The sequence below is a fragment of the Esox lucius genome, chromosome 8 (genome assembly GCF_011004845.1).
Source record: "Esox lucius isolate fEsoLuc1 chromosome 8, fEsoLuc1.pri, whole genome shotgun sequence".
NCBI lineage: Eukaryota > Metazoa > Chordata > Actinopteri > Esociformes > Esocidae > Esox > Esox lucius.
In genome coordinates, this window is record NC_047576.1 from 34,351,601 (window position 1) to 34,495,779 (window position 144,179).

The window sequence follows — 144,179 nt, forward strand, 5'->3', positions numbered from 1 at the left end:
CAATGATTTTGGACATACAGTTCCAGAAAAAATTAAGAGACCACTGCACCTTTTTTCTTTCCTTTCCAAAAAAGTTGAAAAGTAAAGTTTTGAGTGAGGAACAGAAGTGTTCAATTTGCAATGTTCTCTTAATTTTAACCCTTCTGTTCCTCACTCAAAACCTTCCTTTTCAATTTTTTTGGAAAGGAAAAAAAAAGGCGCAGTGGTCTCTTAATTTTGTCCGGAGCTGTAGAGGCTTCCCTACTATACTGTAAACATTTTCAACTCTTAATTATAATGAAAATTGAATAATATAGAACATATTTGTGGTTAATTTGAAATCCAATTTATTGTTGACTAGTACACACAAATCTTTTAAAATGCTTATTCCAACACACCTAGTAATGGGTATTTAATGAGAAAATAGTGTCCCACTTGTCACGATTCGGTGGTTGAGTGAAGGGAACCAAGCGCAGGCAGAGTATGTTCGCACATGTAGGTTTATTAACAAACCAAACAAAAGAACAGCAGACAAGAAAACTGAAGAAAAAAACTCCAATCAACGGCGGAACCTGCAGACGCAAACTAACACAAAAGAATAACACTCACCAACACGTAACTCGAGAAGCAACAATAACTGTCAAGTGAGGGGAGCAAAGGAGAAACATTTAAACACAGTGATGGGAAGATTGGAACCTGGTGTGCATGATTATGGGAGACAAGACACTGAATGAGTCCGGGGTGAGTTCCTGGAGTGACGGGAACCGAGAGTGCACGGCACGATGGCGCCGGACATCATTGTACCGTGACACCACTTTACTAACCAATGTGCCCCACTCAACCTGAAATGTCCTAGAAAAAAGAGGGGGTCAGATGGTGTTTGAATGGATGTAGCATTTATTCAAAAATAAATAATTGCTTTATTTCACCATAAATATTTAACTAAGACCTTATTTAAATTAAATAAAACTAATTTGAGTAGTGATCAACTTATTTTGATTGTCTATGTTGGCATTTAAATGTCACACTTACCACAAACTACCCTAAATGAGAGCGGTTTAAAAATGTTCAAAGACTTAAGGATGACAGCTCGGCCTATGATGTGTCATACATGTTAAAACTGAAGAGGAGGTGGAGGTCTTCACGGATACATAAGAAATCTGATTTTGCAAGATCCAATCCGATATCCGACTTGGTCGGATACAACATTATGTAGCTGACTGTCGGATCCAGAGTCTGAACAAGCTCGGTTGCCATGGTTCTCAGATCTGTGTGTTAGAATACCGACTATATCCGAAATTATATCATAAGAAGAAAATATTCTGAAAATAATAAACATCAACGGTTATGCTTTGCAGTTGATTAAAGACCAGGGTCAACCAGGGTCACTCATGTGAAAGGCTGTGTCATTCACCATTACACCACAGAACTGTACATTTGCTGGGTGTTGGTATAGCCTCTTGTGTCCATCCTGAACAAATTTTCTGTTGCCACCTGGTCGTATTAACAGTTAGTTGGTAAATGACATTGATACAGTTAAACTGACTAACGTTTCTTACTAAGTTTACCTCAACCCCAAATAGCGTCTATGCACTGTATGGCGTTTGCCACTGGCCGTTTTAACAGCGTTTTAGCCAGTAATAGGCTTTACCAATTAACTTAAAGGAATAGTCACAAGAATTGAGAAATTGTTATCGAGTCTGCCAAAGCTATTCTATATCTTCCACGTGAGAGGTACTGTCTTTAATCACAATGCCACAGCACTACACGTTATAGCAGTCGCTAGACACCATTGAGCATTGTGTTACTGTATGGCTTTTGTCACTGGCTGTTTTAACAGCTTATTATCCAGTAATAGGCTTACTAGTATCTACTAACTTCCTAGGAATGATCATAAGAATTGAGCAATTGCTAGCGAGACTGAAGATGAACTTTTCCAAGAAACAGTCGCTAAATAACTGTAAAGTGTTTTATTTCAGGCTTGCTATAATGTAGATACTAAAGGTTTTAGCCAGCGAAGTATTGGTCTATACAGAATAATTCATAATGTGTACTTCGCTTCGCCTGCGAGGAGATACAAACTTGGGCCCTATAGTTTACAGGTTCGCTTCTTTAACCACTACGCTATTTAACAAGGGTTGGTCTGTCGGTCACTCACTCACTCACTCACTCAGTAAGAGACATTCACAAAAATGATTTTCTTTTTCAAAATAAGGTAATAAGGTAATATACACTCGCCTAAAGCATTTTTAGGAACACCATACTAATACTGTGTTTGACCCCCTTTCGCCTTCGGAACTGCCTTAATTCTACGTGGCATTGATTCAACAAGGTGCTGAAAGCATTCTTTAGAAATGTTGGCCCATATTGATAGGATAGCATCTTGCAGTTGATGGAGATTTGTGGGATGCACATCCAGGGCACGAAGCTCCCATTCCACCACATCCCAAAGATGCTCTATTGGGTTGAGATCTGGTGACTGTGGGGGCCATTTCAGTACAGTGAACTCATTGTCATGTTCAAGAAACCAATTTGAAATGATTCGAGCTTTGTGACATGGTGCATTATCCTGCTGGAAGTAGCCATCAGAGGATGGGTACATGGTGGTCATAAAGGGATGGACATGGTCAGAAACAATGCTCAGGTAGGCCGTGGCATTTAAACGATGCCCAATTGGCACTAAGGGGCCTAAAGTGTGCCAAGAAAACATCCCACACACCATTACACCACCACCACCAGTCTGCACAGTGGTAACAAGGCATGATGGATCCATGTTCTTATTCTGTTTACGCCAAATTCTGACTCTACCATCTGAATGTCTCAACAGAAATCGAGACTCATCAGACCAGGCAACATTCTTCCATTCTTCAACTGTCCAATTTTGGTGAGCTCGTGCAAATTGTAGCCTCTTTTTCCTATTTGTAGTGGAGATGAGTGGTACCCGGTGGGGTCTTCTGCTGTTGTAGCCCATCCGCCTCCAGGTTGTGCGTGTTGTGGCTTCACAAATGCTTTGCTGCATACCTCGGTTGTAACGAGTGATTATTTCAGTCAAAGTTGCTCTTCTTATCAGCTTGAATCAGTCGGCCCATTCTCCTCTGACCTCTAGCATCAACAAGGCATTTTCGCCCCCAGGACTGCGGCATACTGGATGTTTTTCCCTTTTCACACCATTCTTTGTAAACCCTAGAAATGGTTGTGCGTGAAAATCCCAGTAACTGAGCAGATTGTGAAATACGGCCCGTCTGGCACCAACAACCATTCCATGCTAAAAATTGCTTAAATCACCTTTCTTTCCCATTCTGACATTCAGTTTGGACTTCAGGAGATTTTTTTGACCAGGACCACACCCCTAAATGCATTGAAGCAACTGCCATGTGATTGGCTGATTAGATAATTGCATTAATGAGAAATTGAACAGGTGTTCCTAATAATCCTTTAGGTGTGTGTATTTAACAATCTAGTCTGTACATTTTATGTTTAATGTCTGTTCCAATGTTATTCTTGTCTGTTCTTTTTGACAGACCAGATTGTTAACTATATTGCCTAATACGTTTCAATTATGGCTTTTATTGTGATAAAGAGAATTTGAATGCTGCCAGCATAATATCCTGCTGCTGAAATGACGCCAATGAAGACTTGAATGGCCATCTCTATCTGTGAGTGGTGGAAATTAACCTGTTAGCTTAGTCCATAGTGAAATAGGCTACTTCTGCAACCCTAACATGAGTTACTTAATATCTTCAAAGAGTGTTTACATTTCGTTCCTCTTTTTGCCAACATTTAATCAATGCAGGGAAACCTTTAGCAAACTATTGATACTAAATCAGTTGTTACTGCCACTGCCTGGTGCCAGGCCCAAAAGATGCAGCTTCAGCCTCATCAGCCCTCTTTGCCCATCCCCGTACCCCTGAATCAGCCCTACTCCCAACTGAAAGAGATGAGTAGTATTGTGCTGAATGTCATGTCAGTTGGCATTATTGCAAGGGGTCCATGGGATTTTGTTTTATTATTATGAATGTTTTTTAAATAATTCAATCATTTTCAATAAGAATTCAAACCTTCTATATCAAGAGGTTAAGGTATATTTCAGTTATATTTATTTTAAGCTATTCATTAATGTTGAGATTTTTCCAGTTAAGTACCATTAAAAACATTTAGACTGTTAAAGATGGCTTTTAGCATATTTCTTACAGAGGGTATCAGTCTTCCATCAAATAGTGAAATCCACTTATAAGAGATCATGGTGCCTTCAGCTTTGGTTGTAGCATGTTGGCAAAAGCTCCTTGACACGTCTGCATGCAAATATAAAGAAAAGACTTCCACAGGACTCCACGTATTTAGGTATAATAAAATGTATTGTGTTTATTTCATTTGCTTCACAGTTAATGGAGTACGTTAAAGAAATTTTAGATAAAGTACTGTAATTTCAATTTCAATTACAATTTCTACAGTGCATATAAAAAGTCTACACACCCCTGTTAAAATGTCAGGTGTTTGTGATGTAAAAGAATGAGAAAAAAAAAAATTACTTTTAATGTGACCTATAATGTGAACAATTCAATTGAATACAAACTGAAATCTTTGAGGGGGAAAAATGAAATATTACAATAACCTGGTTGCAAAAGTGTGCACACTAGGGGTGTAACGATCCATCTACTACATCGATGTATCGATTTATATTCCTATGATCCAACTACATCGATCTGTGCTCAGCAAGTTGGCCTTCCGGACAACATATATCGATCTAACATTGTTTTAAAATGTAATCAATCGATTGTATCGATACTAGGAAATAACCCATTGGATTTAAGCACGTCAGACTTTATAGGAATGTTTTTTCTTAGCACTTTTAATGATAAAGGCGATAAACGTTACTCGATTCAATCTGCCTATCCGTGACGTCATCGCCCCGGGCCAGTAGCAGCGCAAAGACAACAAAACATAGCATGGCAGATGGCAGAGGAGAAGCCGTCGAGCGAGAAATTATCAAGCCACCATTGCGGTCCAGTGTGTTGGTTGCACTTCATTTTTGATATTAGTACTGTATTTGTATTATTTTTATGTTGAAAAACAACAGCAAAAGTAGCAGGTAAACCTACTGTTAATTCAACCTGAAGAGATGTTGGTTGCACTTTATTTTTGATAGTAATATAGTAGTATTTTTATGTTGAAAAACAAAAGCACAAGTAGCAGGTAAACCTACTGTTGAAATGTTGGTTGCACTTACTTTTATTGAAAATGTATTGAATATTGAAAATGAGAGCAGAACATTTTAACTTCCTGTTATTTCAACCTAAAGTGTTGGTTGCACTTTATTCAAATAAAATGTGAATGCATTTGCCATTAATTGTTGTTTACTTGTTTGTTTATATCCATAATTAATTGATACCTGATTCCCTTACAAGAAACAACAGGAATCTAGGAAACTTCACCTACACTGTCCAGTATCCAGGTATTTATTTCAGTCAAACGGGTTGAATTTTTGGCTGAAAAGATACTTAATCGATTTCAAGTCACTGAATCGTTTCGGATCGTATCGTTCTAAATGAACCATTATCAGCCTTCAACGAATCGTGATACGAATCGAATCGTGGTTAAAATGAATCGTTACACCCCTAGTGCACACCCTTTTATAACTGGGGATGTGGCTGTGTCCAGAATTAACCAATCACATTCAAACTCATGGTAAATAGAAGTCATTACACACCTGCCATCATTTAAAGTGACTCTGATTAATCACAAATAAAGTTCAGCTGTATTAATCACAAATAAAGTTTAGTTGTTTGAATATCTTTCTCATTTGGTTACCGTCACTTAAGTTGGTGATCAGACTTAACAGCTGTGTGATCTGCTGAAACGAAGTGGGTGTCGGTTTTGGACTGCGGAACAAAATAGTTTTCTATCCTTAGTTGCATAAGATACTAAACAGTACGTACTTTACCATCATCCACGAAGTATGCACTTATAGTATGTAGTATGTAATTTTTCAGCATTAGTCTGGATCATGACTACTGTGCAGTTCCCGAACAATATTCACTGGACATGTCATTTTAGGCTACTCTTGTAAACACCTTGAATTAAAGAGCACCAATATTTGCACTTCCTGTCTTAAACCCGCACACTGTGAAAATTGTGTCAAAAACACAGACAAAAAAAAATAAATTGAGAGCAAAACCAAGGGTAACGTAACCAAAGAGAAAAAAACTGCAGCCAAAGACATAATGGTTTTTAGCGCAATCCCTTTATTCCCTCTATAATAATTATTTCCATTCATTTTCTATCACTTTTCGCATTTAAAAAAAAGTTGTTTTTTGGGGGGGGATCTCAGAACCTTTTAGTTTAAGTTTTGCTTTCAATATTATTATTTTTTTGTTCGCAATACTAATACTTCTGTTTGTTCTTATTGAAACAAAAGTAACTCCATGCGAACCCGCAAACTGCGCTCGGTGTGACGTACCCCGTAAGGCTCCGCCATCCTATTGGTCACAACTGGGGAGGAGATATTGTGTTGCGAAGCAATAGTAGTTCTGCCAAACGTGCAGTCCTTGTATGTTCAGGTAAGTGACGGTTTATTTTCAGTTGTATGTTCTTATTACATTGAACATTGTCTGTAATCCCTAGTACAAATTGTGGTTATTTTTTATGAATTAGAAACAATTTGACGGTTGACTATGTGGCATACTTTCCCTGTAAAGACCCGGTCATTTCTGTTTTGTCAAAGTGCTACACTCACTCGTCACTTTACACCTGACTTAGTGTAGGGTAATACCCATCTGTTTTGATGTCCGTCGGGGTCATATGTCCTTCTGCACACTACTTTTAGGGTTATTTGAGTATTTGTGGCTTTTTGTCAACTTGAACGAGACTGACCTCTTTCCGTAACCATGGTGTTGTTCCTCACAGAACTGATGCTCAATTGATGTTTTTGTTTTTTGCAACATTCTCCATAAATTCGAGAGACTACCTACTACGTTGAAATCCATGGAGGTTAAGGTGTTTCATTTTGGTAATGATCGCTACATGTTCACACATTAGCAACATCTAACAAAATAAGATCTTCAGGTGCAACATCTTGTGAGCAACATTAAAGAAACACTTCCGGGTCACGAAAATCTGGAATTTTCAAAATAAAAGAGACCAACGAATTACTTAAAAACTGAGATAAATTGAGTTTATTAATTGTTGGAGAACATGTACCTCTCAAAACATTGACAACAATTCAAATATGATCATATTTAAGAGTAATTTCGATAAAAAGTGGGTGTTAGTGGGTGTTAAAACACGTTCCAAGGGTAAAATTCAGACAATGCCAATGACAGAATATGGAATACATATTGCCTCATAACTAATAAACTATTGAATATTCCACAGACAAAGCAGTGTAGGAAATGTCCAGGAGAATGTGTAGAGTAAGACAAACCTGTCAAATCTTAGGGAACAGTGTGCTACATCTAGCAACACAATATTTCCACACCCTCTTTTTCCACAATGTAACTTAATGGATATCAAATACATATTGACTCATAAAAAAAAAACTATTCTACACGCCGCGGTGAATGTATTGTAGGAAATGTTCAGGAGACTCTATAGAATGATTATATGCAAAGAAATCAAGGGGCACTCTGTATTTGCAATTGTTGCTGGTGTTTTACTCCGCCCACCCCATTGGCCACAATGCAACTCAATGGATATGAAATACATATTGGCCTATAAAAAAAAAACTATTCTACACGCCGCGGTGAATGTATTGTAGGACATGTTCAGGAGACTCTATAGAATGATTATATGCAAAGAAATCAAGGGGCACTCTGTATTTGCAATTGTTGCTGGTGTTTTACTCCACCCACCCCATTGGCCACAATGCAACTCAATGGATATGTAATACATATTGGCCTATAAAAAAAAAACTATTCTACACGCCGCGGTGAATGTATTGTAGGAAATGTCAAGGAAGGTGGATAGAGTAATTATATGCAAAGAAATCAAGGGGCACATTGTATTTGCAATTTTTGCTGGTGTTTTACTCCACCCATTCCATTGGCCACATTCCAAATTGCTGAATAGCCTTTAGATCCATTATTCCTTTTGTTAATGGAGGTGATTATCACCACTTGGTGATTACTTAACAATTCAGCCAATGATCTAATGTAGTTGTCAATTACTTATATTAACTGGCCATTAGCCTGCTGTATTACCTTTAGAGATGTAGATGTAGGATTTTATCTGTAATAATATAAAATGTATGTTTAATGTGTGAATGTGATACTGAAAAGAAAGGTTATGTTTGCATACTTTCTCTGTAAGAAGTTTTTGTTCCAGCTTTTAGCTCCATCAGAACAGTACAAAATGTTTTTACTACTGAAAACACCAACATGTAATTACAGTGGGGGAAAAAAGTATTTAGTCAGCCACCAATTGTGCAAGTCTTCCCACTTAAAAAGATGAGAGAGGCCTGTAATTTTCATCATAGGTATACTTCAACTATGAGAGACAGAATGAGATTTTTTTTTCCAGAAAATCACATTGTAGGATTTTTTATGAAATTATTGGTTAATTCCTTTACCAAAAAGATGTTTTTGGTCTCCTACAAACAAGTAATATTTCTGTCTCTCCCAGACCTGTAACTTCTTCTTTAAGAGGCTTCTCTGTCCTCCACTCGTTACCTGTATTAATGGCACTTGTTTGAACTTGTTATCAGTATAAAAGACACCTGTCCACAACCTCAAACAGTCACCCTCCAAACTCCACTATGGCCAAGACAAAAGAGCGTCCAAAGGGCACCAGAAACAAAATTGTAGACCTGCACCAGGCTGGGAAGACTGAATCTGCTATAGGTAAGCTGCTTGGTGTGAGGAAATCAACTGTGGGAGCAATCATAAGAAAATGGAAGACATACAAGACGACTGATAATCTCCCTCAATCCGGGGCTCCACGCAAGATCTCACCCCGTGGGGTCAAAATGATCACAAGAACGGTGAGCAAAAATCCCAGAACCACACGGGTGGACCTAGTGAATGACCTGCAGAGAGCTGGGACCAAAGTAACAAAGGCTACCATCAGTAACACACTACGCCGCCAGGGACTCAAATCCTGCAGTGCCAGATGTGTCCCCCTGCTTAAGCCAGTACATGTCCAGGCTGTCTGAGGTTTGCTAGAGAGCATGTGGATGTTCCAGAAGAGGATTGGGCAAATATCATATGGTCAGATGAAACCAAATTATAACTTTTTGGTAAAAACTCAACTCGTGTTTGGAGGAGAAAGAATGCTGAGTTGCATCCAAAGAACACCATACCTACTGTGAAGCATGGGGGTGGAAACATCATGCTTTGGAGCTGTTTTTCTGCAAAGGGACCAGGACGACTGATCCGTATAAAGGAAAGAATGATTTTCTTGTTGTCATGTATCGTGAGATTTTGAGTGAAAACCTCCTTCCATCAGCAAGGGCATTGAAGATGAAACATGGCTGGGTCTTTCAGCATGACAATGATCCCAAACACACCGCCCGGGCAAAGAAGGAGTGGTTTCGTAAGAAGCATTTCAAGGTCCTGGAGTGGCCTAGCCAGTCACCAGATCTCAACCCCATAGAAAATCTTTTGAGGGAGTTGAAAGTCTGTGTTGTCCAGCGACTATAAAATGAACTTGTGCTATAGTTATCCCAATCGTCTTTTCAGTTGCCAGCTAGCATCTCGTTCACAAATCAACCCCATTTGCAGACAGTCCTTGTTTGGACTCTGCATGGATCAGCTTACATTTGTTCTGAATCACTGTTAAAATTTTTTAAGAGGCTTTGTTTCTTCATCAGGTTGGCAATTTCTTCTCAGTTTGTTGGTTTTGCTGTTTGATTCATGTTGGTATGCATATGTTGTTAATTTCATTTGCCTGAGCAAAATTCTGATTGATTGAAGGATATGTTAACAAATTTATACCATATGTCTGCCCTGAATGTTGGTCGCGTAGGGCCAAAACCCAGGTCTTCATTCTCACATTACTGACTTATTTTGACCGGGGATACCATCTGAGTACAGTTGAGTTGGTCTGAGTGCTAACTTCCTCTAAGAAACAAAACAGAAAAGTGTTTTGCCCTTCCAGGACCAACATTTTGCAGTCCTGTAATATATTTGTCTCCAAGCAAATGTTCTCGTTCTAGACAGCCGGAAATAATATAGACTTTTCAGTCATGACAGGAATGTCATGACTGCAAAGAATTGGCCACATTCGTAATACAATGCCCATCCTAAGCATCATAAACTCTAAGACAGCCAAGACGGAAGGAGATAAACTTGGGTAGAATGTTGAGTAACTGGTTTGATTAACTCTATGTACTGTGTACCCTATCCTGTTATCATTTAGTACATCATCTTTTATATTGCATGTTGTTTGATGTAAGTTTGGAGTTGTAATGCCCCATATTAGTTGTATTTAGATCAGCCCACATTCAGAATTTACTATGAAGGTTTTAGGATGTGCACATATTTTCAAATAAATATATATATATTTAAAAAAATAATAATTATTGGGATAAATCTCTAACTTTCTTTCCTTATAATTTGTCCTGGTCATTGGTAATTCTCATCTCCGTGCCTTAGTGGATAACATTGTCCCCATGCCAAATCAGAGAGTGCCCCTTGATTTCAGAGTGCCCCTTGATTTCTTTGCATATAATCATTCTGTAGAGTCTCCTGAACATTTCCTACAATACATTCACCGCGGCGTGTAGAATAGTTTTTTTTTATAGGCCAATATGTATTTCATATCCATTGAGTTGCATTGTGGCCAATGGGGTGGGCGGAGTAAAACACCAGCAACAATTGCAAATACAGAGTGCCCCTTGATTTCTTTGCATATAATCATTCTATAGAGTCTCCTGAACATTTCCTACACTACATTCACCGCGGCTTGTAGAATAGTTTTTTTTTTATAGGCCAATATGTATTTCATATCCATTGAGTTGCATTGTGGCCAATGGGGTGGGCGGAGTAAAACACCAGCAACAATTGCAAATACAGAGTGCCCCTTGATTTCTTTGCATATAATCATTCTATAGAGTCTCCTGAACATGTCCTACAATACATTCACCGTGGCGTATAGAACAGTTTTTTTTCTATAGGGCAATATATATTTCATATCCATTGAGTTACATTGTGGCCAATAGGATCTAGGATGGGTGAAGTAAAATGCCAGCAACAATTGCAAATACATAGTGCCCCTTGATTTCTTTGCATATAATTATTCTATAGAGTCTCCTGAACATTTCCTAGAATACATTTTTACAATATACACTAAGCAAAGTGTCAAAATAGATACATTTAATATTATTAAAATCGCGTTTTACCGCAGACTTCTATTTTGAAGGCAAAATCCAAAAACCGGAAGTCTTATTGTTGCTACGGAATCTCTAATGTTGCCAGCATGACGCTAATCTTCAGGTGATCAGCATCTTGTGAGCAACATTAAAGAAACCCTTTCCGGGTCACGAATATTAGGAAATGTTCAAAATAAGAGACCAACGTATTACTTCAAAACGGACATTAATTGAGTTTATTAATTGTTTAAGAAAATGAACCTCTTAAAACATTGACAGCAATTCATATTTGATCATATTTAAGAGTAATTTCAATAAAAAGTGGGTATTAAACCACGTTCCAAGTGCAAAATTCAGACTGTTCATTAGCCTGCTGTACCACCTTTAGAGATGTAGGTTATTTTATCTGTAAAAAATATACAATTAATGTTTAATGTGTGAATGTGATACTGGAAAGAAAGGAATTGTTTGCATACTTTCTTTGTAAGAAATGTTGTTGTTGTTCCAGATTTTAGCTACATCAGAACTGTACCAAAATTACTTAACTACTGAAAACATCAACATGTAACTATATTCCAACTATCAAAGTACCAAGCTATTCTGCAAAATGTAGTGAAAATTACCAGTTGAACTAAATTATCCAAATCTAGCTCACTGCTCAACATTTCTCTAAATTGTAATTTCTTGGAAAACATCAAATGTTATTACTCCAGTTTCATGACTGGGTTTCTTTGATCATCTATAGAACTGTTTGCAGTTCTATTCATACAAAACATTTCAGATTACTTTTGTACTTTTGATCAGTTTTATACTTTATGTGCTATAGTCATCCCAATTGTCTTTTCAATTGCCAGGTAGCTTCTCGTTCACAAATCTCTCATTTGATAGGCCTGTAAAATAGGAGGGTTTGTCCCATCTACCAGGTTAATAGGACCAACCACGTTTGCAGACAATCCTTGTTTGGACTCTGCTTGGATCAGCTTAGATTTGTACTGAATCTATAGACTCCAGAACATTTTCCTACAATACATTCACTGCGGCGTATAGAAAGTTTTTTACGTATAGGGCAATATGTATTTCCTATCCATTGAGTTACATTTTGGCCAATGGGATGGGTGGAGTAAAATGCCAGCAACAATCGCAAATACACAGTGCCCTTTGATTTTTTTGCATATATTTACTTTATCCACTCAACTGAACATTTCCTACAATACATTTTTACAATATACACTAAGCAAAGTGGCAAAATAGATTCATTTAAAACGATTAAAATTGCTGTTTACATCAGACATTTATTTTGAAGGCAAAATCCGAGAACCGGAAGTCTTATTGTTGCTACGGAATCTCTAATGTTGCCAGCATGACGCTACTCTTCGGGTTTGCAGAGTGGGGAAAGGCGGAAGCGATTCAACTTGGATACCGGTGTTGTGCGGAAAACCGTCCCCCTGCCAGAATCTGCCCCCCATTCTCGTGAACGCGCGTACACCATTTTTCGTTGCTGCGTCTTGCTTGCTTGTGGAGATGTTTGTCTTTCACTCCGTTGTCAATTTAGTCTATGTTTCGCAGATCTTAGTAGAAGAAAACATTCTTCATTTGTGTCATTAAATACAACCGTACAAAGGATTTTAACCCATTTTAGTACCGAAAATAATCCCTGGGAGACACTTTTAATGTGCCGTTTTCTGTTACGCTATTTGTTTCATGTGTATTAGTCCATACATTCGTTTACACCAAGTATACGCCATCATCTTTCTCGTCTCTTATTTGACTTGTATACATTTGGGTAGTAACAGATTACAAAAAATCTGTAATTGTAATCAGTTACGTAACCAACTAAAATATTATTATCGAATTACAGATACTTTAGAAAAAATGTATGATTACTTCATTTAAAAAGATTAGTTGCATGACATAATTACGACATGTTGCAAGATTGATTTTGTTTTTAAATCTTTTGAATGTTTGACTGAAAATAACAATTGCACACCTCTGTTGTGTGTGATCATCGTGCCAGCAAGGGTGGGCGAGCATAACCAGATTAGTGACCCGCTAGTGTAATTTCGATTGTTTGGGTTGCTTGTAGTACATCTGTGGTAATATTAGCCGACCCTTATAAATGTGATTTAGTTATCTACTATCCACGCATATTTCTGAGAACAATGATAGGCGACAAGTTTTTTCATGTTTCAATGTTTATTTGTCAAATGCACCGATTAACACATTCAGGAAGAGTTGCACTGAACAACTCAGACAACAATTGTTTAGAAGATTAGGCAAATATTTGTTAGATAGCTGTTACATGGAGCTGCCTTCAACATATAACATTATATGGAATTTATCACGATATTTGAGGAGACAAAGGTGTGTTGGGAAGCACTCTGACAAAGGATGATTGCTTGTGATGTAGCTAACTCAACTCCGTCCATACAGGTAGGCCATGTGATTCTGTTTGCTTTGCATCTTGGCACGCTTTGAAAATCCATGGCTGGAAGCCCTAATAATCGCAGGTTACGTGCAGGCTAGTAAAACGTATTTCTGTGCAGGTGTTGAGGTTTGCAGACGCAATTTCTAATGCCTCTTAATATGAAAGTAATCAGATTACGTTAATGAGTTTGAATAATCAGAAAGTTATGTTACTGATTACAAATGTATACAGGTAACTTGTAGCTGTAATTGATTACATTTGATAAGTAACCTTCCAAACCCTGTTAGTATATTTGAATGTGTGTTAGGTTTATCATCTAGCCATAGCTTTTTTGACAAAAAGAAAACATGCCAATCATAGCCTACCCACCTCAGACCCATAAAAAAATTAAATAATCAATTAACATTTATAGATGGTGCATAACAAACATATTACAAAAACAATGTATTTGTTATTGTATGTTGACTGTTGTAGACGTCGTAGTTCATGAAAATGAAAAGTGCAATTTATTAGACAAAAATCGTTCCCGAAGAACAGACAGAAAATACAGTGCCACAAAATACATATGTCACAGAAAATAGTGTTCTTCCCTGTCGAAATCACCCCTCTTCCCCCATTCATGGTCTGCCACAAAAAAGTTATTTGGGTAGCTCATGTAGTAGTGTGTTTCACAAAAAGTATTTCACTCTAGTGACAAAATGAAGCAAATAGTAAGGGGCGGGGATTAATTTCGGCAAGCCCCTTCTTTTACTTCCGAAAATTAACCCCCACTCCCCATATTAAGACTAAAAGGTCTAGCACATTTCAATATCATTTTGGTAGCTCTCTTTTTAAACTAAGATATTCATCACATATCAACTTTAAATTATCAAAATAACAAGTATGGATTTTCTGATAGTATAAGTTTCCTTTTGAAAAAGCTTTTTCAAATGTTGAGATATTTATCCATAGTGGCTGAATGTTTTGGTTCTGACCCTTGGGACAACCAAAAGACCAGGTGCAAGGCCATGTAGTACTGTAGGACAATTTTGTAATCAATTGTATAATTCTCAGGAAACCAATGTAGAGTCTTTAAAATGGGTGTTATTTGTTCTCTCTTTTTGGTATTCGTAAGAACATGTGCAGTTTCATTTTGATTTAATTGCAGTTTGCCAGTACTTTTTTGGGTAAAGCAGACAATAGAGAGTTACAATCATTGAGTCTGCAGGTGATAAATCAGTCTATGTGTTTGCCTGGCAGAGAAACGGGCTGACCTTTGCTATGTTCCTCAAATGATAAAACTTTTCGTCACGCCAATACCTTTTGCTTAATAGGTGGAGAGTAGATCGAGAGAAAAGAGCAGTCAATTCCTCTCTTTGGACCTTGGCACCAATAATCAAAAGTTTTGTCCTTCAAATGTTGTGCCAAAAATGAACCAGATAGTCCAACCCAATTTTTAAGCCTGTTTAGAATAATTCTTTGATCTATGTTGTCAAAGGTCCAGTGGTACAAGCATAGCTAGCTTTTTGTCTGTGTTTATCCTGAGGGTGTTCACAAACTTTGGGAACAGTGTTTCTGTACTGTTTTGAGCAGAAACCAGAGTAGAATGTTGTCAAAAGTAGAACAGGCACTCAGATGATCTGTATTAAAGCAAGCTTCTCCAGAACTTTCTTAAAAGATAGGTTAGAGATTGGTATGTAGTTGTTTACTTCAGGGTTTAGTGTGATGTTTATTTTTTTCTATGTGTGGTTTTACTAAGTCAGTTTTATGAACAGTAGGGAAAGTGCCAGTAAAAAGAGAATGGTTGACAATTGTTTTTATGTCCTCATCTATGCAGTTAAACTAGAAAAAGGAACCAGGCAAGCCTAGTTCCGCCAGCCCACAATTAAATGTGATAAATACCGCTGCCCTCACTGGACTCAAACCCAGGTCTCCCCCGTTAGAGGTAGTGTCCTTAACCACTACACCACAGTGCTGCACATTTGTCATGCATTAACAATCACGCCAACTTTTAATATTTCGCTAGACACCATTAATCATTGTGTTAAACTGACTAACCTTTCTTATTGAGTTTACCTTCACCACAAATAGCATCTATGAAATGTGTAGCTTTGGCCACTGGCCGTTTTAACAGCTTATTAGCCAGTAATAGGCTTACTAGTATCTACTAACTTACTATTTGGAATAGTTTTACTGCCCAAGGGGTTTTGATCTAGCCTATATTACCACAGAAAGCATGCACGGATTTGTACTTTGAAAATCCACATTGTAGGATTTTTTATGAATTTATTGGTAAATTATGGTGGAAAATAAGTATTTGGTCAATAACAAAAGTTAATCTCAATACTTTGTTATATACCCTTTGTTGGCAATGACAGAGGTCAAACTTTTTCTGTAAGTCTTCACAAGGTTTTCACACACTGTTGCTGGTATTTTGGCCCATTCCTCTAGAGCAGTGATGTTTTGGGGCTGTCGCTGGGCAACACAGACTTTCAACTCCCTCCAAAGATTTTCTATGGGATTGAGATCTTGAAATGCTTCTTACAAAGCCACTCCTTCGTTGCCCGGGCGGTGTGTTTGGGATCATGCTGAAAGACCCAGCCACGTTTCATCTTCAATGCCCTTGCTGATGGAAGGAGGTTTTCCCTCAAAATCTCACGATACATGGCCCCATTCATTCTTTCCTTTACACGGATCAGTCGTCCTGGTCCCTTTGCAGAAAAACAGCTCCAAAGCATGATGTTTCCACCCCCATGCTTCACAGTAGGTATGGTGTTCTTTGCATGCAACTCAGCATTCTTTCTCCTCCAAACACGACGATTTGAGTTTTAATTAGTTTTTTGTCATCTGACCATATGACATTCTCCCAATCCTCTTCTGGACCATCCAAATGCTCTCTAGCAAACCTCAGATGATGGTAGCCTTTGTTACTTTGCAGGTCATTGACTAGGTCCCCTTGTGTGGTTCTGGGATTTTTGCTCACTTGTGATCATTTTGACCCCACTGGGTGAGATCTTGCGTGGAGCCCTGGATCAAGGGAGATTATCAGTGGTCTTGTATGTCTTCCATTTTCTTATAATTGTTCCCACAGTTGATTTCTTCACACCAAGCTGCTTACCTATTGCAGATTCAGTCTTCCCAGCCTGGTGCAGGTCTACAATTTTGTTTCTGGTGTCCTTTGACAGCTCTTTGGTCTTGGCCATAGTGGAGTTTGGAGTGTGACTGTTTGAGGTTGTGGACAGGTGTCTTTTATACTGATAACAATTTTAGACAGGTGCCATTAATACTGATAACGAGTGGATGACAGAGGAGCCTCTTAAAGAAGTTACAGGTCTGTGAGAGCCAGAAATCTTGCTTGTTTGTAGGTGATCAAATACTTATTTTACAGAGGAATTTACCAATAAATTCATAAAAAATCCTACAATGTGATTTTCAGAATTTTTTCTCCCAATTTTGTCTCTCATAGTTGAAGTGTACCTATGATGAAAATTACAGGCCTCTCTCATCTTTTTAAGTGGGAGAACCTGCACAATTGGTGGCTGACTAAATACTTTTTTGCCCCACTGTAATTGCTCCTGTTATCTTTTGTGCATCGTATTGTGCAGATCATGCAGATAGGCACTTATTTTGGCCCGCACAATTGTTATTCTATTTGTCTGCTCTTGTCACTATCAGTAGGAAAGCTTTAACAATTTGCCTACAACATAAACAAAATTAAAATTAGAAAATAAAAATAAATAAAAATTATATTTTAATTTCCGGTATAATAATAATAATAAAATCAGCAGATATAATTGGTATCAGTATATAGTTCCACTCAAAAATTTGAATTGGTCTCGGGTACAAAAATCCTGTGTCGGTCGGGCTCTAATATCAGGGTACATCTTTGCAAACCAGTTGGCAACCCCTGAACATCTCGTTACCACATGTGAAGGCTTCTATTCCCAGGCACTGGGCGGATGAGTATTTGGTAAGGTATTTGAAATAGAAATCCTGAGCCGAGTACTGCTTACCGTCAGACTCTATATACATTTCCAGACCTTCTTTCATCAGCTTTTGGAATTTGGCTGTAATGGTCCGAAACAGGGAGCAGATACTATCTGCAATAGTGAGGCACTCAAGGTGCTATGATGCAGAAGGGATCATCTTAAAGAATGTCAGGACAATTTGTTTCAGGATTTTTTCAGCACCGAGGCCTATGATGGGTGGCATCCGTTGTGCCGAACTAAACCCAGAAAATAACTTGCACGGTGCAATGGCAAAGTCTTGAGGTGGCAGGGCAGGTGCCAGGGCAAAGCCTGGAGCTGACAGTGATCATCAGTCTAAAAAAAACAACCAATTACAAAACTGTAGTTTTTTCTGAAATCTTTCTTGGTCTACTTTTCTTGGTCAGTACTGACTAGCATTTGCAAGGCTTTGGATATCTTTTGATATCCTTTTCCGTCTTTATCCAGTTCTATTACCTTGTTACGCAGGTCTTTTGACAGTTCATTTCTGCTCCCCATGGATCTAGCCTGCTCAGTGCGTCCATGTGAGATTTTCTTTGCATGAACAGTCTTATTTTAAAAATCAGTGCCAAAATGTCACAATTTCTGCCAGAGTATGTAAACTTATGAGCACAACTGTAAATTCTCCATACCTAACTGATACAATGAATCGGTTTATGGTTTTGGTCAAGTGAAGAAACCCATTGTTTTCTTTTGTCTGTTGAAAGGTAATGCAATGATATTACACTGAATTTCTTAACACACATTGTTCTAAAAAAGAATAGAAGTAGTCAATCTCTTGATGAGATTCAAGGAAATGTGTATAAAAAATGTGAATGAATAAAAAAGAGGTGAGATGATCCTTAAGGGGCTCTGTACTTCATAGATTATGTTATCAAACAATGTCTCCTCCTGTCTACAGGCAGAAATTGGAGACCGTGGATGAAACCTTTTTATTTCAAAGTGGCCTCAGAGAGTCCATCGGTCTAAAACACTGCTCCAGATGTATTAGATGTAAACATTTGTGATGATGTAACAAAAAATAAAATGTTATCAGCGATTGTATCATCTCTAACCAATCAAAGTATCAATGCATTTTAGACTTCTCCCAATCTAGGACCAATCAAATGTTTCAGTCCCAGACTACTCTTGCAGAGAGGAAACTTATGTCTGTGGGAGTAGCGTTTTGGGATCATGTTTCATATAGCAGTCAGTTTTCTGTCATTAAATGCTTAGGCCTTAATGTGAACCATACTGAATTGTTTTGCAGGTATGAACCTTACGCATCGATCCATCAGATCTGTGTGTCATTTCATTAACATCAACTGCCTTAGAAACTTTTCCTCCTCAAAGGTGAGTTTACTTCAGAAATCTTTGATGTTGTTATTGCCTAATTATATCTTTTGTTGGAGCTATTTGTTTTCTTACTTGTTTTCTTTTCAAAGTTGATATTCCAACTATTAATAGTCAGGTAGACTCAGTGAACAAGTATTATATACAAACCCTGTTTCCAAAAAAGTTGGGATGCTGTGTAAAATGCTAATAAAAACTGAATGCAATGATGCACAAATCATTTATCCCTGTATTTAATTGAAAATAGTACAAAGATAACATAGGGAATGTTGAAACTGAGAAAGGTTATTGTTTTTGGAAAAATACATGTCCATTTGAATTTGACAGCAACATGTTCGGGACAGGAGCAATTCGGGACAAGGGCATGTTTACCACTGTGTCGCATCACCTCTTTTTTTATCAACACTCTGTTAGCGTTTGGGAACCGAGGAGACCAATTAATGTAGTTTTGAAAGTGTAATGTTGTGTAATGTTGTACGATTGCAGCTGCTCAACAGTTCGGGGTCTCCTTATGATTTCATAATGCACCAAATGTTTTTTAATGGGTGACACCTCTGGACTACAGGCAGGTAAGTTTAGCACCCGGACTCTTACTACAGAGCCATGCAGTTGTGATACGTGTATAATGTGGTTTGGCATTGTCCTGCTGAAATAAGCCATGCCTTCAATTAAAAATGTGTCGTCTGGATGGCAGCATACGTATGTTGCTCCAAAACCTGTATACACCAATCAGCCATAACATTATCACCACTGACAGGTGAAGTGAATAAGACTGATTATCTTGTTATCATGGCACCTGTCAGTGGGTGGAATATATTAAGCAGCAAGTGAACATTCTGTCCTCAAATTTGATGTGTTAGAAGCTGAAAAAATGGGGAAGCGTAAAAGATGTGAGCATATTTGACAAGGGCCAAATTGTGATGGCTAGACAACTGGGTCACATCATCTCCAAAACTGCAGCCCTTGTGGAGTGTTCCCGGTCTGCAGTGGTCAGTACCTATCAAAAGTGGTCCAAGGAAGGAAAAGCAGTGAACCGGCGACAGGGTCATGGGTGGCCCAGGCTTATTGATGCATGTGGGGAGTGAAGGCTGGCCTGTGTGGTCTGATCCAACAGACAAGCTACTGTAGCTCAAACTGTTGAAAAAGTTAATGCTGGTACTGATAGAAAGGTGTCAGAACACACAGTGCTGTGGTTGGGGCTGCATCGCAGTTTGTTCAGGTTGGGGTACATGGGCACCAGTCAGGGCCCAAGCTGACCCCTGTCCACTGCCAAAAGCGCCTACAATGGACATATGAATATGTTTTCTATTACATCACATGGATTGCTGGCTACGTGTGTGCCGCTTATCTGGAGAACACATGACACCAGGATGCACTATGGGAAGAAGGTATGTTACTTTGACATGTACCACCTACCTGAGCATTGTTGCAGACCATGTGCATCCTTTCATGGCAACGGTATTCCCTGATGGCATTGCCCTCTTTCAGCAGGATAATGCACCCTGCCACAAAGGAAAAATGGTTCAGGAATGGTTTGAGGAACACAACAATATATTCAAGGTGTTGACTTGGCCGCCAAATTCCCCAGATCTCAATCCAATCGAGCATCTGTAAGATGTGCTGGACAAACAGGCCCGATCCATGGAGGCCCCACCTTGCAGCTTACAGGACTTAAAGGATCTGCTGTTAGTCTTGGTACCATAGCACACCTTCAGAGGTCTAGTGGAGTCCATGCCTCAACGGGTCAGGGCTGTTTTGGTGGCAAAAGGGGGACCCACACAATATTAGGTAGGTGGTCATAATGTTATGGCTGATCAGTGTATATTGTTCAGCATTTATTCTGCCTTCTCAGAAGTGCAAGTCACCCATGCCATATTCACAAATGCACTCCCATACCATCACTGATTCTGGCTTTTGCACTGTGCAATGATCACCGGATGGTCCCTGTCCTCTTTAGCCGGGGGGACACAGTGTCCATGATTCCCGAAAATAATCACACATTTTGAATCGTCAGACCACAGGACACTTTTCCACTTTGCCTCAGACCATCTAAAATGAGTATCTGACCAGAGAAGGCACTGGCGTTTCTGGATGTTATTCATCTATGGTTTCTTTTTTGCACGGTAGAGTTTTAACTTGCATTTTTGGATACTGTGATGTACTGTGTTCACAGACAATGGTTTTCAGAAGTGTTCCTGAGCAAATGCAGTGATGTCCATTACAGAATTGTGTCTGTTTTAAATGCATTGCCACCTGAGGGCCTGAAGATCACGGCCATCTAATATTGGGTTTCTCCCTTTTCCCTTGTTTACAGATATTACTCCAGATTCTCAGATTGTTTTGATGTTTTTGTGTGTCATAGATGATGAGATCCTCAAACTCTTTGCAATTTTTCCTTGTGATACATTATTGATGAATTGTAGCATTATTTGCCAGCACAGTCTTTCACAGAGTGGTGAACCCCTCCCTATCCTCACTTCTGACAAGCCAATCCTCTCTGGAAAGATCTTTTAATACCCAATCATGTTACTGACCTGTTGCCAATTAACCTTATTAGTTGTGTGATATTCCACCAGGTTTAGTTTTTTTAGCATTACACAACGTTTCCAGTATTTTGGTGCTTTTTTTTTCTTGTGTTGCTTGCATCAAATTCAAAGTGAGCATGAATTTTCCTAGAAACAATACAATTTCTCAGTTTCTACGTTTGATATGTTGTCTTGGTACTATTTTCTATTGAATATAGGGTTTAAATAATTTGCACATCACTGCATTCTGTTTTTCTTTACATTTTACACAGCGTGGGTTGTATATATAATAAGTGGCAGTCAAAAGTTTGGACGCACCTACTCATGCGATGGCATTTCTTTATTTTTACTATTTACAAGACATCAAAACTATATTGTTATACATGGAATCATGTAGCAACTTAAAAATTGTTGAATCAAAATACATTTATTTTTTTGATGTTTCAAAGTAGCCATACTTTGCCTTGATTACAGCTTTGTAATCAAATCTTTAAAACAGCTTCATGAAGTAGTCACCTGGATTGATTTTCCAACAGTCTTGTTGGAGTTCCCACGTATGCAAAGCACTTGTTAGCAGTGTTTCCCTCACTCTGTGGGCCAACTCATCCAAAACCTTTTCAGTTGGGTTGAGGTTGGGAAATGATCACCAGCAAAGCACCATGCACATGTGGTGATAATCCATTCAGCCATAATATGGACTGATACAGTACAGACAATGGTGTTCTGTATACCCACTCAGTACACCAGTTTTTTAAAAACACAACTGTGGATGCATTTTAAACAAATGTATAAATGGCAATTGGCTAATAGCCATCAAGCTGTGTCAACCATGAACTAAAAGAACAGTTATCATGTCAATGGGTTGGGGGCAACCGGGCATAAAACCAGAAACATGCGGGACAGGTGGAAATGCAGTTATGCTCAAAAGTTTTCACACACTTTGAGAATTGGTAATATATGTACCATTTTTAAAGAAAACATGAGTGAGCAGGCAAAACACGTCTTTTATTTCTTATGGGATTCACATTCAACTGTAGGTCATAACATAATGGCACAATCATAAAAGAAAACATGGCTACAAAGAAAGAAATCTACTGACCCCTGTTCAAAAGTCTGCATACCCTTATTTCTTAAAGTATTGCCCCCTTTAGCAATAATGACAGCATACAGTCTTGTCTAATAGTTGTCTATGAGGCCCCGAAGTCTTGCAGGTGTTACAGCTGCCCATTCGGCTTGGCAAAATGCCTCTAGGTCATGCATAGTCTTTGGTCGTCTAGCATGAACCACAAGTTTGAGATCTCCCCAGAGTGGCTCGATGAGTGGCTCACAGGAGACTGTGAGGGCCACTCCAGAACCTTCAGCATTTTCTGCTGTAACCCCTGGAGGGTCAACTTGGCCTTGTGGTCATTGTCGTGCTGGAAAGTCCAAGAGCATCCCATGCGCAGCTTTTGTGCAGAATAATTGTAAAAAGGGCTTTATAAATAAATCTGATTGAAGAATGCATATTGTCTGCCAGTATTTTCTGATAATAGCTGCATTCATCTTGCAATCAATTTTCCCAAGTTTCCAGTGCCCTTAGAACTCACCCCCCCCCCCCCCAAAAAAAAAAAACATCAGTGAGCCACCACCATGCTAGTATTCTGTTAACTATAGACCTTGTTGACCCCTCTCCTAAAATAGCGCTTATGGTTGTGACCATAGAGCTCTCTTTTGGTCTTGTCACTCTTAATTACAGTGTGCCAGAGGCTGTGAGGCATATCAAGGTGTTGTCGGTTATATTGTAACCAGGCTTTTTTGGGGCTTTGGCGCAGTAGAGGCTTCTTTTTGGCAACTCGACCACACAGCTAATTTTTGTTCAAGTATCATCGTATTGTGTTCCTTGAAACAACCACAAAGTTTTTTTCCAGAGTAGCCTTTATTTCTCCTGAGGTTACCTGTGGGTTTTTCTTTGTATCCTGAAAAAAAATTCTGGCAGTTTTGCCTGAAATCTTTCTTCGTTTACCTGACCTTGGCTTGGTTTCAAGAGATCCCTGAATGTTCCACTTCTTAGTAAGTGATTGAACAGTACTGATTGGCATTTGCAAGGCTTTGGATATCTTTTTATATCCTTTTTCATATTTTTAAGTTCCATTGCCTTGTTACTCAGGTCTTTTGACAGTTCTTTTCCGCTCCCCATGGCTCAGTATCTAGCCTGCTCAGTGCATCCACGTGAGAGCTAACAAACTAATTGACTCTTTATACACAGACACTAACTGCATTTTTAAAAAGCCACAGGTGTGGGAAATTCAGCTTTAAATACCATTTTCACCTGTGTGTGTCAGCTTGGGTGTCTGTAACAAGGCCAAACATTCAAGGGTATGTAAACTTATGATCAAGGCCATTTGGGTGATTTCTGTTATCATTATGATTTAAAAAGGAGCCAAACAACTATATGATAACAAGAAACCAGGCAAGCCTAGTTCAGCTGGCCTGCAATAGAAAGTGTTGCCATCTTGAGATTCGAACCTGTGTCGCCCATGTGAAAGGCTGTGTCATTAACCATTACAAATGGAGCTGTACATTTTCCGGGGTGTCAGTATAACCTCTTGTCTCTATCCTGAACAAATCCTCTTTTGCCACTGGCCATTTTTAATAGTTAATTGGCCATTCATGAATGACATTGATACAGTTAAACTGACAAACTTTTCTTACTAAGTTTACCTCCACAACAAGTAGCGTCTATGTATGGTGTTTGTCACTGGCCGTTTTAATAGTTTATTAGCCAGTAATAGGCTTACCAGTATCTACTAACTACCTAGGAATAACCATAAAAATTTAGCAATTGCTAGCGAGACTGAAGATTAACTTTTCCATGCCAGAAACAGTCGCAATATAACCGTATACAGTTCAGTGAAGGCTAACTATAACGTAACTACTGTATGTTGTAACCAGCAAATGTGTTTGTTTATCCTGACCTAAAATGCATGCACGGATGCGTACTTCAAAAATCCACCAGAAACAGTTGCTATATAACCGTAAACTGTTTTATTTCAGGCTTAATATACGTACATACCAACGGTTTTAGCCATCTAAGTTTTCATCTAAGAATGTTGTAACATTAAAACAGTGACATTTTCACTAGAGAGTTACTATACTTCTATCTTTTCAATTTATTTTGTGTCAGGGAATTATGACATCATCAAGGCATACAAATTCCAAAAGGATTGAAGGACTGGACAAAAATGTATGGTAGGTAGACCGGTATAGTAGACTGGTATAGTAACCTAGTTGTATAGAAACATTGATTCATGTCATGAATAAGGCAGAACTAAAGTGTCTGTCTTGTTGTTTTGATGTTAGGGTGGCCTTCACCTCGGTGGCAGCTGACCCCACCATAGTGAACCTGGGCCAGGGATTTCCTGACATACCACCTCCAGCCTATGTTAAGGAGGGCCTAGCGAATGCTGCCGCAGTGGACAAGCTCAACCAGTACACAAGAGGCTTTGTAGGACGATTTCCCCAACATCTTGCATTGAGTTACATTTTAAGCAGTCAGTGTTATAATAGAAAAAATTACATATTTACAGTCTAGTATTTTAAATGTCAGGTGTTTAATTATAAAAGTCTGTAAGTATTGGGAAGTTTTAGATTGAACAAAGCTATAATGTGTTAAACTTTCATGTAATCTATACAATGAGCCAGGTCGCTGCTGTCGTTTCGCAATACAATACTAGCTAGTGTTTTTATGCATTTATTGTTACATTTTGTGGAACAAATAATGCATTTCTTCTGCCTTTATTATGTTGTCACGTAACTGTCCCTGATTAATTTAGATATGGCTCTGAATGTTATCAGATCTTCAACCAAAACCTAATATTAGGTAAAAGGGAATCTGAGTGAACAAACAACACAATGTTGACAGTTATTTAATTTATTTATTAAAGAGACAACTAATCATCCCCTTATATTCATACTAAGTGATTACGCCATCTTTAGCAGCAATGTCTGCATCCATAGGCTTCTCTCAAATTGCTGTGGAGGAATTTTGGCCTAGTCCTCTATGTAAAACAGCTCTGACAGTGAAACTGCACATTTTAAACATAAACTGCTTGGAACTGCTAATTTCTTTGTTCCCAAGTTTTTACGCACAGCAGATGAGCTGGAAGTTTTAATGCATGCTGTCCCAAAGCAATGTTACAATGTAGGGTAATGTGTTTTGTGAGATGATTGGTTTGTTATACTCAGCTGATTAAATCAGTGATTATTTCCCCGGGAAATGTTTCACTGTTTTGTTTTTTATTGGCTAATGTTCGTGTTTCACCAGACCTCCAAATTTGGGCGGAAATGTGCTGCCACAATATTTCATCAAAAATCTCACCTGAAGATTGCTAATGCCCTTTCCATTCCAACTTAGTCTGATAGGGTTTCTCACTGCCCAAATTCTTGACAAAGTGCTATAAACAAAAACCTTGTGGGCAGATCTTTCACGAATGTCAGTTAATGTGAAGAAGTTTTAAAACCTCAATTTGTGGACTTTCTCCAACATCTCAGAGATATGCTCTCACTTCAATGCTGTTTTATGTCTGTCCTCTGCGACACATTATGCTACTTAGGTAGTACTTAGCATGACTCCTTGTAGCTAGCAGGCAATTAGATTTTATGTCAATGATTGCCCTACTAATCCCATAATGCATAGATAATTCAACCCACAATACACAGCATTTTTGGATCACTTCCTATATGTGGGTGGAATTGAAGTGTGCCTAGATTAATCGGAAAGTGGCCCGAGACCTTGTTCAAGTTGACCATGGTTGCAGGGTTCGATTAAACCGACTAAACAAGCTAGGTTTTTGAAAGCAACTTCAGACTCCCTACATATATCACTACAACCCACAAAGAGATCTGACTGAATTCAAATTGAAAAATGTGCAACAATGCACATAAATCAAATGGGGGCAAAATATTTGTTCATAGCAGTGTACATTTCATGTCTTTATCCAACAGGGGCACCCGGCTCTGGTTAAGGCTCTATCTCAGGTGTATGGGAAAGTGTATGGACAGCAGATCGATCCTTTCAAGGAGATCCTAGTCACAGTGGGGGGCTACGGGTCCTTGTTTAGCGCCATGCAGGGTCTGGTGGAGGTGGGAGATGAGGTGAGTGGTTAATCTTTATTCTGGCCTATTCATGTTAAGCCTGGTCCCAGATCTGTCTCTGTGGTCATACCAATGTCTGTTTATCTATACATCGATTTATCTACAAGATTTGGGAATGGTCTTTGGAATGGTATGTAATGGTCTTTGGGGTACCTTTCATAATATTTCCTTTTATTTAGATTTTTAGTTACATCGCATTAATTTTTAAGCACATCATTATGACAATCTCTTTCCTCAGGTGATAATAATTGAACCATTCTTCGACTGCTATGTACCCATGGTTCGAATGGCAGGGGCCAAGCCAATCTTGATACCATTGCGTGTCGTAAGTCTATAAGGGTTGAGAGGCCAATTTTGTGGTTGGGAAGTAGTGACTATGTTCTTGGATTTATTTATTACTTGTGTTTTTCATGGACATTTCAGAAGTGTAATAAGAAGACAAATATTGTATCCAGTGCTGACTGGGTTCTGGACCCAGCAGAGCTTGCCAGTAAATTCACCTCTAAGACTAAGGCCATCATTATCAACACTCCCAACAATCCTATAGGGAAGGTAGGTCCTCTTCAGGCGGTTCTTATTAAGATTAGATTAAACTTTGTCATTGAATAACAATACACATGTACACGTACACATGTACAGTACAACAAAATTAAGTTAGCATCTAACCTGAAGTGTAAATAAAAGTATTTACAAGTATTACAGTGAGAACAGGGAGAACAAGTATTTGATACACTGCTGATTTTGCAGGTTTTCCCACTTACAAAGCATGTAGAAGTCTGTAATTTCTATCATAGGTGCACTTTAAACAAAAATCCAGAAAATCACATTGTATGATTTTTAAGTAATTTGCATTTTATTGCATGACATAAGTATTTGATACATCAGAAAAGCAGAACTTAATATTTGGTACAGTAACCTTTGTTTGCAATTACAGGGATCATACGTTTCCTGTAGTTCTTGACCAGGTTTGCGCACACTACAGCAGGGATTTTGGGGCTGTCACTGGGCAATATGGACTTTCAGCTCCCTCTAAAGATTTTCTATTGGGTTCAGGTCTGGAGACTGGCTAGGCCACTCCAGGACCTTGAGATGCTTCTTACGGAGCCACTCCTTAGTTGCCCTGGCTGTGTGTTTCGGGTCGTTGTCATGCTAGACCCAGCCACGACCAATCTTCAATGCTCTTACTGAGGGAAGGAGGTTGTTCGATCAAGATCTCGTGATACATGGCCCCATCCATCCTCCCCTCAATACGGTGCAGTCGTCCTGTCCCCTTTGCAGAAAAGCATCCCCAAAGAATGATATTTCCACCTCCATGCTTCACGGTTGGGATGGTGTTCTTGGGGTTGTACTCATCCTTCTTCTTCCTCAAACATGACAAGTGGAGTTTAGACCAAAAAGCTCTATTATGGTCTCATCAGACCACATGACCTTCTCCCATTCCGCCTCTGGATCATCCAGATGGTCATTGGCAAACTTCAGACGGGCCTGGACATGCGCTGACTTGAGCAGGGGGACCTTGTGTGCGCCGCAGGATTTTAATCCATGACGGTGTAGTGTGTTACTAATGGTTTTCCTTGACACTGTGGTCCCAGCTCTCTTCAGGTCATTGACCAGGTCCTGCCGTGTAGTTCTGGGCTGATCCCTCACCTTCCTCATGATCATTGATGCCCCACGAGGTGAGATCTTGCATGGAGCCCCAGACTGAGGGGGATTGACCATCATCTTGAACTTCTTCCATTTTCTAATAATTGCACCAACTGTTGTTGCCTTCTCACCAAGCTTGCCCATTGTGGAGAGGTTGGAGTCTGTTTGATTGAGTGTGTGGACAGGTGTCTTTTATACAGGTAACAAGTTCAAACAGGTTTAGTTAATACAGGTAATGAGTGGAGAACAGGAGGGCTTCTTAAAGAAAAACTAACAGGTCTTTCAGAGCCGAAATTCTTACTGGTTGGTAGGTGATCAAATACTTATGTCATGCAATAAAATGCAAATTCATTATTTAAAAATCATACAATGTGATTTTTCTGGATTCTTGTTTTAGATTCAGTCTCTCACAGTTGAAGTGTACCTATAAAAAAAAAAAAAAAACTACATGCTTTGTAAGTAGGAAAACCTGCAAAATCGGTAGTGTATCAAAGACTTGTTCTCCCCACTGTAAGTACAATGTGTTACAAGTGGGATGTATAGATGTGCAGTGAAGGCGAATGCAAGTGCAAATGGCAATTCTAAATGTGCATTGAAGGCAAATTGAAGGTAGCATGTGCAACTGAAATACAGGGATTGCAGCATTGAGGTCCCAAGTCCTAGTACAAGTTAGTGGTCACTTTCTAGTGGAGGTGGACTGACAGTGTACTTAAAAATCTGTACTTAGAACTATTTTTACCATAAGATGGCAGCATTGCATTGGGCATACCGTATGTCAGTTCCCCCAGAATTTTGTTTATCAATTTCTGCGTTATTTATACTTTATTGGTTCAGGATGGTATTGCAACCCTTTTTTTTTATCCCAGAATGCCAAGCCTGGCCTGGTTTTCTGGTAACAATAACAGGTGTAGGCAATTTGCCTTTGCCCTTACCAGCTAGGCTGGGGTTACCCGAGGGGTCCTAAAGTAAACAGGCAACCTGGACGTTCACACAAGACAATTTTGCCTTTTTTTTGTAATGACTGAACTGGCAAAGTAGGATTGAAACCACATAATCTGTCATTGTAGTAGTTATGCCAGTTGAGAAGCATTATTAACTACATGAATTTTGATAGATTTGATAAACAAAAAAATTACAGTTCAGTCAGTAGACTTTTGTTTTGTTTTTCAAATGTAACTCTTTACTTATAGCACGTTACAAGCCACCTCTGGTGTTTAGGTGTTATATCAGAGAAAATATTTTTCAGTGGATTCCACGGTCTGGAATTTCTGAAGCCTGCCCACTTGATCAGACAATACTCTGTAAAATAAGTAATCTTATTTCATCTTACTACTGAGTGATCTATAAATACATGATTATTATGTCACAGTACTTGTAGTTTCTAATTGTAATCCTTTTCTTCTTGCCCATATTCCAGATATTTACCAGAGATGAGCTGCAGATGATTGCTGACCTATGCATCAAACACGACACTCTGTGCATCAGTGATGAGGTGTACGAATGGCTCATTTACAAGGGGCACCAACACATTAAAATAGGTATGTTTGCAGTTTTGAGGTTGAGGGTTTAGCGACACCTGTGTTAAGTACATTTTGGTTAAATTAAGCACAGTTCAGTACAAGACTGTCTAATAATTGCTTAGGTTTATCTGAGTACTCCCGCTTATTTTCTTTGCTAGCCACTCTCCCTGGCATGTGGGACAGAACGATCACAATCAGCAGTGCAGGGAAGACCTTTAGTGTTACTGGATGGAAGGTAAGGGTCATAGGAAACACTTCGAATCCCACCTTTGCTTTTCAAGTTATTGTCTTCATCTGATATTTAGGCTTAAATGTGGTTGGACAACCTTTGCGTCCATGCAAATAGCACACAGGTGGATTCAAACACAGTGTCTCAGGACCAACTGCAGAAGCAGAAAAGAGGGGCGGTACCTCTGTCCTCGTTTGCTGGGTTTTGGATGGACACGAAGATAAAGGGAGAAAGATTCCCAAAGTCCAACTGGGAACATCCTGTGTTCTATCAGATGTGTAGGCAGGGTTTATTGACTAGTAGTGAGTAAACACATTTTAAGTTTCATGTTTATTTGTCAAATGCACCGAATAACACAGCGTCATCCTGCACAATGATATTCTTGTGACATGGCACCTGACATCTACATAGTGAGAATTAAGAAATATTTATAAAGCAAAAATGTTGCAAAAAATAAAGCAGTAATATACACTCACCTAAAGGATTATTAGGAACACCATACTAATACTGTGTTTGACCCCCTTTCGCCTTCAGAACTGCCTTAATTCTACGTGGCATTGATTCAACAAGGTGCTGAAAGCATTCTTAAGAAATGTTGGCCCATATTGATAGGATAGCATCTTGCAGTTGATGGAGATTTGTGGGATGCACATCCAGGGCACGAAGCTCCCGTTCCACCACATCCCAAAGATGCTCTATTGGGTTGAGATCTGGTGACTGTGGGGGCCATTTCAGTACAGTGAACTCATTGTCATGTTCAAGAAACCAATTTGAAATGATTCGAGCTTTGTGACATGGTGCATTATCCTGCTGGAAGTAGCCATCAGAGGATGGGTACATGGTGGTCATAAAGGGATGGACATGGTCAGAAACAATGCTCAGGTAGACCAGGCACTCCTTTAGGTGAGTGTAGATTCATATGAGTGTAATATGCTTATGAATGGTGCATGCAAAGGAATATTCTAATGTACATTGAATGTACAGTACAGGCCAAAAGTTTGGACACACCTTGTCATTCAATGCGTTTCCTTTATTTTCATGACTATTTACATTGTAGATTCTCACTGAAGGCATCAAAACTATGAATGAACACGTGGAATTAAGTACTTAACAAAAAAGTGAAATAACTGAAAACATGTCTTATTTTCTAGTTTCTTCAAAGTAGCCACCCTTTGCTCTGATTACTGCTTTGCACACTCTTGGCATTATCTTGATGAGCTTCAAGAGGTAGTCACCTGAAATGGTATTCCAACAGTCTTGAAGGAGTTCCCAGAGATGCTTAGCACTTGTTTGCCCTTTTGCCTTCACTCTACGGTCCAGCTCACCCCAAACCATCTCAATTGGGTTCAGGTCCGGTGACTGTGGAGACCAGGTCACCTGGCGCAGCACTCCATCACTCTCCTTCTTGGTCAAATAGCCCTTACACAGCCTGGAGGTGTGGGGTCATTGTCCTGTTGAAAAATAAATGATGGTCCAACTAAACGCAAACAGGATGGGATGGCATGTCGCTGCAGGATGCTGTGGTAGCCATGCTGGTTCAGTATGCCTTCAATTTTGAATAAATCCCCAACAGTGTCACCAGCAAAGCACCATCACACCTCCTCCTCCATGCTTCACAGTGGGAATCAGGCATGTAGAATCCATCCATTCACCTTTTCTGCATCGCACAAAGACACAGCGGTTGGAACCAAAGATCTAAAGTTTGGACTCATTAGACCAAAGCAAAGATTTTCACTGGTCTAATGTCCATTCCTTGTGTTTCTTGGCCCAAACAAATCTCTTCTGCTTGTTGCCTCTCCTTAGCAGTGGTTTCCTAGGAGCTACTCGCTGTCTCCTCTTAACAGTTGTTCTAGAGATGTGTCTTCTGCTAGAACTCAGCTGGTCTCTAATCTGAGCTGCTGTTAACCTTCGATTTCTGAGGCTGGTGACTCGGATGAACCTATCCTCAGCAGCAGAGGTGACTCTTGGTCTTCCTTTCCTGGGGCAGTCCTCATGTGAGCCAGTTTCGTTGTAGTGCTTGATGGTTTTTACGACTGCACTTGGGGACATTCAAAGTTCTTGCAATTTTCCGGACTGACTGACCTTAATTTGTTAAAGTAATGATGGCCACTCGTTTCTCTTAACTTAGCTGATTGGTTCTTGCCGTAATAATAATTCTGACAGTCATCCAATAGGGCTGTCGGCTGTGTAACGTCTGCACAACACAACTGATGGTCCCAACCCCATTAATAAGGGAAGAAATTCCACTAATTAACCCTGACAAGGCACACCTGGGGAGTGAAAACCATTTCAGGTGACTACCTCATGAAGCTCATTGAGAGAACACCAAGGGTTTGCAAAAAAGCAAAGGGTGGCTACTTTGAGGAATCTAAAATATAAGACATGTTTTTAGTTATTTCACACTTTTTTGTTAAGTACATAATTCCATATGTGTTCATTCATAGTTTTGATGCCTTCAGTGAGAATCTACAATGTAAATAGTCATGAAAATAAAGAAAACGCATTGAATGAGGTGTGTCCAAACTTTTGGCCTGTACTGTACCTGAAAAGACATTATAGCATCTGGAATGTTCATGTGTGATCAGTATGGTCATAGTTCAGTATTCACTACATAAATGACTATAATCGTTGATGTGTTTAAAAAAACGACCTGTGAAGCAATCTGGTCATATGGCAAAAAAGTTATCTGTATGCTATTCCAAAACATGAAAGTGCCAATACTGTTACCCAGACAGCTTCTGTTCAAGCACTAACGATGGTTCTGAGGCTCAAAATATAAAGATGGGTTGGTGGCGATTAAAAATAAATGAATGGTGTTAAGCATTATACATTGCACAGTTAACTTTGACAGCCCTGATGTACAACTCTTTTCTCTGCAGCTTGGCTGGTCTATAGGACCGGAACACTTGATAAAGCACCTCCAGACTGTAATGCAGAACACCCTGTACACCTGTCCAACACCATTACAGGCAATGATTGCTATGAAAACATATTGATTCATATAGTATGCAGATATTCAGCTAAAATGTAATATGTATCAGAGACTAATACATATTTCTGCAGGAAGCTGTCGCCCAGGGCTTGCTGAGGGACTATGAGCTAATGGGTCAGCCTGACTGTTACTTCTCTTCTCTGGCTGTTGAGCTGGAGGGGAAAAGGGACCGCATGGCTGCTATCCTACAAGATGTTGGCATGTCTCCCATCATACCCGAGGGAGGATACTTCATGTGTGTGGATGTCACTTCTCTTAGTAAGTTTTGTAATTATATACATACATTTGGTTTTGTATTTGGCATAAATATGGGATGATGACAGTTTAAGGACAAGGTCATTTGGTGATTTGTCTAGTGTGATTTAAATCATGTTATGTCCAGGATGATAAAGAAATAAAGCAAATATAAGACTGGCTTTTAATCTGTTTCAGAAGACTGGCTTTTGGTCCGATATCTGTTTGTGCCATCATGTCAACACCTTGTCTCTCACTGTCATGCGAAATACTCAAACCTTTTGGCATGGATGAATGACAAGGGTTTGGCAGGATGGTGTGCTAGACTTAGGATAGTCAGAAGTGGAGAGGTCTTGTCTCTGCCGTATGTGCCAATGAGCATGAGGACAATAGTTTCAACCAAAGCGATTCCTCCCTGCAGACAGTTTGGAATAATTACAACAATGACAATTCATTATTCATTAGTTCAAACCTTCTGTGTTTCACATTATGACTATAGATCAGGACTTGTCTCATATGGGAGATGATGAGCCATACGACTACAAGTTTGTCAAGTGGATGATTAAGGAGAAGGTAAGTTAAACCAACACTTTGACGCTATGTCAAGGCCTTTGTCCACAAAGCTGAGTAATAACTGCTCATTGATCCGAATGTAGCTTAGCAAGTGGCTGCAGTGTTGGCTTTATTCTCAAAATTCTTCATAAAATGACCCATTGTAAATAAGCAAAGCAGCAACAAAATGAATGGACTTCATTGATTAGCATCTGGAATAATATGGATCCAAATCTGTGTAAGAAATTGCATATTTTCTTTCAGTATATATCTTCAAACGTTTTGAAAACTATCTGAAAGTGTGAATGATGAAATTAGCAATACCCATGAATTAGGAAGTGGCCCTTGGAAAGTTCAGACATCAAATTGGCAGAACTCGATACAATGTATTACTCCAGGGATTACTAGTAAGAATTTGAACTCACCCGATTGTGTTGGCATGTGTTTATTATAGAAACTGGCAGCTATTCCGGTCACAGCGTTCTGTGGTGATGCTTCAAAGAAGCAGTTTGAGAAATACATCCGTCTATGCTTTATCAAGGTAACCATGGCGTCTATTGTTTGTAATATCAATCAAGTCTATTCATAAAGTGCTTAAAGAGAGCGCTGAAATTAAGAAATTAAATTAAACTCCTGAGAATCTATAAAAGTGTGCTAACCTTTTGTTTCAGCCAGGAAAATGTGAAAATGTGTTATGTGAATTAACAGAATATGAATTAATCAATTCTTCTTGCGCTTCAATGCTTGTTTTGCTTGTTCTTTGGGGTTTTAGGCTGGTTATCTGTAAAGGCAATTTGTGAAAATTGCTAATGTAAAAACTGCTTCCAAAAATAAATTTAATTGATTGATTTGAAGGCAGTTTGTTATGGTTGAAGAACTTCAGGTGAGTTGAATGAACAATATTGTAATTACAATAAAGATTTGGATGGACACAATAGTAAACAATGTTTTAATATGATTTGCGTGAGATAATTTCCTGGGGAACACAATCATCTCTCATTACAGTTTGTGTTTGTCTCTTTGTAGAAAGACAGCACTCTGGATGCAGCAGAGGCCATCCTGAAAAACTGGAACAGTTAAAAGGCAATCTTTATATGGAGTGGTTTTGAATCTTTGGACTTTTCTCTCTGTACAATGACAATGTGATCACTTCTGGGAACACTTCAATAACACTGGAGAAATTGCCTTGTAGTACAGATATGTTGTAACAGCTATTTGTATTATTTTAGACCTTGTATGCAATTACTTAAGAAATATAAGAATACATTTTCATGGACAGTGAAAGTGGAGGAAAAATGTAGAGTTTTAACAGTAGGCTGGGTCAAAACAATTTTGCAGCAGTAGCCTACTTGTGCACCTGATGCAGTGACTTAGATCGTAGGCCACTTACTTTTCGAAGTAACTCATCAGATATATTGATATTGATGACAGTATGATGTTACGCTGACACCATATCCAGTGGTTAATTTGTAAATCAGGAGGTCCTGGAACACATTGGTGTGTTATCCGTTGGGCATACACGTAGTGGAACATACACAGATCAGCCATAACATTATGACCACCTGCCTAATATTGTGTGGGTCCCCCTTTTGCCTGCCAAAACAGCACTTACCTGTCGAGGCATGGACTCCACTAGACCTCTGAACGTGTGCTGTGGTATCTGGCACCAAGAACTTATCAGCAGATCCTTTAAGTCCTGTAAGGTGCGAGGTGGGGCCTCCATGGATCGGCTGCACCATTTTTGTTTTGTGGCAGGGCGCATTATCCTGCTAAAAGAGGCCAATCCCCATCAGGGAATACCATTGCTATGAAAGGGTACACATGGTCTGCAACTATGCTTAGTTAGGTGGTATGTGTCAAAGTAACATCCACATGAATGGCAGGACCCAAGGTTTCCCAGCAGAACATAGCCCCTAAGCATCACACTGCCTCCGCCGGCTTGTGTTTTTCCCATAGTGCATCCTGGTATCATGTGTTTTCCAGGTAAGCGACGCACACGCACCCGGCCATCATGTTTCTTTTTACAGCCAGGTGTAAAAGGAAACGTGATTCATCATTGCTCTTCCATTGCTCCGTGGTTCAGTTCTGGTGCTCACGTGCCCATTGTAGGCGCTTTTGGCAGTGGACGGGTCAGCATGGGCACCCTGACTGGTCTGCGGTTACGCAGCCCCGTACGCAACAAACTGAGATGCACTGTGTGTTTTGACACATTTCTATCAGCACCAGCATTAGGTTTTTCAGCAGTTAGAGCTACAGTAGCTTATCTGTTGGATTGGAATACACATGCCAGCCTTCACTCCCCACGTGCATCATTGAGCCACACTGCCCATGACCCTGTCGCCGGTTCACTGCTTTTAATTCCTTGGACCACTTTTGATAGGTACTGACCACTGCAGACCGGGAACACCCCACAAGGGATACAGTTTTGGGGATGCTCTGACCCAGTCGTCTTCCCAATTTGGCCATGGTCAAAGTCGCTAAGATCCTTACGCTTGGCCATTTTTCCTGCTTCTAACACATCAACTTTTGAGGACAGAAAGTTCATTTCCTGCCTAATATATCCCAACCACTGACTGGTGCTATGATAACGAGATTATCAGTGTTATTCACTTCATTTGTCAGTGGTCATAATGTTATGGCTGACTGGTGTACAGTCATGTGAAAAAATTAGGACACCCCATTAAATATTCATTTATTCATTAAGAAATGTTCACATATCGATGTCTAATCTTGTTTCTATTCATTTCTGGAAAAGAAAGTGATCCAATTGCAGGTAAACAGCAAAAATAATATTGTTTTACTCATTAAACAAAAGACATCAACATAAACGCATATTCTAACTGAGGAAAAAGTTAGGACACCCTACCACTAATACCTAATGTTACCCCATTCTTGTAACCCTCTACCAGTCTCTGACATCGGTCTGAGGAAAGTTTGCCCCACTCCTCAATGCAGAATGCTTTAACCTGTGTTATGTTTGAGAGGTTTCTTGCATGTACAACCCGTTTCAAGTCACCCCACAGCATCTCAATGGGATCTGGGCTTTGACTGGGCCATTCCAGGACTCTCCATTTCTTAGTTTTCAGCCAGTCCTTGGTGGATTTACTGGTATGTTTAGGGTCATTGTCATGTTGCAGGGTCCAGTTCTGCTTCAACTTTAATTTTCTTACAGATGGTCTCACATGTTGCTCAAGCACCCTCTGATACACTGTAGAATTCATGATGGATTCTGTGATGGTGAGCTGGCCAGGTCCTGCTGCAGCATAGCAACCCCAAACCATGACACTTCCACCTCCATGCTTCATAGTTGGTATGAGGTTCTTTTCCTGGAATGCTGTATTTGGTGTGCGCCAAACATGTCCTCTGTTCTGGTGTCCAAATAATTAAATTTTAGACTCCTCTGTCCAAAGAACATTATTCCATAAGTCCTGTTCTTTGTCTACGTTCTCTCTGGCAAACTTTTCCTCCTTCCTCCTTGCACACCTCCCGTGAAGATTAACCTTGTGCAGTCTCTTTCTGATTGTAGTGGCATGCACTTTCACATCAACGGTTGCCAGAGCCTGCTGTAGATCCCGTGATGACATTTTAGGGGTTTTGAAGACTTCTTTTAGCATCTTTCGGTCTGCTCTCGGGGTGAACTTGCTTGGACGGCCAGACCTGGGCATGTTGGCTGTTGTTTTGAATGTCCTCCACTTTTTCCGGACAGTCGAATGGCTGATTTCAAACTCTTTTGAGATGTTTTTAAATCCCTTACCAGACTCATAAGCTGCAACAATCTTCTCTCTGAAGGCCTCAGACAGGTCTTTCGATTTCACCATGGTGTTCACTCTCATGTCAACAGTCAGGAGCACACCAAACTGAATGTCTGAGGTTTAAACAGGGCAAACCTCCTTCAAAATGCTGAGTAACAATGTTATAATCATGTGCGTGTGATGTGATACACCTGTGTGTGATTTCAGCCATTTTAAGGATAAAATGTGGGGGTGTCCTAATTTATTCCTCACCAGAAATTGCATGTTTATTTTATTACATTTTACAGAAAGTTTAAAAAAGTATTTCCTTCAGTTTTACTTGTTTAGTTATATTACTTGAATCTCTGTATTCTTAAAATTGATATTAAATATCCATATGTCTAAATATGTTAAAAAAACACGTTTTCATTGGGTGTCCTAATTTTTCAACTCTATATTTTCAGCTGCTCTGGCAGCTTGACCTAGCTAAGGGAACAAATCATTGTGAATGCAGCACATTGGTAGCATGAATAGCAGGTAATACAAAGCTAAAATTCACAATTATGTTAGGTGTTGAGGCTACAATAAGGGGCTGCAGGAATAGGCATCTTTACGAACTCTGAACGCTTTTAAAGTAAAACATTTACAAGTACAAAGCACACACTTTGATGGACAAAGACAAATAATGTGTGATAACAGATCCGTGCAAAGTAGATGCTGGAACAAACTAAGCCAAATTTGAGAGGTGCCAGATTCTGTTTCGTCAGAATCTGACTGAAATCTAGCACCAAAGCTAACTATGTGATAAATGACTTGTTGAGTTGGGGGCAGTGTTGCCAGATTTTGTTGACTGTATACAGACCAATCAATGGGGGACTCCACAGAAAACCCTCAACAACGCCCAAGCCCATTTTTGCCCGCACACTGCCAATAAAGATGTCCCAATTGTGTGGGAAGTCTCACCATCTGGTAACACTGGTTAGGGAGTCAATCAATCAAATTTAAATCAAATGTTGCTTTTACAGAAACACCTGGCCTTCAACCCCAAAGAGCAAACAACACTAGTGTTGGATTTCAGTGGCTAGGAAAAACTCCCTAAGAAGGCCGAATTTTAGGAAGAAACCTAGAGAGGACCCAGGCTCAGAGGGGTGACCAGTCCTCTTCTGGCTGTGTCGGGTGAGATATTAAGAGTCCAATTAGAATAATTAATAAATGCATGTGGGCTAAATCCAGAGTCTATTTAAATGTAGACTAGGTCAGAAGAATGACCAGATGTACAAGGACAGGGACAGCAACGGGCCCCCCAAACCATGTACTCCTCAGGTGTGGACCTGGACCTCATGTCCTCCTAGTTTAAAACGGGAGGAGACTGGGAAAATTCAGAAAATGCATTCCTCATATCAACAACGATTTATAGCGGAAAAGGAGAACTTAGTGGAGAAGGTGAACTGACCCAATCCCCAAGCACAATAGTATAGCAGCGTAAGACCTTGGAGCTGAGACGGGGGGGTCCGGCGACACTGTGGCCCTACCCGGGGGAGGCCCCGGACAGGGCCCAACAGGCAAGAAATCAATCCACCCACATTGAAGGGCATCAACCAAAGGGACACCCACCAACCGCAACCACCCTGAATGAGGGCCAAGTATTGCCAGCAGAGTACAGCCCAATTGCACAAGTGCGCAACAGAGCGACAACAACAAGCCAATGACTCTTCCCCCGAAAGGCATTGGAGGGAGAGCATCCCAGTGGCGACGAGAGCCCACCTGGCAAGACGGCAAGGGTGGACAGTATCAAGCCTTCTGGTCACCTTCACGCCCCCGGGCCAGGCTACACCTAATTATAAACCGTGCTGTAGAGATTAGTTTTTAGTAGACACTTGAAAGTTTGCACTGAGTTTGCATTTCTAACTTTAATTTGCAGATCATTCCACAGTAGTGGAGCTCTATGAGAAAAGGCCCTGCCTCCGGCTGTTTGTTTAGATATTCTAGGTACAAGGAGTGGCAGTTAATGGGCTGTACACATTAAAATTAGGCCAGGAAGTGAACCTATGAAGAACATATCAATGGAAGTATTAAAGTTAGATGACGACATCAGGTCTGGTATTCCAAGCAGTCAAATAAGGCTCTGCAGACATAGCTATAATATCTATTCTTCATATTATTGTGATCCTAATTATACTTGACTTAGTTCAAATATTGATTGGAAGTGCAGATTTTGCTGTTTATATCCTTTAACACAAGGACTATATTGTCAATGATTTTATTTTGGATAGTAAAATAAACAGAAATGGTCAAAAAACATCCTTTTAAATCCAAATTCTACAGAGGATTGGCTGTGCCATTCTTTTGGTGCTCTGTGTGTGTGTTTGTCTCATCTCATCTTCATCCGCTTATCCGTATCGGGTCACGGGGGCAGCAGCCTCCTTAACTTGGGGTGACGCCTCATTCCCTACCCGGAGAAGGCACTCCATCGGTTTCCTGCTGAGAACCATTGCCTCAGATTTAGAGGTGCTAATCCTCATCCCAACCGCTTCGCACTCGGCTGCAAACCGGTCCAGTGAGTGCTGAAGGTCACAGACCGTTGATGCCATCAGGACCACATCATCCGCAAAATGCAGCGATGAGATCCCCAAAGCACCGAACTGCAACCCCTCCCCACCCCGACTACACCTTGATATCCTGTCCATAAAAGTTACAAACAGGATTGGTGACAAAGCGCAGCCCTGGCGGAGGCCAACCCCCACCTGGAACGAGTCCAACTTACTACCAAGAACCCGAACACAGTTCTCACTTTGGACGTACAGGGATTGGATAGCCCTCAAAAGGGACCTCTTCACCCCATACTCCCGCAGCACCTCCCACATTATCTCCCGGGGAACCCGGTCATGCGCCTTCTCCAGATGTGTGTTTGTGTGTTGTTCAAATATATTGGATTATTGCCCTGTTATTCATTTTTGGTTCAGCTTAACATTTTTGACAGATGGTCTCACATCTCAAGGATTCTCAGATCCACTGATGGCAAGCTGGCTAGGCCTTGAGACAGCAGTCAGCCCGTACCATAATGCCCCTGCCACTATGCTTTACCATTGGTATGTTGTCCTGTTACACTTCAGTCATGCATGTTGTTAGATTTTGTCCACTTTTGATCCATGAACAAAATCATAAAACTGGAAGTCAGGGGAAAACCTTCTTTATTAGCATACACATTGGAGGCAGTGTGATTGTAGCCAACCATTAAACCAGAGGTGTCAAACTGGTTCCACGAGGGCTGAGTGTCTGCAGGTTTTCGCTCTCACCTTGTACTTGATTGATTAATTAGGTCAGTAATCGGGTTATTTTCCACCTGGTTGCGTTGGTCTGAACTGGGAACCAATTTATAGGAAAAAACAAAAACCTGCAAACATTCGGCCCTCCGGGGAACCGGTTTGACACCCCTGCATTACACGGTCTATTATCCTCCAATAAGAAAAGTTTATCCTACATAATACCCTTGTATGGTATGTTCCCAACTCCCCTATGGTCCATGGGTCTATCGATAGAATCTATGACAGTCACATGGACAGTTCCTAGCAGGAGGTGTGGACGGGTTTGTGGGGCCTATCAGTAACGGCCATCATGTCCTATCTATTGTCCGTTGTTCAGCATTAGTCAGCACTTCTGTGTTAAGTTTCTGCCCATAATCTCTCAATGTCTTAGGCCTTACGATCAAATTCAGCCCATCTAACATTGCCAGTGGTTTGTAATTTTCAAAGTTGTAGATTGTTCCACTGCCTGATGGTTAATTTCATTCAAATTGAAATAATTCCTTCCAGAGTCATGAGCACCAACAATCTTCCTTTTCAGAGTTATTTTGATCTTCACCCGCAGAAGCCAATTGTTTTTGATTGTGATAAAAAGACACACAGCTTCATAGATTTTACCCATGGTGATGGATGATGAAAATTTGACATGCTTGTGACCTCATATTTGTAACCCAGGGAAACAGGAACAGGTCAAAGGCATCAATACAATTCCTGGAGAATGAGATCAAATAAAAATAAATTAATAACAGATGCCAGTTTTTTGGATTTTATTGAAAACATTCTTTATTAAACAAATATTAGAGGTTCTAATATTTTCATTTGTTTAAAGCTTTAAAGCTCCTCTTTGTTTACACCCAAAATATAACTCAATATTTTTCTGCATATTTACACACACCTTGAGCTGTCTATTGAATATTGTTTTATTTGTGGGTTATAATCAAATTTTCTCAGTGTGGCAGTTGAAGTAAACTTCAAATGCTTTACACTTCTCTAAGAATATCTATCATTAATAGTAACAACAATAATTAAGCAGTTAAAGCAGTATGCTTACATAAGCAATACAGAAATCTTTAAAATGTTATCATGATATTTATCACTCCAGATTGCAGCTATCTGGACCCAAAATTATGGGTGTAACAATGCTATTGTGTATGAGAGGCCGTATAAGACATTATTCATTCTGGTACTCTCACATACATACATTCTCCTTTCACATACATATATTTTCACTCTCATATACATACATTCTCCTTTCACATACATATATTTTCACTCTCACATACATACATTCTCCTTTCACATACATATATTTTCACTCTCACATACATACATTCTCCTTTCACATACATATATTTTCACTCTCACAAACATACATACATTCTCCTTTCACATGCATATATTTTCACTCTCACAAACATACATACATTTTCCTTTCACATACATTTTCACCCTCACATATATACATTCTCCTTTCACATACATATATTTTCACTCTAACATACATACAGTTTTTTTCTCTTATAACAACCTATTTTTATATGCAGTCACAATTTTATATAATTTATGTAAATAAGCAGAAAATGTATGCATGTGTAAAGAAAATATGTATGTGAGAGAAGAATGTATGTGTGTGAGAGAGAAAGTTTAGTGGAAACGGAAGGAGTATAGTAGAAACGGCTGGCAGAACATTTTTCGCGCTGTGATTGGCTGTCAACCTCACCCTGTGATTGGCTGAGAAACTCGATCAGAGTCTTGTTCAGGTCACGATCAGCATGGACGGAGATGCGACGAACACTTTGCAGCAAGCCATTGGAGTTTTAAGAACTATTTTAACATGCTCTGATACCATTTCTTCCATTAAGCAAGCAAATCCCATGCTCATCTGCACCTAACGTTGTTCACAGCACGGCAGAAAGTGAAATGAGACAACTTTTCAGACCAGGGGGCAACTCACCCCGTATGGAAAATAAATATATTTTTTCAATGCAAAATGTATGTAGAATGTATGTTAATTCAACTTAATGTATTTAAAAATGTATACATAAATTTATCTTTATTCAAAATACATTTCAGGTATCAAAATGTATTTCACCTTTTATTCTGAAATGTATTTAAAAATGTATAAATATATTTAACTTTATTCAAAATACATTTCAGTTTTGTCCAAATGTATTTCACCGTCAACAATGCTCTCATTACAATTGTAATGTATTATAGAAAATACATTACAAAATGTATTTTGAAGCCCATATTAAAATGCATTTTTCCGGTCCTGTGAAAGTAAAAAGATAAAATGTAATTACTGACTTATTGATTATATCACATTTAGGTGTTGAAACACATTTTATAGATGTGTACATTACATTTAATCTCAATCATAAATATAATCCAACGTACTAAGGTAAACTTAGTAATACCACTACCTGCCTCCCCCATCAACGAACTCCTGTTTGGAGTAGTGGTTAGTCTGCCTGATGGTGGATCATAAGGTTGCAGGTTTGAAACACCACCTTACTGTTTTTTCTGATACATTTAGACACGCTTTTTAAAGTAGAACCTCGGATTCAGGAGGAACAGTGTGGTTTTCGTCCAGGCCGTGGAACACTGGACCAGCTCTATACCCTCTACAGGGTGATGGACGGTTCATGGGAGTTTGCCCAACCAGTCCACATGTGTTTTGTGGATTTGGAGAAGGCATTCGACTGTGTCCCTCGCGGCATCCTGTGGAGAGTGCTTCGGGAATATGGGGTCCTGGGTCCTTTGCTAAGGGCTGTCAGGTCCCTGTACGACCGAAGCAGGAGCTTGGTCCGCATTGCCGGCAGTAAGTCAGACTTGTTCCCTGTGCATGTTGGACTCCGGCAGGGCTGCCCTTTGTCACCGGTTCTGTTCATAATTTTTATGGACAGAATTTCTAGGCGCAGCCAGGGGCCGGAGGGTGTCAGGTTTGGGGACCACACGATTTCGTCTCTGCTCTTTGGGGATGATGTTGTCCTGTTGGCCCCTTCAAGCCACTACCTTCAGCATGCACTTGGACGGTTTGCAGCCGAGTGTGAAGCGGTGGGGATGAAAATCAGTACCTCCAAATCCGAGGCCATGGTCCTCAGTCGGAAAAGGGTGGCTTGCCCACTTCAGGTTGGTGGAGAGTGCCTGCCTCAAGTGGAGGAGTTTAAGTATGTAGGGGTCCTGTTCACGAGTGAAGGAAGGATGGAACGGGAGATTGACAGACGGATCGGTGCAGCCTCTGCAGTAATGCGGTCGATGTATCGGTCTGTCGTGGTGAAGAAAGAGCTGAGCCGCAAGGCGAAGCTATCGATTTACCAGTCAATCTACGTTCCTACTCTCACCTATGGTCATGAGCTTTGGGTCATGACCGAAAGGACAAGATCCCGGATACAGGCGGCCGAAATGAGCTTTCTCCGCAGGGTGGCTGGGCGATCCCTTAGAGATAGGGTGAGAAGATCGGTCACCCGGGAGGAGCTCAGAGTAGAGCCGCTGCTCCTCCACATCGAGAGGGGTCAGCTGAGGTGGCTTGGGCATCTGTTTCGGATGCCTCCGGAACGCCTTCCTGGGAAGGTGTTCCGGTCCTGTCCCACCGGGAGGAGACCCCGGGGAAGACCTAGGACACGCTGGAGGGACTATGTCTCCCGGCTGGCCTGGGAACGCCTCGGTCCCCCCCCGGAAGAGCTGGAGGAAGTGTCTGGGGAGAGGGAAGTCTGGGCATCCCTGCTTAGACTGCTGCCCCCGCGACCCGGCCCCGGATAAGCGGTAGATGATGATGATGACGCTTTTTAAAAAAATAACAACATTTACTAATATATTTAGGCGACCAATTTCAAACATTTTGACATATTTACCAAATCTATTCATGGATTGTATTTTCCATATTATATATAAAAAAATAAATAATAATAACATTTATTTTCTGTCTGGGACAAGTTAGTGCTACAGGCCGAGCAGCTCACGCTACACAAGACCAAACCGGAGGATCACGGCAGTCTTTGCGATATCAAATGCATCAGCACTTTGGCAATTGGGGCTCTAGGCGGGGGCCTAGACAACCAGATCCCTGGACACGGAAACTAGCTCTAGGGACGTGAAACGTCACCTCGCTGGCGGGAAGGAGCCTGAGATCGCGCGTGAGGTTGAGAGGTTCCGACTAGAGGTAGTCGGGATCACCTCTACGCACGGCTTGGGCTCTGGAATCACACTCCTTGAGAGAGGATGGACTCTTCACCACTCTGGAGTTGCCCATGGTGACAGGCGGCGGGCTGGTGTGGGTTTGCTTATAGCTCCCCAACTCTGCCGCCATGTGCTGAAGTTTACCCTGGTTAACGAGAGGGTCGTTTCCCTGCGCCTACGGGTCGGGGATAGGTCTCTCACTGTTGTTTGTGCCTACGGACCGAACGGCAGTGCAGAGTTCCCGACCTTCTTGGAGTCTCTGGAAGGGGTGCTGGAAAGTGCTCTGACTGGGGACTCTATCGTTCTACTGGGGGACTTCAATGCCCACGTGGGCTACGACAGTGACACCTGGAGGGGCGTGATTGGGAGGAACGGCCCCCCGATCTGAACCCGAGCGGTGTTCAGTTATTGGACTTCTGTGCTAGTCACAGTTTGTCCATAACGAACACCATGTTCAAGCATAAGGGTGTCCATCAGTGGCACCAGGACACCCTAGGCCGCAGGTCGATGATCGACTTTGTTGTTGTTTCATCTGACTTGCGGCCGTATGTCTTGGACACTCGGGTGAAGAGAGGGGCGGAGCTGTCAACTGATCACCACCTGGTGGTGAGTTGGATCCGATGGCGGGGGAAGAAGCTGGACAGACTCGGCAGGCCCAAGCGTACTGTAAGGGTCTGCTGGGAACGTCTGGCCGAGTCTCCTGTCAGAGAGATCTTTAACTCCCACCTCCGGCAGAGCTTCGACTGGATCCCGAGGGAGGTTGGAGATATTGAGTCCGAGTGGACCATGTTCTCCACCGCCATTGTCGAAGCAGCCACTCTGAGGCCATAAGGTCTCCGGTGCCTGTCGTGGCGGCAATCCCCGAACCCGGTGGTGGACACCGGAAGTAAGGGAGGCCGTCAAGCTGAAGGAGTCCTATCAGGCATGGTTGGCTTGTGGGACTCCTCAGGCAGCTGACGGGTACCGACAGGCCAAGTGGACTGCAGCCCGGGTGGTTGTGGAGGCAAAAACTCGGGCCTGGGAGGAGTTCGGTGAGGCCATGGAGAAGGACTATCGGCTGGCCTCGAAGAGATTCTGGTAAACCGTCCGGCGCCTCAGGAGAGGGAAACAGTGCCCTACCAACGCTGTTTACAGTAGAGGTGGGCAGCTGTTGACCTCAACTGGGGATATCATCAGGCGATGGAAGCAGTACTTCGAGGATCTCCTCAATCCCACTGTCACGTCTTCCATTGAGGAAGCAGAGGATGAGGGCTCAGAGGTGGACTCGTCCATCACCCGGGCTGAAGTCACAGAGGTGGTCAAGAAACTCCTCGGTGGCAAGGCACTGGGGGTGGATGAGATCCCCCCTGAGTACCTCAAGTCTCTGGATGTTGTGGGGCTGTCTTGGTTGACACGCCTGTGCAACATCGTGTGGCGGTTGGGGACAGTGCCTCTGGGATGGCAGACCGGGGTGGTGGTCCCTCTTTTTAAGAAGGGGGACCGGAGGGTGTGTTCCAACTATAGGGGGATCACACTTCTCAGCCTCCCCGGGAAAGTCTATGTCAGGGTTCTGGAGAGGAGAATACAGCCGATAGTAGAACCTTGGATTCAGGAGGAACAGTGTGGTTTTCGTCCGGGCCGTGGAACACTGGACCAGCTCTAAACCCTCATATTGATAGGATAGAATCTTGCAGTTGATGGTGATTTGTGGGATGCACATCCAGGGCACGAAGCTCCCGTTCCACCACATCCCAAAGATGCTCTATTGGGTTGAGATCTGGTGACTGTGGGGGCCATTTCAGTACAGTGAACTCATTGTCATGTTCAAGAAACCAATTTGAAATGATTCAAGCTTTGTGACATGGTGCATTATCCTGCTGGAAGTATCCATGGGTACATGGTGGTCATAAAGGGATGGACATGGTCAGAAACAATGCTCAGGTTGGCTGTGGCATTTAAACGATGCCCAATTGGCACTAAGGGGCCTAAAGTGTGCCAAGAAAACATCCCCCACATCATTACACCACCACCCGCAGTCTGCACAGTGGGAACAAGGCATGAAGGATCCATGTTCTCATTCTGTTTACGCCAAATTCTGACTCTACCATCTGAATGTCTCAACAGAAATCGAGACTCACCAGACCAGGCAACATTCTTCCAGTCCTCAACTGTCCAATTTTGGTGAGCTTGTGCAAATTGTAGCCTCTTTTTCCTATTTGTAGTGGAGATGAGTGGTACCTGGTGGGGTCTTCTGCTGTTGTAGCCCATCCGCCTCAAGGTTGTGCGTGTTGTGGCTTCACAAATGCTTTGCTGTATACCTCGGTTGTAACGAGTGGTTATTTCAGTCAAAGTTGCTCTTTTATCAGCTTGAATCAGTCGGCCCATTCTCCTCTGACCTCTAGCATCAACAAGGCATTTTTGCCCACAGGACTGCCGCATACTGGATGTTTTTCCCTTTTCACATAATTCTTTGTAAACCCTAGAAATGGTTGTGGGTGAAAATCCCAGTAACTGAGCAGTTTGTGAATTACTCAGACCGGCCCGCCCGGCACCAACAACCATGCCACGCTCAAAATTGCTTAAATCACCTTGCTTTCCCATTCTGACATTCAGTTTGGAGTTCAAGAGATTGTCTTGACCAGGACCACACCCCTAAATGCATTGAAGCAACTTCCATGTGATCGGTTGATTAGATAATTGCATTAATGAGAAATTGAACAGGTGTTCCTAATAATCCTTTAGGTGAGTGTACGTCTATTTAAACTAGTACAGGGAAGGATTTTGTGCATGTGGTGTTCTGTCACTAGAGGTCACCATACACATAAAATTTGCCTCATCATATCCAGCATTCAATTTTATCCATACATTCTATTGAGCGTACTGTAATCATGTTACGTTGGAGCCCGGTTTGTTATTCTAAGGTAAGATAGGTGGCAATGGGCCATATGTTATCAAATGAAATGTGAATACAGTCTAACTAGATTGTACATAAGAGGTTGGCATGTTATGCCCATGTTTATTTGAACCGGTTTCCTATTGAGGGATCACCAGCACTGCAGCCACACAGTTAAACATATTGATGTTAAAAAGGTCTAATATTAACAAGTAATATGGTGTAGTGGAGTTCCAGCGTTACCTCTATATAATTTAATGTAATACCCTTAACCAAAGCTGCATGGGACCTGATCAAAACAAGTCCTCTATATGGGTAATGGGGTGCACTTTCAGACACAGGTCTGTCTGGATTTATTTCAGGACTAACGGAAAGTTGGAGGAGACTGCATCCACTGCCTTATTTCCACTGCTTCCTTCTCCTGTGTAGAGATCGGTCTTTTGTCCCCAGTTTGGATGGTCTACATGTCTGTATGCTGATCAGGGATCAGAACCCAACTATTCATCACTTTAGCTGAGACATAACATTTTTAAACAAAATACACCTTTATGTATAGCTGGATTTATTGTCTAGCAATGCATCTTATATTTAAGTAGAAACAAATGGGAAAAACATTCCCATATCTCTTAGCACAGGGGTAAGAAAAAGGCAGAACCTCCTATCAATCCCATTGTTGGAAAAATACAGCTCCGGCAAAAATGAAGAGACCCCTGCACCTTTTTCTTTCCTTTCCTTTCCTTGAGTAAGGAACAGAAGATTTAAAATTAAGAGACCACTGCAAATTGAACACTTCTGTTCCTCGCTTTCCTTTTCAACTTTTTTGGAAAAGAAAGAAGGTGCAGTGGTCTAACTTTTTTACAGAGTTGTATGTCTGGAATGATATGGCACTTTGGGAGTCTCAAATTCCTTTATCAGCTATAGCTTCATACAGTATCAGCATGGCTGGTTACTGATCTCTCAAACTAAGCATATCCCGTTCAGACCAGCTGTGAAACCAGTTAGGCTGGGTTATAGTTTGGCGTCTTTACCCTACAGGGTAGATGTGAGAGAAGGATTTTCCCCTCAGGTCAGAAACCATGCACACACAAAGATAATTCCAATTCTCTGAAGGTAACATAGCTGCATAGTGAGTGATGTCTTTGGAGAAACTTCGGGCAGGTTTGTCTGGTCTTACTAGAGGCACTGGTTTAACATATAATGTTTCAATATACAATCCATGATTGGCTATTGACCTGTTATTGCATTATGAAACTATTGCTTGAAACAGTAGTACATAATCTCAGTTACATGAATAATGTATTTAATGCTGTTTTGTGACATGTTAAGTTCACATGTCTTCATGACATGCTAGCTATAATATGTACATCGCTGGTACAGACATGCTGATTTAGCTTATAGACAGTAAAAACTGCTGAAGTGCCTCAGAGCACTTTAAACTGTCCAAAATGGAGATCAACATACTGAAAAGCGAGATTGTAATGCTGTCATGAACCATTCGTCACATTAACATAACATTTTGCTGTCATCAAAAAAAATAAAATGTAGTGCTAGAAATATATATTTTTTGCACATTATTTCACATACGCCAACAAATACACCACTGTTGTTATGAATTTACATTCATACATTCCATCTAAGAAGTCTTAGTTGCTCTGAACAACCAACTTTTCCATGAGCTGCCAGACTGGCTTCCCAATGTTCATATACCTGTATCCAAACATTCTAGAAAAACACACATTCATACAATAAATCTGATTCAAAATCTGTGTTTTTGCCTCAATACAGCATAAATCTTTGTTCAGTGCTACAACAGCTGATTGGATGGGCATTGTATGAATTCGGAAAAGGAAGAAAAATAAAACCCACCAAAGACAGAAATTAAAATACTGTAGTTAGACTGCTTTGTACCAGGTTTAAGTAAAGGTTAAGCTATTATCGATGAATTTCATGTCCATGATCTGTTTTGTTCATGCAAATTGTTTGAGAAAGGAGGAGTGGATATATGGCAGCTACCTTTGTTGGGTTTTAATACCTGATATTAGTTACTGTAGGAAGCCCTTCATTGTGTTACACCAAAGTGTTTAAGGCAACTTAAAATTAATAAATACAAGAATATCCTTGTAGATTTGTCAGAATGATATACAATATAGAAATGGCTCTCTGTGAAAACAAAAGAACCAAATAAAAAAAAATCTTATTGGACCATTTCAGTTCCTACATACCAAAGATAACAATCTGGATTTTCAAGTATTTTTTTTTATCCATTGTTACATGGAATGACAACCAGTGATCGGACATGAAAAAGAAACTCAGACTAAAATTGCCAGTTATAAACACAAATATAATTGCTAGTTTAAGAACACAAAGTTGAGTAAAATTTCATAAAATTACCAATCCCTTAAATGGCACAGACAATAAGAAACCGTGCAGCAAAACATGGATACTGTCCTTTAAAAAAAAATTGAAGGTTGTTGCTGGCCTTCTTTGCAGACAGTTCACAGTGTTAGGAGGGTGTAGTAGTGTATAGGCTAACTCCAGTCTGCGTGTAATGAAGGCTGGATATTGGCTAACACCAGTCTGCGATGTAATCAAAGTCAGCAAACAATTCCTGGTCCTTGGCTGTTAAAATCCTGGGTTCCCGAGGTGGAGTCAGGACTGGAGCTTCCGAGGTGAACTCCTCATCAAAGTTACTCACATCCTCTCTATCCTTGATGATGGGAATGAACGCTGGCCGAACTTTCTTAGCCAGAAGACCGTCCCAGTCCACGTTCTGAAGAGATAAATGAGAAAAGATCTTGTCAAGAAAGAAATTATGAATATACACAGATCGAGGTGTTACATACAATGGATATAAAGTCTACGCACCCCTGTTAAAATGCCAGGTTTTTGTGATGTAAATGTATGAGACAAAGATAAAACATAAACCAAACAAACTGAAATCTTCGAGGAAGAAACCCCAAAAGACTGTGCTGTAAAAAAATCAAAAGGTACTTCAACAAAGTATTAGTTTGAGGGTGTGCATACTTATGCAACCAGGTTATTGTGAGTTTTTATTTTTTATTTTTCCCCCTCAAATATTTCAGTTTGTTTTTCAATAGAATTGTTCAAGTTATAGGTCACACTAAAGGTGGAAAAAGTTCTGACATGATTTCTCTTTGTCTCATTCCTTTACATCACAATAACCTGGCATTTTAAAAGGGGTGTGTATATTTTCTATATCCACTGTAAGCTCATAATGGACTATAAAGAGGATATATAGGATGTGTTACTAAATGTTTGTTAGGAAGCATTAGCGATTGTGAATCAATGTCACATGTTTTGGTCCAAATAAATGTGACAACAGGTACACTAGAGGGGCAACAGCAAGACAGCCCTCAAAAAGGGAATGGTTTTACAGATGGTGGCCAATAGACAATAGCTCTCTCCTTATCCTTCCTGACTGATTCTTCTCTAGTTTTGCATTTTACTAGTGTCCTTGTCACTACTGGTAGCATGAGGCAGTACCTACAGCCTATTTAGCTTGCACAGGTAGTCCAGCTCATCCAGGATGGCTCAGCACATGCTGTATGTGCAATTGCAAGAAGGTTTGCTGTTTCTGCCATTTCAGTCGCATAAGCATGGATGAGATACCAGGAGACGGGCCGTTACACGAGGACAGCTGGACTAGGCCGTAGAAGGGCATCAACCCAGCAGCAGGACCGGCATCTACTCCTTTGTGCGAGAAGGAACAGTAGGAGCACTGCCAGAGCCCAACAAAAATGATCTCCAGCAGGCTACTGGTGTGCATGTTTTCCAACCAGAAACAGACTCCATGAGGGCCTGATGTCCTCTATTGGGACCTGTGATTACAGCCCAGCACTGCACATCTCAATCGGCATTTGCCAGATGACACCAGAATTGACAGGTCCTTTTTTGGCACCCTGTTCTCTTCAGATGAGTGCAAGTTCACACCGAGCACACCGTTCACTGATCATTCCCGGGGACTCCCAAGGTTAACCACGCACATGGGCCACAACAGTGTGGTTCAGGGAGCTCACACTCCGTCTAGGCCAAAGCAGAAGGGACTCGCCTCGGACCTGGCAGGGAGGGTCAGGGGATGGATACGCCATCCCCAACATAAAAAACTAAAGGGTGAGACTGGGTATCTTCTTACAATAACTCCATTGGGGGAAAAGGTTTGCAGAACTATAACTATTAAAAAATAATAAAGAAAAAGAGAAGATATGGTATGGTTTGGTGACAAGTCGGAATAAAGAGATGTCTCTCTCATGAACTAAAACTTTTTTGTGTGTTTTATAATCTGTTTTGAGTACAAGTGACGGGGGATCGGATACACCATGTGGATGGGCAACAGTAAGAACAAAGCCTGCCTGCCAGATCCACTGATCAGACCAGTAAAGATTATGGTGGATATGTTGGGCACGGATTTCTCAGGACAAGTGGTACTGTGACACAGTATCTGATTTTCCATTAAAAGGAACATTTAGCGAGGCTAAGTTAAAAGAATGTACAAGGAAGTTAGAAGAGTTTGAAAAAAGTAAGAAAGGAAAGAAAAGAAAATGGAATAACTGGTAAGTGGGAGACAGAGGCCAAGAGAAGGACTGAAAGCGGGGGTAAGAAGATAATGGTAAAGGTATGTGTGACAGAGGATGAGAAAGTGAACAAAAGGATTAGGAATAGAGAGGATGCTGAGCATGACATTCCATCTCCTTACTGTACATCAATCCCTGCAGCTCCTGTGCCAGCACCTATCTTGGGCCAGTCTCTATCTCCAACCCAGGCCCCACCACTCTACCCAAAGCTGGTAAACCTCAAGGTCTCCCATACAAGGTTTAACCCTCCATCTGCCTCCACTCCTTCCCACACTGCCTTCATTCCTTCTCCTGGACCAGCTCCCATGACTACTAGGTCTGGACGATTGGCCGACCCTGAACAGGCTTTCCTTCTGGCTCCTTCAGTGGCTTACCCTAACCCACAGCCACAGCCAGCCCAAGGACAGGCTGGACATAACTAATGGATCCCTGAGGTCAGCATACAAAAGACCGGATGAACTGAGGGACATTGCTAATGAGATGCCAGATCCCACCAAGTACTTAGCTGAGTTCGGGATTCACATGATCAAGTTGGTGCGCCTGTACAAGCCATCGGGAGCAGAGATCGCACACATCACGCGTTCCAGGATGAAACTACGATGAGGCAGACATCCAGGACGGGTTAAATGAGGACCCTTCTCTGGTCCGCAGAGGGGGCATACCAAAATCAACTTACTCTTCAGGAGAGAATCAAGACTGCCTAACCCACAGTGACTGATTGGGCTGCGATCCACAGTTGTGTACAGGGTCCTAAAGAGTCCCTGGAAGACTACAGTGACATGTTGGAGAAATGTTTCAGAAAACAGTGGCCTGACCAGCTCTGAGAACTACAATAGCCTGCTAATGGTTGCCCTGGTGCATGGCCTCCAGCCTGCTTTGAGCAAAACTGTGAAGCTCACTTGCATTGGGTGGGAGACAGTACCTCTACAGACTGTGATTGAACATTGTAAACGTGCGAAACAGCAGCAGCAGTCTGCTGATAAACAGGCTACATCCAAACAAGAAAAGGAAAATTGAAGCTGCTGCCACGTCTCCCCCATTTTGCAGATGGTTCAACTGATGTTCTCTCTTAATGATGTTTCTGACTTACAATCCGGTGCTGACACTGCGGAGGTCTCTCGTTGGAAGCGGTTGAAATGCTCCTTTGACCAGAAGCTGAAAATTTAGTTTGGTCCTAATGACCTCCCTCGCTCCTGTTTTTCCTCGCTCCTTTTACCCCAACGTTGCTAAGTTGGCACATGGCCAATACCATGTTTCCAAGAGTGGGGTTGGGTATTGTTGGGGAAGTTTCTGAAGGCTGATGCATTCTTACTGATTAAAGGACTTGAGTCCCATTGTTTAGATAGGTAGAGGAATGTGGAGGATCTGGTATTTTCCAAGGGGGTATCATTGACTGGTATTAGCTGATGAAATGGTTACTCTTTATCTCCTCATCTGTATAACTCATCAGGACATCTATTGTCTGTTCGGGTTCGGTTGGAACTCTTAGGATTTGAAGAAATTACTTATGGCAGGAAGGATAAGGTGGGGGAAGATAGCATTTGACTTGTGTGATAGAACAAAGGGAATGTGTTTGATTGACATGAGACAGATGGCAGCATCTTACCACACCCCTTTTTCCTATGTGATATATACGGTTGAATGAGCTATATTGAGTTAGAGACTATCCACTGTTACTTTGTAACCTGCGTACTCTCTCCTTGCAAGTATATTAAACTGTTTATTGTGCAATTGATTTCTCCTGTCTTACCTACCATTTTCATAGAACTATTTGGACTTTAGAAATTGCCATCACAGTATATTGTACATAACTTTTGGTCTGCACCAGGATTTTCCCTATATGCTGCAAAATGGGTGATTTGTATGACGAACAATGTCGGTAGGGGGCACACTGATGCCAATGTTGGCCCACCCAAGGCCCGAGGGGCCGTTTGAGCACTTAATTATGGATTTTATTGAGTTGACTCCATGCCAGGGATACAAATATTGCCTGGTAATGGTGGATGCATTCTCCAAGTGGGTAGAAGCATTTCCATGCAAACATGCCAGAGCAATCGCAAAAAATTTGATGCAGGAAATTATTCTCAGATGGGGCCAGTGGTGGCTTGGTTGAGAGAGCTAATAAGACTCTAAAAACCAAATTGATGGATGAGACTGAGTTGTCATGGGTGATGCCACTTGCCTTAATGTACATGCGAGGCATGTACAGCATCGCACTACAGGTCTTTCTCCTCATGAAGTGCTTACAGGCAGACCAATGAGGATGATCACCACTCCTTTCCCACAGAATAGACTGATGTTGCAAGGCTGCGACGGTGAGATGGTGAGTTATTGCATCGCACTTAATGTGTTGAAGTCTATTTTTCCTAGGGTGAAAGCAGCCCTGCCTGAGCCAAAAGGAAGACCACGTCACAAGATCCAACCAGGTGACTGGGTTGTCATGAAGGACCTCCGTAGGAAGTACTGGCATTAGTTTAGGTGATTGGGGAACATACCAGGTGCTACTTATCACCCAGATGGCCGTGAAGGTTGCTGAGAGAGCTACATGGGTCCACGCCAGCTACTGCAGGAAGGTGCCATACAACCCTGGTGACAATGTTTCAGCTGATGCCAGGACGACAACTACAACGATGGCCATGGAGTAGCAAGGAGGGCATACTGAAAGTCACGTCCATTGCCCTCATCGCCCATCTTGCTCTTTCCGCCATTATCTGGACCATAGAGGCTGGGGGGGACAACGGAGAACCACCAGGAACCAACAGTAGCAGCATAGTACAACGGCAGGACATAAATAATAGCCGCCTTAGTGCGAGCCCACAGCGGGCTAAAGAATGGAGTCTGGCAAATAACAGCCACCCCAGCCGTTACAGGAGGAAGACCGAACTGCATGATTGGGTGACAGCCCACGGGAAACACCACCATGAGTATGGTCATTGGGACCAACACCTCACTTACACATAGACAACAGGCACATGAATGGTATGTGGTTGTACAGGGGAACAAGGCTGGAAACTGTAACGAAACCAAGTTATTGTGTAATCATTGCTTGCTGAAATAATGTTTGTGACTGTAACATAATTAAAGTTTTTGTTGCCACACATTCCTTAGAATATGGGAAGAAATTTGTATGCATTATTAAAATATTATTTTGCATCTAATCATTATTAGTTTAATGAGGATAAATAGTAGGAGATAGATATTTTGGATAATTTGTTGTTCTTGCTGGAATGTATGATGTCCTTTCTACTGCTTTTGTTTTTCAGTGGTTGTACTGTTTAAAATGTATTTTTGTTGAAACTTGAAGTCTCAAAAAGGAGGGAATTTGGTAGAAATGTTCTTATTCCATAGTACAATGAAATCATATTCTTATAATACAGTTATTTAGTAAGGCCATTGTGTGTTTCGGCTCTGCTCACTTGCCTAAAACAGATAGCTATAGTTTTGGCTAAACTTCTCAAGGGCGGTAGACATCTCGTAATCTTTGTAAGCCGAAGGTCGGAGAGAAGCTGGTGAGACAAGTAGACTAAGCATGCATGGGAGGGGGACCCAGTGGGCTGTATTGAATGTATATAGGCCTGAGCTCAACCTTCAACAGAGAGCTCTTAACAACTCTCAGCAGAGTCAGGTCAACTGCTCTAGGTTTATAAATCTTGAGCAAAGCTATACTTGTGAAAATAATCTACAGTCTCTGTGCCTTTCCCATTGGTGATTTCCACAACAATTGTCTGGGGGTGGCACATCCTTGGAGGGTCGCACAGACCTCCACCTGCTACTCAACAGTACCGATTGCTGTTAGGTACCGGGATGAAATCCTCAGACCCATCGTAAGACCTTATGCTGGTGCAGTGGGCCCAGGGTTCCTCCTGGTGCAGGACAATGCCCGGTCTCATGTGGCCAGAGTGTGTAGGCAGCTCCTGTATAACGAAGGCATTGATGCCATTGACTGGCCCTCACATTCCCCAGACCTGAATCAAACTGAGAACCTCTGGGATGTTATGTATCGGTGCATCTGACGATGCTAAGTAGCGCCACAGACAGTCCAGGAGGTCACTGATGCCCTGATCCACGTTTGGGAGGAGATCCCCCTGGACATCATCTGTCATCTCATCAGGAGCATACCCAGACATTATTGGGGGTGCATACAGGCGTGGGGCCATACACACTACTGAGTCACATTATGAGTTGCCGTGATGAAATTCACACAAGTTGGAACAGCGTGTGATTTCAACAGTTTGATTTTCAGTGTGAGTTTTTGAATCCAGCCCTCAAACAGTTGGTCATTTTTTTCTCAATGAACTACACACTGTACAGTAAATATTTAGATCTTTCATATACAAAAGTTTGCATACCCTTGGAGAATTGGTAATATATGTATCATTTCTAAGGAAATGTGAGCAGGCAAAACATTTTATTTCATATGGGATTCACATTCAACTGTAGGTCATAACAGAATGGCACAATCATAAAAAGGTCATGCAGTGTTTGGTCACCTTGCATAAACCGCTCATTTCAGGGTCATTGTCGGGTCATTGTCGTGCTGGAAAGTCCAAGAGCGTCCCATGCGAAGCCTTCGTGCAGGAGAATGCAAAATGTTGGCCAGTATTTTCTGATAACACGCTGTATTCGTCTTGCCATACATTTTCATAAGAATCCCTGTGGCTTCCCCGTGCTTAGCACTTATGGTTGTTTGGTCTCGTCACAGCTGTGAGGCGTGTCAAGGTGTTGTCCGGCATATTGTAACTGGGTTTTTCTGTGGCATTGGCGCAGTAAAGGCTTCTTTCTCACAACTCGACCATGCAACAAAATTTTTTTCAAGTATTGTCGTGCTCCTTGAAACAACCCCACTGTCTTTTTCCAGAGCAGCCTGTATTTCTCCTGAGGTTAACCTGTATCCCGAACAATTCTTCTGGCAGTTTTGGCTGAAATCTTGGTCTACCTGACCTTGGCTTGGTATCAAGAGATCCCAGAATCTTCTTAATAAGTGATTGAACAGTACTGACTAGCAAGGCTTTTGATATCTTTTTCTATCCCTTTGCATCTTTTTAAAGTTCTATTACCTTGTTACTCAGGTCTTTTGACAGTTCTTTTCTGCTCCACATGGCACAGTATCTAATCTGCTCAGTGCATCCACATGAGCTAAAATCTCATTGACTATTAACCTTTAATTGCCATTTTCACCTTTAATTGCCAGTTTGTCTGTAACAAGGCCAAACATTCAAGGATTTGTAAACTTTTGATCAGGGCCATTTGGGTTTTCTGTTATCATTATGATTTAAAAAGGAGCCAAACAACTATGATAATAAATGGCTTCATATGATTACTATCCTTAAATAAAAAATGTTTTGCATGATCAGTAATATTTTAAAAATCAATGCCAGAATTTCATAATTTCTGCCAGGGTATGCAAACTTTTGAGCACAAATCTTTATCGAGACCCGATGTGTGATTTATGTGTTCCCTTAATTTTCTGGAGCAATGTAAATTCAAAGCCAATACTGGGAACCTACCCTAAAGAAAGGATGCTTTTTCACTTCCTCTGCGTCTTTCTCTCCAGCCCCAAGACGTCGCTCTGGGTTCCTCCTCAATAACTGGGAAGTTGAGTTACAAAGATGCATTTACGTTATGTTCCTTAAATTGGTGAACAAAATGGTAAAACAAACAATTACTTTAGCGTACCTTGAAATAATATATTCAGATACAAAAATATCTGAGAAACAAAATAAGAAGCAAACCATACCCTTCTCATGATGGAGATGGCTTCTGTGGAAAGGAATCTTGGGTAGCGGACTTCATCATTTACGATACTGTCAAACACCTCCTCTTCATCATCTCCAGGGAAGGGGGACTCCCCAACCAGCATCTCAAAGATGAGCACCCCCAGGCCCCACCAGTCAATGGCCCGTGTGTATGATGTCTCTGTCAGGACCTCTGGGGCCAAGAACTCTGGTGTCCCACAGAATGTACTTGTGCGGTCTTGATAGCCCATCCCTAGATAGAGCATACAAGTAGACAAAGAGAAATAATCAACAAAGCAAACCACAACACAGGAAAACTAAGTCAGACTCCACTACTAAAAATAAAATCAATGGCCAATGTTTTAAATATTACAAGTAGGTACAATATTACAAGTAGGTACACAAGGTATATTACAAATCAGTGACAGTATTTTTGACAGTATTTCAAACTGAAGGGAGTACATCAGAAATGTTTTGGAAAGTTCAGGAGAATCAGGCAAAGTTATTTGATCTTTTGATTTAGTTCCTGGTCTTGTCCATTCGACTGGTCTACTCGGTTCTCGAGTCCTGTATGGCTTCTTTTTTTTTACCATTGTAGAGGCATACTGAAGACTAGTAACATGTCTCTGAGAAAGTAATTGTTAATTGATCATATTTTGTAGAAAGAAAAGAGAAACCAATCTGTTTATTACAATCGCTAGCGGGTAACGTTGGTTAGTGGTGTAACCTCGGTTTCACATCCCCATTTTCAAATCAGGTGAATACACACGGGACCCCAATAGCCAGTTAACTGTAGTCCTGGACTAAAATGCTTAAGTCAAACATTCTCGACCCACCTTCTTTACAGAGGCCAAAGTCCGCAATCCTAACATAGCCCTCTGTGTCCAGCAACAAGTTATCCAGCTTTAGGTCTCTGCAGAGGAAATCACAGCAGTGTCAAAGGGGCACTACAGTCAACTATCAATTCAGCACAGGCAATGTTAGGTTAATAGCAATGCATGTAGCACAGTGAGCATTTTACCTGTAAACAATCTTATGGTCGTGAAGATACTGTAATCCCAAGACAACACAAGCAGCGTAGAACCTAATGGAGAGGGGAAATATTTACTAGAACATCTGCTACACAGCATATAAATATACATTTCACAAGACAACCACACATCCACCCAACTGAAAATAAACCTTATATTTCATTAGGACAAATTTAACTATATTACTCCACCATGAAATATGGTTTTTCCATATTATTTCAATAACAGATTTTCATTTCAATTAATCCTTTCATATACATGTTGACACAAATTATTCCCTGATTTCTTTGAAATTAGATGAATAGGCCACATTGTATTACCAGATAAATGTGTTAAATACACATTAAAATCAAATTCAGAAAAAATAACCTGCCTATAAACCTTAATAAATTATATTTGTTGTGCCCCATCTAGAATCAAACTAAAATGTCTGTGTTAGTGGTCTATTGAATAAAAATCAGTTATTACAAATCAGGTCTCACTATCAAACTTCCATACTAGCCAAATATTCTTCTGACATCAGTTGTGCCAACAAAAAAACAGCACTATAGTTTCTGTTTTACCCACTCAGCAGAGAAAGACCATTTGCAATATTTTTAAGCTGAGGTTTATCTGCTGCAGCTACACTTGATGGGCATTCCTTTAAAACTTATATCCTATCACTTAAATAACTCGACCAATATGCGTCAATGTGCCGTATAACACATTATTGTAGCAGGACAGAGTAGGCTGTCCTGCCACAGTAATAAATTAGATGTTTATTTTTAATACTTTGTCGAGAATATGAGCCTAATACTTTGCAGGCAATGAGCCTATAATCATTATTTAACTGTAACTTTATTAACTTTATTCATGTATGTGAAGCTTAATTGTTACCAACCAAAACAATGTTTTACAAAATCACAATATATTTCTGCTGTTTTGAAGGCCATATAAACAATTCTCTAGGGTTACTTCCAGCAGTTGATTATTCTCAATTGGCTCAGTTACCATAACTCACAAATAAATAAAAGTTTAGGGTTAAAGCAAGTGATTAGCCCCAAATACAATGCTTTTAGAGTAACTTCTTCATATTATTTCACACATTAAATAAATGTGCATATTCATAGGTTGAAATGGTATATCAGACTCCACAGTTGGAGAAACAATGGGAAAGTAATGCTGTATTGAAAGCTGATAAACTTGTACCAACATTTACCTTTTGGAAGGTTGTAAAACATTCAAACTTCCTAGACAGCACTCTGTTGACACCCCTTCAGCACTGTTCTGTCACAACCTCTTAAGCCTTAGATTCTCCCATCTCTTTAATCCCATCTCTAGACAATCTTGTCAGTGAGATGCTTCACTCTGGGCCACCCCTACTTTGGTTCAGGGCAATAAGCTGACCAGAGAAGCCAGCCTAGAGTCCCCAAAGACTGTAGCAGGGCTAGGTTGGACATCTCACTCTCTACTGTCTCTGCAACTGATTGCTCACTTATTGTTAGCTAGTGATAGCAAAGCTCATCTTCAAAGCCTGTAAAAAGACAACAAGCCCTTCAAATTCACAATTTATTGTCAGTTTCTTGCATTTACATTAGGATTTTTTCCAATTGTAATGGTAACATTCTTATTGTGAAATATTGTAAAAAATATAATGAATGCTCACATAAATCATGAAAATATTAAATACAAATGGATAGGTCTCCACTCCCTTTGTAATAGCAATTCTAAATTAGCTCAGGTGTAATCAATCACTTCAACATCACATCATGTAAATTGGTCTTCACATGAGGTAAATAGTAGTGATTCTGTGGCGTTAGATATGTCAAAGTATTATTGGTGTGAAATATATACAATCCGTGCGTAAATGTGTAATCTGCATGAAGAGAGTGACAATCCATGCAAAAATTTAAACTCTGTATGAGCAGATTGACAATCCGTATGTAAATTTGCTGTGAACACAATAAATACACATTAAAATCCCACAAAATAACAAAGATTTACAAATACATGAAAACATTGGTGGATCGCAATTCTGCACGTACAAATTTAAATTCTACATGTACGGATTGCCTTTTACACACAGACAGTTTTGAGACAAACATTCCACCAGTCAGAGGGAAAATAACTCATATCACTTGGGTATTTTGAGATTGATGATTATGTAATTTCCTTCCTTTCAGAGTAGGACCACGAAGTCTTTCTGAGAACCTTTCATAAATGTAGGCTAAATGGAAAGCGATTACAATGCATTTGCACTTGTATTTGCAGATCTGTAAAGAATAATGTGCCAGGCCATTCAGACCTCCAGTATCCGCCAGAGCCAACGCCATTTGGCTTTTGTATTTGTATTAGCATATACATACTCCGCAGCATTTTTAGCCAGCCACCACATCAGTTCATCAACTGTGTCGTTATCTAACTATATAGTAAACTATATACACTTCTAAAAAAAATATTTTATTACAGAATTTGTTTGTATTAAGTTTCTAATGAATTTGAAGAATACAAGAACATGTTTGTACTGAAGGTCTTATCATTAGAATAGCCTTACAAAATATTATTATTTCAACACAGGCTATAGAATGTTCAAAATAAAAGGACTCCGTCACCTAATTTATATTACAAGCTAATAGTAAACTCACAGGTGTCCAACTCATTCCACTGAGGGTCAAGTCTGGAGGAGGTTCTTCTTACCATGTATAGACCTGCCAAACCTGTCCAACATTTTTTCAGTACCAAACACATGCAGCAAATTTGTTTTGTACATTATAGAGGACTTTTGGAAGGTTTGTGTTTTGAAAATGGAGACTTGATGAAAACTACCCAGACCCATGGTCTTTTATAAAAACATGTCGAATGGGTCTTGTTATGGAAATTTTGAACTAAGATGCATTTGAGAAATGTCTATTGCCTGGTATGTAACTATTTTCTTTGATTGTGACGCATGTCTGTATAAATATCAGCATCACTAGGTACTTTGACCATCTCTTCTTCTGCCTAGACCAAGAAGGGTATCAGTCCTTTCGTTCCTTAGGAATGAGGCCTTTGGGGGAAGTAGGAGCAGTTGGCTTCTTTAGGTAAAACCTCACCAGCTCATGGACAGCTGCGAAAGGGGTGAGAGTCAGGGCGCCTGGCTTAAATTATTTTTGGGATTCATCAGTGCAGGTACCCGGGTTAAATTCTGAAGTCAGGAGGTAAGGAAACAGTAATGTTAAATATGATTCTGGTAATATGTGATAGGGCACTTTTAAAATTGGCAGACAAGGTTAGGGCCTTGAACATCTCACTTATGGGCCGACGGGTCTATTAACGATGTTAGGGCATGCTAATTGAGATGAAAGAAATAGGGCATTTCCATGCGTTAGGGCACTTCTATGCGTTAGGGAGCGAGTATATGTGTTAGGGCACATTCGGTTAAAGTGGTTCTGACGTGCGGGGCAAGCTCACATTACATAAGATAAATTAATAAACATGGGTCTGTTTCGCCACGCATGTTTTTGCTGCTTTTGATAATGGATAAGCGTTGTGGTACACAATTTTAAGGAGTATAAATCAACTCAGCAGACCCAAGTGTACTGTAAGGGTCTGCTGGGAACGTCTGGCCGAGTCTCCTGTCAGAGAGATCTTTAACTCCCACCTCTGGCAGAGCTTCGACTGGATCCCGAGGGAGGCTGGAGATATTGAGTCCGAGTGGACCATGTTCTCCACCGCCATTGTCGAAGCGGCCGCTCGGAGCTGTGGCCGTAAGGTCTCCGGTGCCTGTCGAGGCGGCAATCCCCGAACCCGGTGGTGGACACCGGAAGTAAGGGATGCCGTCAAGCTGAAGAAGGGGTCCTATCAGGCCTGGTTGGCTTGTGGGACTCCTGAGGCAGCTGACGGGTACCGACAGGCCTAGCGGACTGCAGCCCGGGTGGTTGTGGAGGCAAAAACTTGGGCCTGGGAAGAGTTCGGTGAGGCCATGGAGAAGGACTATCGGCTGGCCTCGAAGAGATTCTGGCAAACCATCCGGCGCCTCAGGAGAGGGAAACAGTGCCCTACCAACGCTGTTTACAGTAGAGGTGGGCAGCTGTTGACCTCAACTGGGGATGTAGTCGGGCGGTGGAAGGAGTACTTCGAGGATCTCCTCAATCCCGCCGTCACGTCTTCCATTGAGGAAGCAGAGGAGGAGGGCTCAGAGGTGGACTCGTCCATCACCCGGGCTGAAGTCACAGAGGTGGTTAAGAAACTCCTCGGTGGCAAGGCACCGGGGGTGGATGAGATCCGCCCTGAGTACCTCAAGTCTCTGGATGTTGTGGGGCTGTCTTGGCTGACACGCCTGTGCAACATCGCGTGGCAGTCGGGGACAGTGCCTCTGGGATGGCAGACCGGGATGGTGGTCCCTCTTTTTAAGAAGGGGGACCGGAGGGTGTGTTCCAACTATAGGGGGATCACACTTCTCAGCCTCCCCGGGAAAGTCTATGCCAGGGTTCTGGAGAGGAGAATATGGCCGATAGTAGAACCTCGGATTCAGGAGGAACAGTGTGGTTTTCATCCAGGCCGTGGAACACTGGACCAGCTCTATACCCTCTACAGGGTGATGGAGGGTTCATGGGAGTTTGCCCAACCAATCCACATGTGTTTTGTGGATTTGGAGAAGGCATTCGACTGTGTCCCTCGTGGCATCCTGTGGAGGGTGCTTCGGGAATATGGGGTCCTGGGTCCCTTGCTAAGGGCTGTCAGGTCCCTGTACGACCGAAGCAGGAGCTTGGTCCGCATTGCCGGCAGTAAGTCAGACTTGTTCCCTGTGCATGTTGGACTCCGGCAGGGCTGCCCTTTGTCACCGGTTCTGTTCGTAATTTTTATGGACAATTTCTAGGCGCAGCCAGGGGCCGGAGGGTGTCAGGTTTGGGGACCACACAATTTCGTCTCTGCTCTTTGCGGATGATGTTGTCGTGTTGGCCCCTTCAAGCCAGGACCTTCAGCATGCACTTGGACGGTTTGCAGCCGAGTGTGAAGCGGTGGGGATGAAAATCAGTACCTCCAAATCCGAGGCCATGGTCCTCAGTCGGAAAAGGGTGGCTTGCCCACTTCAGGTTGGTGGAGAGTGCCTGCCTCAAGTGGAGGAGTTTAAGTATGTAGGGGTCCTGTTCACGAGTGAAGGAAGGAAGGAACGGGAGATTGACAGACGGATCGGTGCAGCTTCTGCAGTAATGCGGTTGATGTATTGGTCTGTCGTGGTAAAGAAAGAGCTGAGCCGCAAGGCGAAGCTCTCGATTTACCGGTCAATCTACGTTCCTACTCTCACCTATGGTCATGAGCTTTGGGTCATGACCGAAAGGACAAGATCCCGGATACAGGCGGCCGAAATGAGCTTTCTCCGCAGGGTGGCTGGGCGATCCCTTAGAGAAGGGTGAGAAGCTCGGTCACCCGGGAGGAGCTCAGAGTAGAGCCGCTGCTCCTCCACATCGAGAGGGGTCAGCTGAGGTGGCTTGGGCATCTGTTTCGGATGCCTTCCGGAACGCCTTCCTGGGAAGGTTCCGGTCCCGTCCCACCGGGAGGAGACCCCGGGGAAGACCTAGGACACGCTGGAGGGACTATGTCTCCCGGCTGGCCTGGGAACGCCTCGGTGTCCCCCCGGAAGAGCTGGAGGAAGTGTCTGGGCATCCCTGCTTAGACTGCTGCCCCCGCGACCCGGCCCCGGATAAGCGGAAGAAGATGGTATGGTATGGTATGGGTTTGCAGGTCATTTTTTCTTTGATGCCATGTTTTGGTTTATGATTTTGCCATTCTGTTATTACCTACAGTTGAATGTGAATCCCATAAGAAACAAAAGACGTGTTTTGCCTGCTCACTCATTTTCTTTACAAATGGTACATTTACTACCAATTCTTCAAGGATATGCAAACTTTTGAGCACAACTGTATATCATTTAAAACTTTCATCAGAGCTGTTTCAGTACTGCGGTGTGACCGCTTGAGTTCAAAATATTTACTTCTCAATGATCTTGGAAGATTATAAAAGGGAGATTTGATAGTCTATAGATGTTCAATATAGATGTATAAAAAAAATAGGCTTAATAGCAGCTGTTTTTTAGAGACATTGGGAAAATGCCTGATTGCCGAGAGCCATAAACTATTTGTTGTAGATCCATTGTTATAGAGTTAAAAAAAATATATATTTAAGTCAGACTGCAGTGTGTCAAGACAACATGTGGAAGCTTTAAGATGAACTGTTTCTTCTAGGGATTTTTGATCAATTGTATTAAATTGCAACATAATAACCAAGTTATGTCTTGGTGGTCATAGTGACGGTACAGTGTCATTATTTGATTGTGTAGTTCTGATGGTCTGTCTAATACTCACATTTTTTCATTAAAGAAACACGCAAATTCATTACATTTCACAGTGGACATAAGTTCTGTTGCTATCTGCTTTAGGGGGTTTGTAACTTGTCGACCATGGCAAATCGATTGTTGATTGTTGATATTCTTGTTGATCATTCCCGATCAATGTTGCTGTCTAGCCCTGCATAACTCAGTTGAAGCTACAAAGGCTTTGTTTATAGATGACATAGTGGATTTTAAGTTCAGTTTTTCTCTACTTACTTGGTTCTCCATGGTGCTTTCTTTTTGCTCATTGTATTCTTTACCTTTACCGGTCCAAAACGATCCATGACATTCAATACTTGGTGTTAAAATTATCCAGGAGTACACAAACTGGCCTCCACAAACTGAGCATTGGTACTCTCGTTAATGTATCTTTTCTTAACAGAAAAAGAGTTTACGTGAACATCCAGGATAATTAGTGATTCCAAATAGACACAGAAATGATCAGACAGGGCAAAGTCTTTAACCAAGACAGAGGAAATATCGAGACCTTTGGAGATAACCAAATCTAGAATGTGGCCTTGAGTGTGCATACGCTCTTTCACATGTTGAGTGAGATCAAAAGTGTCAAGTAGTTCAAAAATTTCTTAGCATTATTATCTGTATTATTATCTATGCGGATGTTAAAATCCTGTTATTATATCTGTTATATCAACAGATATAACAGAGTAGTTCAACAAAATCATCAACAAAATATGCAGAATATCATAGAGGACTGTAAATGTTTAAAAACAAAATTTTAGGAGCACCCTTCAATGTAAAACAGAGGAATTCAAAAGAAATAAGATTACCAAGTGTATTTTTTTTTGCACTGGAATATGTATCTTTGAATAGGGCAGCCACTCCTCCTTTCCTACAATTTCGACACGTGTTCATGTATCCCCATTTTGTAGGTGCTGTCTCGTTGAGAACAGTAGCAATACAACCTTCTGTTAGCCATGTTCAGTGAGAAACATAAAATCTAGGTTGTAGGATATGTAATTTACCAACAATGATTTGTTGGTGAGAGATCTGATATTAAGTAAAGCCATCTTAATAAAAAGAATAGGGGTTCCTAGACTAATAGGTTGACATGTTACAGATTAGACCGGTTTACTTCATAAGTTGCATGCACATGATTCATACTATATCTGATCAGCACAAAGTAAGGTAGAAAACTGATCAGAGATGCTACCAAGAGGCCAATGGCTTTTGTGTGCAAGAATGTTCAAAGTGTGCATGTAAGAATAATTTCCCTATCACTCCACAAATATGAACCGAAAGGGGGCAGGGAAGCCATTACTCAAGAAAACCAACCAGGGTAAAAGTCAGAGCCCCAAGCTAAATCCAATCGAACATTGCTGGCTTGACTCTTTCGTAAGAAATTGCTCAAAATCAAAACATATCACAACAGGTATTGGGACAGCACTTTGTTGTGAAGTCTGCATCGATTGGGGCTTCATTGATATGCTTACTGGAGAGTATAATTCCTAGCCCCTACAATCTCAAAAATGTCTTCTCCCTTTGGCACATGCAGGACTGATTCTGGACATAATTGTTTGCTTACGGCCCCCAACTGGGGGCCTAGGGGAGAAGGGGCCCCAAATAAAATGTGCTAAATTCTCAAATAAATGGTTAAACTAATCTGTGGCTTTTTCTGTCAGAACCCTTTTCATTATAACCATTCAAATGAAAAACTTTATCATACATCTTTTACATGGACGTCTCATGGTAGGGAGGGTAATGAAAAATGGGTCAACTTCAACCATAGGCAATTATGTATGAAATGTTTTGGTCAGATGAGGTGAACTCAGAGGGTGACTAGTCATACGTAATTACCCGGATAAGAAATTGTTACTCACACAGCCCGTGGTTCTTGGAATACGTCGACGTGTATGTGCATCATCAGGTCACCACCAGCCGCATACTCCATGACAAAGCACACGTGTTCCTTGGTCTGGAAGCATGCAAACAGGTTGACCAGAAAGGGATGTCTAACGCTGTTCACAGTCTCAAAGATCCGCTTCTCACATATCAGGCTGAGGAAAGGACAGAAGGCTTTCATCAGTCAGTTTACTTCATTTATAATTTTCTATTTTCAAAAGTAATATTGATATTGCCATAAAGTTGTTCCTACCTGTCTACCTCATCACGTGACACAATGTCCCCCTTCTTCAAGGCTTTGATAGCAAACATCTCCCCTGTGCGTCTATATTCAGCCAGGAGCACCTATGGAATTTCAAATGAGTGATTAGAGCGGTTACCCAGGCAGGGTAGCCTATTGGTCAAGAACAAGTTTGCTGTTTATTGATTTGGCAAGGTGGAATAACCTGTCGTTCTGTCACTGAGCTAGACAGTTAACCCTAACTGCTCCCAGGTCAATGTTGTAAATATAAATATATTTTCAGCATAAATACCTGATAAAATAACAGTAAAAAACTAAAATAAAGGACATACCTTTCCAAAGTGTCCTCGACCCAGAACTGCCACACACTTAAAGTCTTTGAGGCTAAACTGGAACTCTTCCTCAACTCTTGTGTTTGTCATGTTTTGTATAGGTATCCTCTCATTGTCCAGCTGCTCTACAACAATATTGTTGTCTATTTTGCTGTTCAGCATGCTGTTCCTGCTGTCATTCAGGAAGTCAAATGTAGACAGGGCATCCTAGGGGGGAAAAAAACAACAGTAAACATTACAGACCTGAGACAGTATTTTGGTCTACAGGTGCTAATTTCAGTGTCCCTAAGGAGTTCAACAACTGACAAAATTACACATTGGTTTATTAACCCTGCAAGCAGTCAAGGGAAGTTTACCTCATTAAGTAATTCAGTTCATTAAAGTATGCATCGCCCAGAGCACCCAGGCCTCCCTACCAGGAAACGATTGGCATAGGGGGCTTTTTATTGTCATTTGTGTCTGAGACTTAAAAATAGTGATACAGTCGTAAAACATATTGCTACCAGATGTAATTGTTTGTTGAATAATTTGCAAACAAGTCATCGAAAATCTATGTACAAAAGATGACAGCACCCCATGCTCAGGTCTAGCTTCTATGGTAGTGTTGGGCACTGATTCCAAAATTTTAGAATGTGTGGCACAAATCCAGATTTTAGTCATGGAACCAATATAATCATCTGCACAGTTGTTCAAATTATCTTTGCTTGACATTGAGAAGCTACACATTCACAATCACATTTTGTGACCTTGGAATGGGATTTGTGGAAAGCGCAAAAGAAACTAAACCAATGCGTCACTTGCTGTTATACATGGTCAATACTAATAAAGTAACCAGGAAACCAGAATTTCCTTTCGTAATTTGGGTTTAACTATCCCATTAAAATGTAATAAAAACAACATCAGAGTTGCCAAAAATCTTCTTAGCAGAATGAACAATAGAAACAGTAAGAAGTGTTGAATTGATACGTTATATCCATAGCTACCTGTACTGCTTGTACGTCTGTAATTCTGCTTTCCAAAATGGGCTCTCCAATAAAAGCCACAGACTGCCTCTTCGAGGGCAGGGAGGGCTCTTTGTCAAAGTCCAGTTTGGTCACTGTGAGGTCACTGGAGAGAGAGAGAATTTAACTAAAATGCTATCATGATGCTTTAACTTAATTTTTTCCACTACAACAATGCCAAAGGGGTTTTCTGGATGCTTCTTTAAAAAAAATATAATTAAGAACCAATTAATCATGATGAGAGGAGCATGTGTGAGTTTCTACATGCTTGTGTGTATATGCAGCTATGCATGTACCTGGGGGAGGCTGAAGAAAGCGGACGGAGGATGGCCTGGGAGTCAAGGTCCAGCTCTGTCCCCACATCAGGGAGCTGCGCAGGACTAAAGGAGTTGTTCACAGAGGGAATGGCTCTCCTGACCAGCCGACCCCATGTGGCGATGTTGATGTTCATCTGGGGGGCCCGCAGGAATGTCTTACCTGAGACAAAATCGAACAGAAAAGGAAAGATTTGATGGTTAAAGTGATTGAGAAACCTATTACGAATAATGAATTAACCACCATGGTCAGTCTTCCATAAAAGGTGATTTATTCTGCAGAATAAAAATGTATTCGATAAAGACCTTGTTGTTTAGAGAATATCTTCTTTTGCCTTTGTAGTTTTGGTCTTCGCTCAATAACTGGGTTGAAAAATGTAACCTGAGTGAAAAAAACTTAAGTAGTCAAGTAAATATTATGAATAATTACCATTTGCAGCATGATTGTTGAGGAACTGGATAAGTATAAATTACCTCAGCGAACAATGTGCCTTGAGGCTCCAGGTAAAGACACATGCCATGGCGCTGGTTATCCAGGAAGTCTTCCAGACGTAGGAACTTGACGGCACATAGCGATCTCCAGTCCTTCCAGTAGACTGAGATCTCCAGCTCACGAGACTGTGGAAAAGACACACTAAGTCCCACATGATCTTCCTTAACACAAATCATTAGTCCAATTATAAACCTGCGGCATGGTAAACTATTAGACGCCTTAGTAGCAGCTGTCCCTGGCATTCCTCATTTAGATTAGAGAACGGTCCTCAAATTGCCTCTCGACATGGCATGCTACAGCGTTCTTGCATCATTTTAAAAGTCAAATTCAATACTTTCAAAGACCTTTTTCAAAACCTCAACAAATATCATTAAAAATAAATAAAAAATCTACATTTCTTTGATAGAAAAGAGACAATTTATTAAGTCTTACTTCAGTTTTTGTAATGGTGTATCAACACAATATCCATTGCATTGCCATCAGTGTCGCGTCAACCTGACGTTTTACCTACTACAGTACACAGAGCAAATTTTATCGAAAGGGGAGATAAAGTTTTTGAATTTTTATAATGGGTAAGTAAAATATTAGTTTTTCACAATTATTTTATTGCTCCTTCACGGTAATGTCTTTATAAGGGGTGAACTGGGACATACAAAAACCTCCACTTCTCTAGGATCAGTCGTTCGCCATCCATCATCCAACTTTTACCATAACAAGGTTGTTGTCAACTGACCCATGGCATCTTCCCTAAAAAATGTCAGTCCAAAAAATAGACTGACCAAAGTAATGCCCGAAGCCCAAATACCTGAAACAAACATTATAGGCCAGTATGAATTACCACTATTTGTAGGAACTTTTAATGAGTCAATACACATTAAATCCACCTCCAAAAATCTATCAATTTCTTATTATTTCAATTCACAACACAGAATGAACATGCGCGTTGGCCGCCTCAGAGATACATGAGGATTGGACCCTGCCACTGGACATGACGCAACATGAGTAGTGTAGCAGAAGTCATTTATTGCAAAGGGGGCTTTCCTAAGGTTTGACAGTTGATGGCAATGCTGAACGCTCGATGGCTGTAGTGTAACTCCCACATAAGCTGTTCAATATCCCCCCACCATTGCTTCGTAACACCACCCCAAACTCTCCCCAAGACGTGGTGTAGCTCTGCTGCACTCTTCTCAAATTCACGGCCTTGGTCCACCAAATTGCACCTTGCCTCGTACTCGTTTCCTGCCAGCACCAACCATCTCCGAAAACGTATATTCTTCTAACTATTTTTTTATTGAACTTGCATCTCCCCATCTTGGCTCATCCTTATCCAGCAACTACAGACGACAACAAAAAGATAACATGCAGCCAGCTGTCAACATCTGTAGCTACATCTGTAGCTAGCTAATGTAACGTTAAACTTATATTAATGGTGGAGTCTCTCATTTTCTAATACTAATTTAATCAAACAAATACACGTTAAAAACACGTTTTACCTACAGTGCCACTATGAGTGACAATTTTTCCATCAGCCTTAAATGCACAATCTGCAAAAATTATACCTATAGCAAATGTACAGTAAATTTAAGACAATTTACAACCTTAATTTCCCTGATTTTAATTTAAGACCTTTTAAAACAAAGAGCCGCGGGAACCCTGTGATAGATAACATTTAAAAAACATTAACCAATAATGGAAACAGCAAGTATCAACCAATGTTTTTGCAGGTGATATGAGAAAGGGCTTTAGCTTTACAGCATAACTGAGCTAAAGCTTAAAGTCAAGAGGTCACAGTTATCTAGTAAAATACAATGTACTGTATGTGTTTTAAAGGAGTTGCAATGTAGGTTTTATAGGAAACAGTCTCAAGCTATATAACTGAACTCTTTATTTTGGTTTAATAAAAATAAAAACATTAAATTGGCATTCCAATTCACAATAGGAATTGAATAGGAAGTGATACCAAGTTATTGTGAAAATACAGCATCTTATTGCGGAGTCCCTTGCAGTACCCACTATGGTAGTTTGTATGAAAGTATGGTTTAATTTACCCTGTCAAGTTCCAGTGTAAATGTCTGGTCCCAGGACTGGTTGCTGACAGGTTTCCAGCTGGTCTGTTCCACTTTAGTGTTGTCCAGCTTTAATACAGCACTGACCTCATCTAAACAGAAAATTGAGAATACATTCATAAAAACTGGACCAATGGTGATGTGCACCAGGCAGAACAAGGTTACACAAAACATGGCAGAACACAGTTAAAGTACTTTTCCAAATGCATACTCTTGCGCAATAAAAAACATGAACCTCATTTCATCACTTTGTTCAGCTTGCAGAAACGGAGCAACATTTTACAGCTAAATGTTAAGCAGGCCAGAAGGAATTCAACAATCAGACCAGGACAAACACTGATGTGAGTCAATAGAGCCACACTCAACTAGAGAGGTCGTCAGTCTTTGCAAGGTTACGTGAACTGGCTCCCTTGCTCTTGTTGCCTCTGGACATGAAGGAGCGCTGTTCACTGGGACTCCATCCAGGCAGGGTGGTTAAGGGAACCTTACTGCGACCTGGAACCCCGTCTAGTAGGTTTTGACAACCCATCAGACGCACCTCCAATGTGCCTGAGTGGGAAAACAGCAAAGGTTAGGTAAGTCTCAGGCACTGCAGACATAACATTGAGGAACACCAGGGACTGTGTGACATAGGAAGAGGGGTGTTAATCTAGGAACAGTTGTCCACTGTCCATGTTATCTTATCTTCAATCATCACTCGTACTCTGAGAGGCTTGATACATGCTGTAGCTGCACTATGCACAGGTTATTATGGTCAAGTAGCATGACTGAGCAGAGTGAGTGAGGGATTACAAATTGGCTATCTTCCAGCAATTATTTGTTCTATTCACAGTACAATGTACACATGTTTTGAGTGGGAACGGCTATGTTTTGTGTGATCTATGTGCATGTCAAGGAAGCTTGTGGAGATCAACTCTCTGGAGAAGATCTTGTGTTGAGATTTAAGGCTTAACCTATAGTAAGGACATCATTAAGTGGTTGGTTCTGAAGGAGGGTCATGTGAATGCAGCAGGTTTGTTGGAAGTGCTAGACCGGTAATGAATACTTGCCGGTAAGTGCAGCAGGCTTGGTGACCGTGCTGTACTGGTTGTGTGTAGACATAATGCTCTGGCGCGGGCTAAGTGGTGGCGAGGCCACCATAGCTAGTTCATCCATGATGAGAAGGCTCTTAGGATGGTTCTTAGGCAGCTCATTCAGCCTCTGCTCCAGAGACAACTTTAGCAGATCCAACTTCTGACTAGACTCATTAAACCGGGCTTGAGCCTGGAGAAGAAACCAAACCTTAAATTGAACACTTAACATGATGAAAAATACAGCCACATAATGTCAGGGTCTGGTGAAAAACAACAATACAAATACATTTTAGGGATATCGATCATTCCAGGTAGGAAGCATAAGCGATTGTGAATCGATGTCACCTGTTTTGGGGCAAAAGAAAGTGACAACAGGTGCACTGGAAACAACAGCAAGACAACCGCCAAAAATTTAATGGTTTTGCAGGAGGTGGACACACAATTGCTCTCTCCTTATCCATCCTGACTGATTCTTCTCTAGTTTTGCATTTTACTAGTGTCCTTGTCACTACGAGCAGTATGAGGTGTTCCCTGCAGCCCATTCAAGTTGCACAGGTAGTCCAGCTCCTTCAGGATGGCACATCCATAAGTGACCGTCTCAAGAGGGTATACTTTGTCTCCGAGTAGTCTCAAAAGCATGGGGGATATACCAGGAGATGGGCCATTACAGGAGGAGGGCTGGACAGGGCCATAGCAGGGCATCAATCCAGCAGCAGGAGCGGTATCTGCTCCTTTGTGCGAGGATCACTACCAGAGCCCTACAAGATTACCTCCAGTGGGCTAATGGTGTGCATGTTTCTAACCAAACTGTCAGACAGGCTATATGAGGGTGGCATGAGGGCCTGATGTCCTCTAGTGGGACCTGTTCCCACAGCCCAGCACCATGCATGTGCCAGAGAACACCAGAATTGGCAGGTCCGCCATTGGCACCCAGTTCTCTACACAGATGAGAGCAGGTTCACACTGAGCACATGTAACAGAAAAGAGTCTGGAGGTGCTGTGGTGAATGTTAAGCTGCCTGCAATATCATTCAGCATGACCTGTTTGGTGGCGGGTCAGTGATGGTCTAGGGAGGCATATCCTTGGAGGGTTGCACAGACCTCCATATGCTAGCCAACGGTAACCTGACTGCTGTTATGTACTGGGATGAAATCATCAGACCTTACACTGTTGCAGTGGGCCCTGGGTTCCTCCTGGTGCAGGACAATGCCCAGCCTCATGTGGCCAAAGTGTGCAGGCAGTTCCTGGATGATGAAGGCATTGATGCCATTGACAGGCCCTCACGTTTCCCAGACCTGACTCCAATTGAGATCCTCTTGGATGTTATGTATTGGTGTATCTAATGCAGTCATGTAGTGCCACAGACTATCCAGGAGCTCACTGATGCCCTCATCCAAGTCTGGGAGGAGATCCCCCAGGACACCAAAAGCTGTCTCACCAAGAGCATGCCCAGACGTTGCCGGGAGTGAATACAGGCACGTGGGGGACATACACACAACGGTGTCACAGTACCAATTACCGTGATGACAATTTAATACATCCAGATTCAACACAATATCACAACTGAATCAACTGAATACTTATTGAAGTGCTAAAGAAAACCTCAAATAATATTAGGCTATATACTTGAAAGGATAATTTTTAGCTAATCCCCATTAGCAACTCCTAATGAACCCTTAACTTCTAAATTTATACCCCCTTTATACCCCAATAAAATTCTAGAATGCGGCAGTTGATTACGTAAAATTCTCAAAATATTATATTTTCGCACACATTTCAAACAAAAACCAAATTAGCACACATAGCACCAAAACCAAATACAAGTTAACTTTGTTTTAATGAGCATGTACTGTTTAATTTGACTACACATTAATGGTACTTGGAATAATATAAATTGTTTTCTCTCATTAACAATCAATAGATAGAAACTAACATCTAAGTTTGCATAAAACAATATTGCGACGAGTTTGAGCCAGCAGTCAAATTAGGTCCGTACAGGCAAATCTCAAGACATGCAAGTTTTTATAAATGATAAGTGGACGTATGTTGCATACATCTTTTGGCAGATACAGGACATCATCCTGATGAATTGACAACGTTGTCAGTGAAGCACAACATTACGGCTTCTTGGCTAGCTAGTAAAGGTGACAGCTTGTTGCTGCACAAGCTAAACATTTGTGGGCAGACAACTTTATTTTAGTCTGACAGACGAGTTAGCAATGGCATTTTCCATATTTAAATGAAATCGGAAAAAACGTGAGAAAACAACCAACTGGCTACACAGCTACTGCAAACCCATCACGACAGGGTTGCTGTTGTCATCTAAAAGATATTACCAACATTTCACAGCATAAAATATGGACACAAAACCTATAGCCACAGTTTATTTCTTTTCACCTCGACATTCAAGATCAAGGACGTTTCTAACCTCGTATCACCACACAACACAGAAACAATCTCTTCTAATGTAAAAAGTTGTAGCCGCTTTGGCGCTAGCATTTTGAGGCTATTAATAAAAAATTTAAATGACAGCATACCCTTTTCTGGTTTCTTAATAATGACGAAATCCATGGGAATACAGTAACAGGTTTTTATCAGGTAGATTTTGTGATATATACACACACAACTATTATTGTTAAAGAAACATGCCCGTTCAGCGCCCGCTACAGTTATTTAAAAGATGGCTGTCAACAGCAAAATAAATAAACATTGATTCTAGAATCAGAATATCGATACAACATTGTGAAAAAAATTATCACGATTTTACATTAAATCGTTTTATTGGCACAGCACTAATTTACATACATAAAATATGAACCATGTAGGAGTGATAGACCTTAGAAATAATTGCCATTTCGCACATGGTTAAGAAGAAAGAACACACTGGTGAGTTTAGCAATAGAAAATGACATGGAAAACCACTGAAGTGGATGACAGCCGGCAAACAGATTAAGAATCCTCCAGGATGTGGACAGATGTCAGAGAGTACCATATAGGGAAAACTACACCAGCATAATCTCAGAGCATTTACCACAAGAATGTAAACCACTGACAAACCTCAAAAATAAAATGGCCAGTTTAAATTTTTTATCAAATAGGTACATATAGCGGAGAGTTCTCTAACTAAGACTTATGAGCAGATGAGACAAAGGTTAACATGTACCAGAGTGATGAAAGAGGAAAGTGTGGAGAAAGGAATTGCTCATGATCCATGGTGGAGGTAGTGTTATGGCTTGGGCATGTATGGTTGCCACTGAAACTGTCTGACTTGTGAATGTGAATGCTGCCTCAAAACTAAATAGCATTTCACTTTGTAGCAGGATAATGACGGCAAACAAGTTTCCAAGGCGTTTCTCAGGGATAAATAGTGGAACATTCATTGACCGGCAAAGTCAATCTCCTCAAATATATCCAACTGAGTATGCATTTAAAGTTTCTGAATACAAAACATGATTGGAACTGAAGATGGCTGCAGTACAGGCAGTGCATCACCAAGGCAGAAACCCAGCGTCTGGTGATGTCTGTTTGTCGCAAACATCAGTCAAGTCAACTTTTAAAATCATGTTAATCTGTCCAAATACTAAAATGGAGGGACTACAACATTTTATATAAAAATATATACACCGATCAGCCATAACATTATGACCACCTGCCTAATATTGTGTAGGTCACCCTTTTGCCGCCAAAACAGCATGGACTCGTCGAGGCATGAACTACACTAGACCTCGAAGACGCGCTGTGGTATCTGGTAAGTTGGTGGGGCCTCCAAGGATCGGAACAGTTTGTCCACCACATCCCACAGATACTCAATTGGATTGAGATCTGGGGAATTTGGAGGCCAAGTCAACACCTTGAACTCACTGATGTGTTCCTGGTTGGTTGATGCCTGGCAATGCGGGTGGATTGATTTTCTGCCTGTTGGGCCCTGTCCGGGGCCTCCCCCGGGTAGGGCCACAGTGTCGCCGGACCCCCCCGTCTCAGTTCCAAGATCTTACGCTGCTATACTACTGTGCTGGGGGATTGGGTCAGTTCTCCTTCCCCACTAAGTTCTCCTTCTCCACTACAAATTGTTGTTGATATGAGGAATGCACTCTGACTTTTCCCAGTCTCCTCCAGTTTCAAACTTTAGGAGGACATGAGGTCCTGGTCCACACATGCGGAGTACCTGGTTTGGGGGGCCCGTTGCTGTCCCTGTCCTTCTGGTCATACTTTTGACCTAGTCTAAATTTAAATAGACTCTGGATTTAGCCCAGATACATTTATTAATTATTCCAATTGGACCCGGCACAGCCAGAAGAGGACTCTGAGTGGGTCCTCTCTAGGTTTCTTCCTAAAATTCAGCCTTCTTAGGGAGTTTTTCCTAGCCACTGAAATTCAACACTACTGTTGTTTGCTCCTTGGGGTTTAAGGCCGGGTGTCTCTGTAAAGCACTTTGTGACAACTGCTGTTGTTATTTGAACTACAGTTGCTCGTCTGTTGGATCGGACCACACGGGCTAGCCTTCGATCCCCACATTTACATTTTTTATGAAACATTTATTTTACCAGGATAGGCTCATTGAAATTAAAAATGTCTTTTCCAAGAGAGTCCTGGTCAAGAATAGGCAGCCGTAAATCGTGACATAAAATGTTTCAGAATACAATACAACAAATACAAGTACAAGTATAATCAATACAACCATAAGACAATTACACCATTATTCTGCAGATGTTGACAGAACATAATAAAAAACATTGACAACTAAGGGAATCAGATTCTAAGTCAATCATCAATAATTTTAAAATGCTGAGACAAGACCTTGTTGTTTAAAACGATTTTGAAAGGTGTTCCAAGCTGATGGAGCAGAGTACATTAAGGCACGTTTCCCAAAATGTGTTCTGACCATTGGCACAGTAAGTAAAATAACATCCTGTGAGCGGAGACAGTATTCACAATTTTTTTATGGATAAATGAACATAAATATAATGGAAATAAACCCAATATGGCTTTGTAAACAAAGGTATACCAGTGGCTAGGTCTACAGTATGCTAGGGAAGACCATCCAACTCCAGCATATAAAGTGCAATGGTGTGTAAGTGCCTGACAGTTTAAGATAAATCTCAATGCTCCATGATAGTGTGTCAATACCAAGCGTGCCGCACAAGCCCTGAAAAGTGAAGCCAAAACGTCTCGATCGCCCCCTGGTGAGTGGTCCCAGTATAGGTCATAAACCCCGCCCTCCCCATGTTATTCAATGGGACGCGAGACCAACTAAACAATTAAATTACCCTTCAAATATATTTTTTCCGAAGCTGGTTTCTGTCATTTACTGTAGTTTGTATCACGCTAATGTAAATTCAAGAGTTTGTTTTTAAAATAAGTTTGTTTTTAGTTAGTTATTTAATGCTCTAAAAACGGTGGTGTGACGTCGTGATTCACAGCTGTGATTGACAGCTATCTGAGCCGAGGATCTTCGGAGGACTGAGGAGATTGGAACTTTACATTTAATCTCTAAATTTCTATAATTGATATAATTTCACACGGACATAATGGGTTGTTCTGCAGTATATTGTGCTAACCAATCTGGCATTTCCAATCGATCTTTGAATTTTTTTCGGTAAGTTAAATTTATAAGCTATTTAATTAGTAAATAAATGTAATGGGCTAGCTAACGTTAGCTAAAAGACAACAAGCCTCGTTAATAGCCATGTTAATAGCTAGCAGGTGATCGATAGCTAGAAGTTACCAATTATTTTTGTATTAGGCCTATTCTAAATTAAGGTTAAACATGATGTAAGTTAGGCTATAACATATCGTCTAGGTTTAACAAGCAAAGGTTGCACTGTACTTGGACTTGCGATTGATTACGGTATGTGCATTCTGCGAGGGAGAGTGAGGGCGGGGCACAGGGGTGGGGCCGTTGATTTCGCGGCTTTACGGCTTTACTTCCTTCTCGCTACTGCGCATAACTACTGCGCAGAACTGGTCACAAGATCGCTATCTGCGCAGACGCAAGTCCAAGATGTCAGCGCCGTATCAGGACACTGGTGGCTTCATTTTTCACCAATGGAAAAGAGCGAAAGGGCGTCGTCCATTATTTATACAGTCTATGGTCAATACATCTCAAACACTGAGCAAAGGCGTTCATATATAGAATAGTCCAGTATAGGCATAAAGGTTCCTAAAATATTTTTTTCAGGCTTTAAAAGCGAAACAAGCCTTGTTCCTAAAATAAAATCCCAACTTTAACTTGCAAGTTGAAGTATATGTAGTTGAAGGACAAGTCATCATCAATTAATATTCCAAGATATTTATATGAAGTTACTGTCTCAATCACATTCCATGTAGTAACACATGGAAGATTGAGGTTTCTTTTCTGTTTTAGAGAACAACATTTGTCTGGTTTTGTCCACATTGAATACACGCTTCAATTGACACAAGGTATGTGGAACAGCATTAAAAGCAGTTAGCTTTTCAGAATTTACTTTCTCTAAGGTCAAACCACTACAATAAATAACAGTGTCATCTGCATGAAAATGGATTTCAGCATTTTGTAAATTTTTCCTGATCAGCGAAGAACATTTATTACGCAGCTGCATAAATAAAAGCCAGTAAGCATCAGAATCTGAGTTCCTTGCCTTGGACCGCGCTCATGAATAAGAGAAGAAAACTCGGTGGAAAACCATGGATTATTACACCCTCTAACTCTAAATGGGGCATGTTTATTTATAATCTTTATTAAACCGTTGTGAAAGTACTTCCAAGCAGTTTCAACATTCGGAATAAGTTAAATCCTTCTCCAGTCAAAATGAAACAAATCACCAAAAAAGGCCCGCTCAGTAAATTTTTGTTTTCGGGATCTTGCTATTTCTAACAACTACAATAGCACAATGGTCACTCAAATCATTACAAAATACACGTATTGCAGAGTATTTATGATGCACATTTGTCAATATTAAATCAGAGTAGTTTTTCTGGACATTTAGGATTTGGGCGAGTGGGTGTGTTTATCAACTGGATAAAATTCATAGAATTACAATTCAAAATCATCAGACACCGGCTTGAGCCAACACCAGTTATGAGAAAATATTTGAAATCTCAATATGCAAGGCAAGAAATTCCAATTGTTTACAAATAAATAGTTTGGGACATTTTAACTTTTACCCGGAATTTATACATGCTGCGCATTACTGTTGCCGGTTCACCGCTTTTCCTCACAATTTTGACCTGGTCAAAGTTGCTCAGATCCTTATGCTTGCCCATTTTCCCTGCTTCTAACACATCAATTTTGAGGACAGAATGTTCACTTGCTACCTAATATATCCCACCCACTGAAAGGTGCCATTATAAGATAATCAGTGTTATTCCCTTTACCTGTTAGTGGTCATAATGTTATGGCCGATCGGTGTATATTATTTGGAAAGCTACCAGAATTCCTAGGTATATAATGTTTCACCTCAGAGTGGGCTGCCTTCTCTGTAACCTTCCCAGAGGAACCAAGGAGCTTCATGACATTCTTGGCACCCTCAGCTACAGCATGCTCTATCCTGAAGTGATGTCTCAGCTCCTCTAGTCTTAGATCCAGGGGGTTGATGATGGGCTTGGACAACAAGACTGGTTTGGAAATCAGACATATCACCGTTTTATAATCATATCATCTAGGAACATAATAGTACAATAGATACACTTAAGACATCCACCTATACTGTATCTATGGCAAAGTAGACAAAAAACTAAACCATTGTGTTCAAAAGGCAATAATGAGCTCAATACCATCATTATTTTCGAAGTTTGTGTCATTGGTCTGGCTGGCTTTGAGAATCTGCATCCTGATAAACTCAATCTTGGTCTTGCTGTCCTGCAGCATCTGCTGGGCAGTGGCTAGCAGTTTACGATCCTATTGAAAATAAAATAAGAAAATATGCATGTAAATGTTAAATTAAATTGCATCGGAAAGCATTTTTAAATGTGTGTACTCAATGTATTGGTGTTATATTTTCATTAACCAATTTTGATTTCTTCTGGACACAATTAATTTGACAGTAATAAGTCATTAAGCAGACAATCTTGGCCTGAGAGACTTACAGTAGGTCTTAACTGAATCTGAAATGTATATCCAAACTGAACTCAATCCATGAAATACACTGCTCAAAAAAATTTGTATAACACCAAGTCTATTAAACTTCAGGGATATCAATCATTCCAGTTAGGAAGCATAAGAGATTGTGAATCAATGTCACCTGTTTTGGTGCAAATTAAAGTGACATCAAGTGCACTGGAGAGGCAACAGCAAGACAATCCCCAAAAAGGATATGGATTTGCATGTGGTGGCCACAGTCAATTGCTCTCTCCTTATCCTTCCTGACTCTTCTCTAGTTTTGCTAGTGTCCTTGTCACCACTGGTAGCATCAGGTGCTACCTGCAGCCCATTCAGGTTGCACAGTGAGTCCAGCTCCTCCAGGAATCCACATCCATAGGTACCATCACAAGAAGTTTGCTGTGTCTCCCCAGTAGTCTCAAGAGCATGGAGAAGATACTAAAAGATTGTCCGTTAAACAAGGAGAGCTGGACAGGGCCATAGAAGAGCATCAACCCAGCAGCAGGACCTGCATCTGCTCCTTTGTGTGAGGAGCAACAGGAAGAACACTGCCAGAGCCCTACAAAATTACCTCCAGCAGGCTACGGATGTAAATGTTTCTGATCCAACTATAAGAAACAGACTACATGAGGGTGGCATGAAGGCCTGATGTCCTCTAGTGGAACCTGTGCTCACAGCCCAGCACCGTGCAGCTCGATTGGCTTTCACCAGAGAAAACCAGAATTGGCAGGTGGTGCCCTGTTCTCTTCACAGATGAGAGCAGGTTCACACTGAGCACATGAAAGACGTGAAAGAGTCTGGAGATGCTGTGGTGAACGTTATGCTACCTGTAACATCACCCAGCATGACTGGTTTAGCGGTGGGTCAGTGATGGTCTGGGGAGGCATATCCTTTGATGGAAAATGTATGTTCTAGTCTCATCTAGTTCCGCCAAATTGTTTAAACTTTTATGGCAGTGAATGTAATTGTTTCACTTGCATGCGGTTATCTTTCAGCCAATCAAAATCTATTCAGGTAAAAAGGTAAAAACTTTCAAGGGTACCCAGGAAACACACTACCTTGGAGGACCCATTAGAGTACATCTGGATCATGTTCTCAGCTCCTTGTTTGCATTTGAGCTCAATGTCATTCTGTTTCTTAAGAGCCTCCAGTCTGCTACTGCACACTCTGGACTCACTGCTGAGCTGGTCTGGAGTCAGGGGGCAGTCAGAAACTACAGTGAAACGAAAGAACAAGTTGGGTGATTAGACTTTATTCAAACATAAGCATAGTATCATGTCAGCCAACACAAAATATCGTCAATGTTTGAACAATAATACACAGAGAAAACAGGTTTCACTGAGACTGAATCTCCCATACTTCCTGGTTAAGCAAGCAGTGTGATAAAAAGTTGAATAGCTTGGCGATCAACAGTTTTTTTATCCACTAACAGGTATTTTGACCAACCAGATGAGCACAGAAAAATATGATTTGAGAGAATCTGAGAGGATTGGTCAAGATGTAAATTGAAAAAAATTACTGAAATTACACTGCCTGTATAAATGCAGCTCAATACAATACCATTCATGTTTTTCACTAACTAGCAGTTCTACAAACCTAGTCTTCTAAAGTCCCATTAACAAGATATGATTTTTCTTTGCCACGAAAGAGACTAACTTATTATATTTTGTATGTACGCCTCAATTAAATCTTTAAACATGAAGGACACTACAAGGGGCGCTGAGGCTCGTCAATAACTAACACCCTCACACATCACTATACCCTCTGTAGGGGAGTGGATTGGCCATCTTTAGCACAGCTGAGATTAAATAATTTCTATAATAATTTTCTATATTTGTACAGCCCCGAAACCTGAAGGATCTGGAGAAGGTCTGTATGGAGGAGTGGGCCAAAATCCCTGCTGCAGTGTGTGCAAACCTGGTCAAGAACTACAGGAAACGTATGATCTCTGTAATTGCAAACAAAGGTTTCTGTACCAAATATTAAGTTCTGCTTTTCTGATGTATCAAATACTTATGTCATGCAATCAAATGCAGATGAATAACTTAAAAATTATACAATGTGATTTTCTGGATTTTTGTTTCAGATTCCATCACTCACAGTTGAAGAGTACCTATGATAAGAATTACAGACATCTACATGCTTTGTAAGTGGGAAAACCTGCAATATCAGCAGATTATCAAATACCTTTTCTCCCCACTGTAGCCATGTTAAGACTGCTCCCTTACTACTTATGTAAATACATAGTCCAGCAGTCAAATTAAAATGATGGCAAATGCTTAGTTAATTGTGTTTTGTTGACTGCACAAAGCTGGTACAAAGTTAGGGAAAACATCTTTCCTGTTCTCTGCCCCTTTGGCTTGGAACAAGCGTCAAAATGTCCTAAAATCACAGAAGCTTGTAACTTTAAATAAGTTAAATTTAGGAAAATGAAGCTCAGGGCTGTAAATGTTTTGAGCACTAGCTGTACCACATTTCCCCATACAATCTTAACGCTCGGTGTGTTGTTTTTAAAACGGTAGTGCTTTGTATTTTACTTTGCAAATCAGATCTACAATTTTTGTGCTGCTGTTTTTGGTCAGGTCCCCTTTGAAAAATACAATTTTAATTTAAATGACACTAACCTGGTAAAATATATAAAGTTAAATCTACATACCAAGTAGTTCCTCTGGGTCCTTCACCACAATGTGAGCATTGAGCTCCTGAAGCTCCTGGTGCAGCTCTTCCAGCTTTTTGTTGCTCTTCTTCAGCATGTTGTCAACATAGGCCAGGCTCTTTTTGTCTGTGGAGACCTTCTTCAGGTTCTCAGCCCCTTCCTTGATTTTTAGCTCCTTCCTGATCTCCCTCTTGATGTGGTCTTTAACCTCCTCTAACCTCTGCTGCACCATTGTGTCGGACAGGTCCAGATTTTCACCCAGACCCCCTATGTGGTCCCGGTTGTCTCCCTGGGATAAGAAACATAAAAAAGAAAATACTCAAAAACAAAAACAGTACATAATTTGCCACCTGTTTCCTATGCGCCCTGGTCAATAGAAGTATACTGAAAGGGTGCCATTTGGAACTGAACCACACAGAGACACTTCAAACAATACCACTCATTTGTCTGAAAACACTCAATACTAGTTTTACCTGTCTTACATTTTACTACTACTTACTGCTACTTTTACCCAGCTCAAAGATGAGGCCTTTTGCAATTAACATTTTTAATAAGTAGGTTTTCATTACATGGGGTACAAATATTTACCTTTATTGCGCCAAGTTGGTTTTATACTGTGTCTAATGGGTTGAGATGCAACCATTACTAAGAAAGAGCATTAATATTTGATGTGAGCAGTCTGATCTTTGAAAGGCTTATGTTAACCTCAAGAGCTAACTTTCATTTTACTGCAGCTATTTGATGAATTTACATATAACTTCAAAATAATATATTTATTAAAGAATGATGGATATATTGCAGCTGCCATTATTTATATGACCCAAAAGATTTGTTATCGATAATTTGTCTTTCAAGTGCCAATTGGTTTAGTTTTTATTAACACCAGTTTCACCTGTATTAAAAGGGGAGGTTCGCCTAATTTTGCAATTCTCTTGAATCTGTTATTTCAGTAAAATAATCCCAAAAAAATGTCATCACAGACTTGCATTGCTATTTGGATAGAGGTCCCAAGCATCTCCCATTTTCTATTACTGGGATATCTAGGTGGGATCAGAAAAGGTACTAAAGGTACGTAACAACACTATGTAATAACACTGCATTCTGTAATAACTTGACAAAATGTTATAAATCTTCACTTCATTAAGTAATAACACAAATTTTGTAATAACTTGTTGCATTTTGTAATAACTACCTTGAACGCAATATGTAATTGCCAAGCATTTTGGGGAAAAAAAATATTATATAATGTGGTGATTATTACAAAATGTGGGAGTCTGACTTTTTTTTAATGAAAATGTAACAATATGGTGAATTATGTAAAAACCAACCAAATTGGATGTCTTCACTCATGAAAATCATTATATCATAACAATATTAATTTAATGCATTCGAGCATGAATCATACAGACTAAAAATTTATTTGAATAGACACTAATCTACTAAATTGGCCAAAACTACATCAAGTGTCACTGAATTCCATAGCTTAACAGAAACTGCACTTGATGGTTCAACTGCACGAAACTCAGGGTTAAACTGACACAAAGTATTGGTATACACACACCCAAATGTAAGGACACATGCATGCACACACACACACAAAGCTCTGCTGTTAAGGAGTATGCCAATTTTGACTATACAAAAAAAGCGTTGCAAAAATGGTTGCTGAACAAAAGACCAATATGGAACAGTAAATTCTTTCAAGTTCTTTATTCCCTCAATGCCAAATTACGGTATATTTAGGCAAAACATTTACCACACTGCAGTGGTTAACCACACTTTGGATTAAAATTTAGACTATTAAATGCAACACTGTTTCCAAATAAGTTGGGACGATGTGGAAAATGCAAACTAAAACGAATGCAATGATGTGAAAATCATTTATCCTTGTATTTAATTGAAAATAGTATGAAGACAACATACCAAGTGTTGAAACTGAGAAATGTCATTGTTTTTGGGAAAAAACATGGCCATTTTGAAATTAATGCCAGCAACATGATTAAAAAAAGGTGGGACAGGGTCATGTTAACCACTGTGTTGCATAACCTCTTCTTTAAACAGTATTCCATAAGAGTTTGGAAACAAAGGAGACCAAATGCTATATCTTGCTTGATATAGAGTTGCAGCAATGCAACAGTTTGGGTTCTCCTTTGTTGTTTTTCCATTTCATAATGTGTTTCAATGGGTGACTGCCATACTTCTGGACTGCAAGCAAGCCAGTTCAGCACCCAGACTCTTACTACAGAGCCATGCTATTGTAAAACATGCAGAATATGGTTTGACAGTGTACTGAATCCAATTCATAACCTCTGGGACGTTGCGTATTGGTGCATCTGACTCCGCCAAGTAGCGCACCCGACTGTCCAGGAGCTCAGTGATGCGCTGATCCAGGTCTGGCAGGAGATCCCCCAGGACACCACCCGCTTCCTCATCACGAGTAGGGGTGCACGATAAATTGACTCAATGCAGTTATCGCAATATCACATTGTGCAATATCAAAATAGAAAATGTTGCAGAAAGTATGCGATATTCAATTTATTTTGTGGAGCGATGCATCTGTTGGTTGTGTGGCTTAGTTGTGTTTGATTTAGAGCCCGCGTGAAGCCGCTATATAATGATCATGTTGCATGTGTGAGCGCACGGGTTCACTACATAAACATACCCTGTAGGAGCATACCACGAGATGTGTGCGCACATCTCGACAGCGTGTGAGTGAAGAGAGAGATTGAGAGTGTCAGATGAGCGAAAGAACGGACAGAAAAGTAAGAAGATGAGTGTGGCTCAGGGAGACAATAAAACAATGGAGATGGAACAGGAATCGTTAGTGGCCAAAAAGTTACGTGATCGACTAACTGTAATTTTGATCCATGTCACAAATAGCATTACAAAAGTATAATCCAAAATAAATATAAACGTCTTGGCATTACATAGGAGTTTAGAAGACTGCGCAATAAATAATGAATGAGTGAACGTTATTAGCTATATAGACAATGCTTCTAAAATGATTTGAGATTTATATATTAATAATGTATGCGCTGCCAAGAAATACAATAGGCCTAGGCTGAAACACCGGACTCTTCTAGCGAACAGTGTTCAGATTCACTTTGCGGTAGCCTACAAAGCTTTGTGTAGCTACTTTGCAGTCTTGTGATCATTTATTTTAATGTTTTCAAAATGATTTCGCTTTTATTGTTGATTAATTATTTTGTCTAAAAAGCCAATACCTGTGATTGGCTCTGTTTGAGAGTTGACAAGCTTTCCTCTACTGTAGAGACTAAACTTGGGCATATCCTAAGAAAAACTTTAGATTATTTTAAACTTTGTCATTGTACGTACAAGTACAGTACAACAAAATGCAATTAGCATCTAACCAGAAGTGCAACTAGAAGGGGGAAGAAAATTTACAAGTATAATGTATGTACAAATGGAATGTATAGATGTGCAATGAAGGCAAATGCAAGTGCAAATGGAAGTTCTGAACCCCAATTTGCCACGCGTGTCTGGTACTATGAAAAGTTGGATAGGGTTGGCAGGTCTGCTTTGCCACCAGTACAACATGTCCTGTTCTGTAGACATGGTCATTATTTAATTTATTCATGTTATACCAGTCCAACATGACTGTCAGTTGAAATAAACCCTTGTGTTGTAAGAAAACCTGTTTTCACATGTTATGAATCTATTTTGATGGGTGTTCCCATAACTTATTATATCGCAATATTCATGACCAATATCGCAATATCACATTTTTCAATATCGTGCAACCCTAATCAGGAGAATGCCCAGATGTTGCCAGGAGTGCATACAGGCATGTGGGGGCCATACACACTACTGAGTCACATAACGAGCAGCCCGTGATTTCAACGGTTAAATTTGAATTCTGAATCCAACCCTCAATTGGTTGTTGATTCTGGTTTCCATTGACCTTTATGTCATTTTGTTGTCAACAAATTACACATTGTTCAGTAAAGATTTTGATTGTTTATATATTTCGTTCATCAAGACCCGATGTGCTATTTAGGGGTTCCCTTAATTTTTTGGGGCAGTGTATTTTCAACAATAAATAAAATGCCTCAGTTTGAACATTTGATATGTTATCTTTGCACTATTGTCTATTTAATATATGGTTTAAATTATTTGTAAATCATTGCATTGTGTTTTATTTATATTTTGCACGGTGTCCCAACTATTTTGGAAACAGGGCTGTACTTACACATCTCACTGGGTGAGAAAATGTACGTGGTGTGAAAGCAAGTGAAAAGTTTAAATTCTGTGAGTCTCACAGTCAATGCATGAGAGTTGGCAGCCCTGATGATCACATTGTAAATGTATGTAGGCCTAAAAGGCCTACTTTCTAAAAGGCCTGATAGCTATTGCTAATTTCTTCAAAACTACCAAAAACATGGACATTTGTAAAATAACTATTCCTGTAAATACATTCCTATGACGTTAAACAGAGTGAAGTCCAATATTATCTGCTAGGCTAGCGAGTGCGGTCATTGCCCACAAGCACATGGTTATTAGAAAAAAGGTTAAAAGGCAACTCAACAGTAAACCCAAAATGAGAGAAACTCTAAAGACAATGCTTTGCATAAAAATAACATTTTAGTCACACTCAGTATTGCCTTTCAACTAGTGGCCAGTGATAGACAGTACAACTTATTCTCCCTCTTCCAAGGCAATTCCAAAACTTTGTTTATAGCAGATTTTTCACACACAGTGGCAATCCAAGATGCTTTACAGCTTTAGATTAAAAGACAGTTTATGAAAGAAAGCCAATTGATACAATAATATACTGTTTATAAGAAAAGGCAATTGATTTATAAGAACAATATATAAATAAATAGTGGTGTGGTTAAAAATGTGATTTAAAATAAGTTAAAACATTTTCAAAGGACTGAAATAACTAAAAGCATCCATTGCAGTGTGGTTTTGAGTCCTGATTAAAACGTTTTTGAAGGTTTGTCTACCTGTAAGAGTCTAGAGATGCGCAGCATGGGTTGATTCACCCAGGTTAGCCCTCACCAAGTTTAACCCCAAGCAGCTTCTTTGTATTAATTTCTGTGGCTGGCAGGAACCCAGTGTAGTGACTTGACAATCGGGGTGATGTGGTCTGACTTTTTGGTCTCTGTAAGAACTTTAGCAGCTGCATTTTGAATGAGCTGAAGCTCATTTGATGGTATTTTTTTGGTGGGACCCCTGTCAAAAGGTGTCTGGAGGCGGAGTCGAAATCGTAAACAAAGGGGTGGAAAGCATTTTATTCATATCTAATAGTTCATCATTAAAACTGGTGAAAAAAAGAGGTTTTCCAACGCAACGTCTCCCCCTTCCGACATTGCACCTAGACTTTCCTTCCCCTCTGCCATTTTTTAAAGAAACCGGTGTACCTCAGTTATTTAAATCTTTAGTTGGAAAGAGTAGAAAATCTACTTAATTTGGGTATTTCAATCATATTATAATGTATGTAGTATAAAAATTATATGTAATAGTAAACATTTTATTTGTATTGACCTACACAAGGTTAACTGTACGGAATACAATGAGTGTACGGAACATCGTGAGTGCACTGTAGTTCCTATGGCTGTGTGAGAGTGATAGTGAATGATTTGAAAGTAAGAACGCCTGCTAAAATAATTTGCACAATCTCTGTCTTAGTCTTCAGGGTCTATAGGGTCTGCAAGTAGTTAGCTAAGTAATGGACGAGCCACCACCAATCAAGAATGAAGTGTAATTAGCTAAGGTTTTTGGAAATAATCTCCAAACCACAGCTGGCAATGTTTTTCTAGTTGTAGCTAGTGTGTTCAATATTAAGAATTTGGTTAATGCTATGTATGATCATGGCAGGAAAGTGATAGACATGAACAAACAGGCAAGGAGTGAGAGGCCGCAAACCAACAGGTAAATCACTGATCAGTGCCACGCCATCATGTAAATCAGAGTCATTGAATAGGATTTCAGATAAAAGGACAGCAGCTGAATTTAGGATTGTACTGTATGTGTTTACTTTATGCAGAAGAGAGGCTGTCGTTTCAATAACAGAGATCAGAAAGGCTGGCAGAGTGAAGGAGAGAGAGGCCGCAAACCAACAGGAAAGTGAGAAGTATTAATTAAAGGTGGTCAATAGAAACAGATTGGAAAACTTAAAGCTGGACTAACATGCCTGAAAAAAATCCCTCTGTTTACATTATCATCAATCTGAAATGCCTGTCCAGCTGAAAAGTCCCACCATGCAAAACATTTTTTATCACACAGTATTACTGTTAGGAGTTAGGACTACAGCATGTTCAGAAATTGCTACTTTCTTAAAGTCAAACTGTAATTTTCACACTGAATGTTTGAGTCCTATTAACACCGGCAAGGAATCGGTACAGAAAGGCAGCATTGTTTGGGGTAAACATCTACAACCTTTCCAGACATAGAGAGTATTGCAAGCCAGCGCTGTGGAAACAATTATTGCCCCCAAGCATTTTTAACTAGTCTACCACCGAGCGAAACTGTGTTGGTTACACTGGACCTTTTCGCACTTCATTGGTCAAGAATGCCTATGCCTTTTTTTAACCAGAGCATGTCTATATCTAATGTAGTCATGGACACAATTGAAGCTAGAAGAGAATTCTAGAAGTGGAAAAACACATAGAACTATATATTAAATAGACATTTTAGTGAATAAATTAACATTCACACTGTAGTCAAATGTGTCCACCCCAATATCAGAGTCACTCCTACACCCTTGCACACTACAACTACGTAGTGAGAATTAAGAAAAAAAATTACACATAGCTTTAACTATAGCAAGATGATAATGTGATCATATACATAGCAGTTTAAAAAGAGTACTGTAGATTATCAGCAATATTAGTTGTGGTATTGAATATTGTAGAAATTGCGAGTATGGCAGTAATACACATTGAAAAAGAAAATGTAAACTAGTATTCTAATGTCCATTAAATTACCTGAAAGGGCATCAGAACATCTGGAATGTTTGTGTGTTACCATTATGATCATGGATCAATGTTACTGATTGAGGACACTTATGGCCTGAGGGAAAAAAAACTGAGTCTGGAAGTGCGTGCTCCGATGCTGCGGTAGCGTCTACCCAGAGTTGGGGAGTAACGGATTACAAGTAATCCGCTACATGTAACGGATAAAAAAAATAAACAGTAACTGCAATGCGTTATGTTAACAACAAAAATATTGTAATCAGATTACAGATACCTTTGAAACAATGTATAGTTACTTTTGGATGACTTCAATTGAAAAAGAATAGGAGCGCAAAATAATTATGACACGTTGCATGTTCGAGTTTATTATTTAATGTTTTAAAAACATTGTTATTTAAACCAAAATGAAAATTGTTGTGTGATCATTCTCGCAAAGGTGGTTCGCTCGCATAACCATATTAGTGATGGATGAAGCGATAGTTGAATTTTCACCGGTTTTGGTTGGTTGGATGGCTGGTAAAAACAGAGTATATCTAAGATAATATTAGCCTGGGCCTACCTGGTGTTATATATTTTTCAAGTTTCAAGGTTTATTTGTCAAATGCACCGAACAACACAGCCAGGACGAGTTGCACCGAAGAACTTAGACAGGAATTGTTTAATAGATCAGGCAACTATTTGTTAGATGTAACATGGCGCTGCTTTCAAGATAAAACATTATATGGAATGTACCACATTTGAGGAGAAAATTGTGTTCATTGGTTATCATTGGCTGCTGACATCATTTACTTTAAGCTAGGAGTGCAGGTTTATAATTTTGAAAATCCATCACTGGTGGCCCTAATAAATGCAGGTTACATTCACATGGGTACATCTTATTTCTATGCAGGTGTTCACGACTGCAAACATGCATTCATGAGCCTGGGGTTTCTGCAACATTTTGACAATGTTGTTGGTTGGGGAGCCAAACATCAGACTACTGCAGATTTAGTTAATGCATAATGGATATCATAATTTTTATATACAACTAAGTCAATACTCTGAGTAATTGCCATTTATTTTTCAACAATGTTTTGAAACAATTAAAATCATGAATAAAACAACAGTATAGGCTTCATAGGCATCATTAGATTTTGGGTTATGTTCAGATAAAAAGTCAGATTCTGGAAGATCGAGGGTTATTGGATTAATTGGAATGACTAAGAATCTGACAGACCTTTAGCGTGTAATGTAAAGATGTAGCCCAATCATATTAGTAGAAGCAATGGTTTAGAAACCATTTCCAAAGGCACTGTACACAACCCATAAGGTAAAACGCTAATTCCATTTTGGCCAGCTATGTAAACTTTGATCCTGCAAAAGGTGTTCAATTGGTTATAGGGTATTCCTATTTCTTTTACAAATACCTCTTAATATGAAGGTAATCTAAAAGTAATTCAAAGTAGTCAGATAACGTTACGGAGTTTGAGTAATCAAAAAGTTACATTACTGATTACAAATGTGGACAGGTAACTTGTACATTTAAAAAGTAACCTACCCAACCCTGCGTCTACCAGATGGCAGCAGTGTGAACAGACCATAGCCTGGGTGGCTTTGATCTTTGATGATGTTCCGTTCTTTCCTCAGGCATTGTGTATGGTAGATGGTAGATCCCTGGCACAATGGCAGGGAGATGGCAGCCGATGATGCGCTCCGCAGACTTCACAACTCTCTGGAGGGACTTGCGGTCTGCACCAGAGCAGCTGCCATACCCGCAGTAATGCAGCCTGAGAGGATGCTTTTAATGGTGCACCTGTATAAGTTGGTCAGAGTTTTTGCAGGCAAGCCACATTTATTGAGTCTCCTCAGGAAGTGTAGTAATTTTTGGGAAGTTTTGATTGCCGAGATCGCTTGTCTGGACCAGGAGAGGTCATCATTGATGAACACAGAAAAACGTTAATGTGGAGACTCTCTCCACATCTGCACCTTCAATGTGTATGGGGGCATGTCCTCCCCTCTGCCGCTTCCTGATGTCCACAATCATCTCTTTAGTCTTACAGACGTTTGAGATTTGTTGTTGTCATGGCACCATGTAGCCAGGTTCCTAACCTCCTCTATGTAAAGGGTCTCATTGTTGTTGGAGATGAGACCCAGGATGGTAATGTTGTGCGCTAATTTGAGGATGACGTTGGAACAAGGAGTACAGGACGGGACTGAGTATGCAGCCCTGTGGGGCTCCAGTGCTCAGGGTGAGTGTAGGGGAGGTTGTAAAAAAAACAAAAACAAATTCTCAACGCATCTCTTCCTACATCTTCAACTCATTAGCCCCATTTTGCAGTTTCAGTTGCCCATTCACATGGAAAAAAGGTTGTATTTTTCCAAAATCTCCTCTCAGTTTTGTGATACCTTATTTATGTCACATATAGACAAACGATGCATGTGCTTAAACAAGGAGACTGGACTTCTGCATTGGTATTGAACTCGTTAGCCCCACTAAAACCCCTGGGAGAGATATGCAAAGTTGTGCAGTTTTTTCCTATTTACAGGGAAAGAACGAGATTGTATTTCACCAAAAACTCCTCAGCATTTCCATAGCTTATTCATGGACAAACTATGCATTTGCTTAAACAACGAGTCTGGACCTATACACTAGTGTTTGAATCAATGCCTTTTTGTAGCCTATTCACTAATGTGAATTACACTCATATTTTGAGTGTAATTCATTTGCAAAAAAAGAAAAAAACAAACATTAAATTTGAAGATGAATTTGACACATAGCGTTTTTTTCCTTGAAATTTTCTATAGATACCGCAATAATATCATTACCGTGCATTATTTTGGCCATGATAATCGTGTAGTGAAAATCTGATATCATGACTGCCCTAGTCCAAACCAACGCCAATATGTTCAACCTGGCCCATCTTGATTTGCTTGTATTAATATTTTTGATACTGTGTTTACCTTTAATTATAAACATTCAAAATGCTCACACTGGCCCAACTTGAGTTATTTATATTCAGATTTTTGATACTATTGTAATTATAAACATTAAAAACATGCATAAATGTATGTGTTTCAACTAGAGCCAAAGTAATGCAGAGGTTTCAATTCAAAATGTTCATGCTTTATGGCTAATCAACCTTTGAAAACAACTTTAATGATTTGAGGCTATCCTAAAGAATTCTACTACAAGTTTATATACAATTGACTGTGTAATTGCTAATTTACTCCGTTAGGATATAACTAAGAATGACTCTTGAATTGTTTGTACAGACACGGAACCAACTTAATTTCATACATTTAAGCTATCCCCACTGCAAATTACAATTTTATGTATGTTAATTAGCAAAATGAGCATTGATTAACTACTAGGCTGTATCTTTTAAACAGTTCATGCTACAGACACACAACCAAGTATATTTTACATGTTTAGGCTATCCCCAGTTGATATAATGAAACGATTGATTTAATGTATGCCAGATAGCGTCAATAGTGTAAACTAACTATTAGGCTGTATATTTTGAACCGTTTAAGCTACAAACACAAGACCTGTCATTGGTAACACTTATAAACTTTCTCTCAGGTATGCTAATTACTCTCAACAACAGATTCTCTTGAACCCTAAAAAATACAGACTCCAAACCTTTCAATAGGAAGACACTGATTTGAACCATAAATTATTTTTAAACAGCTAGTAAGCACACCACATTATCTTCAGGAAATGTACTTCTCTAGATATTATTAATCTTCCAACAAAAAAGGGTGTTAGTGGCAAAAAATGGCTGAAAAGTGCCCAAATTATTATGGTAGTGAGACCTAGTCTTGAAAATTGGTACTTAGGTGCATCTCCCCATGATGAAAATTTTTGTAATTGGGACTCAAAGTCCGCCATGATGGACATTCCGCCATTTGGGAATTTCTGAAAAACTGAAAACCAAATGTCCGATCTGAAAACAAATGTCCGATCTTAACTTATTTTGATATTTGGTATCTAGGGACCAAGGACATCAAAAGTTATATCAGCCAGGCCAGTATGTAAAAAAACATGTATGCTATTGACATACGAACATGTGAGGGGGCATGGTTTTGCACACTGATGCGCACATCTCCTACAAGGATAATGGTGTAATAATTTTACTTGGTACATACAGTGGGGAGAACAAGTATTTGATACACTGCCTATTTTGCAGGTTTTCCTACTTACAAAGCATGTAGAGGTCTGTAATTTTTATCATAGGTACACTTCAACTGTGAGAGTCGGAATCTAAAACAGAAATCCAGAAAATCACATTGTATGATTTTTAAATAATTCATTTGCATTGTATTACATGACAAGTATTTGATCACCTACCAAGCAGTAAGAATTCCATCTCTCACAGACCTGTTAGTTTTTCTTTTTAGAAGCCCTCCTGTTCTCCACTCATTACCTGTATTAACTGCACCTGTTTGAACTTGTTACCTGTATAAAAGACACCTGTCCACACAATCAAACAGACTCCAACCTCTCCACAATGGCCAAGACCAGAGAGCTGTGTAAGGACATCAGGGATACAATTGTAGACCTGCACAAGGCTGGGATGGGCTACAGGACAAAAGGCAAGCAGCTTGGTGAGAAGGCAACAACAGTTGGCGCAATTATTAAAAAATGGCAAAGGTTCAAGATGACGGTCAATCTCACTCCATGCAACATCTCACCTCGTGGGGCATCAATGATCATGAGGAAGGTGAGGGATCAGCCCACAACTACACAGCAGGACCTGGTCAATGACCTGAAGAGAGCTGGGACCACAGTCTCAAAGAAAACCATTAGTAATACACTACGCCGTCATGGATTAAAATCCTGCAGCGCACGCAAGGTCCCCTCGCTCAAGCCAGCGCATGTCCACGCCCGTCTGAAGTTTGCCAATGACCATCTGGATGATCCAGAGGAGGAATGGGAGAAGGTCAAGCGGTCTGATGAGACAAAAATAGAGCTTTTTGGTCTAAACTCCAATCGCCATGTTTGGAGGAAGAAGGTTGAGTACAACCCCAAGAACACCATCCTAACCGTGAAGCATGGAGGTGGAAACATCATTCTTTGGGGATGCTTTTCTGTAAAGGGGACAGGACAACTGCACCGTACTGAGGGGAGGATGGATGGGGCCATGTATCGCGAGATCTTGGCCAACAACCTCCTTCCCTCAGTAAGAGCATTGAAGATGGGTCGTGGCTGGGTCTTCCAGCATGACAATGACCCAAAACACACAGCCAGGGCAACTAAGTAGTGGCTCAGTAAGAAGCATCTCAAGGTCCTGGAGTCTCCAGACCTGAACCCAATAAAAACATATTTGGAGGGAGCTGAAAGTCCGTATTGCCCAGCGACAGCCCCAAAACCTGAAGGATCTAGAGAAGGTCTGTAAGGAGGAGTGGGCCAAAATCCCTGCTGCAGTTTTTGCAAACCTGGTCAAGAACTACAGGAAACATATGATCTCTAATTGCAAACAAATTAGATTAAATTATTAAATTCTGCTTTTCTGATGTATCAAATACTTATGTAATGCACTAAAATGCTAATTAATTACTTAAAAATTGCAAGATGCAGGCCTTTTAATTGTACCTAGAATCTCTAAACAAACAGCCGGAGGCAGGGCCTTTTCTCATAGAGCTCCACTACTGTGGAATGATTTGCCAATTAAGGTTAGAAATGCAAACTTTCAAGTGTCTACTAAAGACTAATCTCTACAGCATTGGTCTCTGATTAGGTGTAGCCTGGCCCAGGGGCGTGAAGGTGACCAGAAAGGCTTGATACGGTCCACCCTTGCTGTCTTGTCAGGTGGGCTCTCATCGTCATTGGGATCCCGCCCCTCCAATGCCTCTCAGGGGTGGAGTCACTGGCTTGTTGTTGTCTCTCTGTTGCGCACTTGTGCAATTGGGCTGTATTCTGTTGGCAATACATCGCCCTCATTCATGGTGGTTGTGGTTGGTGGGTGTCCCTTTGGTTGATGCTTGGCAATGTGGGTGGATTGATTTCCTGCCTGTTGGGCCCTGTCCGGGGCCTCCCCCAGATAGGGCCAAAGTGTCGCCGGACCCCCCTGTCTCAGTCCCAAGGTCTTACGCTGCTATATTATTGTGCTGGGGGAGTAGGGTCAGTACTCCTTCTCCACTAAGTTCTCCCACTATAAATCCTTGTTGATATGATGCAAAGCTTTATGTATATACAATTAATAAATACAGTTTATGAAAAACTTTTTTTATTCTCTTTCTTTCAGGGCCAGTAAAACACTGAGGGGTCAATGGGGATTATTTTTACGTTGAACATTGCAGCCATTATCCGATACTGCTTCTAGACTAATCAAAGACATTTATGATGCTGGTAGAATGGAGTTTCAATAGATTTTAATTTCTACATTTTGCAAGACCATAGTTCCTGAAGTTGCTGAACCATCCAGACATTGTGCAGTATTAGCCTACAGTACATCAGTTCCATCACTTATGGCTCTGTGATGTAATGGGACTAAAGAAAAAAGTACCTAATCTCTGTCTGATCTGTGCTTAGACATGGGTCCTGGCAATGGCCTAGCTACCCTATTGGCTTTCCCATATATTAGTACTACATAATGTTTGTTTAATTAACCAGAGCCTTACATCAACAGTGCACCATGTAAAGAGAAATGGGTTGCGCTTTGTGACTCAAAAAACATCCAAAATAGGGTCTAGGGGCACCTCTATTACTGGGCAAGGGGTTGTGGCCAACGACCTCATGCGGCCGATAAAATTCCAGAATTCAAGCCATAAAGAGCATCTCCTGGACATATGCTTTAAATAACCATGTACTGTAATAGCCTACATATAAACTGCAATAAAACAGAAACACTATGATCCAACAAATGTTTTTTTAATTTAAAATTAGTCAGCAGAATGAACTCTTCACAACCTTTCCGAACTGAGCATATAGGCTACAACTAGGGCTGTCGCAATTATTACAGAATTGCCTGATCGAAATCGGGAATACATGCCATTTAACTGTATGGTTCATGTTAAACGACCTACACCTTTGGGCACTAATGATAATTGATACAGACGCACACACATAGGTAAATCAAAGTGACCAGACTGGTCATCGCTAAGTTCCAGGTTGCTTCACAATCCCTTGTTTTCTGTACTTAACTGATGACGAGTATTGAGGACAATGTAGGCTTTGAAACAAACAACCTTTTAAATGTTTGGCTTGTGAGGAAAGATCAGCTACCTTTTCTATGAACCTCCAGTATAATATGGTAATTTATAATTGCGTATGTTTACAAACAACATGGAGTCAGATTATTAGATATAAAATTATCACTTGGGTCATAGATTCTCATACACTAGTTTTCCTACGTGTCCACTCAGTAACATACAAAAGGGTTAACCTTTATCCACCACATTACACCATTGCATATTAAACATTGAAACATGTTTTGCTACGTAAGAAAAGGCAATTTCAAATAACTAGGCAATTTCAAATAACTATGCTTTTCTGTGGTCTTGCTGGCCTCAGTTGCACCATTGCTTCTTTTGTTTTTTACACCGGGCTGGGGATGTCTGCTTCGCCTTTGACATTTTTGAGTTGTATGCTAGACTTGCTGCCAGAGTGTGAGGCTTTTGAATCTCGTGCCATGGTTAGGTTCATGACAAGTACTAAGTAATGTCTTACTCCAGGGGCATTCAAATCTTACCCTACGAGGGCCAGCGCCTGTTGGTTTTCTATTCTACATCATCATTAATGGGACTCACCTGGTGTCTTAAGCCTGAATAAGTCCCTGATTAGAGGGTTGCAATGAAGAAATGGATTGGAACTGGCTTCGAGGGCCAGATTTGAATACCCATCTTACTCTAAGATTGAGCAGAGGCTCACTGTTTCTTGGCAACAGAAATAGGTCACACAATATTAAGCAATTTAATATGCTATTAATCTATTTATTTATTAATTTTGACATGTTTCCCACTGGACAGTTCTGGCCATTGATATTTTCATCTGCCGGACAACTACACCTGATACCGTCAAAAATCGGGCATTTGTTAGGTAGGTTACAAAGACAACCAAGCAGATGTTAAACAATTAAAAAAGCCAATTGTAGTCTGTTAAATATTTCGGTCATAACAATATGAACTTTATTCACTTGTTGTAGCCTAAGCAGTTAACAGTTTATTTGATATTAGAGAGCACTTCCCATGTTTAGACTAAATGAGAGTATGACAACATTCTTTGATTTTGCAACGCAGACTATGCCTTCCATGAACATCTTAGAACTGAGGATGTACAGCAAATGTCCCAGTCACTCAAACAGGGTTTACAAAGAAATCTACATTAACACAGCACTAGACACGCATGTTGACGTTATGTAATGATGTGCCTAGGCAGCATGAAACAAAGCAGATTGTGTTGCTTGACCCTGATCAGCTATTCCATCCTGAGTGAACTGTCACCAGCAACCCAATGAACAAAGAAATGTGACTTCTCCCATCATAATAAGTAAAGAGAACTTCACATTTACTCAGGGGAGGTAATAAAACAGAGCAGAGAAGGTACAGTACCATGGCGTCAAGTCCAGACGTACACACTGATCCAAGCATTCTCTGGTGTACCATACACGCTCCCCTTTGGTCTCCTTAGTCCAAAACAAGTTAACAACAAACAGAAGAGTCAGTATAATCCACTACCATGAAGCGTGGCCATATTAGTTGGTGGTGGGAAGAGGAGTCTGTAGCGACTCAGCCAAGTCTAGTTGTGGTGATTGTTTTCTCACCGTCTGCACAGCTCCTTGAGAGTCAGAATAGCTGATAAGCAGTTCGGAGGAGACAAATCCCATTAAGGATTATACTGGATAAGATCCTGTTGATGCAAGCAGACAAGTTAAGTACCGTTACACCCTAGGGTAGGTTGGAGCAGTGCCTTAAAGTGGTTCCCAAAGCAGCAGACTTTATAAGTCTAATACTATGTGATTAGAAAAAAATAGGTGTATATTATATAAACACACAACAATGAAAACGTATCCTCAGTCTGTCCTCTTGACAGAAAGATACTGATCATGTTGTAATGTTAACTGACAGGTCATCAACAGGTCACAGCAAAAAGGAAAGTCTTGTTAAAGAACAAAGACCAAACACTACAAACAAAAAAGACAGTCTTGCAAATGCCTCTGTGAAGCCTCAGAGTTTACCAAGTTTCATATTGGAAAGTTAAATCAGACTCCTACAGAAGAATGTAAAATTGTAGTTTCAGGAGGGAGGAAGGAGAGAGAAGGAAGGAGGAGAGTGGGAAAGACAAAGAGAAAAAAAGTGCTAAGCGGGATGGGACAATAGACAATTTCAGTACTAATCGCAATGGAAAATAAAATTGTGAAGGAATTCCATAACAGGGATAATCGTAAATTGGGATAATCTTCATATGAGGGACTTAAAAAAAGTTCTGCCAGTTGCTGAAATTTCCTTGACTGCTTGTTTTCTTTTACAAGTAGAGCGCACAACTCATCTCACGTTGTACTACGCCACCAAACTCTCTGCATCCTCTGCAATGTATAGTCAATGAAGCCAAAGGGCTCTGCTAGAGTAAATAAAAGAATGTCAATTTAAATAAAAATCTAAATTAAATTCTTAAATATAGTCTTGAGTTGGGTTTGTATTGTAATGATTTAAAGAATTCCTTTAAATACAAGTACATTTCTTTAAAAAGAATACAATTCCTTAACAACAGTACTAGTCTAACCACTACACTTAGTAGTCTACAAAAAAAAAAGCTTCCGATCACATCTCCACTTCCCGCTATATGCAAATAACTCTCCATTCCATTATCGTGGAAAATAAGCAGTTGTCAGCAATGTTGAGCTCATACAAACCAATTATATTAATCCTGGAAGACATGCAGCTACGAGAGATGCAAGCAGAAGAAACCTGTTAACAAACTGAAAATGTTATACAATATGAATACACTATAAAAAAAGACATGTTATTTTACGGTAATTTACTTTAAATTTTACATTTAATTATCTATATTTCAGAATTACAACAAAATTTAGTTAGAAATAACACATTAAAACCTTCATTTAACATTTGTCCTGTCAAATAAAAGTATTTTATCTAGAAACAAGAATCGCAGTTTACATAAAAAAACCTGCATAAATAGAATATTTCTGTTTTATTATTGATATCCCCGCATGCTTAGTGGCAGTTAATTTTGTTAATGTTTATTTTTTTGCAATCTTGTTCTTTATGTACAGTGTACCCTTTGGAATGTTTTTTGGGGATTATGGTCATGTTTACTGGGAGCTGCTATAATGAATTATGAAGTTAATATGACGAATCGACACATCAAATAGGCCTATCGTTAGCTAATATAAAATAAAATGCGCATGGAAGTTCATGCACCCACATGAAAAAGCTCTTGCCAGTCACCGAAGTGTTCTTGACTACCGGTTTTATTTAACTGCTGGAGCACAAATCTAACTAATTGTATTGTATAGATTATACTAATCTACACTTTTTCCAAACTCTCCATTCCAAGAATGCAATCTTGAATTACGAAAATACCCATTATTTCCACCAGCCTATTATCGGTCTCTTCCCGGAGGATGTGCATGAATAAACATTTTAGAACCACTTGAATGTGCTTCACTGTCTGCCAAGAAAGTGTCCTACACTCTAAAAAAAAAAAAAAACAGTAAAATTACAGATAACTATAGTTATTTCCCATTTTTTTACAGAAAATGACTGTAATAATTATGATATTTGCCCGTTATTAAATGTTTTGCTCGTTATATAAAGGTTTATCTCCATACTGACAATTGTCTCATGCCTCATCGTGCCACGAACTGAGGACAACCAGTGGAAACTCGGATACATATATAAAATAATTGATTTTTAAATGTTTTTTGTGTGTTTTTTTATACACACACACTATTTTATTTATTTATTTTATTGTATTATTTTCATTTTCTAACACATACAGTACCCCTACTATTTTATGTATTTATTTAAATGTTTTATTTATTATTTTCTAACTTCTTCTTCTTTGTTATTACTGTTATATTGACAACAGACTACTTGTTTTAACTGAAGCCTGTTACTTTATTACTGTTTTAATGACAATTTTAATTGACACAAACTTATTGATAGAAAGATTGATTGATTCATTGTGATTAATTACTTAGACTGAGATTGATTGATTGTGACTGTGATTGAGTCAATCATAGTTACAGTATTACAAAAAGTATAGATTATAACTAATTTATTGTAAATATTGTTTCCTATTATTGTTATTAATATTTTTAAATCCAAACGCTTGCTTTGGCAATAGGTACAGTGTTAAAGCCATCTGATAAAACCATTTGAATTTGTATGATTGGTCAATGTGGCTGTCATCCAGCAAACTGGCCAATGAGCACTGAGCGCTACTCTGTCGCTCCACTCCCAATGAATTACGTGGATCATTACCTGGATTATTTTACATCTGCATGCCAAATTATTATTTGAGTGGATATGAGTTGTGGGATTTCAACGGAGAACAAAAATGGGAATATGGACACAGTGGAAGAGTCAGGATCTGTTTGCTCTCCTAGCATTAACTTCACGTTATAACGTTATCCTGGCGATATCAGGTAAGAAAACATTTCCCTGTTCTTTTTCTAAGTTAATAACCTAACGTAATGTTTGTGTTCATACCCATAATTTAGACTGTAACGTTGTCAGACTGTTAGGTTAGCTAAATGCTGAGTAATTAAAGTTAACTGATGTTACAGGTAACTTAATTAGATAACTTAACGTTATCTAACATTAGCTAGCTTGTTAAGCTTGGCATGATTCATGTTAGCAAAACACAAGGTTAATATTGAGTGTGGTTTTAGTTGAGATGGTTTGCTTGTTATGTTTACAGGCAGCAAATATTTATAATACCATTAACGTTATGGTACTAACATTACAGACACTTCACTGTGTCCATCTGTACTTCACACAGCAAATGAAAAGTCTCCTGCCACAAGATCTTAGGAGCCAGTGAGTATTCATGTTATCCTGACATAAAGACTGTGAATGTATAAGGTGCATACTAGTGGCCATAGTACTGCCAGTTTGTCAGCACAAAGACAAACAATATTGTACTCCTCTATATGCTGTGTATGAATCCAGTGGTGCCAAATGGTTAACAATGGTTAAACAACTTCTTTCAAATATGAAAATGTACGTAGTGGCACAAACATGAATTCCATTCCACACATAAACATGAATCCCTTTTCTATGACTTTTCCATCATGCTGGCCAGTAGTATTTGTAACACAATGGGAGTGTGCAGTAATGTAAGTTGGCTGGTCATTCCCCAAAGTTATCCAGGAACTAGCTCTCCAATGGCCACTTAAACTAACTCTAACCCTAACAGACTTTAACATCCTTTCTGGGTAAAAACCTTTAACTTTAATAGAAAATGTAAATGTTGTTTGTTTACAAAGGTAGCTCACTTTAAATTAAAAATCAGTCATTACCAAACCCTCATTCTAAAAGAAGGTCAGGTTATTTTTTTCAATTCACAAAACTCTCCTGGAGTTTCACATGAGAACAGCTTTCTGCATCCTCCCAAACAACTGTAGTCAACAGCGGCTTTGTTTCAAACGTTAAAAAACAACTTCACAAAAACATAAAAAGGCCTTCATAATGCTTGTCTATCGTAATCCAAGTTTTCAAAAGTCCAGACAAGCCACATTGACCTGAAAAGTTGTCATTTACACCATGTGTTTAGCAGAAATCTTCTCTGTAGCTTCTTAGCTGGGAGCTGTGTTAACGTACACACAGCTTGATCTGTGGGTGTGGGTTTGCTTGACCACAGTGAAGAGCTGAGGACCTGAGGATTCTTGAGTTGCTTTTTCCATTTAAAATGTAGTCACTATTTTCTGCAGCTGTTTGGGAAAATGCTACAACACTGAAAGTCCAGCAGTGTTCATTTAAAATGAACAATAAAGAAAATTCTACTTTTTACAGTAAAGACCTTTCAGTAATATTTTCTCTCTTTGTGTGTCCCCTCCAGGAGCAGATCCAGATGATTACTGGCCATTTGGAGGAAGTCTGATCTTTCTGTGTTGCACCTCTGTTACAGATTCATTGACCTTTTGTGGTATTTTTTAAATAAATACACTGTATAGTTAGGATTCTTAAATGTTATCAGAACTACCTTATACAGAGCCCCCAAGGGTTAGGAGAATGAAGAAGACCACAACTCCTTCAGCTCAAAAGCACAATTTGTTGCTTCCTCCATCCATTTCAAAGGGGAAATCTTGACCTCATTTTGATAGAAATGCTTAAACACATGGAGAAGTAAAATTTTTTGTTTTTCAGTTCCTCCTGGGGGGTTCTAAAGAACTGTTTGTGAATAATTGGTTGATATTGTAAATTTACATCTGAATACATTTAATAAAAGGATTTTAGAATCAATAGTGGTGTTTATTTGTAGTTACGACATTTTAATTGAAACAGTGAAAATTCTGTATATATTTTGTATTGCTTGAGTATGTTTTCAGTTGAGGATATTTCACAGTAATTTCGAAGATCATATTTTGGTGTCTGATCATAATAATTTAGCAAAAATATGTAAAATAATGGTATTTTTCTGTAGAATTTTTAGGATTGTCCCTTTTATTGAAGGTGATTGATCATAATTATTTGGGAAAAATCTGTAAAATAATGTTTTTTTTCTGTAGAATGTTTAGGATTGTCCCTTTATGATTGATCGTAATGTTTTGGGAGAAATCTGTAAAATAACGGTGTTTTTCTGTAAATATTTTAATGACATTTTCAGTAAATTTAATGTTTTTACACATTGTTTGAATTAGGGTATTTTACTTTAATTTTACGGTCAATGTTTGGCAGCAGTAGCTGCAGTGTAAGGTCAAGGTCTTCGTGGGATCACGAAATATATATCCCTGCCGAACTCTATGCGTGACATTTTTATTAGATACCAATAAATCCCTCTGATTTGTTGTAAAATCAATACCCAATTCAACTGCCATATCCAATCCGAAATATGCCAGACATGAGGGATAATCAGATCTTAATTTTTGTCACCCTAATTAGGATACCAGATAGAAATGTGTAGGAAAGACCAAAGGGCTGCATTAAGTCCGCTAAATTGTTTTAACCTCTCTGACAGTGGCCATTGATGTTGCACCTACATTTTATATTATAGCTGGTTCAGTGTCAGATTTCTCACAATCTACAATTCAGTATTTTCATAAAGAAATGTTAAAATGTGGAGCCAAGAAGAGAGTATTATAAACGCATCTCGCTCACCCTCTAATGTGAGCGTTTTCATTTATTTGTTGAAGCTAGGAGCAACATCAATGGCCACTTTGAAGCTAGGAGCTAGAGCACGAATTAGGTCTACCTGGCCTGTGTATATGTGTATGTGCTACAAAGGTATGTGGGGTGTCTGATAGTATGCTAAATTAAAATGAACATCCCTCAAGAGTTACGGTGCTTCTATATTATCACCACCTCGCACACAAAGTCAACAGTGGTTTAGTCTATTTATTTCGATGGAGAATGATACAAAGAATGAACTAGTTTTCCAATTCCTTAACAGTAGGCTTACTAGTCTAACCACTACAATTAGTAGCTCACAAAAAAAGATTCTGATTCACGTCTCCACTTCCCGCTATAAGCTGTTGAAACAATGTTGAGATAATGTTGAGATCAAACAAACCAATTATATTTATCCTAAAAGACATTCAGCTATGAGAAATGCATGCAGAAAAGAAACCCCGCAAATTGTAAAAAATATGAATAGGATATACATTATTATACATATACAGCTCTGGAAAAAATGAAAAGATCACTCCTAATTTTTCTTAAATCAGCATCTATTCAGAGCAGCCATTCCATTCCGTTGTCTGTTAAATTCCAACACAGGCACACCTCTTTTTACTTAATGTGGTACTGATTAGGTGATTACCTGAACCAAATTTATTTGAACAAGGAAAACTATAAAAAACCACTGCTGTCGTCAACACTATCCTCTTGCAATAGGACCAGCTGGATGGCAAAACAGGGCAAGCAGTATCACAAAGGTTATTTGAATAAAAATAACTATTAAGCATGAACAAAAGAGTTGAAAAGAAAAGTTTTGAGTGAAGAAAAGAAGGGTTCAATTCTGGTTTTACTGGCGAGGGATACAGTGAGTGTCAGGTTGTTTCCATCCTGAACATTTCAAAGGCGGCGGTTCATAAAAACAAAGTCAAGGGGACATCAAAGCTTTTCACCAGATCAAGACCCTGTCATGGCCAGCCCAATCTCCATACCTGAAACCCATTGAAAACCTCTGGAATTTGATCAAGAGGAAGACGGATAGTCACAAGCCATCAAACAAAGCCGAGCTACTTGAATATTTTGCCAGGAGTGGCATAAAGTCACCCAACAGCAATGACTGGTGGAGAGCCAGCCATTAATAATCTGTAAGAGCCTGTGATAGCCTGTAATTAATAATCAGGGTTATTCAACCAAATATTGATTTCTTAACTCTAAGTTAAAACATTAGCATTTTGTTATTGAAAAATGAAAATGAGTTTGTTTGCATTGCATTATCTGAGGTCTGAAAACAATGAATTTTTTTGTTATTTTGACCAGCTGTTATTTTCTACAAATAAATACTCTAAATGACAACAGGTATGTTGCCAGTAGTTTGTAGAATACAACAAACATTTTCATTTTACTCAAACACATACCTGTGAATAGTAAAACCAGAATTTTTTTCCAGAGCTGTCTCACTTTGTAATTATAATTTTGTTTATTTTGTAGGCTAATTGTTAATGCTTTCCCGCTGAAAATGACAAGAGAAAACAAATTAAATGAAATGTTCGCAGGCCAGAATAACACTGCCGATCTGCACAGTACATGATGCGCTCAACAAAACGGGGAGCTGTTATAATGAATTATGAAGTTATTTTAAAGAATCAACACATCAAATAGGCCTATCCTTAGCTAATAAGGCACATAAAATGCGGATGGAAGTGCATGCACCCGCAGGTCATTACCGGTAAGAAATAAAACATTAAATACATGATCCCCAGATAAGTGCCTTGAAAAATCTCTTGCCAAGTGTTCCTGAGTACTTGTTTTATTTAACTGGTGGAGCGCATATCTCAATATTTATTTTAGATTAGATTCTAATTTGTCATTGAACAAGTGCAAGTACAATACAACGAAATGCAGTTTGCGTCTAACAAGAAGTGTGAATAGAAGAGGGCAGAACAATTACTTGTATTAAGAGTTGTTATTAGGATTGTTATTAATCATGATACATTTTGGTCAGGATAATCGTGGCATGAAATTCTCATATCGTCCCACCCCTCGCGGCATTAAAATAGCATAACTCGCTAATTCCCACCGTAGGGTAACAGGTGTCCATGTGCTGTTTAAAACATGACCCTTTACAAGGACTTCTAGGTAAATAGGAATTATACATGCCAGCATTTAAAAAAAAAAAAAGACATGACCATTTTATATGGTTTGCCATTATATTAATGGAATGATAAAACATTTGAATATACATTCAGTGGATGCATATACATGCATATTAGATACATCCATGTATTGTACTGGGTCAAACCTCTATTGCTTAGGAACAATTCTTAGGGGTGTGTATTCTAAACATTTCAGAAGAATGCTGAGGGAATGGCATCACGCAGAACCTGCAGTTTGGATGAAGAGCCCATGTGTTTTCCAAACTATGCATTAATCTAAACAGTAACTGAAAGCCTTTAACGGTCTACCTTCTTTATACAACAAGTCACAGCGAGGTGACTGATAGCCCATCAGGGCGTTGTACACACCCTAGCCAATGAATGTACAAATGGTTATAATTTAATCAGTTAAAGCATGACATTACTCAAACCCACTGTATGGTTCACGTAAAGAATGTAACAGAAGGCAAAATAGTACTCAACCATGTGAACTTACATTTGTAATAAAATACAAACCTGTATGACAGAACCACATTAATTTTCTGTAGAAATTTTATTTTTTGTGATTGCTTGATTATATAAGCTTATTTGCCAAAGAGTTTTCTATCCCACAAAGGGGAACACTTACAATAAATAGATTACTTTCTCCATGCATTTCTTATAGCTGACATGTTTAATCCCCATTGATATATGAGATTTGCTAAAAGTGTGTTTAAAAAATGTCTTGGTCCCATGTTCTATTTCCAACAACAATTTCCCTACATTTGAGACAATTTATGATTGCGAAAGGTGGTTGCATACAGAGAATGAAAGGAGACAAAATAATATAAAAGTAATATAAAGAAAATATAAAGAAATGATTTATAAAAATCAATTCAGAACAAGTGGCACATTATTAGTCAGGAACCGGTACACACGGGCAGTCAGAGAAACAAAGGCTAGCTATTTCAAACAGAAATGTGCATCCTGTAGCACTAATTACAATGAGGTATGGAAACAACATCACCACCGACAAATCCATTAATAAGCTTTAATAAGCATTTTGCCAAGGCCAATGGCTCCGTAGCCCCTGCAGCTACATGCTCAAGCACCCCTCCCCCAGCTTCCCCCTCACTCCCAGCCCCCGCCCACCCCCCAGTTCTCTTTCACCCCTATACGGACAGTCGATGTTTTGAGAGACTTGAGGGATCTTGACCCCTTCAAATCAGCCAGGCTAGATTATCTCGACCTCTCTTTGCTAAAACTATCCGCAAATATAATTGCAGCCCTCTGTCTCTCTCAACCTCAGAAATCCCTAGAGACTGGAAAACCGCCGCGGTCATTCCCCTTTTCAAAGGGGGAGACACTTCAGACCCTAACTGCTATAGACCCATATCCATCCTGCCCTGTCTTTTTAAGGTATTTCAAAGTCTGATAAACAAACCGATCACCTACCATCTTGAGTCACACCACACACTCTCCACTTTGAAATCTGGCTTCTATGCTGGTCATGGGTGCACCACGGCTACGCTTAAGGTCCTAAACAACATCATAAACGCAAATGATAAAAAAACACTACTGTGCAACCGTCTGCATTGACCTGTCCAAGGCCTTTGACTCTGTCAACCATTCTATTCTTATTGGTAGACTCAACATCCTTGGTTTCTCAAATGACTGCCCGGCCTGGTTTACCAACTACTTCTCAGATAGGGTCCAGTGAGTCAAATCGGAGGGCCTGCGGTCTGGACCTATGGCTGTCTCCATGCGAGTACCACAGGGTTCGATTCTCAGGTCAACTCTATTCTCATTGTATATAAATGATGTTGCTCTTGTTGCCGGCGACTCTCAAATCCACCTCTATGCAGATGACACCATTCTGTATACACCCGGCCCTTCACTGTACACTGTGCTTACAAACCTCCAGGAGAGATTGAATGCCATGAGCTCCAACTACTACTGCACTCTGTTAAAACTAAGTGCATGCTTTTCAACCGATTGCTGCCCACACCTGCCCGTCTGACTAGCATCACCACTCTTGATGGGTCTGAGTAACAATACATGGACCTCTACAAATATATAGGTGTCTGGTTAGACAGCTCACTCTTTCTCCAGCCCAAAATTAAGTCTAGGGTTGGCTTCCATTTCCACAACAGGGACTCTTTCACTCATGCTGCCAAGCTTGCCCTGACCATCGTACCAATCCTAAACTTCAGTCAAATGTAGAACAGCCTCGAACTCTCTCCTGAAGAAACTGGATGTGGTCTACCACATTGCCATCCGTTTTGCTACCGGAGCCCCATATAATACCCACCACTGCAACCTCCACACATTAGGCCATCATTACACACCCAGCGCCTATCTCACTGGTACCAATTAATTTACAAGTGCTTGCTAGGCAAAGCCCCTCTTTACCTAAGCTCACTGGTCACCTTAGCTTTACCAACTCGCAGCCTGTGCTCAAGCAGATACATCTCCTGTAACTTGACTGGTGCTCTCGAACTGCATTGTGGGATTGTTTGAGTTTGCGGATTTTTGACGTGCTGTACGCTGCCCGCTGTTACCTACCTGGCTACCTGCCAAACCTTTTCAAATTATACTCTATATTAACTAATTGGTCAAAATTCTATTTTAAGAGTTTTACCAATGCAATATTTTTTATCTGATGACCTTACCCAACTTTACTACACCAGGACTCTTTTTGGACATCATTAACGGAACTACTCACCCCTGAACACCCGAGGCTAAGTATCATTACAATGCCTTATCACTGTAATTGTTGTAGCAACAATACGGAGGAGAACTATCGTCTTCAGTTAAAGATAGCAGAGTTAGAGGCCCGGCTTCTGACGCAAATGTCAGGCAAGGATTATGCTAGTGTAGAAATAGAAAAAAATGCGTCAGTGCCACCAGGAAGAAAAAATTGTTTTGTTAGCCCCCCGGCACAGCTCCTGCAGCCGGGCAATAACTTTCTCTTGGTCACTGGGAAGAAATGCCGTCGACCAGTTACACATGAATCGTTGCTAAATCCAACTGAGACTTTCAACAGGTTTTCCCCACTGGAGTCAAGGCCCGAGCAGTCTTCGGAGGGGAATGATCGGCAGGTATGTTCTACCGGTGGCCTTGAAAAACTCAAAACTTTAGTAATCGGCGATTCCATTACACGCAGTATTAGACTAAAGAATCAGCCGGCGATCGTACAATGTTTACCGGGGGGCAGAGCCACCGACGTAGCCGCAAATCTGGGGTTGGTGCTAGCGAAGCCTAAAACTGGCAAGTATAGAGAGTACAGAGATATTGTTATTCACGTTGGCACCAACGACGTTAGGATGAAACAGTCAGAGGTTACAAAACAGAACATAGCATCAGCGTGTAAACTAGCTAGAAAGATGTGTCGCATCGAGTAATTGTCTCTGGCCCCCTCCCAGCTAGGGGTGGTGACGAGCTCTACAGCAGACTTGGGCAGAAATCACTGGCTGAAAACGGAGTACTGCCCGTCGCAGGAGGTAGAGTTTGTAGATAACTGGTTATCTTTTTGGGACTCTCCCAGAAATAGGGCCAGGCCCGATCTGCTGAGGAGCGACGGAATCAATCCTAGCTGGAGTGGTGCTCTTCTTTTATCTAGGAACATTGACAGCAGTCTCACTCCTATAGCCTTAACATGATAGGGTGCAGGTCAGGCTGCAGGCTGTTAGGCAGCCTGCTATCATAGTGGAGTCTCTCAATAGCATAGCCAGAGTAGTTAGTACAGCTTTACCTATTGCCACTGTGACTCATTCCAGGCTGAGAAAAGTTAAACAAGGTAGTGTTAACAAAAACAACCTTATTAAGATGAATCCTTCCTCCACCTCGGTCACAATTAAAAATGACTATCACTTCGCATCTCAAAATGGGACTCCTAAATATTAGATCCCTTCCTCCAAAGGCAGTTGCAGTAAATTAATTCATCTCTGATCATAAACTAGATGTTATTGGTTTATGTGAAACGTGGCTAAAGCCTAATTAATTCACTGCCTTAAATGAAGCCTCTCCTCCTGGTTATACTAGTGATCATATCCCTTGTGCATACCGAAAAGGAGGGGGTGTTGCTAATATTTATGACAGTAAATATAAATTTACTCTCAAACATATCACTGAGTTTCATTCTTTTGAAGTTTTACTCATGAAAGTTAACAAGGCCGATAAATCGTTTTACATAGCTACTATTTATAGGACCCCGGGCCATACACAATGCTCCTCAATGAGTTTCCAGAATTTTTGTCTAACCTTGTAGTCATGGCAGATAGTATTCTAATTTTTGGCGATTTCAATATTCATATGGAAAAGTCCAATGATCCTCTTCAAAAAGCCTTTGAAGCCATAATTGACTCAATGGGTTTCATCCAACATGTCTCAGGTCCAACACATTGCCACAATCAAACCTTAGATTTAGTCCTGTCACGAGAAATAGATGATGTAGATCTAATAATTTCCCCCCAAAATCCTGGATTATCGCATCACTGTCTTATTACATTTACCGTTAAAACAAGAAATCCACTTGCTCAGCAAACAATGAGTTTCAAAAGCCGTACTATAAATTCTCGGACTACAAATAAATTCCTTGATATTCTTACAAGTTCACTCATTAACGACACAGTAAATAAATCTGTAAACGATCAGATCGAGGATCTATACTCAAAACTGCGAAATACATTAGACACAGTTGCACCACTAAAAACAAAAGAAATACACAACAAGAAACTTGCTCCCTGGTACACAGACAATACTAGAGCACTTAAGCAAGCCTCCAGAAAATTGGAGCGAAAGTGGCGCTCCACCAAGTTGGAAGTATTTAGACTAGCCTGGATTGACAGTACACTACAATACCGAAAATCACTCACGTCTGCTCGATCAGCTTATTTCTCCAACCTGATTGAGGTGAACAAAAACAATAAAAAAAAATATTTGATACAGTGGGTCTTCACTTTAGTTGTAATGAATACATGAACTACTTTGATGAAAAGATCATCACCATTAGAAAACAAATAACTTACTCCTCCATAAATAGTTATGGTCCTCAAAATGTCAGTTGTCCTAAAAATGTCCTGAACCTCCCTGACCAGGTGTCAATGGGGACACTTGAATTTTTTGATACCGTATCGCTCAACACATTAACTAAATTTGTAATGAGTTCTAAACTCACAAACCCGATTCCAACAAAATTACTTAAGGAGCTATTTCCTGTGCTAGGTCAGCCAATGCTGAACATAATAAATTGCTCCCTTTCCTCCAGATGTGTACCAAACTCACTAAAAATAGCGATGAGAGCCTGACAAGTCAAAGGTATGCTTTGGTGTTCCTCAAGGCTCGGTTCTGGGCCCATTATTGTTCTCATTATATATGCTGCCACTGGGCGATGTAATCCGAAATCACAATGTAAACTTTCACTGTTACACTTATGACACACAGTTTATTTCAATGAAGCATGGAGAAGCTCCTAAATTAGCTACTTTGGAAGCATGCGTTTCAGATATTAGGAAGTGGATGACAGAGAATTTCTTGCTCTTAAACTCAAGGAAAACAGAAATGCTTGTTTTTGGACCCAAGAAACAAAGAGCGTTGTTAGCAGATCTCACTGTGAACCTCGACGGCTGCATGGTCGTATCCCAAAAAACTGTAAAAAAAACCTTGGCGTTACCCTTGACCCTGACCTCTCCTTTGAAGAACATATAAAATATGTCTCAAGAGTTGCTTATTTTCATCTTCGAAACATTGCAAAATTTTGAAACTTTCTTTCAAAAACGAATGCAGAAAAATGTATCAATGCTTTCGTTACTTCTAGACTAGATTACTGCAAAGCTCTTCTCTCTGGTTATCCAGACAAATTAATAAATAAACTTCAATTAGTGCTGCACACGGCTGCTAGAATCCTAACTAGATTAAAAAAAAAATTAACACATTACTGTCGTAGCGTCCTTACACTGGCTGCCTGTTAGGGTTAGGGCTGATTTTAAGGTTTTACTCTTAACCTATAAATCAATACATGGACTTGCTCCTACTTACCTTGCTGAAATTATCCAGCCATACATACCTACACGTAACCTACAATCACAAGATGCAGGCCTTTTAATTGAACCTAGAATTTCTAAACAAACAGCTGGCGGCAGGGCCTTTTCTCATAGAGCTCCACTCCTGTGGAATGATCTGCCAATTAAGGTTAGAAATGCAAACTCAGTGCAAACTTTCAAGTGTCTACTAAAAACTCATCTCTACAGCACGGTTTATAATTAGGTGTAGCCTGGCCCGGGGGCGTGTAGGTGACCAGCAGGCTTGATACCACCCTTGCTGTCTTGCCAGATGGGCTCTCATCGTCATTGGGATGCCCTCCCTCAAATGCCTTTCGGGGGAAGAGTCACTGGCTTGTTGTTGACTCTCTGTTGCGCACTTGTGCAATTGGGCTGTACGCTGCTGGTAATACGCAGCCCTCATTCAGGGGGTTGGTGGGTGTCCCTTTGGTTGATGCCTGGCAATGTGGGTGGATTGATTTCCTGCCTGTTGGGCCCTGTCCGGGGCCTCCCCCGGGTTTTTTTCCTAGCCACTGAAATTCAACACTACTGTTGTTTGCTCCTTGGGGTTTAAGGCCGGGTGTCTCTGTAAAGCACTTTGTGACAACTGCTGTTGTAAAAAGGGCTTCATAAATACATTTGATTGATCTCTCTGGTCATCCCAAAAGCCCTCAACACCTTCGGCCGCCACTCCTTCCAGTTCTCAGCTGCCAATGATTGAAACATCATTTCCTTCACTGCCTTTAAAAAACATCTGTCCAAGCTACTGACCGTTCATTGTACATGTTAACTCTCCTCCATCATGCACACATTGAACCTGCACATAGTCGCCCTTAGCAGGTTTGCACACTTATCTGCAACATTGGTCTCATATTATTGCTTCTTTGCACTATACCATTTGCACAGGTACGCCCTAGGGTTATGCTATTTATTGTCTTTGCCACTCCACCTTTGCATACTAACCGACCTAGCTCGCAAAATACGCTTCACATTGCACAAACTGTATAATGGCCTCTACAGCACTTTACAATTTTAGCTAGACTTTGTATTCTTGGTATTGCCTTATCACTTTTGCAACTGTATACAGACTCTGTACTGCATTTGTATTTCATTCAAACTCTACCTCATTTTGTATATTGTGTACTCTATGTGTAATTGTATTTTGTCCTGCACATCTGCACTTTGTCTTGGCCAGGTCGCCATTGCAAATGAGAATCTGTTCTCAACCGGCCTAACTGGTTAAATAAAGGTTACATTTTCTTTTCTTTTTTTTATTATTATTTTTAATTATGATATGACATTTCATAATAATACAGTACATTTCCCATGTACACGTGATGCACTTCCTAAAATCAATATCCTTTTTCATATTTTTACATTTGTTTTAATAATTAAATGCCAAAGCCTTTTTCATAAAAGACCTAAAGCATTTACTGCAGCAAACAGTGGCTCTATCAAAAAATGTGGAATTGTGTGGAGGTTGAATACCTACGCAGCCACATTTACAGATTATTATTATAGTGCTGGGGGGGTTGGATCAGTTCTCCTTGCTTATGCTATACTCCTCTTAGGGAGTTTTTCCTAGTCACTGTGCTTCAACACTGTTGTTACTTGCTCCTTGGAGTTTCAGGCTGGGTGTTTTGTAAAAGCACTTTGTGAGAACTCCTGATATAAAAAGGGCATCATAAATAAATGTGATTGATTTAAAATAAATTAACAAACACAATAACATGTATTTTGGGAACTGAATACTTCAGTGACAGTGTTGGCCCTAAATGACATATCTGCTGTTGATTACAGCTTTTTAAAATTTACCTAGCCAAAGCCTTTGACTCTGGTAATCATCTCATCCCAAGGCTCGACAATAACGATGGTCAGATGGCCCCGCGCCAGTAAAAAGTCAAGTCGGGACTAATCAAACTAGCAAATGTCACGATCAGGACACCGCAAATATTTTTTTTAGACTGCTAAATAATAATCACTTTATAAACTCGACATCCTCCAGTTGTTTCGTAATCTGGCACACGCACAGAAAAACTAACTTGCAGCTCTTTTCACGTGCTGTTGATCAGTCAAGAGTTGAGTGGTGATGTGACACGTAGTTGTCTGGTATTGTTTTTTAATACAACATTTTAAAACTTGTGCAAGTCACTCAACTGTGAAGGCTAACTACGAGCTCAAACGAAAGCGAAAATGTTTACCTCAGTGCAAAAAATTTACCTGTTTCGATATCAAAGTGCTTTGAGCAGCTAGTTAAAACACACATCACAGATTCCATGCCTGCAACACTTGACAAAACAGATCCACAGAGGATGCTATCGCACTGACCCTCCACTCTGCACTCTCATCTGGACAAAAGGAACACATATGTGAGAATGCTGTTCATTGACTATAGCTCAGATTGCAACACCATTGTGCCTCAAAAGCTGGCGGTTAAGCTCAGGGATCTGGGTCTCGACCCCACTATGTGCAGATGGATCCGGACGGGCAGACCCCAGGTGGTGCGGATGGGCAACGCCACCTCCTCCTCACTGAGTCTCAGTACTGGTTCCCCCCCAGGGCTGTGTGTTGAGCCCGCTCCTGTACTCTCTTCACCCACGACTGCCTGGCAACTCACGTCTCCAACACCATCATTAAGTTTGCTGACGACACCACCATCATAGGCCTGACCGACGAGTCAGCCTACAGAGACAAAGTAAGGTCACTGACTTTGTGGTATCAGGATAACAACATCCAGCTCAATATCAGCAAAATGAAGGAGATGATTGTTGATCACAGGAAGCAGCGGCAGGGAGACCACGCCCCCATACACATCAATGAGGGTGCAGTAGAAAGAGTTCACAACATCAGTTTCCTCTGGGTCAACATCAGTAATGACTTGACCTGGTCTCATCATGCTAACGTCGTGGTGAAGGTGGCCAGGAAACGGCTCTTCTTCCTACACCGATTAAGGAGATTTGGAATGGATTCCAAGATACTCACCAACTTCTACAGATGCACTATCGAGAGTATCCTGACCAGCTATGTCACCGCCTGGTATGGCAGCTGCACCGCCCTCGACCGCAAAGCACTTCAGAGGGTGATTAAAACAGCAGAGAGCATCAGACCAACCATCCCTGCAAGATCTCTACACAGAGAGGTGTAGGAGCAAACGGATCATTACAGATCCCAGCCCCCCATACCACGGACGGTTTACCAAGCTGCCACCAGGCAGAAGGTACAGGAGTATTCAGTTCAAAACAAACAGGTTACAGGACAGCTTCTTTCCACAGGCTATAAGGCTGCTCAACTCGGGAACCCCTGTCACTTTTACATTGCACTATGGTTGTATAGTTATTATTGATGTGTGTTTTTGTATAGTCTTATTACTGATTGTGTCATCTTATTTTTTTTTTATTATAATTACTGTTACTTTTTAACCGCACTGCCAGGAGTAGGAAAACCAAGCATTTCATTGCCGTAACTTGTTATTGCAAATGACTAATAAACCTTTTGAACTTGAACAATGGAACTCTGATGCACTGTCATCTGTCCTAAGTTTACAGCTAGAGTAGACAAATGTGGTCCTTTTTACTTAACAACTTTTGCAAACAGTCCCTGACCAGCCATGCCAATCGCAAACAGTACATGGTCAGCATTACAGCCAAGCGGGTGGCTGACAATCCGTCTTCAGGGTCCTTGGTTGTATCAGGAATTTAAATGCAGATGCCCATTGGGTGATTGCACGACATAACAACCGCAAACCTAGTAACTGACAGACCAGCTGGTCGCCCTGTTCCCTGGGGTGAATGAGTTAGTGTTTTGTTTGAAAGTCAAATGCTTTTTTGACTTATCTTTATATTAATTTTTATAATTAGAAATGTTATGAAAGAAATATAATAATATATATTTTTTATATATCTAGAATGCATTTCATAAAAGATTAATCATGTTAAGTAACAAAAGTATTTGGTTCAATAACATACAATATGCATTTCTTAATCTCCAAATACCAATTCCAGTAAAAGAAGCAGAAATTACATCTAGCTGCTTGCCCCACAAACAATACCAACATAAATTTCTCTGAAGCAATACCTACAATACCTGGTATTCAGATACACAGTTCGCTCTCTTTCTAAACCCACATCAGCCACCTCCAGTCTAAAATCAAAACCACAGTTGGTCTCTTGTTTTACCACAACGCATCCTTCACCCACACTGCAAAAAAACTGTTGTAAAAATCCCAGTCCTGGCAACGTAGTTTATCACATTGCTACCAGGAGTCACCTCAATAAATTAATGTAGTCAGAGACATTCAGTTACAATGTTTGCCACAACGCCACCCAGTCTGTCACCAGTGCCCCCTATAACATGTATCACTAATGTTACCATCTTTGCACACGCAACACCATATTCTCACTATAACTAGCTTATCTACAAGTCCCTCTTAGGCAAACCGCCTCATTACCTCAGCTCACTCACAAAACCTGCCTACTCAATAGAAAGCTGTGTGTTGGTAGATACTGTACCTCACACTGATCTTAATGTTAACACTTTCTTTGGCCCCCATCCATTTTTCATTGTCACATTCCATTGACTGTAATGAATAACTAAACTCTAAAACTTGAGTTTCACCACTCATTTCTTCAAACAATTGTCTGAGCTGCTACCTGATCACTAGAGCTAAGCACTTCTCAATCTATATGTATCACTTACACACAATCAATCTGTAGGACCTCAGTGAAATGTATGGCCAAATCCACTGTACAATGTCTACTGATTACATTCAAGTGTAACTGTGTCGTCTTGCAAACGTAATGCCTTTGTCATGCCATTGTAAATTAAATGTGGTTCTCAACTGGTTACTCTGGTTAAATAAAAATAAACATATCTACATAGCTTACGTACAAGTTGAATGTTACCTATTTTTATGATGAACTCCTTTTCAAATCAGACGTCTGTACATGGAGTACAACTAGTACAACTAGTTTAGGAGACGCTGAAGTAGAGATGACCGTAATTAATCGTTTAATTTATTATACGCCTTATCATATTGATAGTTTCACTTCCGCGTTAGAAACAAATCAAAGTAGGGATTATGCTAAGGGTTCCGATTCCATGTTTGCTTATATTGTACACTAAGCCACAGTTGGATGAATTTTAAAAGCAAGACATTACATAGACAATAAATCACAGAGAAAACTTTGCCCTGAAAAACAAAATGTGTCATTATAGTCTAACAAATTGTTAAAACAATGGGTAGATGTTATTCTTTCTGTTGGGGGTTTCTTACCTGTATGGAATCCGCCGCCATTTTGGTTCTTAACTTAAAATAACTCAGGAAGATAGGATATGGGACGAGTCACAAGTAAGCAAATATTATTCCTCCTGTATACAGAATACTTTCAACAAAAGTATAACTCCTATGAAGTAAAACAAAAATCACCAGTGCGACGACCTCTCTCTCCATGATCAGTGGCCCAGGAACTTTGCATGACTCTATTTTTAGGTTTAATTACGGCTTTTTAAAAATATCCAATATCAAATCATGCTTTTGTAGTTCCCTCCGTATCTATAGCTGAACATTTTGTAATCTCTCTCATCCTTGAATCGTCAACCAGAAACCAAGCGAATTAAAAACGCTACATGTGCTCTAGACAAAAAGTTCTATGCAGCAAATTCCAGCAACACTAATTTCTCACATTTGCAGTCATGTGACCCTCAACTCCTCCACGCGGCAGGAGCCACATTTTCACAAGGATAGTTGAGTATTCAGTCGTGAAGGGAAGTTTGACTCTTTTTCTGACTCGGATTTTGAGTCGTTCAGTAAAAAGAACCAATCTTTCGAGTCATTTCCTTCATTTGAGTCATTAATGTCCAGCCAACAAATAGATTTAAAGCTGAAGTACGTACTTTTTTTGTTGCATTAACGCATCGCTATTCTATAAATCTGATTTGTGTATGAATTCCTACCATCAGATGGTCCAAGGCCAGCATCTGAAAAACCTCTGTATACTGTGTCCTGCTCCTAAGGAAAAAAAGTGGTCGGCTCTCATAGTGGCGGGAAATGTTATCCTGCACAAGGGAAGTGATACATTTGAGTATCAAACAAAGAGCTGAATCTAGAACAAATAAGGACGTGGCTACTCTTATTTTGTGTATGAAGCAGCAAGAGACGAGACAATTATATATTTTTTTAAATGGAAGAAGTTCAGAATGTAACGGTACCTAAGAAAATATGGTTTGAATCAAAAGAAAGCAAATCTGGTAAAAGAGAGGCAGATAGTCTCTGTTCGCAGTGAACATTGGTGGATAGAACACGGAGCAACATGCATTATACTTAGACACTGATGTGGCAATTCTTCTGTTAAATAATAAGTGAAGTTAGCTAAAATGCTAGCTACCTAGCTAACCTCACACTGTTGTTATTAATTGCCCTATTGGTGTTTCTGTGGTTAACTATACAGACAGAGCAGACAGGGCTATAGTTACTGACTGTACATCTATCCAGCAGACATTGTTCGCAAGTTTTGCTATTACTAGCTTCTAATAACATCAGCTTGTCAGCAAGGACAATCTTAGCTGCCTAGAATAACCTCATACTGTTAGTTAGTAATTGGCTATAACTAATTACCAGGAAAAAAATATTGGCCAATTTGGTTAACTAGCTAACTTTCTGTGGATAAAGAGGTGAGCTACCATCTGTACATGCTGTTTGCTTTGTTTACTAGCCCAGCTAGCAGTACTGTAATCGGAAAACATTACCAAGGCAGGTTTAGACTAGTAGCTAGCTATTCTCAAGTTTCCTATGTCTGCTACAACAGATAGATTTTGTTTAATTCATTTTAGTATATAATTAAACTAATCGTATGTCAACTCACCTGGTCGATTAATATTTTTTTTTAGATTAGCTGAATAAAGTGCACAGATAGATTGCATGGCTTTTAGAGTGAACTGACATCACACCAGTGACACCCAAGATTTCGGGGAAAATGAGGCGGAAATAATGTTTTGAAAGTTACATCCTTCAGCTTTAATGCCAAACTGCCAAATAGTGGATAGATGAAAACAACTATACACTGTCAAACATTTGTCAGCTCTGTGTAAGTTAGTTCCCTTAGGGTTATGGATTACATAAAAAGGCTTGGGCTGTGGATCCAACTCAGGATCGTTAGTCTGCAGGGCAAAATTATCTGAATGTTCTCTCGTCTTTGAAACAGTAACCGAAGGGGTTGAGATGTGGATATACCATGGCTATCAGACAATCTACATTCAAGATTCAAGTTTATAATGATGGTTAGAGAGGTGGGTTGCCTAGAAAAATGTGACTCAGAGAAAGACAATAGTGTAGCCTGATGTCCTTACAGAGGAGTTGGACAGCCAATTGGCCTCAGTTGGCTGGTTAGGATGAATGCTTTGCGCATAGCATGGAAGTTGGGAGGGACAGTTGGGCTACCACTATGGTCTTGGTATTCTTTTATTTCTGTATTTATATATTTCTGTATTAGTTTGTGCTTAAGCTAATGAGGGGGCGGGACTAACAGTCAGACATGGCAATCAAGCCCAGAGAAGATGGTGAATGCTGTTTTAGATCATTGGCACGTCCCTATGTTGCCCACCACTGTCTGAAATGGGTTATTTTCAGTGCCAGTGCATAGGACCAGATTTAAGCGATGGTATTATGGCTAAACTCCTATCGGTTTGGACATATGCGCTGGCATTGAAATCAACTCATTATCCCCATCAGAACCCCTGTGAGAGACCCGCAAAGACACACCGTTATTGTAGCTTACTCAGTTTCCAAAAAACCCTCTCGGTTTTTCTATAGGCTAACTGGCACACATTTGCACTGGTCAATGTAGTACATTGACCAGTGTTCATTGCTATCTGGGATTGTTGTTATTTAATAATTGAATTCTAAATAGCGTAGAACCCCCTATTATCGGCATAGCCAACAGCAGTTTTGAAATACAGTATCTCACAGAAGTGAGTACACCCCTCACATTTTTGTAAATACTTGAGTATATCTTTTCATGTGACAACACTGAAGAAATGACACTTTGCTACAGTGTAGTGAGTGTACAGCTTTTATAACAGTGTACATTTGCTGTCCCCTCAAAATAATACAACACACACCCATTAATGTCTAAACCGCTGGCAACAAAAGTGAGTACACCCCTAAGTGAAAATGTCCAAATTGGGCCCAAAGTGTCAACATTTTGTGTGGCCACCATAATTTTCCAGAACTGCCTTAACCCTCTTGAGCATGGAGTTCACCAGAGCTTTACAGTTTGCCACTGGAGTCTTCTTCCACTCCTCCATGACAACATCACGGAGCTAGTGGATTTTAGAGACATTGTGCTCCTCCACCTTCCATTTGAGGATGCCCCACAGATGCTCAATAGGGTTTAGGTCTGGAGACATGCTTGGCCAGTCCATCACCTTCACACTCAGCTTCTTTAGCAAGGCAGTGGTTGTCTTGGAGGTGTGTTTGGGGTCGTTATCATGTTAGAATACTGCCTTGCAGCCCAGTCTCTGCTTCAGTATGTCACAGTACATGTTGGCATTCATGGTTCCCTCAATGAACTGTAGCTCCCCAGTGCCGGCAGCACTCATGCAGCCCCAGACCATGACTCTCCCACCACCATGCTTGACAGTAGGCAAGACACACGTCTTTGTACTCCTCACCTGGTTGCCACCCCACACACTTGACACCATCTGAACCAAATTAGTTTATCTTGGTCTTATCAGACCACAGGACATGGTTCCAGTAATCCATGTCCTTAGTCTGATAGTCTTCAGCAAACTGTTTGTGGGCTTTCTTGTGCATCATCTTTAGAAGAGGCTTCCTTCTGGGATGATAGTCATGCAGACCAATCTGATGCAGTATGTGGTGTATGGTCTGAGAACAAACAGGCTGACCCCCCACACCTTCAACCTCTGCAGCAATGCTGGCAGCAATCATACGTCTATTTCTCAAAGACAACCTCTGGATATGATGCTGAGCACGTGCACGCAACTTCTTTAGTCAACCATGGCGAGGCCTGTTCTGAGTGGAACCTGTCCTGTTAAACCGTTGTATGGTCTTGGCCACCATGCTGCAGCTCAGTTTCAGTGTCTTGGCAATCTTCTTATAGCCTATGCCATCTTTATGATGAGTAACAATTATTTTTTTCAGATCCTCAGAGAGTTCTTTGCCATGAGGTGCCATGTTGAACTTCCAGTGGCCAGTATGAGGTGGTGTGAGAGCAATGACACCAAATTTAACACACCTGCTCCCCATTCACACCTGAGACCTTGTAACACTAACGAGTAACATGACAAAGTTAGTTGGGCCCAATTTGGACATTTTCACTTAGGGGTGTACTCACTTTTGTTCCCAGCGGTTTAGACATTATAGGCTGTGTGTTGAGTTATTTTGAGGGGACAGCAAATGTACACTGTTATTCAAGCTGTACACTCACTACTTTACATTGTAGCAAAGTGTCATTTCTTCAGTGTTGTCACATGAAAAGATATACTCAAATATTTACAAAAAATGTGAGGGGTGTACTCACTTTTGTGAGATACTGTATATCTTCTTGTACAGAGTAATAATTTGATCATGTTGTCAATGTTTAATGATTATTAGAGACATACACATGTTAACTAGCAAGTCATTAATTATCATTTCTGAAATTTCACTGGAAATATTATTTTCAGCTAGCTGGTTAGCGACTTGACAAAAAAATATAACCCCCTATTATCGGCCTCCGTCCCCTATTATCGGCCACCTTACTAATTTGTTCAATAACATTTTATTTCCTTTTTGTGTTACAAATGATTGATCACAGTTTTCTCTTAAGTGTTTTCGCTATCTTTCATGCTTCTGGTGAAGAAGAAAAAAAAACTGATCACTTTGATAATACATGATGATGTCTGGTCTGTCGCACAAATAAAATGTCACAATTTCCACTAAAACAATTTACATAGGCCCTACATTACATGTTTGTATGTAACCACCATACATCTATATAAAAATGGTGGTCGGCTAACTTAAAAGGATTTAGTTCTCCAACCGCTAGAAATGGTTGATAATAGTGGGTGGCCGATAATAGAGGGACGTTAGCTGCTAAATAATATCTATGCATCAGTCTAGTATAAGACGCAATCTGCATTTATCTCGAGAATAAGATTTAATCCAGTAATAATTCTCAACGACTTCACCATTTTCTGTACATGAAAAAAGATCCAGTTATAAATCTCAGTGTGAAGTGTGGGTGATAACTTTTAAACTAGATAGCTGTCTGTTTGCACTTGCAAACATAAAACATTTTCATTAGGCTTAGCTCGTCTTAGTCCGAGATTACATTTCCAACTACAATATTGGAAGGCAAAGATTTTACACTAATTAACCTAGGCTATACACTTAAATCAACACAAACACATTTAAAACAACCTAAATACCCCTCCATCCCGATTAGGATGTATAAATAATTGCATTATTAACTGCTGGCTATAACACCATGCGGATCGAGTAGCCTACTTTACACAAGGCAAAATTTAACTATTTTGTAACTGAACCGAATAAGTGCAGTACAACAAAATGCCGTTTGCATCAAACCAGAAGTGCAAATAGAGGAGTGCAGAAACATTTACAAGTATATGTGTATACAAGTGGAATGTATAGGTATGCAATTAAGACAAATGCATTACATACGGCAATTCTAAATGTGCAGTAGAAAATTCACAAATTGACCAAACAAGTACAGGTATTAAGTATAATATATGTACAAGTCAGATAAATTGTTGTGGCAATTCTCAATGGCATTCTGAATTTGCAATCGAGGCAAATTTAAGGAGTAGGGTAGAATGTGCAACTGTTATGAAGGGATAGCAGCAATGAGGTTCCCGAGGTAGACGTGTAGGTAACAACTGAAAATGCAAGTACAGTGGCTGTTCTAAATGTGCAATGAGGGCAACGTTAAGGTGCAAGTTTAAGGTGCAAGTCGGCATGTGCAAATGAAATACAGGAATAGTAGCAATGAAAAATCTTATCAGACTTGTCCAGTAGTGAAGAGTGTGGGCATAGTTAGTGATGGAAAGTCAATGAGTTCAGTAGGGTTACAGCAGATGGAAATAAACTGTTCCTGAGCCTACAGGTGTGAGAACGGAGTAACCTGTACAGCTTGCCTGATGGGAGGAGGGCAAACAGTTGAGTGCCATGGGTGTGAAGGGTCCCTGGTGATGCTGTGCGCCCTACACAGACACTGCTTGCGCTGGAGGTCTACAATAGCAGGGAGCTGGGTACCCATGATGTACTGGGTGATTTTCATCACCCGAGTGGTGACCTGGAGACCTGGAGAGGCCTACAAGCCACAGTGTCTTGCACCCATTGTGAAATTTGGTAGAGGATCTGTGATGATCTGGGGATGCTTCAGCAAGGCTGGAATCGGGCAGATTTGTCTTTGTGAAGGACGCATGAATCAAGCCAAGTACAAGGATATCGTGGAAGAATACCTGCTTCCTTCTGCTCTGACAATGTTCCCCAACTCTGAGAATTGGTTTTTCCAGCACGACAATGCTCCATGCCACACAGCCAGGTTAATCAAGGTGTGGATGGAGGTGTACCAGATCAAGACCCTGTCATGGCCAGCCCAATTTCCAGACCTCAATCTCACTGAAAACCTCTGGAATTTGATCAAGAAGAAGATGGATGGTCAAAAGCAATCAAACAAAGCCACTTGAATTATTGTGCTAGGAGTGGCATAAAGTCACCCAATTGCAATGTGACAGACTGGTGGAGAGCATTCCAAGACACATGAAAGCTGTGATTAAACATCAGGGTTATTTCACCAAATATTAATTTCTGAACTCTTCCTAAGTTAAAACATTAGTATTTTGATGATGATTAAAATCGCCCGTTCGGGCCCCATGGGGGAAGGCCATAAGAAAGTCAAAAGAAAAGAGCTGAGGAGGCCCGAACATTAGCCCCAGCAAACCTCAACATGCAAGTCTGTCACCACGGCAGCTGAGCGATACGCTCCGATCTTTCTTCCTCTACGCCGCATTTCGTATGCGAGCGCCTGGTGGCCAGGCCTTCCCCCATGGGGCCCGAACGGGCGACGTGGGGCCGCCCTCCCGTGGGCTCACCACCCACAGGAGGGACCATAAGGGGCCGGTGCGAAGAGGATCGGGCGGCAGTCGAAGGCAGGGGCCTAGACAACCCGATCTCTGGACACGGAAACTAGCTCTAGGGACGTGGAATGTCACCTCGCTGGCGGGGAAGGAGCCTGAGTTAGTGCGTGAGGTTGAGAGGTTCCGATTAGAGGTAGTCGGGATCACCTCTACGCACGGCTTGGGCTCTGGAACCACACTCCTTGAGAGAGGATGGACTCTTCACCACTCTGGAGTTGCCCATGGTGAGAGGCGGCGGGCTGGTGTGGGTTTGCTTATAGCTCCCCAGCTCTGCCGCCATGTGTTGGAGTTTACCCCGGTGAACGAGAGGGTCGTTTCCCTGCGCCTACGGGTCGGGGATAGGTCTCTCACTGTTGTTTGTGCCTACGGGCCGAACGGCAGTGCAGAGTACCCGACCTTCTTGGAGTCTCTGGGAGGGGTGCTGGAAAGTGCTCCGACTGGGGACTCTATTGTTCTACTGGGGGACTTCAACGCCCACGTGGGCAACAACAGTGACACCTGGAGGGGCGTGATTGGGAGGAACGGCCCCCCTGATCTGAACCCGAGCGGTGTTCAGTTATTGGACTTCTGTGCTAGTCACAGTTTGTCCATAACGAACACCATGTTCAAGCATAAGGGTGTCCATCAGTGCACGTGGCACCAGGACACCCTAGGCCGCAGGTCGATGATCGACTTTGTTGTCGTCTCATCTGACCTGCGGTCGTATGTCTTGGACACTCGGATGAAGAGAGGGGCGGAGCTGTCAACTGATCACCACCTGGTGGTGAGTTGGATCCGATGGCGGGGGAAGAAGCTGGACAGACTCGGCAGGCCCAAGCGTACTGTAAGGGTCTGCTGGGAACGTCTGGCCGAGTCTCCTGTCAGAGAGATCTTCAACTCCCACCTCCGGCAGAGCTTCGACTGGATCCCGAGGGAGGCTGGAGATATTGAGTCCGAGTGGACCATGTTCTCCACCGCCATTGTCGAAGCGGCCGCTCGGAGCTGTGGCCGTAAGGTCTCTGGTGCCTGTCGAGGCGGCAATCCCCGAACCCGGTGGTGGACACCGGAAGTAAGGGATGCCGTCAAGCTGAAGAAGGAATCCTATCAGGCCTGGTTGGCTTGTGGGACTCCTGACGCAGCTGACGGGTACCGACAGGCCAAGCGGGCTGCAGCCCGGGTGGTTGTGGAGGCAAAAACTCGGGCCTGGGAGGAGTTCGGTGAGGCCATGGAGAAGGACTATCGGCTGGCCTCGAAGAGATTCTGGCAAACCATCCGGCGCCTCAGGAGAGGGAAACAGTGCCCTACCAACGCTGTTTACAGTAGAGGTGGGCAGCTGTTGACCTCAACTGAGGATGTCGTCGGGCGGTGGAAGGAGTACTTCGAGGATCTCCTCAATCCCGCTGTCACTTCTTCCATTGAGGAAGCAGAGGATGAGGTATCAGAGGTGGACTCGTCCATCACCCGGGCTGAAGTCACTGAGGTGGTCAAGAAACTCCTCGGTGGCAAGGCACCGGGGGTGGATGAGATCCGCCCTGAGTACCTCAAGTCTCTGGATGTTGTGGGGCTGTCTTGGTTGACACGCCTGTGCAACATCGCGTGGCGGTCGGGGACAGTGCCTCTGGGATGGCAGACCGGGGTGGTGGTCCCTCTTTTTAAGAAGGGGGACCGGAGGGTGTGTTCCAACTATAGGGGGATCACACTTTTCAGCCTCCCCGGGAAAGTCTATGCCAGGGTTCTGGAGAGGAGAATACGGCCGATAGTAGAACCTCGGATTCAGGAGGAACAGTGTGGTTTTCGTCCGGGCCGTGGAACACTGGACCAGCTCTATACCCTCTACAGGGTGTTGGAGGGTTCATGGGAGTTTGCCCAACCAATCCACATGTGTTTTGTGGATTTGGAGAAGGCATTCGACTGTGTCCCTCGTGGCATCTTGTGGAGGGTGCTTGGGGAATATGGGGTCCTGGGTCCTTTGCTAAGGGCTGTCAGGTCCCTGTACAACCGAAGCAGGAGCTTGGTCCGCATTGCCGGCAGTAAGTCAGACTTGTTCCCAGTGCATGTTGGACTCCGGCAGGGCTGCCCTTTGTCACCGGTTCTGTTCGTAATTTTTATGGACAGAATTTCTAGGCGCAGCCAGGGGCCGGAGGGTGTCAGGTTTGGGGACCACACAATTTCGTCTCTGCTCTTTGCAGATGATGTTGTCGTGTTGGCCCCTTCTAACCAGGACCTTCAGCATGCGCTGGGACGGTTTGCAGCCGAGTGTGAAGCGGTGGGGATGAAAATCAGTACCTCCAAATCCGAGGCCATGGTCCTCAGTCGGAAAAGGGTGGCTTGCCCACTTCAGGTTGGTGGAGAGTGCCTGCCTCAAGTGGAGGAGTTTAAGTATCTAGGGGTCTTGTTCACGAGTGAGGGAAGGATGGAACGGGAGATTGACAGACGGATCGGTGCAGCTTCTGCAGTAATGCAGTCGATGTATCGGTCTGTCGTGGTGAAGAAAGAGCTGAGCCGCAAGGCGAAGCTCTCGATTTACCAGTCAATCTACGTTCCTACTCTCACCTATGGTCATGAGCTTTGGGTCATGACCGAAAGGACAAGATCCCGGATACAGGCGGCCGAAATGAGCTTTCTCCGCAGGGTGGCCGGGCGATCCCTTAGAGATAGGGTGAGAAGCTCGGTCACCCGGGAGGAGCTCAGAGTAGAGCCGCTGCTCCTCCACATCGAGAGGGGTCAGCTGAGGTGGCTTGGGCATCTTTTTCGGATGCCTCCGGAACGCCTTCCTGGGAAGGTGTTCCGGTCCCGTCCCACCGGGAGGAGACCCCGGGGAAGACCTAGGACACGCTGGAGGGACTATGTCTCCCGGCTGGCCTGGGAACGCCTCGGTGTCCCCCCGGAAGAGCTGGAGGAAGTGTCTGGGGAGAGGGAAGTCTGGGCATCCCTGCTTAGACTGCTGCCCCCGCGACCCGGCCCCGGATAAGCGGAAGAAGATGGTATGGTATGGTATGGTATTTTGTTGTTGAAAAATGAATATTAATTTATTTTCTTTGCATTATTTGAGGTCTGAAAACAATGCATATTTTTTAGGTTATTTTGACCAGTTGTTATTTTCTACAAATAAATACTCTTAATGATAATATTTTTATTCAGAATTTGGGAGTTATGTTATCAGTAGTTTATAGAATAAAACAAAACTGATCATTTTACTCAACAGGGGCGGTACTGCCCCTGTTGAGAAACACTGATGTAGGGCAAGGTCGCCAGTGGAGAGAGGAAGGCAAAAGCAAGACAAAATATATCCGCAAGCGGAAATGGCGGGGTCCTTTCTTTCCAGGACCACCATGGCACCCATTTATTCTTAATTAATTGTCATTCATTCCCCATTAACTCCCATTCAGTCATCACTGAACTCCATTCATTCCCCACTGACTTCCATGCGTTCCCAATAGACCCCAATTCTTTCCCCATTGCCCCCCATTCATTCCCCGTTGACTTCTGTGTTCCCCCTAGACTCCAATTGAATCACCATTGATTCCCATTAATTCCCCATTGACCTCCATTCATTCCCAAGTAGTCTCCATTCATTCTCCGTTGACTTCTGTGTGTTCCCCATGGACTCCAACTGAATCACCATTGACTCCCATTCATTCTCCATTTACACTCATTCATTAGGGGGCCATGCAATGAAATTGCTGGAACCCTCTTATAATTGTTTGTTTTATTAGGTGTGCTCACTTGTTATTAGGTGTAAGAGCTGGGTTTTTATTATTCTGAACACCCTTTTTGGTTATTTACGGTAATTAATTCACCTGGTGGTGGTGGAGGTAGTAGAGTTTATTAGCTGTTCACCTGCGTGGTTTTAGAGTGGAGATAGGGGGTGACAGGGGAAGTCATATTTTTGTTGACTGCTATCTAAACGCAAGACCTTGTTTGCTTCTCATGATAATAAAACGAGAAAATGCAGTCTTTGGATTAGTCATCATTGAAGTACATCTGACAAATTAGTTTTCCCTGCTCAGCCTCTCGGCCGACAATTTTTGCGGCTCTCAGAATGTCGCCCACATTTGTCAACAAAATCAAGACACACTTGGAACATAAGCCATGCTCATTGCAGATACGGGAGATACATATGGGAGATACATTGGCCATTGAGACCACACACACACACACACACGGATTCGGCTGAATATCCTGGAGAAAGGTGGCCGCGCGGAGAGCATCGCACACAAACAGTGGTATGTAACCTGCGTTTTTGTACTGTTATGGCTTGTTTGGAAGACAGTTTTGAACAGGTTACTGCCACTCGTTGAGGTTTGGTGTTGCTGATGTTTGGAGCGGGTTGATTGCCGCTGATCGGGTTTATGTTTGGAGCGATCAGCTGACTTATGTGTGTGCGGTGTGGCTTCAGCGCGTTGGTTATTCGTGTCTGAATTGAATTGTTGTGGCTATTGGTTTGTTGCTTTACGTTGGACTCATACTGCATGTTCAGTTGCATCTGTTTGTGCACAAAATGAGTGGATCAAGGGCTGGTTCAACTTCCTCTAATATGGAAAAAAGAAAATTCACTCTGACTGAAAAGGCTCTGGCAAACAGGATTGAGTCAATTCAGAAACAGCGTAAAAAGGAAGTAGGCAACATAAAGAGCCAGATATCATCTCTGAAAGAGCTCATGAGAGATGATCAAAATGCTTCACAAGTTAAAGCACAGTTTGTTCTGCTGCAATTGTCTGAAAACGCCACTGCATTGCACAACTCTGTGATGCCTTTAATCCCTTCTGATGAACAGGAGAGACAAAATGCATGGTTCAAAAGCATAGCTGAATACAGCCAAGGGTTTATTAAGGATGCCAAAATATGGATCTCAGAAACCTACAGGCCTCGTTCAGAGCTGACTCATAACGTTGAGTGTGATCAGGAAGTTCTGTCTGGGGATGAAATTGTGATTCCTGAGGATGTAAAAACAGGACAACGGCATCCATTTCCGATGACCAGGATGACATATTGCCATGTGACAGTATATCAAACCTAAGCAGTAGAAAACAAAGTTCAAAATCAAACCTTTCCACTACTTCATCTGCACGTCTCAGAGCAGAGGCTGAAATGGCTGCTCTGCTTGCCCGTCAAAGTTTGCTGAACACTGATGCTGAGACTTTTGTTCCACAGCTTGGAAAGGATAAAAAGGGAAAACGAGCAATGGGAAACGCTGATTTACAGCTTGGAAGGCCAAAACAGAAAATGTTTGACAATGCCATCTATCTCCAGCAGAGGTCCTCAGAGCTTATGAGACAGAGCACAGTTCCAAATACTACAGTGCTTCCAGTGTTCAATCATGGAAACGTTCATACACCGTTTTCCACGAACATTAACAGTGACCAGAACAACATGTTGTCTATAATGAAAAAACTGAATGAGATAACATCAATGCTAGTACATCAACAATGTATTTTATCGCTGCCTAAAAGAAATATCCAAATATTTGATGGTGACCCTCTACAGTACCATGCTTTCATTCGGTCTTTTGAACATGTAATTGAGCAAAGGTCTGATAATGCTGAAGACAGTTTCTTGAACAGTACACCAGGGGGCAACCACAACAACTTGTCAGGAGCTGTCAACATTTGATTGACGGCTTAGGCTATGCAAAGGCAAAGACTTTACTGCGTGAACACTTTGGAAATGAGCATATGATAGCATCTGCCTATTTGGACAAGCTCTCTTCATGGCAAGTGATTAAGCCAGAAGATGGAAAGGCTTTACATGCATACAGTCTTTTCTTGCGTGGATGTTGCAATGCCATGGAAGAGGTTCATAGTCTGTTTGAATTGAATACACCTCCCATTATGATCACTGTGATTAAAAGATTACCTTACAAACTGAGAGATAAGTGGCGTAGTGTCATGTAACATCCAGGAAACGCATTGCCGGAGAGTTATGTTTGCTGACATTGTGACTTTTCTGGAGCGTCAAGTGAAGATCATGACAGATCCTGTGTTTGGAAATCTACAGGACTTACCAGTGTCGGTGGCAAATAGAGAAGGCAGCAGGACAAAATCACTTCGCTCAGGGGCTAAAGGAAGTAGCTTTGCCACTGCTGCTACTACAGCTGAAAGGACACTAAAAGAACATAAGGTTAAAGATGGACATTCACCTGAAAGGGCTTGCCTGTACCGTAAAGGTGGACACATGTTGGAGTTTTGTGCTCTGCTGGAGAAGAGATCTCAAAATGAGAAAATTGATTTCCTGAAAAAGTTGGGAATTTGTTTTGGCTGTTTGTGTACTGGTCACATCAGTAAGGAGTGCAGGAAACGTCTCTCTTGTAAAACATGTGGCTTGAGGCACCCTAGTATGCTTCACATCCACCACAAGGATAAGGGAGCAGATCCCGAGAAGGGTAAGAGTGCAGTGGGCAGTTCTTTGGTTGCAGTCCAAACCAGTGGTCTTACTGGGGCCGGTGAACAAGGTTTTAAGCTTGCCATCGTACCAGTAAAGGTTAAATCAAAGAGTGGGCAAATGACCGTGGAGACTTATGCCTTTTTGGACCAGGGCAGTTCAGCACCTTTCTGCACAATGGGTTTGATGGATAGATTAAATCTCTCTGGGAGAAAAACTAAGATTATTTTGCGCACTATGGGCCAAGAGAAAATTGTGGACAGTTGTGTCTGACTTGGAAGTGGCTGGATTGGACAGTGGCTGGTACTGTGAAATGCCAGATATCTTCTCACAACCTAGGATGCCTGTGAATAGGAGAAACATCCCACGACAGGAAGATGTGGATAAATGGCCTCATTTGAAACGTGTACTTGCCTGAGATAGATACAGACGTGGAGCTTCTAATAGGCATGAATGTACCCAGAGCATTGGAACCTCTTGAAATCATCCGGAGTGTGGATGAAGGGCCGTATGCCATCAAGACTATGCTTGGTTGGACGGTAAATGGACCCCTGGGTGGAGAATGTTGTGTTGGAACTGATGTGTATCAGTCTGCATTTACCATCAACATAATTTCTGCTGTAACACTTGATGAACTCTGGAAGCAACAGTTCAAGACAGACTTTCCAGAATATCCAGTGGCTATGCAGAGATCGTGCCAACCACAGATCTGGAACGCAGTGACGGAAAAGTTTGGTATATTCCCCACCATGGGGTATACCATCCAAAGAAAGGAAAGATCAGAGTTGTCTTTGATTGTGCAGCATAATTTCAAGGCGCATCACTCAACACGCAACTCCTGAACAGTCCTGATTTGACTAGTACATTGATTGGAGTACTGACCAGGTTCAGGAAAGAGCCTGACATTTGATGTCTGACATTGAGGCGATGTTTCATCAGGTTCAAGTTCCAGGGGAGGATGCCGACCTGTTGAGATTTCTTTGGTGGTCCAGTGGAGACTTCAGTCAGTGTTTGGTTGAGTACAGGATGGTTTTCCATTTATTTGGGGCAACGTCTTCTCCAAGCTGCGCTAACTTTGCTCTACGGAGGTGCGCAGAAGACAATAAAGACCTCTTCAGCCAGCCAGTGATTGATACCATCATGTATAGTTTCTATGTGGATGACTGCCTTGCTTCTGTAGCCTCAGAACCATTAGCTTTATCCCTTTATAAAGGCCTTAAAGCCATCTGTGCTAACAAAATGGATAAGCAACAGTCGCAGTGTGTTGGCCTCAATACCTGAGGAGGAAAGAGCAAAGGAAGTTAAAGATCTGGATCTGGACCATGACTCTCTACCTATTGAAAGAGCACTGGGTGTGCACTGGTGTGTCCAGTCAGACACCTTTAAGTTCAGCATAACTATTCAGGAGAGACCATTGACCCGCAGAGGGATCCTTTCAACTGTCAGCTCTTTCTATGACCCTCTGGGGATCCTAGCTCCTGTGGTATTTACAGCTAAAATAATTCTTCAAGATCTGTGTCGGAGCCGACTACGATGGGATGACTTCATACCAGTGGCAGTTGCCCAGTAATGGATTGACTGGTTGAAGGAGCTTCATCAGTTGGAAGGCTTCAGCATCAGACGATGTTTAAAACCTCAGAACTTTGGAAAAGCAGCCACTGCTCAGTTGTATCATTTTGCCGACACAAGTGAGGAAGGATATGGTGCTGTCACCTATCTGCTGCTGCGTAATGAACACTCTCAGATACACAGCGCCTTCATAATGGGAAAATCTAGGGTGGTACCTTTGAAGCCTGTTACTATCCCACGTATGGAGCTGATAGCTGCTGTTGTAGCAGCTCGTATGGACAAACTGTGGAGAAAGGAGCTAAGACTACAGCTTCAAGACTCTGTTTTCTGGACAGATAGTACCTCTGTATTAAAATACATTAAGAATGAAACTTTAAGATTTCAAATCTTTGTGGCAAACAGAGTCTCCGAGATTCTCAAGGTTTCTGATGCGTCTCAATGGAGATATGTGAACACTGCTCACAATCCCGCGGATCTTGCCTCCAGAGGTGCAAGGGCGGAACCATTCCTAAAAAACAAAACTTGGATTTCTGGTCCCTCATTTCTCTTGCAATCAGAGGAAGACTGGCTGTTAACCCAGATGAATTGCAAGAGCTTCCACCTGGAGACCCTGAGGTCAAGGTATCAGCTGCAATTGAAGTTTCCGCAATAAGGGATGAGAATGATGCCATAACTTGTTTGATCAATCGCATCCTCATCTTGGACACGTCTAACAAGAGTGATGGGCTCTACGATTCAAGGCTTTGCTTCTGAATCTCAGGAAAATGAAAGAGATCACTGTATGTCTTACTCAGTCAACGTCAAATGCGATTCAACAGAAAGATGCTCTCACCAAGGACATGTGTGATTTCAAGAATAAGTTCTGCGGTGGTTCTCTCTCATTGGGAGAGATCCGAGAAGCTGAAATTAAAATAATCATGTTTTGTCAGAGAAGAAGGTTCTCAGAAGAGTTTTCCTGCCTCCAAAAGGGAGAAGGTGTAAAAAGAAACAGCCATGTATACAAGCTCAATCCAATATTGGAAGATGGTGTGTTAAGAGTTGGAGGACGGCTGACTAAGGCTGCTATGCCTGAAGAGTCAAAACATCCTGCCATTATAGCTAAAGACCTTTATATCTCTGACCTCATTCTACAACATATTCATCAACAGGTTGGCCATGGAGGTAGAAACCATATGTTGTCAAGACTACGCCAGAGATTCTGGATCCCTGGTGTTAGTGGTTCCATAAAGAGGATCTTGGCGAGATGTGTGGTGTGTCGGCGGCTACATGGATCTGCAGGTCAACAGCAAATGACAGACTTGCCTGAAGGCAGAGTTTCTTTGGAAGAACCTCCTTTCAGTCACGTTGGAGTCGACTACTTTGGTCCTTTCGAGATCAAGCGTGGTAGGAGTCTTGTAAAAAGATATGGAGTTATCTTCACGTATTTGGCAATAAGAGCAGTACACATTGAAGATGCTTCATCGCTGGACACAGATTCTTGCATTAATGCACTGCGGCGCTTCATCGCAAGAAGAGGACAGGTCAAGGAGTTGCGGTCAGACAACGGCACCAACTTTGTCGGCGCAGAGCGTGAGTTGAGACGAGCCATTGAAGGATGGAACTTGGAACAGATCAATGATGCACTCTCATTAAAAGGAATAAAATGTACCTTCAACCCACTGGATCACATCATGGAGGAGCATGGGAGAGGTTGATTCGTTTTGTCAGAAAGGTCCTTAACGCAACATTAAGGACACAAAGTCTGGATGAGGAATCACTCTGCACAGTGCTTTGTGAAGTGGAATCAATTCTCAACAGTAGACCCCTCACCAAGGAATCGACAGGTCCTAACGATTTGGAAGCATTAACTCCGAACCACCTTCTGCTTCTTAAAACGAAACCCTGTTTTCCTCTTGGACTATTTCAGAAAGAGGACATGTATGCACAACGAAGATGGAAGCAAGTCCAATACATGGCTGATTTGTTTTGGAAAAGGTGGACTAAGGAGTATTTACCACAACTGCAGGAACAACAAAAATGGGCAAGGATCAAGCGGAATTTCATTCCTGGAGACATCATACTCATAGTGGATGATTCTGCACCCCGTAACTCATGGATCGTTGGAAAGATAACTGAAGTGGTTCCAGAGAGAAAAGGAATCGTGAGACAAGTCTGGATTAAGACCCAAACCAGCCGTATATACCGGCCTGTAACCAAGATCTGCCTTCTTCAGGAGTTAGCCGAATCCTGATTGCTGTACTTGGATAACGTGACTTTTGACTGAATTGACTGGACTATTTTTTGACTTTTTTCTTCTGAGAGAAAACTGAAGATTGGCTCACATTTGTATGATGGACTATAAATAATATTTTTCTTTCCCCTGCATATGTAATGTTTGTGTAATTATTACTGCGTAATAACTAATAATAAGGGGCCGGAATGTAAGAGCTGGGTATGTTTTTATTATTCTGAACACCCTTTTTGGTTATTTACAGTAATGAATGCACCTGGTGGTGGTGGAGGAGGTAGAGTTTATTAGCTGTTCATCTGCGTGGTTTTAGAGTGGAGATAGGGGGGGACGGGGGAAGTCATATTTTTGTTGACCGCTATCTAAACGCTGTCTGAGAAGCAATTATGGAATGTTTCAATACAAGACCTTTGTTTGCTTCTCACGATAATAAAACGAGAAAAGGCAGTCTTTGGATTTGTCATCATTGAAGCACGTCTGACAAATTAGTTTTCCCTGCTCAGCCTCTCGGCCGACAATTTTTGTGGCTCTCAGATTGTCGCCCACATTAGGTGTGCTTACCAAAGGCAAAGCACAACTATAGGTTTCTCCCATACTTCTTATTATTAGGTGTGCTTGCCAAAGGCAAAGCACAACTATAGGTTTCTCTCAAACTTCTTATTATTATTAGGTGTGCTTGCCAGGTGTGCTTGCCAAAAGCAAAGCACAACTATAGGTTTCTCTCATACTTCTTATTATTATTATTAGGTGTGCTTGCCAAAAGCAAAGCACAACTATAGGTTTCTCCCATACATCATCTTCTTAACCGTTTGACGCCTACGATCACACCAGTGTGATCAGGCTAGAGTGGTCCCTGAAGCGTACGATCCAAGCGTGCCGCACAAGCCCTGAAAAGTGAAGCCAAAATGTCTCGATCGCCCCCTGGTGAGTGGTCCCAGTATAGGTCATAAACCCCACCCTCCCCATATTATTCAATGGGACGCGAGACCAACTAAACAATTAAATTACCCTTCAAATATATTTTTTCCGAAGCTGGTTTCTGTCATTTACTGTAGTTTGTATCACGCTAATGTAAATTCAAGAGTTTGTTTTTAAAATAAGTTTGTTTTTAGTTAGTTATTTAATGCTCTAAAAACGGTGGTGTGACGTCGTGATTGACAGCTGTGATTGACAGCTATCTGTCAATCACAGCCATCAGGCTTTTTTCGCGATCTTCGGAGGACTGAGGAGATTGGAGCTTTACATTTAATCTCTAAATTTCTATAATTGATATAATTTCACACGGACATAATGGGTTGTTCTGCAGTACATTGTGCTAACCGATCTGGCATTTCCAATCGATCTTTGAATTTTTTTCGGTAAGTTAAATTTATAAGCTATTTAACAAGCCTCGTCAATAGCCATGTTAATAGCTAGCAGGTGATCGTAATTGTAGATGTAGTGATTGTATGAGTTAGTGAACTGTTGTAAGCTATTGTAACCAATGTAGATGTATTGATTATATAAGTTAGTGAATTGTTATAAGCTGTTGTAACCCATGAAACAAAATATTAAATGTCTGTAATATGAACCGAAACTGAAGGAGCAAGTAGGAGAATAGGAAACCTTGTTTAAGCAGTTGCCGGGGAGAGAAAGATTTAGTATGTCTGTCTTTTGAGAAACAGGACACAGGTTAGAGACACACACACATAGTCGGACAGACAAGACAGAAACCCGAAGGGGGGCAAGGGGATACTTGCAGTTATCCTATAAGGAATAAAACTGGGATTGGGCCAATGGCACACACTTTGTAAGTTAACGCCTCTATCTTTTTGGGCGTAGTAGAAGTATAAAAATTATGTTTTGAATGTTGATCCTTAGACATTGTGCGGCGACACGTGTCTCCAGAAGCTTCTGTAATAAATGGACATATAATACGGTAATTGACCTGACTCCTGGTGTTTTATTCTCCTTTCCAACAAACCAACTCGGGGAAGTGTTAGACTTCAACATTAGCTATAAGTTACCAATTATTTTTGTATTAGGCCTATTCTAAATTAAGGTTAAACATGATGTAAGTTAGGCTATAACATATCGTCTAGGTTTAACAAGCAAAGGTTGTACTGTACTTGGACTTGCAATTGATTACGGTATGCGCATTCTGCGAGGGAGAGTGAGGGCGGGGCACAGGGGTGGGGCCGTTGATTTCGCGGCTTTACGGCTTTACTTCCTGCTCGCTACTGCGCATAACTACTGCGCAGAACTGGTCCCAAGATCGCTATCTGCGCAGACGCAAGTCCAAGATGTCAGCGCCGTATCGAGACACTGGCGGCTTCAGTTTTCACCAATGGAAAAGAGCAAAAGGGCGTCGTCCATTATTTATACAGTCTATGGTACGATCACACCGGTGTGATTAGAACGTCATGTTTAGAACGCACCATTAGCATGCCTAGCTACAAGTAACGTAACAATGGCTGGTCAGACCGCGCTGTTATTTACTCCCATTTAGCTCAAACAGTGTTTATAACTTTATTTCCTGATTTTAATTGTTTCAAGACCACACTATGATATTAACCAGGTAGAAAGCATTCAAATCGGGACAGGAAGTGTTACTTACGTACCAACAGACAGCCAACACTAGTACACAAAAACGAATTATATTAGCGACTACTACCGATCAAAACCATTGCAAAAACTTTCTAGAAGTTACGTTACCCGTTGTATGCATTTTATATAGTTTATTCATTTTCACTGCACTGAATAACTGGTCACGATTTGTTAGCTAGCGGGCAGCTGACCTTTGCTAGCGGTTAGCTGACGTTTTCTAGCTAGCTACAGTTATAAATCAACCAACTTTTGCAGCTCTTAGAATTCGAGTCAACGAGAGAAGCTTGCAATGCAATGCATGTAGTGTTCCTTACCTAGCAAGGTGACTGTTCAAATGCTGGCGTGAGTTCAAATGCTGGAGAGTACTGCTGGGGGGGGGGGGGGGGGGGGGGGTTTAGATTTTATGTATGTATGGTTTTTAGATTAGGTTTTTAGATTTTATGTATGTATGCTAATTTGTGTAATTAGCAAATCTGTATCTTTGAACCGTTTGTGCTAGAGACACAAAATTAACTTTGTTTTATATGTTTATACTATCCCCACTGCAAATTATGAAACATATATAGACATCTTTTACAAGAATAATGGTATAATTTAAAGCTGCAAGCAGTGTTTCAGGAGGCCTAGCGGGGCACAGGAAGCATCTCACTGCATGCTCTCACTAGAGAAAATGTTTACTATTTAAAAATGCCCAATGCCGCTAGTAGGCAGGATGTCCAATCAAAGAAGAGGAAATAAAAAATAAAAAAAAGACCCTGAAACCAGAAAAGGAACCAGGCAATCCTAGTTCAGCCGATTAAAAGGGATGAATACTGTTGTTGCTGGCAGGTTTCAATCCCTGGTTTTCTTTGTGGCAGACTGTCTTTAATCATAAAGACAGGGGGGGGGGGGGGGGGGGTTTTAGATTTTATGTATGTATGGTTTTTAGATTAGGTTTTTAGATTTTATGTATGTATGCTAATTTGTGTAATTAGCAAATCTGTATCTTTGAACCGTTTGTGCTAGAGACACAAAATTAACTTTGTTTTATATGTTTATACTATCCCCACTGCAAATTATGAAACGGTAATTGATTTTACGTATGCTAATTAGTGTAGTTAGGGTTAATTAACTACTAGGCTGCATTATTTGAACATGTATGCTAATTTATGCAAATTACCCTCACCAACAGTATTTATTTAACTTTAAAAAGTACAAATTCCAAACCTTTCGATAAGTCAACATTATTTCAAACCATAAATACTTTTTAAACAGCTACCAAACACATCACATTTTCTAGTTATTAGGGTTTCGGCAGTTCACTGGTGAAACCCTATTGTGTTTGCTCCGGTTCATTATTAGGGTTTCAGCAGTTCACCATATCTGTTGTTCTTTGTCACTCAGTGAGATTGCATTTGGTACACATGATCAAGGTTGTGATTTTACTTTGTGTGAATGATGTTTCAAGTTGGCCACATTGGGGCACTATAGGAATGGAAAAACCATAGATGTCGTATTGCTTGCAACTATGGATATAATTTGAAAAAAAATAATATCTGGCTAGTAGTAGCTTCAATGCTGAAACCCGCTAAATGCTGCATGCAGCTTTAATTATTAGTATTATTCTTCCGGCAAAAAAGGGTTGCAACTTCTGGTGCAGTAGCATGCTTGTCGGACTTATGGTTGCACTGTCACAAGTCTCCAAAGTCACACTTTTGCAAGCTCACCACACCCACCCCTTGTGACCTAGAGTCTTGAAAACTGGTACATAGGTGTAGCTCCTTATGATGAAAATGTTTGCCAATGGACCCATAAAGTACGCCATGGTGGATTTTCCACTATTTTGGATTTTATGAAAAACACTCCGGCACCAAATGTCCGATCTCCGCATAATTTGATTTTTGGCATCTAGGAACCATGGTTTTCTGAAGTTAAATCAGCCAGGGCAGTATGTCAAAAAACATGGATGCTATTGACATGAACATGTGTGGGGGTGTGGTTTTGCACATATATAGACACATCTCCTACAAGGGTAATGGTATAATAATTGTACTTGGTACGTATATTGACAAGGATCATATAGAAAAAATGACTGCAAGGAGTTTCTTATCAACCACACAGTGGCAATATTGAGGTTTTTCACATTAGCAAGGTAACAATACTCACCCCGTTTGAGATAAAGCATTGAAAAGAAGTACATACGTCCATCTTCTTTTAAGGAACATATTTGTCATTGGGACCCATTAACTTTGCTTTAATGGTTTGGCAGACGTTTTGAATGTGTGAAAAACACAAAATAATTATCTCCTCTGGCACCAAAGGTACAATCTTCATGCACTATGATATTTAGCATCTAGGGACCAAGTTCCTGAAAAGTAATATCAGCCAGGCCACTATGTCAAAAAACATGGCCGCCATTGACAGATGAACATGTGCAAGGGAATGGTTTTCTACATATATAGACATCTTTTACAAGAATAATGGTATAATTTAAAGCTGCAAGCAGTGTTTCAGGAGGCCTAGCGGGGCACAGGAAGCATCTCACTGCATGCTCTCACTAGAGAAAATGTTTACTATTTAAAAATGCCCAATGCCGCTAGTAGGCAGGATGTCCAATCAAAGAAGAGGAAATAAAAAATAAAAAAAAGACCCTGAAACCAGAAAAGGAACCAGGCAATCCTAGTTCAGCCGATTAAAAGGGATGAATACTGTTGTTGCTGGCAGGTTTCAATCCCTGGTTTTCTTTGTGGCAGACTGTCTTTAATCATAATGCTATTTAAACAGCAGAATGCAACTTTTACCTCAGCCATTACATTTCTGCTGAAATAACGTGGACAACAGAACATTTATTAACAGAACTAAAGAGTATTGTTGTACAAAGATTGCTGTAGATGGCTAGCTAATAGCTATACAGCCTACTTAAAACGAAAACAATGACTCCAATCACTCCATGGCTGATTTGTCTCTTAGGAAACAGCATGTAAGGGTCACTTAAAACAATTCTTCTCTTAAATATATGAGAATCATGGTATTACAGAGGGAATATACATTTTTGTGTGAAGGCTGAAAAGTACAGAGTGGAAATACAAAATTTAGAACATCTCAGAAGGGAATCAAACCAGGGTCAGAATATTGAAGAACTGGATTGTTCCCACTACACCACAGGAACTGCTGGTAGTCCCTATAACTCTCTATCCTCTCCAAATGTAAATTTTACCCCAGCCATTATAATTTTGCTGAGATAAAGTGAGCAACAAAACGTTTGTTAACGGAACTAAAGTGTGCGGTTGTACAAAGATTACTGTATATGGCTACCTAATAGCTATACAGCCTACTTATAATGAATACAATGACTCCGATCACTCCATGGCTGGTTCTTTTCTTTGGAAAACAATAACAGTATAAAAGAGTCACGTAATACAAATATACTCTCAAATATATGAAAATCATGGTATTACCGATATGTATTGTTGTGTGAAGGCTGAAAAGCACATGGTTGATAAACATTTGAGATACAGAATTTGGAATGTCTGAGAAGGGAATCAAACTGGGATCACAATATTGAAGGACCAGGATGATCCCAGTCTGAATAGTCTGAAGGGGTTGTGATCTATAATACCCCAAATAGCATACACAGACGCATACTTTGAAAATCCACCAGAAACATCCCCAATATAACTGTAAAACGTTTTTTTTAGGCATACTATAACATAGCTACTGAAGGTTGCCACCAGCGAAGTGTTTTTCTATTCAGAACAAATCCTAATACGTAATTTGTTTTGTTTGCAGCGAGGCTGGAACACTGGTTGGCAGCATGGCAGTCTGTGTCTCTAACCACTACACTATTTAACAAGGGATAGCGTAGCACTCCCTCTCTTACTCAATATGAGACTTTTGCTCTTCTTGGTTGGCTTCGCTTACGCTGTCTGGCAAAACCATGTGTGTATAGAGTGGAGAATGTGTGTATGTGTCATGTGTAGAGATATGGGACATTGTGTTTGTGGTGGAGGATTCTGGTTTCTTGGATGAAAATAGGAATGTCTGTATGCTATGTGACAGGAGAATGTGTGATTTTATGAGGAGATATAAGAGTGTATAAAGAGAGATGAGAGAAAGTGTATTTGAAGAGAGGGAGTAGAGGGTAGGGTAGCAATGTATGTGCAGCAAATTAAGAGTGTGTCTTGGTCAGGAGTGGGGGGAGGAGAGTGTGGATTGTGTGTGTGAAGAGAAAATATAATGTGTGATAGTGTGGAGGGAGGAGTGCGAATATTGGCCATCTTGTGTTAGCCACCTAGCATTACCAACCTTGCATTAGCCACCTAGTGTTAGCCACCCTGCGTTAGCCACCTAGTGTTAGCCACCTAGTGTTGCCACCTAGTGTTAGCCACCCTGCGTTAGCCACCTTGCCTTGAGCTTGCTAACCAGCTGAGTGACAGCTAAAATCCTCTTCCTCTAGCGTCACATGCACATGCAGTCACCAAAATGATATGTCACCCTGGTTAAATTCCTTATACCATTGACTTTGAATCTCCAGAAAGTTATGTCTCTGACATATTTGGCAGATGTTTGGTGAGGTTTGTATTACGACCAAGAGAGCTAGCTGTTCATACCTTTCAGGGTTCATTCCTGGCCTTGGTGCTTATCTGCAAAGCAAGTAGCATCCTTCTTGGATAATCCTTTTAGGATTTATAGCCTTATAAAAGATTTGCTACAACTATGTCAAATTAAACTGCAGATTGCGGTCACATCGTTTCAGTTATCAACTTTTTACAGACTTTTACAGATAATGCTCCACAGGTCCTTCACAGCAAACAGCATGCCAATCCATTCAAAGGTCTCGGAGATGTCATTTAAGATGTCAAAATAACATTGGTGAAGTTTATAGCGCCCATAAGAAGTCATTCTGTACTTGACCTCTGCTGTCCGTTTGTGGCAGAGATGTTAATGGGCATGATTCGTTTGGTAGCTGCCGGATATTCCCATGTGGATTTATGGCCTTATATAGTCAAAGACCTGCCCACATCAATTTCAGTCACTGATTTCCGCCATATTGTTTGAGATATCAACTTTCCTAATATAACTTGATAATGATAATGGTTCAAAGGTCCATTACACCCAATAGCATGCAAATCTGTTCAGCAGTCTCAGAGGAGATGTCGTTAATGAGTTGTTCGCATATGTCAAAATGGAGGACATATTGTTTGACTTATCAACTTTTCTTTTTCTTTTCTAACTTTAAAGACAATGGTCCAATGGTCCTTCACACATAATGTCATCTAAATCCATTTAGTGAGTTTTTAATAAAGGCAAAATCTTGAGAATTATCGATGATGTTTATAGCTCCCCCAAGAGGTATTTCTGTATGGGGCATTTTCTATCCATTCCTGACAGACACATTTACAGGTTTGTTTGGTTTTGTGGCTGTTTGATGTTCCATTTGGGATTAATGGACTTCTAAAGTCATTGACCCGGCCAGCTCAATTAAATTTTCTGATTTCGGCCCATAGACTGTATATATAATGGACGACGCCCTTTCGCTCTTTTCCATTGGTGAAAAATGAAGCCACCAGTGTCCTGATACGGCGCGGACATCTTGTACTTGCGTCTGCGCAGATAGCGATCTTGGGACCAGTTCTGCGCAGTAGTTATGCGCAGTAGCGAGAAGGAAGTAAAGCCGTAAAGCCGCGAAATCAACGGCGCCACCCCTGTGCCCCGCCCTCACTCTCCCTCGCAGAATGCGCATACCGTAATCAATCGCAAGTCCAAGTACAGTACAACCTTTGCTTGTTAAACCTAGACGATATGTTATAGCCTAACTTACATCATGTTTAACCTTAATTTAGAATAGGCCTAATACAAAAATAATTGGTAACTTCTAGCTAACGATCACCTGCTAGCTATTAACATGGCTATTAACGAGGCTTGTTGTCTTTTAGCTAACGTTTGCTAGCCCATTACATTTATTTACTAATTAAATAGCTTATAAATGTAACTTACCGAAAAAAATTCAAAGATCGATTGGAAATGCCAGATCGGTTAGCACAATGTACTGCAGAACAACCCATTATGTCCATGTGAAATTATATCAATTATAGAAATTTAGAGATTAAATGTAAAGTTCCAATCTCCTCAGTCCTCCGAAGATTCAGTGGCTCCT

At 40.8% G+C, this 144,179-nt stretch overlaps 2 protein-coding genes across 8 annotated transcripts; one reads left to right on the forward strand and one right to left on the reverse strand.

The window, feature by feature from the left end:
• The first annotated feature begins 6,438 nt into the window (after positions 1 to 6,438).
• Positions 6,439 to 39,190, forward strand: LOC105030533 (kynurenine--oxoglutarate transaminase 3). 4 transcript variants are annotated; one of them, XR_829602.4, is made up of 15 exons: positions 6,439 to 6,536; positions 18,942 to 19,024; positions 24,713 to 24,777; positions 24,889 to 25,033; positions 26,533 to 26,682; positions 26,921 to 27,007; positions 27,106 to 27,234; positions 29,744 to 29,864; positions 30,005 to 30,081; positions 32,955 to 33,044; positions 33,139 to 33,325; positions 33,801 to 33,874; positions 34,308 to 34,394; positions 34,626 to 34,736; positions 34,880 to 35,461. XR_829602.4 is itself a non-coding variant. In XM_010904435.2 (15 exons), exons 2-14 carry the CDS (start codon positions 18,944 to 18,946, stop codon positions 34,931 to 34,933), a joined length of 1,347 nt encoding a protein of 448 aa, XP_010902737.1. In that variant the 5' UTR covers positions 6,439 to 6,536; positions 18,942 to 18,943; the 3' UTR covers positions 34,934 to 34,936; positions 39,147 to 39,190. The 4 variants fall into 4 exon arrangements, 3 of the variants coding, with proteins under 3 accessions (XP_010902737.1, XP_010902736.1, XP_028977568.1); XM_010904435.2 differs by lacking the exon at positions 34,626 to 34,736 and adding an exon at positions 39,147 to 39,190 and having other exon boundaries at positions 34,880 to 34,936; XM_010904434.3 differs by lacking the exon at positions 34,626 to 34,736.
• Positions 39,191 to 49,220: 10,030 nt separating this feature from the next.
• On the reverse strand, positions 49,221 to 118,885 carry LOC105030535 (serine/threonine-protein kinase N2). 4 transcript variants are annotated; one of them, XM_013131734.3, is made up of 22 exons: positions 118,418 to 118,885; positions 99,437 to 99,522; positions 99,225 to 99,298; positions 83,758 to 84,046; positions 82,160 to 82,314; positions 80,777 to 80,900; positions 80,460 to 80,617; positions 73,001 to 73,214; positions 72,318 to 72,500; positions 71,934 to 72,043; positions 69,867 to 70,010; positions 69,699 to 69,774; positions 69,375 to 69,555; positions 69,061 to 69,184; positions 68,078 to 68,284; positions 67,758 to 67,849; positions 67,483 to 67,659; positions 59,286 to 59,348; positions 59,101 to 59,177; positions 58,267 to 58,517; positions 58,037 to 58,117; positions 49,221 to 50,707 (listed from the first exon to the last, which is right to left on the reverse strand). In XM_013131734.3, exons 3-22 carry the CDS (start codon positions 99,276 to 99,278, stop codon positions 50,504 to 50,506), a joined length of 2,964 nt encoding a protein of 987 aa, XP_012987188.2. In that variant the 5' UTR covers positions 99,279 to 99,298; positions 99,437 to 99,522; positions 118,418 to 118,885; the 3' UTR covers positions 49,221 to 50,503. The 4 variants fall into 4 exon arrangements, with proteins under 4 accessions (XP_012987188.2, XP_034149631.1, XP_010902739.2 ...); XM_034293740.1 differs by lacking the exon at positions 99,225 to 99,298 and having other exon boundaries at positions 99,351 to 99,522; XM_010904437.4 differs by lacking the exons at positions 99,225 to 99,298; positions 99,437 to 99,522.
• Positions 118,886 to 144,179: the final 25,294 nt, after the last annotated feature.

Coding starts and splice junctions, on each gene's coding strand:
- LOC105030535 (XM_013131734.3), bottom strand. CDS start 99,278: ATGGTACACCAGAGAATGCTTGGATCAGTGTGTACGTCTGGACTTGAC. Junction 72,044..72,317: donor AAAGACTGACGACCTCTCTA/GTTGAGTGTGGC, acceptor TTTTCTGTTTAG/ATGAGGTCAGTGCTGTATTA. Junction 50,708..58,036: donor AAAAGCATCCTTTCTTTAGG/GTAGGTTCCCAG, acceptor TTATCTCTTCAG/AACGTGGACTGGGACGGTCT.
- LOC105030533 (XM_010904435.2), top strand. CDS start 18,944: ATGAACCTTACGCATCGATCCATCAGATCTGTGTGTCATTTCATTAAC. Junction 19,025..24,712: donor GAAACTTTTCCTCCTCAAAG/GTGAGTTTACTT, acceptor ATTTTGTGTCAG/GGAATTATGACATCATCAAG. Junction 30,082..32,954: donor TTAGTGTTACTGGATGGAAG/GTAAGGGTCATA, acceptor TTTTCTCTGCAG/CTTGGCTGGTCTATAGGACC.